Source organism: Macrosteles quadrilineatus, unplaced genomic scaffold, assembly GCF_028750875.1.
Source record: "Macrosteles quadrilineatus isolate MER2022 unplaced genomic scaffold, UCM_ALF_1.0 Scaffold_6__1_contigs__length_79288215, whole genome shotgun sequence".
NCBI classification, from domain to species: Eukaryota; Metazoa; Arthropoda; class Insecta; order Hemiptera; family Cicadellidae; genus Macrosteles; species Macrosteles quadrilineatus.
In genome coordinates, this window is record NW_026542599.1 from 7,953,907 (window position 1) to 8,065,715 (window position 111,809).

General features: G+C 33.9%; 3 protein-coding genes across 3 annotated transcripts; 1 reads left to right on the forward strand and 2 right to left on the reverse strand.

Moving 5' to 3' along the window:
* The first annotated feature begins 4,730 nt into the window (after positions 1–4,730).
* LOC128996712 (RNA polymerase II-associated protein 3-like) lies at positions 4,731–16,384 on the forward strand. Its single transcript, XM_054422156.1, has 9 exons — positions 4,731–4,941; positions 6,468–6,593; positions 9,106–9,225; positions 10,105–10,232; positions 11,500–11,695; positions 12,693–12,917; positions 13,864–14,163; positions 15,380–15,572; positions 16,253–16,384. Exons 1-9 carry the CDS (start codon positions 4,804–4,806, stop codon positions 16,342–16,344), a joined length of 1,518 nt encoding a protein of 505 aa, XP_054278131.1. The 5' UTR covers positions 4,731–4,803; the 3' UTR covers positions 16,345–16,384.
* Positions 16,385–31,456: 15,072 nt separating this feature from the next.
* LOC128996582 (atrial natriuretic peptide receptor 1-like) lies at positions 31,457–91,504 on the reverse strand. Its single transcript, XM_054421978.1, has 25 exons — positions 91,472–91,504; positions 83,936–84,189; positions 62,752–62,917; positions 60,637–60,711; positions 58,878–59,022; positions 57,723–57,842; positions 55,681–55,790; positions 54,152–54,340; positions 53,522–53,657; positions 48,749–48,879; positions 48,127–48,235; positions 47,153–47,237; positions 46,688–46,812; positions 45,182–45,282; positions 45,006–45,083; positions 43,937–44,113; positions 42,731–42,890; positions 40,885–41,043; positions 40,420–40,588; positions 39,757–39,903; positions 34,662–34,785; positions 34,309–34,377; positions 33,859–34,033; positions 32,893–32,991; positions 31,457–31,938 (listed from the first exon to the last, which is right to left on the reverse strand). The coding sequence occupies exons 1-25, from the start codon at positions 91,502–91,504 to the stop codon at positions 31,694–31,696; spliced, it is 3,381 nt and encodes a 1,126-aa protein (XP_054277953.1). The 3' UTR covers positions 31,457–31,693.
* Positions 91,505–93,594: 2,090 nt separating this feature from the next.
* On the reverse strand, positions 93,595–100,811 carry LOC128996583 (uncharacterized). Its single transcript, XM_054421979.1, has 5 exons — positions 100,565–100,811; positions 99,073–99,265; positions 96,532–96,678; positions 95,622–95,762; positions 93,595–94,059 (listed from the first exon to the last, which is right to left on the reverse strand). Exons 1-5 carry the CDS (start codon positions 100,809–100,811, stop codon positions 93,882–93,884), a joined length of 906 nt encoding a protein of 301 aa, XP_054277954.1. The 3' UTR covers positions 93,595–93,881.
* Between the last annotated feature and the right edge of the window lie 10,998 nt (positions 100,812–111,809).

A 111,809-nucleotide genomic window follows, 5' to 3' on the forward strand; every position in this document is an offset into this window, starting at 1 on the left:
CGTGTATATATATATATATATATATATATTTATATATGTGTCCGTTAGCGCGATAACTCGAGCAAAATTGATCCGATTTTGATGAAATTTGGTACAAACATGTAAACCTACATTTATTCGAACGAGTTCGCGAACCAGCATAATCGGACCATGGGATCAGGGGTTTATGGGGGGTTTTATGGGGTAAAAATGGGTTTTTCTCATTTTTGACCCTAAAAACTTTAAATTTCTAAATTTCTCTCTAGACCATTTTGAAGAGCTTAAAAAAACAAATAATTTAGTATGTTGAAGTTTTTTTGAATGTTCATTGACTACGGAGAAAATTAAAAAAAATTGTTAATTTAAAATTCCCATGTTATTCTTATGGAGAATAAATAAACTGTTGGAGTTTGCTTGTTTATGGATATATTTTAATCAAATTTGGCTTATTTCATACTAAGCTATCAATATTTCAATTCAAAAAAACACACCTCAACATCTTCCCCGTAGCAGCAAACCTAACTACTCACTAAAATTAATGTTATTTAAATAGGAAATAAATCTGAAAATGTATAGGGAATATTTTAGTAGAAATCAAGCCAGGTAAATGGAAATTCGCTTAGTATGCAGGTTTGCTGCGACGGGGGTATTTATACTTAAGTTAAGTTGTAACAGTTTCCTTAGTTCTTTTCGGCCAAATAGGCTTACCTAACGGCGAATCACGTGATTTCAATGCAAGTGTAAGAACAAAGAGACGCGTTGATGTTACTTGATCCCGTATTGGAATAGGGAGGGGGGCACACGGGCATTGTCATCTAGGTATTAATCGCGCTTCACCCATCGTACTGTCTGCATCATTACTCTTGCTCAAAATTAATATATACACACACATTCGCATCTAAAAGTCCAAATACACCTCAAACTCAAGTGTTCAGCATCAAAATAATTATTTTATTTTTACCTTCCCATTCTCATTAAGACCTACACCCCCTTAATTAGAGTAGTGGTTGTAGCGATATCTCCTGAAGACCTTTAGACTATACTCGCGACCAGTACAATAGATTTTACGCAAATAATTTAAGTCGGTGTACAGCTTATAACTAGGAATGCGGTCTTCCGTCCGCCAACTGAGTGGAGCAAACAAATATGAAAACAATTAATAATCTTTCTAAAATACAGTATTTTACTAAGAGACATAATAGATTACAGCATAATAGCAGCTAAAGAAAACCTTTTATGACTAATGCAGTACTTCATCGTACGAGTCTCTAATTATTAATTTTTAACCCATTGTTTATATGCTTGTAACCGGTGTTAAGGTTTAAACTGTTTGTAATTGATAGTTTTTATACAAATAATCACAGTACAGTTGATGTAAAACTGCATTGCAATAAGCAAAAAGGACTTGTCTGAATCCAAGATAGAGCAGACAGCCGCTATTTCAGACTCGCAAATCAGCTGTTTCCTTCCATTGTTGAGTCACGACTCTTCCAACTCTACGATTGCGGTGAATTAGTTACCTGAATTTTGTCATACAAACGAATGTTCACACTGGAAAGTTGACTATATGTTTTGTAATAGTAGTTTACGTAACAATAGCGTAAATATGGTGTTAACGACACGAGTAGAAAATTTAAGGTGCGAGCCTTGGTGAGTGCCTTAAAAACGTCTACGAGTATTCAAAACAATGCTGTTGCCTATGTGAAACTTTTCAATCGTAAGAACTGATCTGAAAGGGCTACTTTAAAAATGTTCGAATGTAAAGTAACATTACTTTATGGGAATGGGAAATCTACAATAATGATGAGTGATTTTGCCCTTCAGTAAGTGTAGGGGTAGCTCAAGATTTTCAAACGAGAAGTATAGTCGACTTTGCACACATCATATGCATACATGCACACATATGCATCACCACACTTCATTTACTTTTTACTTAAAAAAAAAAATAAAATAAATAAATGTTGTCACACTGACTACCAATCACCCTTTATATGTGTCCATGAACACGATGCCTTGAGTAATTTTTCTTCGATTTTGATGTAATTTGGTTTGAAGGCGTAAGGCGGGATAAACTCGAATGAGTTCGTGAACCAGCATGATCGGATGATGGGAATGGGGTTTTATGGGGGGGAAATGGGTTTTCTCATTTTGACCATCAAAACACCAAATTTCCCAATTTCTCTCTAAACCATTTTAAGGAGCTTAAAAGACAAATAATTTAGTAGCTTATATTGAAGTTTTTTGTGCTGTTATTGTTTACGGAGAAAATTCAAACAAATATAAATTAACAATTCCCATGTTATTCTTATTGAGAATATTGTAAAATGTTGCAGTTTGCTTGTTAATGGACATATTTTATCAAACTTGGCAAATTTATTTATTTAATACTAAGCTATTAATATTTTACTAAAAAAACACTCATTATTAGCCTCCCTGTAGCAGCGAACATAGGTATTAAACCTAAAATAACCTAAATTAACCTTATATTAATTATTTAAACAGTAGGCCTATTAATTCAGGCAAATGAAAATTCGCTGAGTCTGTAGGTTTACTGTGGCGGGGTATTTTTCTTTATATAAATTGTTTAGTTTCGTCTGGACCTGTAAAATGATATACCTGCTTGTCAATTATACTTTCCTAATTGAGAATTTTGAGCTACCCTCTACCACCACTCTAAGAGCAAGATTTTCAAAATTAACCATCAGTAGCTCTTTATATCTAAGAAGGTTAATTGGCACTAACTGATTTTATATCTTTCAAATAGTTAAAAAGTTAAGGGGTTGGGAGTTACTTTTCAGCCACCATGTATATGCAATAATATGGCTATATTTGCAAGACCATTTCGTCGCAATGACAAATTCAAGTGTTCAAAGTGCGTGAAATTGACACGCTATACATTATAAATACTGTATCAAATAAATTTACGTTAAGCATTTTTTTTTACTAACAGTCATAGTTTACATTAATGTTGAACAAAAGGAAAACTTACGCAGTTGTAAGATAAAGCACGACAGCTGGTATTTCCAAGGGCCCAAATCAGCTGTTTCTAACCATTGTTGTGGCACGTTTATGCCTCTTCAACTCTGAATTATGAACAATTAGTTGATGATAAATCGTTAATTTTGTCTATCTTTATATTCTATTATTGATATAACAAATGTCTCTATGTTACTTAAAAACTTGTGAAGTTGGTTAGAGTGTATATATTTACCTCAGAAAAGCAATTTCTTGTGTCTTTTTATTACACCCGTATCAAACTCCTACATTTGATATACTGACCAATTCCCACATATCCCACAGAGAATTACAGGATTTGAGAATGTCCCCAGGATCACTCTAGGATATTGCACATATCCCAAAAACACATGCGTTTTTGGGGTTTTCTTCGGACTTCCTATGGATTTTCTCGGTAGGCTACATTAAAATATATGTTTTCTAGTTTTCTTTTTGAAAATTGTTTTAAGTATGATATCCTGATGGGACATCCCAGGGGGTTCCCCAGGAAACTCTGAGGACTTTGAGGGATTTACAGAGTATATCCCTTATACCCCACTGATATATCCCCAAGACTTTCCACGTATCTTCTCGTGTTGTGTTTGTGTTGGTTTATTTCATAATGCATTGAAATGTATTTTTCCAATGACTTATGTAATTTAAGTTATAAAGGAAATAAATGATCTTACGTCTATGTCTTATGACTTGGAACTGGGTTTCGATGCTACTATCTGCGTCAAGACATTCCTGGGGAAGCAGAATCATCACCTGCGAGCTTATCGACTACAAAGTTGGTGTAAGGGGTTCCTTAGGCATAATTGAACGCTGGAACAATTGGGGACAGTTACCCCCTCCCCAGCGAAGGCACCAATAGTATATTTGTACTTACGGTACAGACACACAAACCCTTCCTTCCCACTAGCCACCTCGTCTGACTGCTTTGCCAAGCAAGCTCTCCGTGCCTCCGTGCTTCTTGAAGTTAAATATAATCCATAAAACTGTTTGCCAGCACATCGTATGGCAAGGGGCAGCCCTGAATAACCGAGAAGGGAACGCCATCTGGAACATAATAACCTTACCCGAGTTTCCCTGGGCACGGCCTCCGTTTACCTATTAGGTACCGGAAATCCTGACGTACCGGGTGTTGCCCTTGGTAGTGCAGAGCCCAACATCTGCACCCCTGCTGCACTCCCTGGCAAAGTTCTAAGGAGCTGGTCGCTGACCACGCACAAAAGAGTCCCCTCGACAGTGCGAAGCTCAGGATTGAGTGCTCGACGAAAAAGAAGAAGTTAAAACCTCTGAAGGGGGTTGAAGAAAGAACAATAGAATAATAGGAAAGACGTAAGATTTCGAGGACCAAGCCAAACTAAATACACTTGACCTCCGTGAAAGTTGGGTCCGGTACATAAAGAGCCACCCATTCTCTATCCACTTGCCTCTTACATCAAGCCCGGGGAGGCTGCGATCATATTCTAACCCGAAAACTACACGGAAAATAATAACAGTTATAATAATGATGATAAAACATTTTATAATCATTGCTTTGAATCTTTTTGTGTATTATCGTATTATGCACTGCGTTTATAAAAACAACCGCAATTTCGTCTGCTGCCTTCACTTTGGTTTGTTGATTGTTGATTTTATTCTTTCTCTCTTTTGTTGATTATCCATATGGGATTAGGGTTTTTTTTTGGGTTGGTGCTGTTCGCTGTTGTTGTGTTTCTGTGTTTGTTGTGTTGTGGTCATGTCATGGTGTTGTTCTGTGTGTACTGATTTGATTTTTGAATGTAGTGTTATGTCGATAATGTTCTAGCATTATACACGCACAACATGGACAAATCTGTATTAATTCAAAAACAGATAAAAGACAACGCTGAAGATTTGCATAGCTATGTCAGAGACTTAAAACTTTGGGAAGAAGAAATGAAGAGGAAAGATAGACAGCTTTCAAATCAACCCACAGATGAGGTAGGACCTAAGTTAATTTACAGGACCTAGGTTAGGGATAAACCTACATAGTCATTGTGAAATAGGTGTAATGTAGTGTGACAATACCTATGCCGAATATTTATTCAACACAATTTATCTTGTGAGAAAAAGTATACATTTAACATAGGCCTATTCCGAATTTGTTGCACTGTCAGTGGTAGCCTTGCTCACTACAAGACTAGGTTAGGCCTAATGAGTTCTAGCAACTTACTAAAGATCTTCTCAAGGCATGACATCTGGGTACAATTCCATATCTGATAGTTTAATTTGATATATTGTTGGTTAGTTAGGTTAGGTTAACCTATATCGATATTTTCATTCGGTTGTTTGTGCCAACAGATATGGAAGCGTACCCCAATTACCTTCCTCTTCATCAAGACCAGCTTTGCCGGATAGGTTGTAGCCTATGATGGGTTAGCCTCTGGATCTGGATATTTGGATAGGTTGTGTTATAATAAAATAAAAATAAAATACTAAGCCTAAAATAAAATAAAAAAATAAAAATATTAAGCCTATAAAATGAAACTGTCATAACCTAACCAAACATGCTGATAACTAAACGAAAAAATCAAATGAAGGTTCACTAATCGAATCGATAGTTTTAATCGATTTTAGCATAGGTAGCCCAGTTAAGAAACTGTAGGTAGCCTAGGACCCTTAATTTAATCAAAGAGCACGATTTGTAAAATCTACCCTAACTTATAAGTTAACTTAATAGGGCTTAAGTTAAACTTACATGAGAAAATCATTATCCCTTCAACTGGCAGTGTGACTAAGTTCAGGCTAACACAAAACAGACAACGTAGGCTAACTTAACCTTTCACTTATAATTTTATTTCAATTGTCCATTTTATGTTTTATTTACATAAAGCATAGCCTAGTTATTCAAAAGGTTGTAAATCACCTATTATTTTGCTCGTAACTTAACTTATTTTACGATTTTGAGGAATCTAATGCTTAAACATACTGAATTAACCCTTTTATTTTAACCCGGTCAGAAATACCAAGTATGTTCTCCTCACGTTTTTAGTTCAGTGCAACCACTGCGGGGTTAAATAACTTCACTTTTACTTTTCTTAACTTTTCTTTGAAAAGGCGACCATACAAAGTAGGTATTTTAAGCCAAGAATGAATGGAGATGAGTGTATGATGAGTGGTGCGATCTTGTAGTCTTGTTAGTGACTAAGGCCGACATTCCTTAGACACAGCTGTTAATTAATAGCCCATACAGCTAATGGTGACTAAGGGACCTACAGTTTATAGTGGAATCCGAACCACTTTTTATCCTTGGTATATACGAATTGGTCTAATTATCAGGATAGTACTGCGGATAGTCGTAGTACTCACCCGTGCGGATGTTAATCCACACCAGGGAGTATCGCATCCACAGTGCATGCCTATACATATCCACAATTTAACTTAAATCATATACAAGTAAGTAACATATTCTTGGCATTAAGGTGCTTTCAGAATGTTAATTTAGGCTTCCCTAATTTTAATTTTAGGCACTACCACCTGTACGCCGAGCTAAACTCACTAAAAGTTCCTCTGAAAAGAAAGAGGACAAGAAAGAAGTTGTCAAGAAGAAGTTGAAGTCCTATGATTACAGTTCATGGGAGAAGTTTGATGTAGTAAGTGAATTCAAAGTTGTTTAAAAAACTTTGCTTTTTCATACCATTTTTATATCACCGTAATACATTTATTGGTACTTTCCTGTTATCTGGTAGGCCTACCTGCGAAAAAATTCTTTCCTGTTATCTGGTACTTAAGTTTATTAATCAAACAAAAACAACCAACAATGATTACATCTGAGTTTCGGGTGGCCAGAAGTAACGAATTAGGGTCAACCGGGGCTAATATGAACACACCAAAATATTGGGGCTAATATGAACAATGACTTAAAAAGTCATTTATCTGGGATTTTTAATCATGAAAAAAATATAATTAGAAAGGAAATTTATTGTATTATTTGTGTCCATAATGAGAAAACTTCAAATTTGACTTTTAGGTACTTTAAAAAAATACTTTGTTAAAACACTTTTTTTCCGCCCAAAAAACTTTTCCGCGCAAAGTGAAAACTTTTGTTATAACAATTTTTACATTGGTTGTAGGAATAATCTTAAGCCTGAATTTTGTTAAATAAGAATTGGGGATTATTTTTCTTTTCCCAAAGTTAAAATATATTAATAACAGCCAAAGTTATAAGCTTTCAAAGTTGGGGGGCTAATGTGAACAGTGAATGGGGGCTATTGTGAACAACAATATATACATATATATATACATATATATATACATATATATATATATATATATATATACATATATCGAAGTGATGGGATTTAAATCCTGTGATGAGGAAAAAAAATCATTCCTGAAAAAAGAAGATGATATATTTATTGTTTCTACCACTGACATTTTGGGGAAACTTCCAGCCCCTAATGTATGTGGAACCAGTGATAGACATAAGTATGTCTTCGACAAAATTGTCGAAGTTTTTGAGGCGTAAGTTCCTCAATAAACTTCTTTGAAGGCCTTACAGTGATAAAACAGTTTTAATTTTACAAAGACAACAGTTAAGGTGTTGAATAGGCCTAGCCCACAGTTTTATATTTACCTAATAGGCCTAAAAGTGCAATAAACTGTCATTTGCCTAAACGAACAATTTGCATTGTCTTAAATTATTGTTTTTTTAAGTGCTTTAAAAAAACAATTTGTATGTGGAAGAAATTTTTAATAAATACTCAGGTATGTTGACAGATAATTTTTTTCTTGTTTATATCTTATTATTAGCCCTGTATAATATTTATAAATGGTTTTAAAAAAAAGGGTTACCGTAGGGCGACCCGCGGCTCTCCAAAGATACCTTCATATCTCAAAAACTATTTAAGATAAAATATTGAGACTTATTGCAACTGGTAGACTAGACCCTAGGCTTGTTCACAACAGCCCCCACATATGCCTAGTGTTGTAAATAACAGAGTTATTAAGAGTGTTCACATTAGCCCCATGGGCTGTTCACATTAGCCCCTTTTAGCGGGGCTAATGTGAACAGTGGTTTTTAATTTTTTTTTTATAATGGTCACATCTATGGTTTTTGTTAGTAAATAAATAGATTCAGCTAAAAGAGCCTGTATACACTACTATTTTTTCTTTTCTTCTGTCATTTACCATTTTTGAGTTAATGTCAAAAGTTTACTTTTTTTGTTCATATTAGCCCCGGTTGACCCTACTTCTAACAGTGCCTCGAAAACATCGCAATCACCGACCATCTTGCGCCACATAAACTCTGCCAAATAAGACTCTAAATGATGACGTGCAGTGCCTTCGGTGCTTCTTGTTGCGCCACTTCGCTGACCCCCACATGTGTTCGACGGTCTGAGTATGTGCTCCGGACTCTGGATCGACGAAGTTGTACTTTGGTTAGGTTAGGTTAGTTTATCTAGGCTATAACATGAGTATTGTAAGTAAACGAACCTAACCTAACCAAACCTAACCTAAACGGTAGTATATGTGCTCCGGACTCTGGATCGATGAAGTTGTACTTGTGGTTAAAGAATTTTTTTGCAGGTACCAGATAACAGGAAAGTACCCATTTATGTTGTGAAAGATTTAAACAATCTTGCAGTTAGCCAAATTATTGGAGTTAATTAATTTAATTTAATATAATCTTTGCTGTTTGCCTGAATGCTATCAAATTGAAAATGTGCTGTTTTTCACTTTGAATGTTAGCCTAACCTAGTAGGCCTAAGCCTAAAGTTTGTATCCGATTTGATACATTTTCATCTTCTGACTATATATAGGCCTAGTTGATTGCAAGGCCTGTCCAACTTAGGCCTAAGTTATATGAATCATCAGGGATGACCCATACAACATGTTCAAAGAATAGCATGATACGTAGGCCTTCAAGGCCCGGGCGGTATTTAAATGGCTATTTAGGCTATCAATCGTTTATTCGTCTTTGTCACCATTTAAGTTTACATATTTATCTTTCCTTTATTTTTTTTTCAAGGTCTCCAGTCATTTGAACTTTTTATAAGTTTAGTTGGATTAAAAATAAATAATAAATTCATCTGAATTATTAAGGTTTTTTTTAGTCTAGTCTAAGTTAATATTTCTCCTTCAATTTGTTGTTACTAAATCCAGGACAAAGCCTGTGAAGAAATAGATAATGAGGACAAAATAATCAAAGAAGATTCTTGTCAAGAGACAGCGGAACAGCAAGAAAAGTACTTGAAAGAAAAAGCGTTGTATGAAAAAGAGTTGGTAAGTTGCATACTTTTGATGAATCCATTTTTTAACTTAGCGTACATATTGCTCTTAGTGTAGGCTACTTATAGTAAAATATTATTTAAATACAAGATTCAATAAGGTTAAGTTAAAAGTTAAAATATTTAATTTTATTAATGGTCTCACGGGAGCTTTAAAACTTCATCGATTAGGCCTAGGGACACGGTTTTTATAGTAAGATATTTTTTATTAATTATGTTTGCTGCTTAAAGATAACCTATTATAGATATAGATAACCTAGGTAAGCTTAGACTCCTTCTTCTTTGGAACACACTCTTGTACAAACTATTACATTCAAAACCGGCCAAGTTTTCAACAATGTGAGATGTGTGCAAAATCATTGAACTTTAACTATAGTCGGTTCAAAAAATGTAGGCATTTTGAGGGGAAGTTCCCTACTACCGTACTTCTTTATGTATATTTTGCAGCTGATTGACGTTTAGGCATACCTCAGCTGTTGAGCTATTGTTTTAAAAGTGGATCAAGTGGAAGGGATAGATTTCTTCCCCTAAAACCGCCTAAATTTTGTGAATGGACTATAGTCTAAACAAAAATACCACATTTAACATCATAATCGGTATGTATTAAATAGCGTTGGACAATCATTATTGTGTGGTTATTTTTATTATGCTGCTATTGACAAAGCGGCGCACATGTGTTTAAGTTTATGGCTGGATTGATGTTTCAAGGTGTCTAGACTGCTTCGGCTTACCTCAACACACAAGGTTCACCCATTTCTCCCTCATCTGATTTATTGGTATTAAGAAGTCTTAACATTTTCCTTGGTTTATTTCACTAGTTAATATTGAATAAGAGTGGTTTTAAGACTATAAACAAGGCTCAACTTTGCTCCAGGGGAATAAACACGTCAAAAACAGCAAGTGGGATGATGCCATCAGTTGCTACACAAGAGCCATTGAAGCTTACTCTAAAGATCCAGTCTTTTTTGCCAACCGAGCTCTGTGCTACTTGAAAAAGAAAAAGTAAGTATTATGGTGTTGACGGCTTGGTTTTTACAACCAGTTTTCAATATTTCTTCATATTACCACTAGTATTATGCCTTTGGTATCAGCAATCTGACACTTACTCCCATTAGCTTATCAGCAACCCTTATCATGGGCAAGAGGTGGAAATAACTATGATATTTTATGGAAAAAACCACAAAAGTTGCAATAACTTTTGAACAGTCATTTCTACTTAAATAGTTGTACCACTTTGTTTAGAGTTAAAAGGACTAGGACTAAATTTTAATCAAATTAGTTCGAATGGGTTTTTTTAGTACAATTTTTTCTTTTTATGGTTTTTTATGGAAATTGTCTGCAATATGCCTAATCCCTTACGTAACATTAAAATTTCCATCTATACAGTAGTCTTATTTAGTCTGGGCGCGCGGCCGCGCTAGGGCATGGGGTATAGGGGGGGAGTGTTTATTGCTCATTGCCAAATACATCTGGCCCACAAGGCTATGGGGTTGTTCAGCTGTTTTCATCGCTAGGCGAGGTGGCGGGGGGTGGCTCAAATGCATACAGGACAGCTAGTAGAGATGGAACCACTCGCCCAGACTGCTTGCACTTACTGTTCTATTGTAAAATTGAGGTGGTGTCTGTCAGGTCTGTCTGTGCCGCTCTCATGACTAAAATACTTTATAACGATACAGCTAATGAAATTGAGGTGGTGTCTGTCTGTCTGTGCGGCTGTCACAACTAAACCGATACAGCCAAAATTAAGCACTAAGATGGTCCACATATCTAGGAATGTCTTAGGCCTATTCTCTTCCCTGAGTTCCTCTCGGGCTACACCCCTTGGATGTCCAAAGTCTTGAGGTGAGGTTTTCAAAATTAAATATTGGTTGATCTCCATTTAAGGAAGCATGAGAAAACTCACAATGTTTACCTTTGCGTTGACATTTCAATATAAACAAGCAGAACGGCCAAAATGGTTATTTCACAATTTCAGCCAGCTGATCGAGACAAATTAAATATTATTTTACACAACTATGTGGTAGTTTTGTTTATTGTAAAACTTTTTAATTATTTATTCTAACTATGGCGTTGATTATCGAAGTAAAAAAAAGAATCCACAATTGTTGCTGTTATCAAATCAGAGAGAGATAGTTTTATCAAAATATGTTATGTTAAAGAACACCCATTCTTCGAAACAGAACCAATTTTCTCAACGTTGCGGTATAGCAGCTAGTTAAGTAAATAAAATTCTTCATTGTATTGTTTTTAATCTTCTGTTCTGTGTTAGGTTCGAGATGGTTGAATCTGACTGCACAGCTTCGCTGAGACTGGATCCGACCTACGTGAAGGCGATGCTGCGACGCGCTGCTGCAAGAGAAGCTCTCGGCCGAATAGAGGATGCGTGTTACGACCTGCGTAATGCGCTCAAGCTAGAACCTAACAACACCCAAGCACTACGGGACTTAGAGAGAGTAAAGAATTTGGTGGGTAAACAGTCAAAGTGGTTAATTAAATTATCAATAGTAAATAAATACTTCCTTATACAGCACATTTGGAAGCTGTATCAGATTATTAAGTGTGGTTTGAAAATAGCCTTTGTCGCATGGATAGCAAAAGTATTGTTAATATAGAAAGTTTAGCATTTATGACCTCAGCGGACTACCGGTAAAAACAGGCAAACAATCCTGTACTGAACAGCATTTGTACGGTATCCTTATTGAGTGGACAAAAATTTATGCAATAGATGGTAAAGAAATGAATATAAATTTATTAGAAGTATTTTATTGTATTGCTCCCAGGAACCTAAAATTTATCATTGTAATGTAAGAAATAGAAAACCAATCAATCTTTTAACTAATTATTACAAAACAACTGGATAGGCCCTACAGTATTTTAACTAAAATGCTTTGACTACTGAACAAGTAGAAAAAAATTGCTATTATTTTCAAGTCAACTGTTGGAAGTCCTTAAAATGTTTAGATTTCAAAATATGACTGAAAATGGCTTAAGAAAGTTTAACAACCACCATAGGCCTACCTATAAAGTTTTCAAACTTTAAAGCAAGAGCAAACGTTGTCCATGGGTTAGCCTATTTGTGTCGCATGCAGTAAAAACCAATAAATACGATAAACATTCACCTGGGTAGCTGGGTGGTATTAGTAATTGTCTAATATTCAGTAGGTTGCCGGATCAATTTTAAGGTAAACTTTTGATGGTTCAAAACTGAACTTGGCTGTCCTTGATTTCTTGGCTTTTTAAATGGTCCAAGTTACCAAAAGTGTTGATCTTAGTCAATAACAAATCTACAGACCGTATCACTCCATTCCACTCTCACCTCGAGTTAAGGTTCAGTTTGAAATATATACAAAGTATGCTGCCTTAACAAAGTGATTAGTTTAGGAGAGTATTAGCAAACTACATTGATGTGATTGTAATTTTACATTTTACGATAGGTCTCATGACATTGTACGTTCATTTCAGAGTAACAAATCAAAACAGCCCATCAATAGGCTAACCCTGAGTGAAGTAGAGTCCATCCCAGAAAATTCTGCAGCTACTGAAGGGAAACTGAAAAACATTTCATCACTAGTTATAGGCAATGAAAAAGTTAAAGAAGTTAGTACTGAAGGGAATGATGAGTTTGAGTGGCCTTCTTGTAGCACTACTATTGAACCGATTGTGAAACCACCTCATCTACGATCCAAGGTAAACTTATTTGATAAAACCGTTAATAGGCCTATGTTTACATTATAAAATACGGCTTTTTGTCAAAATAACTGGTGAGCTTTTGTCTGCTGCTCAACCTATATCATGTAATAATTGTATTACAATTTAGTTCCTTCACAAAAGAGTTGTTCAATACTGGGTTGATTCTCCCCTGGAACTGTTTGTTCAGGCGACAACCTATATTGAACTCGTCGTGCTTCACCCAGGTTCAATCAGTGTCTGGAGTTCAATTATGTATCCACTACCAATTTTTTTTAATGATTTTGGTTTTAAACTATCCTCTTCTTAACCATCAAACAAATTGGTTTTCAATTTTAAGATGTTGAAGTCCTATTTTAAGATTACGTTTACCGGTACCCATCCAAATAGGCCTCAAAGTTCTTTGTGTGGAACTGTAAGGGTGTACCAAATGCTTGATAACAAATTAATAAAATAGTGTTTTTTTTTTATAGAAAGTCTTAAACTTTATTTTCTGCAGAAAATTCTCCGTTCTGCAAACTGTATGCAAAATATCATGCATTACATAAAGGAAAGCGACGACATCAATATTCAGTGCATTGATTTTGAGTAAGAACGCGTAGAATAACCTAATTACTATAAAGCGATGCAATGTAATAGCAGTAGGTGTAATGAAACGGTTACGAGGGTTTGAAAACTTGTTTATTTCCAAATATTCATTAAAACTATCACATACGCAGTTCATTTACACACAAGTTGGACCGTGTAAGCCCACAGAAAATGTTTGGATTTTTCTAAGAATGAAATTTACTGATAAAACACCAACCAGCCAAAAATGAAATTCTGAAAGGTTTCTTACATTTTTGACATATATTTGTCAATGAATTCAATAACCCTTTCCCTTTAGTCCATCATACTTACTGCAATATGGATTTTAAAAACTTTTTAATAATACATTGTTCCACAGAAATGTCTGAAGCGTATTGAGATATACGACGTTGGGCCGAACACTCCTGAGCATATTTGTGCTGCCAAACTCCAAAAGTCTAACAATCTTCCGACAATAAGTCCTTCACCGACTCATCCTCCGACATCGAGCAGACTATCCGAGCCAGGTGTTACGTCTGCGGCTACTGTCAAGCCTAGGAGTATCCTAACTATTACTACCCCAGTGGACGTTCCTCCTCCCCCCACCACTTCAGTACAGTTCAACACCGCGTGGAACAGTGTCAAGGGGAACCCACAACTACGCTACAGGTATCTCAAGGTCAGTGTATGTACAATATTCGCCGTTCTAAGTCTCAGAGAGAGCGAAAACGTCGGGGTAGCGGATTTTTATCCCCCTGGAATTTTACCCCCTGGGCAAACGTGACGTCACAAACCAGGGGGTAAAATTCCGGCCGCGAACTTTTGAGTTTCGCGACATCAGCTCGATGGATTAAACGCGGAATTAAACATATATTTTCACGGTTGAATGTACGGCCCGGATTTTTACCCCCCGGAATTTTACCCCCGGAATTTTACCCCCCGGATTTTTACCCCCGGAATTTTACCCCCGGAATTTTATCCCCTGACCAGATATAAATTAGTGAGAATGATTAATTATCGTCATTCAGTTTTAATTTAACGGTAAACATTTTATTATTAAGTAGCCTATCTTAATTTATATGTATCATTAACTAATCGAACAGGGTTTTAATATTAATTTTGAGATTCGAGTGTCAGGATTCGATCTTTGAAGCCAACTGTTGGTTAATATGATCAAAATAAAACAGCGAATTCTGTTTACTTAGTTGAGATTACAAAATAAATAAATAAAGATAGGCTACTAAATAATGAAATGTTTGCAATTAATTAAAAAAAAGAAATTAAAAAATCAATTATTCAATTTCTAAAATCAGCTAGGGGGTAAAATTCCGGGGGGTAAAATTCCGGGGGTAAAATTCCGGGGGTAAAAATCCGGCCCGTACATCTTCAGTTGCCTAAACGCTAGTTATATGGACAGGGGGTAAAATTCCGGTTTTTATCGCTAATCTAATTAATCACGCTCTGACTATTTTCATTAGACTTCCAAATCCGCGGGGGTAAAATTCCGGCCGCGAACAAACTTTTGGCCACTCAGGTTACTACGTCATAGTGACGTCAGCTTTGCCCAGGGGGTAAAATTCCAGGGGGATAAAATTCCGGCGACCCAAAACGTCAAATATTCCAAAAGTTTAAAATGCTATAAATCATAAACCGTTTGAGATAAATAGTTGAAATTTGGAATATTTTCATATCTTAGTAGGAAGATCATAACCTCCAAGTTTCATTAAAATCTGACAATTTGAATTTTTTGTGGATGATTTGATGTGGAATGACCCCCATTTAGGTCTGCATTAATAGTTAGAGAATATTGTTATACAAAAATCTAAAGCCTAAAAAAGTGATTAGGCAATTAAAGTTATATTGTGATTATAACATTATTTTCTTTATTTTGATAGCAAATACCTGGAGAAAGTCTATCGGACATATTCAAGGATGCTTTAGAAAGTGGAATGTTCTCATCTATCCTAGACACGTTGTCGTCAGAGTTCATATCAAAGGAAGATGCTGTACTGAGTTACCTTAAAGGTCTTACAAGGGTTAGAAGATTTTCTACGCTGACACTCTTTATGAGTACAAGTGATAAGTCAAGTAAGTATTTAACTCTGTAAATATTTGGATTGTGATTATTGTGAATTTATTTGTCTTTGAGACCAAATGAAAGAAGAACAAGTAATACAAAGTTTTTAAGTCAATTCCTACTCAGGTCAACCAATTGGAGAAATATTTTAGTTACTCATTGACATTGACTTTGAACTGTGCAAAAAGACTTCTTAAATCTTGTTAAAAAAATCTTAAGCCGCATTAAATGTGTTCCATTTTGAGGTTATCACAAAAGTTGTAAAACAATTTTACATGAGAGTTCATGCAACAATATAATTTTGAATTAGTGGGGGTGAATTTCTACTGTTTGGTCAGCTTATTGGCAAAGAAAACTGTCAGCAGTGGCTTTTACACTAAAAATTTAAGCAAAATGTTCTTCATTTTAACTACCGTTACCGTTTACATTTTTTCTGCTACAAATGAAAAATAATAACTCAAGCAGCCTAAATCCTGGCCAAATCAATGAGGTCAAAGTCCACTATAATGTTTACTGTGGTTGAATGAGAACAGAGAACACCATACACAACTATCTCTTGACTTGACCTTGACATTAATCCAATTAAATTTAAAGTGATGATAGTAATGAAATATTTTTTCCTTTAAATGTAACCTCAGTGAATTCAATTCTTAACTGTGCTACTACAATTAAAATTGTTGCTTTGTTTCAGACTTAGTTAAGCTCTTTGACCATTGCCTTAGAAAAACAGAATGTTCGCCAGAAGAAATTAACGAACTTCGTAAACTTTATGAGATAAGTTAGGTTGTTACATATTATTTAATAAATATATTCCTCAGTTTTAGAGTGTATTAGTCCATTCCATATCTTATCTCATCTGATACTACTAATATTATAAAAATATGAAAGTTTGTGTGTTTGTTTGAAGTTCAATCACGCATTAACTACTGGTTGGATTGGGTTGAAATTTGGTATGATGATAGCTCCCCGATTAACATATAGACATGTTCTTCTCTCAAAAATCGTAACGGGACCGCCCCAGTGGCTCTAGAGTTTCCAATGTTAACCTTATGAGTGTTCATATTTAAAAGGAACTTTGCCATTAAAAAGTTAAGGTTTACCAACAGCTACAACAGCACTAACAATTATTTTTGCATTTACGACAAAAGCTAATTTGAAACAAGCAGCAACAAAAAGCTGTGAGAAATAAACTTTTAAAACGTGTCCTCTCCCATTGCAAACCCAAAACACAAGTATAACTGCAATAAGCATTTTATACTTGTACGCTAACCCTGTACGAAGGACAACTCTGCTGGCTTCTTATAAACGCTAGTTTTATAAACAAACTTATTATTTAAAAATAATTTCAGTATAAACTTAAAAAGTTACATTGTTGTCTAAATTTTACTTTTTATGTTATTAGGTTAAATTAGTACTGATAATATAAGAGACTTGGCTTTTAAATAAATGTTAAATAAGAACAGAGCCACAGATGTAATCTGGCATAGGTAGTCTGGTAGTGCTAAATGTTGTTTCAGAAGCCTGAATGTAAAATTTAGCAATAAAAAGCCTTTTAACCATGATTCCTTTTTTATGATTCGAAAAAAATTGAATGAAATTTGATTTAGGAGTTCCTCTGAAACAGCTTTGGCTGTTTTAGTAAAACTTTGGTTTGATTTTGTTTTAAAACTAATGTTTGTAGTACATTATATTTTCCTATTGAGTATTGAGCTTAATGCTCCAAATATATCAGTTATTATGTAAAAAATAAAAAATACCAGAATACTAAAATATTGAGTCATGACATTTATTTGCTAAATTCTTCCAAAATAAAATTACCAAGAATTTATCTAAAAGTTTAACTGAAATAGCTTTGGCTTTTTAAAGTGGACTCACTCAGAAAAAATATTGATACACTTTTAGATCTGCCAGTGAAAACAGGGTCTGAATGGACGAGGGTTTACATTCAACTATACAGACTAAAGAGACAAATTTGATTATTGAAGATATTATCAATTTACAAATTAAACATTCAAATTCTGCTAGGCTATGATTATCCGATGAATTTGCTGTCATTGACACTAACGACAGTGTTAACTCATGATTAATTATTCACTCTTTCTTTTAGCTCTCTGTCTGCTACCCCCCTTTACTCCCTTTTACCTCAGTGTCAGTTACAGTTCTCACAGTGGACCTATTTACATCATGTTACTTTCTTTATTCAGCTACGTAAATTGTATTTTCGGTGCTTTCCCATTTGTTTTGAAAAGAGAAAATAATTCTATGAGATTAAAGTATTGTTTACCCGGTATTCCATGCGTACTTGTTATGGTTTGGGTCAACTACTACGCGTGTGTCAGTCCGTTTCTTTGTGCTGGCTACGTCAACTTTCCTGGATTCGAACCACAACTTTACAATTGCTTTTTTTCTTCTGGTTGCTCAATTTTCATATTTGCACATAAGGTGTACAATTTGAAAAATACTAAACATTTGTTCTCGAAAGTCACTGAAAATGTTTTAGAATCTGAAAGTTTTTTAAGAACTTGCGTTGCAGTTCTAGGCTTGGATTTTATTTTGACCGGAGCACAAGTTGGAATATTTGGACTTGATAATGGGGTTTTCCTACCGTTAATTATTAACTGGTTATGTGTATTCAACGTATCAAAGGCAGTCTATTTTAGTTTTTCTTCTCAACCTATTTTCATTATTTATTCATTGAAAGAATCTATTCGTACATTAAATAAGAAGATAAGTGGAAATAAATTACCAGCGGTCAACTTAAAACTTATACAAAATAAACACGAAATATTTCAAGGACTATTCAGGAAAACTGTTTCTGTTTATAGTGTGGATATATTTTTCCTTGTATTAATTGTTGCAGCTGACTCTTATATTAGAGTGAATGATTTTATAATACTCATTTTTAGAATATTTGATACAAAAACTACTCTAAACTCATTTTGTGTAAACGTCGCGTTCTTCTTCATCTACGCTGTGACCAATCTATCAAACCTGCTGTGGTTTTCAGAAGCAGTCAAACATTTGAATATCCAGGTAATATGTGTACAGTAAAACCTCTCATATCCGACCTAGAGTCCAACCGTCACTTGTCCTCCTTCAATTGTTGGCAATAATGTTGAGCGCATTCTGTTAACCAAAAAGCTGATCATGGATGTTGCCGTAACTGCGGTAGAGGTGATCACTGCTGTCGCTGAGACTGCAGGATGTGCACAGGTATTGCCAAGACTGAAAGATATGCTCCTCTCGATATCCAAACTGGTGGCCATTCCGACCATGGCCCGATCCTGTCATGGTTGGATATGAGGGGTTCTACTGTATTACAAATATTTTTCTCGGAAGATTTCCTATATCCGATACGTCTGTTGAAATTCTAATACTGTGGTAAAATTGTCAGTATAAAAGAAACCCTTAACTCTTTTTCTTTTGCAAAAACTTAACAGTTATTTGGGGCAGAGTGTTTTGAGCAATATCTTATTCCACTTTAGGAAAAATAAGAGCGAAGCCATTACTTTTTGCGGCCATACATTCCATACATTTTGAGAGCGGCAATGACCGTTTGTGCTTGTAATATACACAAGATTTTTCACGCCACCAAAATAAACTTATCATTACACACAGATTAACTTTTTAGTTCCATATTATTACTTTGTGGTTGTATTTTTAGTTGTGTATCAGGTCATTTTAGGTTTTATTATTCTGAAACTTAGCCATTCCACGTACAGTAGACTCCCTCTTATCTGGACACCTTTTAACCGGACTACACTCGGCGGAAATGACATCTCTTTACCCAGACAATTTTTATCAGCACATCAATTAAACCGGACTGGATCAGCAGGAAATGGGCGGTACTGAAACGACAGTTCTTGTAGGATAGATTAGAGACCAGTGATCACATTTCTAAATATGTAATAATCATTATCGTCTTATACAGTATGCATTTAAATGGTCCGTTTTACCGAGTTTTGGGGGACGGCGGTTTAACCGGAAAAACTGTTATCCAGACTGGCCTCGGTCCCGAGGAGTCCGGATAAGAGGGAGTCTACTGTATTTAGTTATTTCTAAGCCTTTATGGTGTCTGGTTATTCCATTGATTTTATTTATAAAGCATTCTTAGCATTCTTCTATTTTTTTTTTGTCCAATTAAAGTTGAGGGTTTTAGACCCTGAGCTGTGACGCAACTAAAAAGTAGGATTTACCTTCGTTAAGCAACTCAAATACCATCATCAGACACAAATCTCGACTGTAGTAGCATCGGTGAAGTGAAAACACACTACACATGAATATTTACAGTGCGTTGAAAATGTCAACCATTACCGTTTGTGCGACAGGCCTGTTCGTTTTTATAATTTTTGATCGTTTTGTCTTATGTGTTCTAACTTCAACGACACTGCTTCAGCCGTTCATTGTGATGCCAAAACGGCCGTAACCAACAGTTAAAACATTTGAGCTGCTTGACAAAGGTAAAGATACTTTTTAGTGTTTGTCCAAGATTTATTTTTCAACTTGGTTATTAAAAAAAACCTTTTTACCCTCCCTGTTGCAGCAAACCTAGGTACTCGTTAAACTGATGCTATTTAAATAGGGAATAAATGTGATATTTTTAAGAAGACATTTTAGTGTTAATCCGATCAGGCAAATGGGAATTCGCTTGGTCTGCAGGTTTGCTGCAGCGGGGGTATTTATATCATTAGGTCAATATTTAAATAATCAAATCCATACTTGTTATTGTTTACACTCAACTTAAAAGTAAATAACATGTTACATTTTATAAATACATAAAGCACAAAATGTGCCTCCATCACAAGATAATTTCTATTGATTACAAATCAGCCTATAATTTGTTTCATAATGGTCACATTAATAAAACTTTGTTGGAGTACTTAAATAGTATCAAATGTTATTATATTTTAATGTGTGCTATGATTGGTAAATAGAAGAACCACTAAAATTTCAACTATAATTTTCATAACAACTCTTGATTGCTCAGTTTTGTCACACATTTGCTCGCCATGCTCCTGTCAATATTCTGTTACATAAATTTTGTTTGTGGTGCATTTCCATTCCTTTTAAAGAAACAAAACGGCAGATTATACGTAGAAAACAAAATTATCATCGGAATTTTCTTCATCCTCGTTTTACTATGGAACTTTTATCACTCGTGCGTTAGTCCTCTTCTATGTTTAGGGTTTGGGAGAGTACCTGGTTATGAACCGCAAATGTACAACTGTTTTTTTGCTCATTATTGTTTGATTTTCATGTTGCTATATAAATTGTGTCGTTTGAAATACACAAGTCTGCTATTTCGGATGGTTACTGAACACTTAATGGAATCAAAACAATTTTTAGTGACCAGTATAGTTATTTTCATCTCCAATTACCTTTTGACCACCCTACAAATCGGTATTATGATATGGTCATTTGGCCGTTTTAACCCTGTTGTAGTTATGGAGTTTTGGTTTGCATTTAACCTATCAAAGTCTGTTTATTTTGGAATATCTTCACAGTGTATATTTATTGTATCCTCTTTGAAGGAATCCATAACTAATTTGAACTTTAACATGATGACCGAACATTTAGAGCCCCCTACAGTGAAAGTGTTACGGAATAAGTTTAATTTATATTGTGAACTGTTCGGACGAACAATTTCTGTCTACGGTGTTGACATATTTCTCATATTCAGCATCGTGGCTGCTGATTCATACATCAGATTAAACGATTTTGTGATGCTCTCTGGTGCTTTTATTGACTCTAAAATTTTACTGAAACGCTTTTTGTGTAATTCCTCATTTTTCTTCATTTACGCTATTACGAACCTTTCAAACTTGCTGTGGCTTTCTGAAGCAATCAAACACTTGAACAATCAGGTAATTGTAATCGACCAATAAGTGGTATCAATAACAAGTGGTAGTTGGTTTAGTTATGCCTGTTTTTTCACAGTTTTCCTTAGAATCAGAATCAGAATCATCATTTAGATTTAGGCTTTAAACAAGCCTAAACAAGATTAGGTAGAAACACATGTATGGTAAGAATAAGTGCTAACTTCCATTACCCATTCTGCAAACGTTTGCAAGCCATTCACTGTTTATTTGAAAAGTGTCTCTCCTGCCAAACTCTGCCATTCACCAGACATGATTCAAACCTAAGTCTACAGTTCGGGGAGACAACGTACTGTGTTTGCCTCCTCTGTCTAGGGGCAACACTGTAGATAAAGGGGTCAAAACCTGTTTTGGTTAGATCTGGTGTGAAAATTATGAGGAGTTCTCTGCCTGAAATAAACTGTGGATGGCTCGAGTGCAAGTCAACGTTATGTGTTGATTCTTTGAGTCACCCCGAATCAGACATTTGGCATGTCCTCACAGGAATGTCCAACAACTTTTGTTTTAGAACAAATTGTTATTCAATATAAGTTTTACTTGATAAAAATAGGCATAATTAAATCAGTGATAAATGTATTTTAAAGAGCAAAACAGAGGCAAGGTACATTTTAAAGGAATTAACTCAATGTCAAGATTTTAGCGTCATGCATAGAGTATAAGTCTTTGACCCAATTTTCTCTCAGAGTATTCTGTAGGATAACAGATGCAGTGTGTTCTTGTTTTTGTTCAAATTGAGCCCTTTGATAACAAAGATGTTTTCAAGGTCGAAATTGATCCTGTCATGGCCACTTTCATGATAGCAAAAGCAAATGAGAATCATTCTTCAAGCAGGGAGTAAATAAGTCAATCAGCTGAGTAGAGCATAGGCCACTAAGTAAATACCTCGAGGAATACCTTGATGTTGTATAGAAATTCAAATCTTACTCCAAAAATCATATTTTTCTTATTCCCTAATATATTAATCTGTTGTCAGTCAATCAGATGGAATGAGTTAAGGTTTTTTTTGGACATTATTGCACATCATGGATGTAAAACATGATTTGCGATATTGGTGAAGGTTTTGATCAATTGTTGAAGTAAATTTGATCCTTTTTTAACTCTGCAATACCCAGAAAATAGTTTTGTGTGTTTCCAAAGGGGGTTAAACAGCAGACGAGCATCATTTTCGGAATGTCCTTTTTTAAGGCTTTTTCCCAACTACCTTGGAGTGTGTGTTTTTGCTTCTCCCTAGCATGGGTAAAACAGGATTTTTTTAAAAGATAATTCTTAAATGTTTGACTCATAAGTTTTTTCTATTTGTTTTGTAAGTTTTCCCACTATACATATTTATCTAATTCTAAATGGCAGAACTTCCTGACTTCAATCTGACTAGAAAGTTGGGTGTGTTAGCTAGTGGTTAGCATCTTTTGGTGCGGGAGGGACGGGTTCAATCCTTGGCACATCCACAAACATTTAATGGGTTTCGACCGCTTTCCCTTAAAAGCGTTTGACTTCATTACAAAAATGCCACTGGTGTAGATATGAGAAAAAAAAATTTGCGGTCTTTTTTTCCTTGTCAACTTACACAGGAGTCTTTCTTTTATTTTTTAAACCTACAGTATTAGGTACTCTAATGGAATAATCAACTAATCTCATAATCTCAGAGCAGCATTTTAATGCATTTCTTCAATATTTATTTTGCTTAGTAACTACTCTTCTTATTTTATTCTGTTGATATGCTGATCAGTCTATTATGCCACTCCATCCATAAACGTTTTACCTATTACACCTGTCCCAAACAGTAACTGTCACCAAAATAATTTCAGTCTTACTCCAATTACATACTTAAATAAACAAGCGATTTACTTTTTCCCTCTTGTATTGATAGTTAATGATTCAATTACCATCTTTGCACTTATAGATCCTATTGTCCATATTATACTTGATGGGTGATTTTATATTTTTAGAAATACATTACAAGGCTAAGAAATGCAGTAGTCTGTACATACATATAATCTTAAATGCACAAAACTTTCCCATAGTCTTCAAACATGCTACGAAGTTTCTTTTTTTGGTTCAACCTTTTCTTAGGAGGATTTCCTTTCAAATTGAAACAAGAAACTGAAAGTTCAAAAATAAACTATTCAGTGTTCGGGCTGATCTGTTTTCCACTGATGCTGTATGGCATGTATACTGTAAAGACTTCTTTATGTTCGTTCTACAATTGGCCTGGCCTAGAACCCCAAAGATACAGTTGTTTAATTGTACAGATGAGTACTTCTCTAATTTATATCCATAGATTTTTTAAATTAAAACAAACAAAGTATTTACTAGATCGCACATTTAAAAATCTCCCCGAAAAGCACAGCTTTTTTGTAAGTTTTACTAATTTGGCTGTGTTTAACCTTTTTTTGAGTTGTTGTTCTGTTACAGTAGTGTATACACTATTTGGGCGTCCATTTACGCTTATATCTGTAACGATTCAAACGTTAGGTTACTATCCAGGAAAATCAAAACCATTTTGTATAATATCTCAGTTAAACTATTTTATGAGTTCAGTGGGTGAATCAGTGGGAAAAATAAATGATTCCTTAGAAACTTGTCCACTTCAAGAAGAAAGGATGAGACGGTTGAAAAATCTGAATGAAGAATACAACAAAGTTTTTTGGGACAGTATTAACCTGTACACTTTAGATTTGTGTTTGACTGTCGCACTTTTAGGAGTTGACTTTTACGTTAGAGTTAATGACTTCTATGTGTTGACGCTACAGTTCTTTTCTCCCTTATCTAGTTTTCCTAACTTAAACGCCTATATTGCTTCCATGATATTCTTCACTTCATATATACTTATAAACAACGGACACATGTTTTGGCTTAGTGAAATAATTGCAAACTTGAACAAAATGGTAAGTTCATTTTTTCTTACACAAAGCTGCTGTTACAAATATAGTTGCAATAAAAATAGTCATTTTCAATGTTAGCTTAAGACTTTTTCTATGAGTATCTACTATTTTTTTATGCTTTTTACTGACTCAACAGACAAAAACCACTCCCTCAATTACTTAAATAAGGGTAATATCGTATAACTAACAGACTAATTTTTACACGAGTAAACCATTTTTAAAGAAAAGTCGAACATTCAATAACTCAAACTAATTGTTCTGAAAACAATTCTTCTTTGTGTGCACCCTGTCAGCCGTTGACTGTCGAGTTACACTGACTCTCAAGCTACTGGAAGTCGAGATAGTGACCTTTTACTGTACTATAATTGTTTAAATAACATAAACCAAGTATCGAGGGGATCGAGATGGGACAAGAGAGAAAAGATGAGACAGTACGAGACAAAACAAAGGATTTTTTTTTCAACGGCAAACTTAAAACCTCGATTCTTAACCCTTCAAGGTGGCTTCACGATTGTGGCTCGTCATGGTATTTTGTGGCGGAGTAACCTTACTATCCCACTAACCTCATCAACCTTACTAACCCACTGGCACTCAAGAAGTTCTTTAAATCTGACCTACTGCCACTAGAGTTTTAGGTGCACTCATACAGTAGTTATAGTAGCACTCATCCCGGTTCGTAAAATAAAAGGCAAAAATGTGGTTTGGATTCCACTATCAACTACTGTAGGTCCATTAGTTTCCATTGGCTGTATGGGCTATTAAACAGTCCTGTCTAAAGTCACTAACAAGACTACAAGATAACGCCTTTCATCCTACTCAATTCATATTTTGCTTGATACCTACCTTCGAATGGTCACCATTTCAATTTAAAAGTATTATTAAAAAAAATATTCAAATCCCATATGTATGCAAAAGAAGCTTACCAACGGTTGACTTAGTTGGTGGGAGGTTTTATGAACTGTTTCCGGTTTTTTTTTCAATTATCAATTGGTTGGTAATTGACAGCATGAGCGAGTTTAATAGGGAATGCACACAGCAAATGTTTTGCTTTTTTTACACTAGTATAGAGGAAGAGGATAGAGATTTTTGTGACTTGCTTTTATTTTGGTTAAATATAGACATTGAGTTGAATTCAAAATGTCATAAAAATACCTACATAAAATGATATTGCAAACAAAAATACATCAAAAAAGTAATTCTTAGAAAAAATCCTGAGTCAAGAAGTTAATGTTAGTTATCCTCTATGGTTTTGCAGCTCACTCATATAGCATGCAAATAATAATTTAACTTTAATTATAGCTCCTACCTAAAATTTTTGCAAATACCCACAATTTATAAATTATTATTTTGCTTACATAATTGCACATAAATATTCTCCGAGTGTCGAACAGTTGATCAATAAAATGATCAAATAATAATTTTATATAAAAGTGCCATTAAGAAAGCATGTAATTTAGTGAAACTTTTACTTTCAGGACAGGAGCCGTTTATCCTTAATTTGTCTCGTTACTCATTATTTATTTCTGCTAACAATGTGAAAATGATTGCTAGTCTTTCAAGCTAGCGTACTCAAAACTGTTACTAAAGTTAAAGTAGTATGTGGTTTAAGTTGTTTTTCTGGTTTAATTGTTTGTTTGGAGGGTTTCCTTTTATTGTAAAGAAAGAAAATAACACTTTAAAACTTAACTATTCATCCTTAGGATTCATATTTTTTGTAGGAACAGTTTGGAGTGCATATGCCATTTTTAAATATTTGTGTATTTACTTCTCTTTTCCCGGCACTGAACCCGAATTTTATAACTGTGTCCTCGGGCAAATCATTATATCAGTGGTATTTTTTCTTAGATTCTGCAAAGTCAAAAGGACCAAAATATTATTTTCTCATACCATGAAAAATCTCAGTGAAAATGACAAATTCTTTGTGACTTTTGGAAAGTTTATTTTGTTCAACATGGTTTTAAGTGTCCTCCAAATTATTTTGATGTATTTAATATTCAGTGATGGTGCACCTTCATCAAAACTGCATTTCTTCCTGACACAAATAATAGGATACTACCCAGGAAAGGCTAAACCATTTTGTGTTGTGTCTCAATTGATCTTTACTTGCAATTCGTCATTGAGGATCTTATATAATGTAAACAATTCTCTTTCAACATCTCAAATCAAATCCAGAGAGTTAAGACAGTACAAAATACAATTGGTAGACGTCACAACAGTTTTTAAAAAGTGTGTCAGTTTATATTCAACAGATTTGTTTTTAATTCTTGTTTATTTGGGGGCTGATTTTTATGTAAGAGTTAATGACTTTTACATGCTTACTGTATGGGTGTTGGATTATTTTTCTGTAAACATATATATTGGTATAGTTGTTTACTACATTATGTATATAATTCTCAGTAACACATACTTGCTTTGGCTTTGTGGAATAACAGCCGACTTAAAGGAAACGGTAAGTTTTTAATACATTATTTTTTTATGTACTCGGATTTTATAGTTAAGTGATTTTTATGTGTAAGTAAAATGTTGAATTCAGTAGTAACTATCACTCACCGTAAATTTTGTTACCACCTTGAAACCTGTTTCAAATATCAACATGTTATTTTCTTGGCCACAAAAAAAAAAAAAAAACATTACACACATTAACAATTCAAAACATGTTAATTTACAAGAAAAGGTTTTGTAAATACTCTTGATTAAAGATTTATTTTACAGGTAAAGAAAACAAGGACCATTCTATTACATGCAGACTTAAGTAAATTGCAAGACAGCGCAAAAGATGAGGTGCGATAATTTATTTTTATTCATAAGCCAATAAGGTTAATTTTTTAGTAAGTTTGATTTACTGCAATGTCGTTAAACATGGGTGCATGTTATAAGTTTTTGCAAAGTTGAGCTTTCACTTTGCTCACCTGTTTCTTTTACTAGGATCTTTAAATTAGTTTTGGACAACCAGCAGGTCTCATTGGCTTCCAGAAACTAAAGACACACACACACACACTTGTAGAAAGAAAAAAGTCATATTGATGAGGACAGATACCTATAGCACTTGGTGTTTTCAGAGGTGGATTTTGAGAAATAAATTATACTTTGCTCAAAATGATCAGATTGTGCATAAGGATGTATATTGTCCAAACCGTTTAAAATGATTGTACTCTTAAATTGAAATATTTTTTACCTACGACCGTTTTTTAAAGTAGCCATTTCAGTCCAGTTCTTAGAATTGAAAAGTTTCACTTTACAGCTGTTTACTTTCATATCCGCATAGTTTCATTTCATATCCGCATAGTTTCATTTCATATCCGCATAGTTTTCTCATATCCACACAGGTAACGGACCAATGAGGTTCAAGTATTGAGAGAAAAGAATTAAAATTGTAATGCTTCGAACGTCAACTAATCAGCTGATCAGTTGACCAATTTAATTGTTCATGTTGATACTCGCGTATTCTTAATTAAGTTGGTGGAAGTCCAAAAATAAATTAAATATTTTCCTAATTGTACCTGATACAATATTATTTATGGTAAGAATGCTGCTAGCAATGTAATATTTAATGAAGTTTAACAAACACATAATTACAGGAAATCAGCTGATTATACAACAAGTCGTTGCATCACTTTCAGTGGCAATGACAATACACGAAAACATAACCTCTCTAAAAAGTTATCATTAGTGATTGTTAGTAATTAAATCCAGATTGATAGTAATTAAAAAACGGTCGTAGGTAAAGTAGTGTACGCAACTCGCGTTAATAGTCTTTACGACACTCGTAGAAGTTTTTAAGGCACTCGCCAAGGCTCGTGCCTTAAATTTTCTACTCGTGTCGTAAAGACTCACTTAACGCAATCGTTGCGTAAACTACTATTTTTTAAGTTTATGGCATAATATGCTTGTTTACCTATTTCAATTTCCTTTATGTTATGATTTATTTTTTTTCTTTCATTTAACAAAGTAATATTCATGAAGAAGGAATGGATATACAATGAACTTGCCTAAGAAAAATTTCCAGAGGTAGTTTCGCCTTTAAAGGGGCCTTCAGAAGAATGAAGTTTGAATGGTAACCACAAAACTCACCAACAAACACAAAAAATAGTGTCAGTTTTCTTTACAGAACTTCTTTCTTCTGAAAGAACCTTTTGTAGGTTTGAAATATTAAGTTTATTGCGCTATGAACTTTTCTGTGTACTTTTACCAAACTTTTTTCTTTGGTAAGTTGGTTGTACTTATTTATTGTATTCTTAAGTGAAGTGCTTTTTCTTTAAAAAAAAAAAAAAAAAAAAACTAATAGTTATTTATTGTTTCAGCTAATTCTCTTCTTAGAACAACTAGACCAAACTAAACTTGTCGTTGATGCCTTTGGCTTCTTTAATGTTGGACGAAAACTTCTGTTTAAGGTAAATGGTATATCCAAATTATGTTCAGTACATTATATTTTTTAACCAGTGGATAAAAATTTGAACAAAACTAGAAAATTATGCTGCATCACACAACTTAAATTACACTCACAGGCACATGCCAACCCAAATATTAATTGAAAATTAGTGTGAAATGAGGGAGATGGGAGATGCCTCATGTATCTTTGTTAAGGGTCGATTGCACAGGGCAATTTTTACAAGCGAGATACAAATCCAGCTGTTTACTGATTCCTCCAAAATAATCAAGCTAAATATTTCTTGTTGCTTGCGCAAATGCCACTATGTGGGCACACGAGGGAAGTTAAAACTTGGTGAGTTGCAAGTAAAGATGAGGAAATGGTTAACTTTTTCCATAGCATCAATCAAGCAAGTGTAGCTAGTACACTGGGCAGTTTACAAGCTGCATGTAAAAAGTCCCTTTTTGACTCTCACTGTGTAATCGAGCCTTAAAATCAGTAGAGTGGACGAGAAAGTATCACTAGAAACTCTACTCTACGTATGTGAACCAGGCTTTACTCACTAAGATTAGTTGTTGATTTAGTCAGAACCATTTCACAGACCAATTGTTTAATAACAGTTTTTCCAGTTTTTAATTTCCGTAAAAGCTACAGACTTTTTCTCATGATCGAACTGGCAACACTTAACCACTCAGCTACCCAGATATGTGGTTGATAAAACGATTTGTTTACAGGTTGCATTTAAAATGCTCTAACAAATGTAAAATATTTCAAACTATAATTTTATTTACAGGGATTCTGCCAAGTAACTACATTTGTTGTTCTCTTCATTCAGCTGAACAAAATTCGAAATGCTTAACAACTTGGATCCAATCCCTTCATTGTACATTGAATTGGGTAAACAATAGAATATCTATTATATCTATAGTTTGTAAAATTACTAACAAAATAAAAATGGATTTTAGTATTTTACCTTGTTGTGATCACTTTCTAAAACTACCTCATGGTTATTGGTATCATAATGTTTTTGGTGTTTGGAATCTGTTAATACACAGATAGTTATCGAAAGAGCGACCATCCATTTTTTCTTGTACAGACAGACCTACTGCTGAACATCTGAGCCATACCATTAAACCATTTTTGCCTTTCTTTTTGAATAGGAAGATCACCTAAAGGATGACAAAAAACATGAATATTTATCCTGTAGAGTTTATTGGTAAACAAAATACAGATTTTTGCTCTGACAACACCAGCCTAATCTAACATTTGAAGCCTAAAAATAGAAGAAGACACTTAGGTTCTGTCCATTGATCGTCATTAACTTGATCAAACTCCATTTGTTTTTGGTATTAAGTAGCTTCCCAAGAAGTATCCCAAAATCTGGATCTTAATAGCTCAGTTTTACAATCAATTTAAACTATTCCATTTTTATAATCAATGTAACAGTGTTTTCAACATTAATAAACTTTATATAACAACAGTAAACCTTCATTATTCCAGATCATCACATTAATATAAGATTTGTTTGATAAAAACTGTCAGCTAAAAAAATGTCATAAAACCACTGAAACTATAACGTTTTTTAATGCATTTTACATTTGCAATAACGGTAGTTTACTTAAAAAATCAAAATACACTATTTAAGCTTTTTCTGTAAATAGTATTACTTCAATACGCAAGAGGTACCGGTACCAAAACAATCCTCAAATATCACTGCCCTTTTCTTCCTATTAAGATGTTTTTTATTACCCCAGGTGATCTCCAATAATTAGTGTGGATAAATGAGGGTTTACTTTATGAATTAATATTAAAATATAAAATTACTGATATTTTTCTGCGCTTGTGAAACATTAAATATTTCATGGAATTGTACAACAATTAGGTAATGTTTAATCTTAAATTAAACAATAATAAATCTGAATTAAAAGTATTGGTAACAATTTCATCACAATAGATTCAACAAATACATTTTAAAAGGGATGTTTGACACAAGTGGTCAAGTGGTGAAGGCAAAGCTACCATTTTTATTATTTGTGGAAGTAGTGTTTTCTCTAACTCTGAATGTTACCCATCTAAGTCAAAGAACATAAATATTTTGGATCTGGAAATTTAAAAAAAACTACACCAGTGATAAATTATGAATGAAAAAAGCAAGTGAATTATTATAATTAAAGCCTTTGAGTTAAATAAAATATGTGTGATAATTAAAAAGTAACAAGGGCCATGAAACATTAAGCTATCTTGCATAAAATAAATTTATTGCATTTATGCAGCAATATCCGTAACCATTAATTATTTTATTCCATTCTCACATATAATAATCATAATCACAATCCAGATCAGCAATTTTCCAAATACTTTTTTTCAATCCTGCGGATATATTTGGGTATTTAAATACATGAGTATGGCTAACATTTTTTAATGTCCGTTTAGCTAGGGAAGGTTATTGAGTTAATGTTGGTATAGTGTGAAAAAGAAGGGGATATTCAATTTGGTAATGAGGCAACACTGAGCTCAGGGAAGATAAATGAGTAAGAGTTGGTGTTTTCACTGTGGAAGGAGAGATGATTATTTTATTTAGGTTATTATGATTTATTTAGGGTTGTGGTACTGTATTAATAACTTACTGAGAACAAGGAGAAGATGTAGGATAAGGGTTTATATCAGTGTTTTACCGTAGGAATGACGAGGGGTAGGTATTACTATAAATAATTATTTTAAATATTGAAACAGAAAGGGTTATTTTAATTAGTTCAGTTGGAACACTGAATGAAAGTGATATAATGTATGTCAGTGTCAGTGTTATTCTGTAGGAGAGGAGAAGGATATTTTTTGTTGGAATAGTGGCAACACTGACCCTTGGGAAGATTATTGGGCAAAGTTTTATATCAGTGTTATACTGTTGTCGTGGAGAGACATCTTTTATTCAGCATTTGTGACAACACTGAGGAAGATTAGTAGGCATTGCTGTCAGTGTTTTCACTGTGGAAGCAAAAAGTATTATTTTACTTAGGAATGGTGACAACACTGAGCTCAGGGAAGATGAGTGGGTAAGGGTTAACATCGGTGTTCTCACTGTGGGAAGGAAGGGGTGTCGGAGGTCGAGGGTCTGGCTCTGTACAACCGATGAGCCAGTAGGTCACCATCCGACCTTTGCCCTTCAATTCCACCTCGCCTCGCAGCTCTAGCTGGAAAGTCCCGAACTTGTCCAAGATTTCCTTGGTCGCCTCGCTTACATGGATTCTCAGTGCTGAAACAGATAGTAAACAAGGGAGGTATGTAGTAGATCGAAAAAAATGAACCTATAGTATACATAAATAGCATCATTTGAGTCATTGATATTTTTCTGCAATAGATATATTTTCTGTAGCTGATGTTGATCTTTTTCCGTACTAGAAATATATTCTGTAGCTGTTGGTCTTATTATGTACTAGAGACATGTTCTGTAGCCGTTAGTCTAAACCAGAGATATTATCTGTAATTTTAAGTTATCTAACCAAAGAAAAGGTACAGTAGACTCCCTCTTATCCGGACTCCTTGGATCCGAGGCCAGTCTGGATAACGGGTTTTACGGTTAAACCGATGTCCCCAAATACACGTTAAAACGGACCGTTTAATGTGATATTCAACTTAAATTTTGGAGAGCATTGTATTTAGACACATGATCACTGGTCTCAAATCTTTCCCACGAGAACAGTCGTTTCAGTACCGCCCACTTCCTGCCGATCTAGCCCGGTTAAACCAATGTGCTGATAAAAATTGTCCGGTTAAAGAGATGTCATTTCCGCCGAGTGTAGTCCGGTTAATCCGATGTTCGATTAAAAGGTGTCCGGATAAGAGGTAGCCTACTGTACTGTAGCCCAAAGTAATTTTGTAAGATGGAAATAATCTTACGCATGGTTCATATATGCTTGTTCAATGTGAACAAATTTAATCAAATCTGCACATTTTGGCAATACTGTCATAAACAACTTCCTAACCACCAGTGGGCCTAAGACATCTTTAGTCCCAACTGAAACCTTCCTTGTTCAAACATTCTCTTAGTGAAATGAAATATTGTAATTATTCTGTTTTGTTTTTGTTCTACTCTACTTATACCAGGATAAACTCTTTCCCATTCAGGTTAATCTGCTTTCTGAACAGTTACTAAAACCTTTTCGGATCACTTGTTCCTTATTTTATCAGATAAATAGTTGATACTCACGATGCCCAGAAGATTCCATCCGAGATGCAGTGTTGACAGTGTCTCCAAAAAGACAGTAATGGGGCATCTTCTGGCCAACAACACCGGCACATACTGGCCCTGCAATAGGAGCACAGTGCAGTGTTTATTACAATATGGTTTACAAGGTAGTGTTACTCTATGAACTTTGAGTCTAGGAACTAACTGAGTAAACATTTCACAATTGAGCTTAAATATGTTAACATGCTCATCAAGTTATGGCCACCTTAGTAAACCTGTTGAGACATGATTGTGGTAGACCTCGTCTCATTCCACCTTGTCTCACGGGATTCTGACAAACAAACAGTCTTCTATTTGTGGACTCAATTCAAGAGACATGAACAACTCTCCTCCGTATGTTCAAGAACAGCAATCAGTCCTTCGAGCATATACTTTGATGGAAGACTCAAAAGAAAAGGATCATACACTAATCCTTGTTGGCTTTTTTGGTCAGTTGCTAGAGATGGTTCAAGTCGTAAAAAAAACTATTATAGTACACTTTCTAGAATGTGTTTCTTTGTTTCAAACAATTTAAAAAATTAAAATCATAAAAATCCTCCCTTTAAAGTAAACTAATATAACGTTTAGTATTGAGATCCAGCTTTGCTCATAAATGAAGACTGAGCCACATACACGATATTCCAAGACCCTTAAAAGTACACACAGAAATAAACAGAATAGAACTTTACTGTTGTATGAGATGGAGGGGAAAACAGTACTGTGACAGCAGGTGATAATAGTGCATACAAAATGCATAAAATAATTTGTCACACTAACATAGGACAAAGAAATCATATAAAACTGTCATTTTGGAGACTTAGTTTACATAAATTTTTCAGGGGGGTTCCCCCAAAACCCCCCAGACAGGCGGTTCGCCCCCCCCCCTTGTGGCTGTTCTAGATCCGCCACTGTGTGGAACACTACATTGCCAATTGGATCTTTCCTTACCTGAATGTATTCCTATCCTCACTTTAAGCTGAGAGTCAGGCCGATGTTGAATGCTGAAGGAGTGTAGAGCGTCTAAAATAGAGAGAGCCATCAGGGATATTTCTCTGGCGTGGTTGTCCCCGTTACGTTCTGGTAACCCTGACACAACCATGTACGCATCTCCTATCGTCTCCACCTAAAACCAAAATATATTAAATCTTGTTTATATTTTTTTGTGCCAAGTTTCTTAGTAACATTTAGCGTTGTACCTCAGTAAATTGTAGCTTGGAATAGGGGGATTGGGAAAATATGCACAAATGTATTTATAGTTTATGCAGAATAGTCTGAAGTCTTTATTTTTTTATGCTTATTATTTTTTTCTACACTTTTAATTTGAAGTAACCATGCAAATTTTCAGTAAATTATAACCTAAAATGAAATACAAACAAATAAAATAATACCATCCCTTACCTTGTAAACATCATAAAATCCTATTGCTCTATCAAACGTACTGTAAAGGTCATTCAACAGATTCACCACCTGCAAACATATTTTAAGTTAATTACTTAATTCGTTGGTGATTTTTTTAGTTATACAGTAACATACAACAGGGTAAAGGAAAGATGTGAGTATTTCATATTGACTTCTTTAGTAACTCATAACCACACATTACTAAGTCAGTTTAGTTGCGAAACCAGACAAAAAGATACCTACAAAAATTTTCACATTTGAAAACTCACTCACAAATCAGATCCATCAATCTGCGGAAAAAATTCTCGCTATTTAATTCTAAAATGAACATTAAAGTATATTCAAAGTTTTACCTGCATTGGTGTGCTTTGGGCACAGAGTGCAGTGAACCCAACGATATCACTAAAGTATACGGTGACACATTCAAACTGTTCTGGCTGAACCATCTCCCCGGCCATCAACTGTTGAGCGACAGGCCTAAACAGAAAAGGAAGTAACTCAAGCATCGTTATCATTACATCGAGATGTAAACCTGATGTTGCATATTTTAATCTTATTATGAGTGTACGATGAAGTTCATTGCCTTGTACGCTTTGTTACTGACTAAGAACAGCTGTTTATTTTGACCATTTAATATTCTAAAGCCGATGAGCAAGGACAGCTCAGCTGGGTCCAGCTTAGAACCATCAAAATGCTACTGACTTTTAACAAATCAAATTGTCAACCTTCTGATTGCCAAGCAAACACCTTTTTGTACTCAGATACCCAGTTAGGTACTTCAGTAGTAGCCTGAAGGCATCTCATTGCCACAATAGACATTCTAAAATCTCTATACCATGAGTTCTAAATATTGAATTGTTTTCATATTATTAAATTATCTCTAATCAAAAAATATCAAGGGCGTCCTAGACTGTGATTAAGTGATAAAGTGCTAAAATACATGGGGCTTGAAGTTGTAAATTCACAAATGCTAGACAAGAGTAAAAATATGTGTATTTAGTAAAAAGATAAAGTGAACAATAATAATTGAATGAATAAGTAAACAAATAAATATCATCTGTTAAATAAAGATTTATATACAGGTAAGTTAGGCACTACAGTACCCCCTTGCCAGTGGTTGAGCTGTGTAGCTGAGCAAACACGAAAAAATCAACTCTGGAACCGTACTGGAAAATGAACTTGCCTCCCAGAGCGCGTAGTTAATGGTGTAGATCTCAGAATAGGTTTAGATGTCAAGGTACCTCGTTGTTGAATGTCAGAATGAGAAAAGGGAGGAGTAGAAGTTATGGTGTCTCTGGAAACGCTGGTATCATCATGATCGAGTTGTAAGGAATAGACTGGCTTAAGTCGATCCATCGAAATGGTTACATCATTGCCTCGCATCCGAATAACTGCAGTCTTGTCAGATCTTCTAATGACGAGGTAAGGACCTGAGTAGGGGGGATCGAGTGCACCCTTAGAAATGTCGGTACGTACGAAGACATGAGTGCATGTGTTGAGATCCTTGAACACGAATGGCGTCCTACCTCCATGTCTTGTTCCATCAACTGGTCTTAAGTTGTTGAAATGTTGACGCAGATCTTTGGCAAAACTTTGTGGGTCAAGTTCATGGTTGGAATCGCTAAGTGTAAGGAACTCTCCAGGTAGGCGAAGTGGTTGACCATACAGGAGTTCAGCTGAAGAAGCTTGTAGATCATCACGCCATGCTGTCCGTATTCCCAAAAGTATGACGGGCAATACCTCAGTCCATCGTGCTGTTGCGTGGCATCTGATGGCTGCCTTCAGTTGACGGTGAAAACGTTCAACTAGTCCATTTGACGATGGGTGATAGGAAGTTGTTCTGAGACGAGTCGAACCTAACAAATCTCCTAGGTGTTTAAACAGGCTTGACTCAAATTGCCGACCTTGATCTGTTGTAATTCGTAGTGGTGTTCCGTATCTCGAAATCCAAGTGGTAAAAAGTGCTCGTGCTACTGTTTCTGCTTCTATGTTTTCGATTGGTACTGCTTCTGGCCACCTTGAGAAACGATCGACACAGGTCAAACAGTACCTGTAACCTTCGGAGACAGGTAGCGGACCAACAAGGTCAATGTGTATGTGCTCAAACCTGGAAGATGGAGGGGCGAACATACCTACAGGAGTCCAGTTGTGACGTGATATCTTGGACTTTTGGCATGCCATACAAGAACGGGCCCATCGACGACAGTCAGAGTTCATTGAAGGCCAGACAAAACGTTGACTGACAAGTTTCAATGAAGCTTTAATACCTGAGTGAGAAAGGTTATGTAAACTGTTAAAAACGGTTTGTCGAAATGGCCTTGTGATGAAGGGACGAGGGATGGGAGTAGATATGTCACAGTAAAGCAAAACCTGTGTTCCTGGTATTGGGACCTGTAGAAGTTTCAGGCTGGAATCAGACTGTATGTGACGTATTAACTCTTCATCTTTGCTCTGTGAGTCTGCTAATGCCTGATAGTCCAATGGAACGGTAATTGTCTCAATTCTGGAGAGGGTGTCAGCTACCACATTACCTTGTCCAGAGATGTGACGGATGTCTGTTGAGTACTGCCCAATGTATTCCAAGTGACGAAATTGGCGGGGAGAGCATTTGTCAGGTTTTTGATTAAATGCAAAAGTGAGTGGTTTGTGATCTGTGAAAATGGTAAACTGCCTACCTTCTAACATATGTTTGAAGTACTTTACCGATAAATATATTGCTGTCAACTCCCTGTCGTAGGCACTGTAATTTTGTTCAGCAGGGGTTAATTTTTTTGAGAAAAAGGCCAAAGGCTGCCAGTTATCACCTATCTTTTGCTGCAACGCACACCCCACAGTATGGGCGGAAGAATCGCAGAAAATGGCCAATTGAGCATCTGGTACAGGGTGAGACAGCATCACAGCTTTACTAAGGCTTTGCTTGCAAGCCTCAAATGCTTCATTGCTTGCTGTGGTCCAGTTGACAGGGGAATTTCCCTTCACATTAGCCTTCAGTAGTTCGTTTAGTAAGCTTTGATGCTCCGCCGTGTTAGGCAAAAACCTTCGATAAAAATTGATCATACCAATAAACCTCCTTAGTTCCTTAACTGTTTTAGGTTTAGGATATGAGTTGATGACTTTAACCTTTTCAGGCAAAGGTTTGATACCTTCTCCAGACACTTCATACCCTAGAAAGCTAACGACTGATGTTCCTAGAACACACTTACTTGGGTTAATGAGAATCCCGTAAGTAGAAAAACGGTCAAAGAGCTGTTTTAAGTGTAATACGTGTTGTTCTTCTGACTCTGAAGCTACTAGGATATCGTCGATGTAAGCATAGCAGAAGTCTAAGCCCCTAAGCACGCCATCTATAAAGCGTTGAAACGTTTGAGCAGCATTGCATAGTCCAAATGACATGTAAGGGAATTCAAACAGGCCAAAAGGTGTAGTAATTGCTGTCTTGTGGACGTCCTCAGCAGCAACCGGGATCTGGTGATAAGCCTTAACAAGATCTAAGGTGGTGAATATTGTCTTACCATGAAGTTGGTGAGAGAAATCTTGAATATGGGGAACAGGGTACCTATCAGGGATAGTTCTAGCATTCAAAGCCCTGTAATCTCCACATGGCCTCCACTCATTGCCTTTTTTGGGAACCATGTGAAGGGGAGAAGACCAGCTACTAGAAGAGGGTCTAGCTATACCTAGTTGTACCATGGATTCAAATTCTTTTTTGGCGAGTTTAAACTTATCCGGTGCCAGGCGGCGGGGTTTACTGAACACCGGAGGTCCTGGTGTTGTCTCGATATGATGTTCTGTGTCATGTTTGGAAGTACAATCAGGTTTACCTGAAGGTCTTGTGAGGTTTGGGTATTCATGAAGTAATTGAGAGAAAACTGTTTGTTGACAAGACTTAATAGTTTTAACACTACTCACTAAATGAACTGAAGGAGTCTGACCTTTGGAAAAAAATGAAGTTGACTGGTCAACTAAACATTGACGTCGTACATCAACAAGCAGATCATAATGGTGTAGAAAGTCTACCCCTATTATTGGTTTGGATACATCAGCTACGATGAAACGCCAAACAAATGAGCGGCGTAGACCAAAGTCCAAAGGCAAAGATACAAGACCATATGTTGTAATCTCAGTATTATTAGCTGCATATAGGGTATAGTCAGTCTTGGGTCTTTTTTTATCTAACATATTACGAGGGTAGACGCATACATCAGCTCCCGTGTCAACTAGAAATTGTTGTTTGGTTACCTTATCGGTGACAAATAGGCGACGGGAACATGTGAGGTCGGAGTCGCTTGTCGCCATTAGAGACTCCCTGGGTCGTTTCCCGATCTGCTTCCTTTGAATCTGCAAGGGTCGGTGCACTTTGTTGCTCCGTCGCCGAACCGCCAGTGATACCAACAGATGTCATGGCGATCAAATCGATTCTTGGAGCGTTGCCATGATTGTCTACGTGGATATGTGTCTGATGTCTTGTGGAAATTTGGACATCTCATGTCTTCTTTGATTCCTGCTATTTCTTGTTGAAATTTGTCTGTTATTTCTCTAATATTTGATGTCAACGTGGTTGTAAAGCGTTCCATCATTTCTTCCATCGAGGGAGCTGATAAGGACGCCTCCGATACTTGATGGTGAGGACTGACTTCATGGACAGCATCCGCAAGCTCCGCCAGTGTATCGAGGTCTGCAGCCTTTTGTGTTACCAAGATGGCTTGTGTTGCTGAAGGAAGACGGCTAAGCCATTGAAACCTCAGTAGTGGATCAGGTATCATGGTTCCGGCTAGGGTACGCATGTGCCTCAGGAACTGTGATGGTGTCCGATCACCTAACTCTTCTCGTTCCAAAAGTTGTTTCGTCTTCTGTTCCTGGGTCAAGGTAAACCGTTTTATAAGTTCTTTTTTTTAACTTGATGTACTTTTCTTCTGCTGGAGGGTTGGTGAGGATATCCCTCACTTCCGCTGCGTATTTCGCATCTAGGTTACCGCAGACGTAATAAAACTTAGTTTTGTCGACCGTGATCCCCGCTAGAGAAAATTGGGTTTCAATTTGAGCAAACCACAATTCTGGATCTGAGTGCCAGAAAGGAGGGATCTTGACTTGAATTCTGTCTACTGATTGTTCTCCGTTTGACATTTCGAATCACGTCGGGGTCACCAAATGAAGTTGTAAATTCACAAATGCTAGACAAGAGTAAAAATATGTGTATTTAGTAAAAAGATAAAGTGAACAATAATAATTGAATGAATAAGTAAACAAATAAATATCATCTGTTAAATAAAGATTTATATACAGGTAAGTCAGGCACTACAGCGCTCAAAAGCCAACCACCTGGTGAATGGCTGCATAGGCGGAATGGAAAGGCATCTCGAAAAAAAAAAAACTTTGCAGAAAATACTTTGCAGTGGGAGGACAACTGGTTAATGGTTAACACCGCTCTGTTTACCATTAATTAATTACCTGGGCAAAACCTGAAACAGAAGCTCCTCTGACCTTCTTTTCTCCTGACTTAGCTGGTCAGTCTTTTCCTCAACCAGAGCTTCCAAGTTATTAGCATATTGTTCCATCCTTCTTAGCAAATCATCCATAAGGTTCTCACAATAGCCTCTGTAAAAGGAAATAGCAAGTCATATTTACAGTTTTTGAGATTTTACAGTAGAGTAACTTTAGAACCACGAGAATCAATCAACATTGGAAGATATTCTTTTTTTTATAATTTCATTTTATTTTTGTAATACTGCAAATCGTTTGAAATTGTTTTTTGGATTGCTAAAGGCTGCTGGCTGATATGTGTGGTTTTATACTTATTTTATAATATTAAAAAAAGAGAACTCTATTAGTTGTTGATGCATAGCAGGAAACTAGGGAAGACTATAAAGAAATAGGCATCTACATAGACCGTTGTAGCCAATAAAAAAATGTGTATTTACTTTTTAATTGGTTTTGATAAATATGATGCAATAGTTTACAATAAACTGACTTTTCAGTTTAGTTGTTTGGAAATTTTGTTGCACAGTCAAAATTCAAATCTCAATATCATAATGCTAACAAACTTTGCTTTTGGAAACTGAGTTGCAAATTGTGGAGTGTTTTTCATAACATTTTCCAAGGACTACAATTTACTTCATGATTTTGCGAATGATACCCCTGATGATCTCAAAGGTAGGTCGCTCGTCAGGATTGTCTGCCCAGCATCTCTCCATCAACTCCAGCAGATCATCTGGGCAATCTCGGTTGCTAATGTCTGGACGGAATGGAGGTGTTGCAAAGGACTCTACTTGCTGAAGAATCTCTGCAAATAAACCGAGTTTGTTTTAGCTTTTATACTGCTAAATCTGGACACAAACTATGTTTTTAAGGTTGTATTATTTACAAAATATAATTGAAGTGTTTTCATTACCAATACTATATGACAGCAACGACAAAGGAATTTCTTTAGCCAGGATCATTCGATCAATGATCGGGGACAGCTGGGGTGCAATTTGGAAATATCAAAATGCTTATGACTTTTCTCAGGGTCAAACAACTGCCCTGCTTTTGACTATCAGACACTATCAAACCAATCACTACAGAACTCCTTTGGTCTACCTTGGACAGTTAATGTCTGACGAGCTATTTCATAAGGCCCTCCTCGGACGACAATCTCTTCCAGGATGATCGAGAAGCTGTAGACGTCTCCCTTCTGTGTGGCAGGGGTTCCTGGAACTGTAGTCTCCTTCAGAAGCTCCGGTGCTATCCACAACAGCTCTAGGGGAACATTGAGTCATGAGAAACATTAATTGAGTCATGTAGGTAAACATTGAATCATGAGAAACATTGAGTCATGAGAAACATTGAATCATGAAAAACATTGAGTCATGTAGGATTGAGTCATGAGAAGCATTGAGTCATGTAGGTAAACATTGAATCATGTATGTAAACATTGAGTCATGTATGTAAACATTGAATCATGAGAAACATTGAGTCATGAGAAACATTGAGTCATGAGAAACATTGAGTCATGAAAAACATTGAGTCATGTAGGATTGAGTCATGAGAAGCATTGAGTCATGTAGGTAAACATTGAATCATGTATGTAAACATTGAGTCATGTAGGTAAACATTGAGTCATGTAGGTAAACATTGAATCATGTATGTAAACATTGAGTCATGTATGTAAACATTGAATCATGAGAAACATTGAGTCATGAGAAACATTGAGTCATGAGAAACATTGAGTCATGAAAAACATTGAGTCATGTAGGATTGAGTCATGAGAAGCATTGAGTCATGTAGGTAAACATTGAATCATGTATGTAAACATTGAGTCATGTAGGTAAACATTGAGTCATGTAGGTAAACATTGAATCGTAAGAAGCATTGAGTTATAAACATTGAGTCATGATAAATATTGAGCCATGTAGGTAAACATTGAGTCATTAGAGGAAATATTGGGTAATTAGGGGAACATTCGATTGGAGGAGGCAAGAACCATAAGGAGAAGTAGTTAGTAACGTGGGAAACATCAAGGCATGGAGAAAACATTGAAATGCATTAAGATGTGTTTGGTAATTTTAGTAACACTTAGTGAAATTACCTATCAGTAATTGTGTGAGAGAAATGTAAAATAGAAAAGTGGTACATATCATGCTTTAGAAATTTTATTTCGATTTGCCTTGGTTAGTGAATTGAAGGTACCTTGTACCGTATATGAAATGTGGTCTTGTAAATAGCAATTGTGGAAAGTAAATAATTCAGAAAATAAGTAATAATTATAATTCAATTTTATAATACGGGGTGTTAAAAAAAAGTTATTGTTTTTAAATAGTCGTAGCTCCTTTATTTGATTTTTCATCGCAATTTTATCAAATTACTGTTCAATTAAAGAAAATTTTCTTAAGTTTATGATCATACATTTGTACTACCTTGTTCTTCATTGTTTTTAGTTGTTAGCTCTTAACTTAAATAATGAAGTCTGTGTTCTAGATCTGCCCAAACTTTCCGCAACATTGGTACATCAATTTTATCAAAATGCTTCTTTGATCTTTCACGTCATTTCTTCCAAGCCTTGTAAGCATAAACCCGATCTTTAACAAACCCCCAAAAAAGAAACGCTTGGGGGCCTCTGTCTGGAAACCTCGGTGGCCAAGGTACGGACAATTCAACAATTTGTTAACAAAATGTTACCGTTTTGTTTTTGTTAATCCCACAACAATGTAAGAAGGTACTGATAATGAAAACAGCTGATTAGAAAAAAATTTGAGTTTTCCTAACAAATAATGAAAACTAGAAGTTTCTACCTCTAACACAGGATTAGTGAGACAATAGTTAAAATCAATCAGTTTTTTTTTATAAACTCCCACACAAATTCATAAACATAAGAAACCAGATTTAAAGAATTTTAAAACTTAATACATTCAATAACACACCACAATTCAACTCATTCTCTACTTACTGTTGTAAAACGTGTTGTCTTTGACAATCTCTGATGGGGTTGTCAGGGTTTGAAGGCCAAAATCAGAAATTTTCAGTACAAATCGTCCGTCTATGAGGCAGTTACAGGAGCGCAGTTTACCATGGACAGCCACTTCGCAACCATGTAGGAAAGCCATTCCCTACGACAAATGATAAATAATTTGTTCATGCTGTCCTATGTGATTTAATTAGTTAAATTTAAATTTGTTAGTATATTTTGTAACTTATCTGAACAATGTTATGTTTAACTGAGAAGTGTAATAAAGGACCAAATGGACCTAACATTGCCCTGATTAAATAGAGTTATTTATTAATGTTATGGATCTAGAAGTGTATATAATTTACATTATTTGTTATATCCATTGAAATAAACCACACTTGCACGTCCGCCAAATTTAGAAGGCTTGGGGAAAGAACTATGACGTCACCACTGGGGCTTAAAGATGTGAATCGTCAGTCTTCATAGTTCCTAATGCAACAGGTTGGTAAAAATTCAGCTCTATTGTTACTACATTACCTCACCATTCTATTACATAGATGTAGTAATTATCTATTAGAATTATAATAGTGATTACGCAAAAAATAATATAGTTAATAGTAATATATTTTTGTCACAATTTAATGTAATTGATATTCTATGTACTTGTTATTATATAGTCATTTCACTTGATGTTTGCGACTCGGTCCCTGCACTGAAGCTTTAGCTTCGCAGGGATCTAATTTCAGATTATGTAAAAAGTTATAGGTAATGTTTATTTTTTTTTTTTTAATAAATTAATTGAGTTGAATTGAATTGTAAACTGTACCTATAATAATTTTGAAGATAATGATACATCTTACTATTTTATAACCAATGCATGCATAGTAACATACTGCAATTTTTATGTAAGTTCATACAACTTTTTTTATTGGTTGGTTAAAAGTCTTGTTTTAATTTATCTTGCACCGGTAACACAGTTTATTTGTTACACATTTTGATGACTATCTTTACTGTTAGTTGGTGTCATTGAAATAATTTATTATTGTGACTCATTTGAGGAATTTTTTTTGAGGAGATGAGTTTTAACAATAGATTCAACTAATTTCTTTTCAAGGCTCAATTGAACTAACTCTTTTGGTGAAGTCAAACTATTTTTTGAGAAATGTCTACTTCTCGATAACATTCACAGTCAAATCCATTACATACTTTGACGATGTCGTGAATCAGTGACATCCTGAAGTTCCAGTCTAGCTGGATGGCCTCATTCTCCAGCACATCCTTCAGGCTGCCCTTGGGACAATACTCTGTGAGTATCAGCACTGTAGGACAGTCTATGCAGGCTCCCACAAACCTCACCGTGTTCTCATGGGTTACGTCGCGTACCTTAAAACAATAGAAGAGTTGGGAATATGTTCTTTTGTTAGATTTTGTGACATTAGGGTAATTGAGAACATCAAACGCCTAAAGGGGGAAGTTTTACAAAGGTATAAAATGTTTGTGGTTAATCTGGAGGAGGTGTTGAACCCTCTCGTGGTAAAGTCTGAGACAATGTTAACACCGGCTTCAGAAATACTAATTCCAACAGTTAGTGCCACACGTAATCACTATACCTTCTCTGTAAGGCCTTCTTTGAATTTATCAAACAAGAAAACTGGATACAAAATCTTTGTATGACTTTTCCAAATCAATTTTAAAAAGACTCATTTTAGATATCCTACTAAGGTACTATAAACTTGGCACTTTGCTGAACAAACCACATTTACAATTTAATCGTTCTAGGGATCTTCAACATCTTCAAAACAATCATATTTAAATTCAATATATGAGAACGGTCAATATCTCAATTCTGGCTATTTATAGGCATGCACTGGATAAAATACTCCTTGGTGTAAAATAACGTCCACACTTAAGTACTACTTACCACTATCCCCATCCTGATAATTAGACAAATTCATTAATTACAAGGCAAAAATATGATACGGATTCCAAAACTGTAGGTCCCTTAGTTGCCAAAATACTGTATGGGCTAGTAATTAACAGCTGTACCTAAGGAATATGTTGGCCTTAGTCACTAACTATACTACAAGATCACGCATGTCATACTACACTCATCTCCATTCATACTTAGCTTAAAATACCTACAACTGTATGGTCGCCATTCCAAAGTAAAGAATATTTAGTAAGTATTCACAATTAACCACTTTATTTTTCATGCATAACTTTGTAGTACTTGAGCAATCACTCCCAAATAGTTGTGAAAAGCTTTTATCCTGACCTGTTTAATCTCCCAGAGCAGTTTCTTGTTGATATCCACTTTCTTCTTGATCACTTTCTTGATTGCCACCCTCGACCCCTAGAACAACAACAGACAGATGAGCTGATACCGACCATTACACCATTCTACGGGGCTTTGCTACAGACAGACTCTCCTTCGGGAACCCTTCCACTCACCTTATATATTCCTATGGTGGTGAACACTTGGGTCAACAAGAGAGAGGAACTTGACTCTATGGAGCTTCGACGAACTGTCAGCCGGTCGTGGAGTCCGTTCACTCCGTTCTCATACATCTGTAGCGGAACGAATAGTTGTCAGTTGGTAGTTGAAAGTATGACTAAAGAGTTATGTTACGAATACACCTATTCCCAATTTAGATGAATACACAGCTGGGTTTGTTTCTAAGTATATAGGTGTAGAATAAAGTGAGATGTGTAGCTTTGTTTTGTATACCATCTGTTTCATCATCCAGGATCATAAAGGCCAGTTATCAAGGAAAACTTGGTCCTGTTCTGAACAAAAAGGTTAAATTTCAAAATGTAGTTTTAGTAATTTCCTTAAAATATTCCTAAGTAATTAACAAGAAAAGATATTTTCCCCTCGTGTTATAATATTTTATTACTGCGAGTTAACGATTAAAAAATATGACTTTTATACATACATTTATGCATCATTACTATAATATAATTTATACCTCAAGGATCGATTTTAAGTCTCAGTGGGGTGGGTGAAATCTACAATTTGGATTTATAAATTTAAAATGTAATATTAGTCTTTGTTTTAAATATGTCTCAATAATAAATAATACATTTTATTGTTTTATTTTTTCCATCAACCTGAATCTCATGACAGTTACATTATAATATTTTCTATACTGCAATGGTGTACTTTATACTTCATAGGGGTTGCTGATGTAAAATAACAATTTAATATTGCTGCTTACATTTTACCATAGCCTCTTCTAGTACAAGGCCGCGGCGAGACAAAAGTGGCTACACCGCTGTCCCGTCAAACTGAAACAGCTGTTGCACTACTTTACAGGAAATGTTTATGTTTACACATTTTTTATATCTGTTATTGCCATGGAAATATCCCACAAACTAGACGTTGTGATGTTGCCACACACACCAACACCGCAGCCTTGATGTTAGAGGAGGCTATGATTATACTGTACATCCCTTTAGGAGCAATTTTAAAAACCTATCCAAAGATAGATAACGACGTGATACTTGTGTACATGAATGGTTTCTAATTATTGAACATACATGAATGAACATTGTGAATAACTGTGTGACCCAGAAGTGCTGTTTATTCAAAACTATTAAAACTTTAGGTGGTGTCATTGTAAAACTTTAAATTTGATTATCTTTCAGTCTTTAGTAGGAAAAGTTAAACCTATATTATATTGGTAGATTTTTTAAAGCGAATTTAATTTTACTTTAAGCAAACTGGGCCTATAGTCAATATGAATTTAAATATCAAGTACTTCATTTTATTGATACCTCTCTCAATTTCTCATTGGATTTTCAAACAAGCAATAAAAAATATCCCATCAAAATTATTGTATTCAAAAAGTCAAAATTCGTAAAAAATCAGGGTGTGAAACAAAACGCAAAAATCTTTCTCAGAAATTTATTAGAGGAACTCGGTTGAGCTAAATCTACTAGTAACTATAGGCCTACGCTCCTCAGCGGTGGTTCGTTGCAGAGCGAGACGAGAAGAGAACGGCTTGCCAATCTCCAGTAGAACCTCCTCGGGCCGAACACGCCAGGACATGTTGTTGAGATCTGCAGCCAGCCGCATGTGTCTGACAGCCAATCAGAATTATATTTTATTAATTAGTGTTACATTTACTACTTCTGTATATTACATGTATACTTAAAATATAAAATACACAGAAAAACATTTTTTTTATTGTAAAAAAATTCTATGTGTAATGATGTGAGTAGTTAAGTAGGTATTTTAATCAAAATTCTCGTCAATACGCTAAAACTGGAAAATATTTAATTTATAAACGTATTCATTTATGTAAATTACTACATATTAAACTATTTTAATATTGGTTTAAGTAACAAAAATATACGCAAACGAATAATACAATTAGAAAATATTTCGCTACAACGAAAATAAATGTTAGAGTTACTTACTTGTTGGCAAAGAATGCTAACATGAATATGAATCCGAGAAAGATGCTGAAAGCTGCCATACCGTACAGGAAAATCGTGTGATGTTCTGGAAACAAATTACTTTATTGAACACAAATTATAATAATCTCCATTTATACTCTTCTTAAAATACCTACATTCGTATGGTACCGTTTTAGAATAAAGTATTAAAATTATAATAGGCCTACTTATTGTTGTCACATTTTGTTTCTTTTACGAGATTAATATTATGTTAACTAATGGAATTAGGTTAGTGTTGTTTAGTGGTTTAAAAGAGTGACAATAGTAATAAATCATTAGAGACTAAGAGGTAAGGTAAAGATAAATAATCGTTCGAGGTAAGATTTTATATTTTTAGCTTATACTAACTCTAGCTAACTCACATTTTTGTCAAATAAAGGCGTGAGGTTAAAATATAAAAATCAACTTTTGATTTTAAGTTATTTAGTTTCAAAAACTAAATATATTCTCAACACCTTCCTTTGTATGACCATGGCCTTAATACCATACTTCCATAGTATGGTTTCATATAAATATTCGTATTAACTATCTTGATTTCTTTGTCATTTCTGTGTATCATTGCCTCCAATGTTTGTGTTGAATCGAATGACTTTTCCAAAGTTTGTATGTGCTGCGACAATGCATTGACATTGTTCCACAAGCAACGTAAGTAGCACGCATTTTATTTGGATAAATTTAAAAGTTTACAATGAAAAGTCATTTTATTGAAATGTTTTGTTTCAAAGTAGTGTCGCTCGAGTCTCAGTTTTCAAGACATGACTGGGACGTTTAACTTGGCAAAAAAAAAACCAAGCAAAGTTTCAGATGCCTTGCGGCATTCCATATTTGGAACAAACTAAAATCCATTCAATTGTTTAGCTAAGTGTTATCGCCAGTACAGCAACGTGGCCATCTCCTGAAGACAAGGACTAGATATGTGAAATTGTTGTATTTACCATTGCTTTCATGGCAGATGGGGTCGTTTCCCATGAAGCCGCACCGGGGTATATCAGCAGGCGGTCCTTCCTTGCCTCCAGGCCAGTGTATTCTCTTGTTGGCTACTGGCTGTACATACAAGTATAAGTTTAACTTGTTTTAGTGTACACTATTCTCTTGTATAATTCTAAGAGTCATTCATAACTAAAATTGGAACATTTTCCCTAAAACCGATCACTCCTACAACAATATTATGATTGAAAAGTGTGCCCCAAGAAAATGGAGTCCGTATCTATTGTTTCATTTACAACATCAAAAGAAATATACATTTTTCTACAGTTCTCATACCTTGTAAATATTTACATAGACTTTCATTCATAATATGGTCGTTTTAATATAGTAGGACAGTTGTAAAATATGTCTAAAGAGTTTTTTGTACAATATTGTTCTTTAACAATGCACTATTTAAATTCGTCCAATCTTTTAAAACATTTTAGTTGCTCTACATTAATTGCAAATGTTCACCCACAAAACAGTTATATAATATCCGAAATCAATGCAGCTCAACAAAACGTTAGTACATGTTAACTTTGACAAATGTACGAGGATAATGTAGACCTTTATTGTAATTATGTATTTCACCTGGTATGTCCGGTTCACCCCATAGTAATGAGCCACCACTTCAAACTTCCCTGTGATTGGGTCCAAGTCCAGCACCGAGTAGTCCGCGTCCCTCTCACCATTCTCGTCTATCCTCACATGACCAGTAATGCCTGTGGACAAACCGTATATTTAGCAACATACTAACCATACAATACGATTGTTTATTGCATTATAACTGCAAGTTACGTATGCTAAAAGTAACATTTGTCCGGCTTAAGTTAGTTCCACTAAAGCTGGCTAAGGTTTACTTGTTGATGGTTCGAAACTGTACCCAGCTGTCCTGGATCATTTGGCATTTTAATAATTTAAATGAACTTGAATAAATAACTAGCGGATAGTAGCAAAGCGATCACATCCATTCAAAACTTACCCTTCACTTATTTTCACATCAAAATACACATTCTGAAGTACTGACGTCTGGTTAATCTAATCTAGGGAAACGCTCTTTGTATAAGCTTTCTAATAACAAATAGATTAAAGTAAAAATTTAAGGTGCGCGTTAGGATTTTTCCCTGTCAAAAATATTACATTTTCACGAGTACGGTACCTAGTCAACCAACCCAATTCATGTCTATGTTTATTATTATTTCTTACTTTTATTAACAATCAATAATAATTATAGTTTACCTAAAATAGATAAATATTTCGTTTCCCTTGGTCTGGTAAGTATTGGTTTCATCTCAAAATAATTCAAAATGTTAATTAATTACAATAGAGTACAACAATAATTTATTCTCTCATTTTCCTTTTGCTTGTAAACATTTTATGACGCCTGTGTTTATTTATATTCACGTGAATTTTGTTTTATTGGTGTTGAATGCGTAGTACAAAATTCTATGTTCAATGCTACATTGAGAATGTTAGATAGTGTTAACATATAAGAGGGAAAAGAATGCATTTTTATATCACGTAACTATAATTTTTTAAATTATTTTTTTACTTATCACAAAATATTTTAACAATTGTATTTTTACCGTATGATTTAACCAAATGAAATCAACGGAGATTGTAAACTATGCAAATGCGAACACCAATCGAGGGAAATACAAAGCAATACTAAATATTCATGTCAGAAATGTAAAGTCGATGTATAGTCTCTCGAGGCTTGTACATAAGCTATTTGGTTAATTACCTTAAACCTCAACTAACCTGCCAATAACATTCTTTGTAGTAATTAGTTTCTGTCTATCGTATTTGCGTACAACAGACTTAATTTCAATCAGTCCCCTACCAGTTTACTGATTAATGATTTGATTTGTGCCCGAGAGTTGCGTCATACCTTGATGATAGGTGGTTAATTTGTATGGGAAACTACAAATGAACCTACTTATTGAAAATATTCTCATACAATAAATCGATAAATAATAAAAAAAAGTTCGTTACAAACGAAACAGCAGTACCATATGAACAGCCTATAAACTTCACTATCACGACTGGACTAAAACTATTTTTTCCTCACATTACAATGACATGGAAATTGGTAAACCGCTGCAGATTACACTCTACAGTTGATTTTAAAAACCCATCGTCTTAAAACCTTTTATGCTTTCATAAAGCCTAGAACACCTGTTAATCTGTTTCCTGTAATCTTTTTTATGTACAAAATTACACTACAGGAGGTTTAAAATTAAAAGTCCCTTGGTACAAAGGTAGTATAGCAATAAACTGTTAAAAAACATTGAAAACCCTTTAATTAACAACACAGTTCTCTTTTTCTCGTAAAACACAAACCAATATACTTTATTTACCAATATACTAATCTGGGTACTTTATCAATCAACAATAACCAAAAGGAGATATCGAAATTAAACTTGGATTGGATTGCCTACGGTTAAACGTGAAATAATTAAAACATTACATAAATTAAAGCGTAGACAAAACTCGAATTCTATTTTTGAGCGGAGCGAGCGAAGCTCTTTGGGATCAACTTCAATGCAAACAATATAACACCATCACTCAATAACGGCTGAACACATTTCAGCCAAACTTAACAAGACTACTTAGACTAATAATGAGATGGTTTGTAAACAAACAAATTTCAATTAGATAATGCTAATGCAATTTAAAACGAACTTAAAATTTCAAATTTTTAACATTAGGCTTATGGGACTAAAGTAGTTATGACAGTTTTTTTGTTTACAAGAAAAATGTAAACAAGAGAATCATAAGGTATTTCTGAACTTTCTATACTTTTATTTTTAACGTTTTTAAAACATTCCTATGATTTTAATAAACAAGAAAATTCCGTTAAAACATTTTTTTAAGGCGCGGAATTCACTGAAAATCGAGAAAATATACGGAACTACTTTCTCAATGCGCGTAGCATAAACAAGGAGCGGAGGGATACGGACCGGTGACTACTTTCTTGGGAACCTATTTGTGTTGCCAGCTGATTATAAGCAGCCCGTTAGAAATCAGGATTTAATAAGCGATTTATCGAACCGCATCGAAATCAGTATTTAATCCGACAATACCTCATAGGTTATATTATGTTGAATTACATCGACGGTACAGTAAGTTATTACACTTATTAATAAAACGCAGATTGAACACTGATCTAATTTAGGCATGTGGGGAGGTAGGTCGGCGTTTTATGAGTATTCGTGACTACATTAGTGTTTTGAAGTAAGGTTAGATTAGGAAGGTAAAGTGTAGGTTATAGGTAGGTGATCGGGTTGTTTATTTTTGTTGCACCATATAATTTTTATCTTTTGGAATGGAATACTTGGTTAAGGTTAAACGGGGAAACGATGTCAAAAATGCTTTCATATGGTCTTAACTTAACAAACCATCTACAGTATTCTAGCTTTGACTTTTTATAAAGTCAATGATTCTAGCAAATTATTACATACTGACCAAAAGAAAAGAGAACATTTGGATTTGGACCTTTGACCATAGCAAAACTAACATATAATTTATGGAATGTGAAAAGTTGTATTATATACTATTCTGTAATATTAATAATTGTTCGGCAGATCCTCATTTTAATGGCTCGGCTGAAAATGGAATCTGCATTTTGTGAAACAGTAATTTGGTAACAATTCAGTCATTTCAAATGTTGATAACAGTAGCCTATCCTATATAAATACTGTTATTTGATTGCCAAGCCACGGCAATACGTCCAGTTACAATACGTAATAAGTAAACCTGGGCTTATAGAAGTACACTTTTAACCACGGTATGGATGATTGTCTAGGCCTGTTCAGAAGTAGGCTACTAATTTCTAATTATATTATCTACATTGTATATTTAAGGCATATCTTCCCTACTTATTATATTATTCTGTTTTCACTTAAATCTGCTGAATGCGATGTTTACTTATTACTTATGTTTATGCCTACATTTCAGCCATCTTATTTTATTGTTCAATAAGTAAGTCTTTTTGCAGTTTTTACGTTTTTACACATTGAAATACATGACTGATAATTCAGTTTATTTTAGTCTTTTAAAGGCGTTTTACATTTGAGTCTTACATTAAAATAGCCCTACATTTTTCGTAGGCCTATGTTTTATCTTTGACTATCAATACATTTCCATTTCCATTTCGTTTTGTCATGAGAGCCGAAGCCCCCTGACTGCATACCCGGTACCTATCCTTTAGGACATACCCGGGCCCCATGATGTAGGCCGAAGCTTACGCATCAACCTTTAGCACATCATGGGCGCCAGGCTCGCCGGCTGCCGAAGCAGACCCTTCGGAAGGAGGGTTGCCCCTCAATCCTAACCAGGGATTCCGGCTGCTTGTTTAAGCGTCACTCCTCCTGGGTTCCACTAGGTCGAGACCCAGAGGTCCATGGCAAAGCGCCCCGACGCATTTAGTGCAAGCAACACTCGGGACCTATCTAATCCCTGACAGGCAGAACCCGCCATCAATAGCCAGGAGGAAGGGGACCGTCAGCACGCTGACGGGGGAACCTCCCATTTACACTATCAATACAACTAGACATTCCATCCCCATGTTGAATTTGTAGCCAGCATTTTCATCAAAATCTACTGTATTCAATGGTCAATGGTATTATTAAGGCCAGTATTGAAATCTAATAATGGCAGAAGACCTACATTCCAGTTACATTACAATCATATCCTCCATCAAGAATACTTGGTACTAACAATCATAAATTATTTCAAGCAAAGAAAGCTGAGCTTAACCGATGTTTATGCTGCACAGTTGAATTTAAATGTCACATTTCCTCTCCTGTTGTTATACAATACTCGTTTTTTAATAGGTACTGTTTTTTATACTTAAATACTTTAACCAATTGTAAGGGTGAAAAATGAAGTCCAGTGTTTTAGTTGTAGGCTACAGTTGAATTTGAATGTTAAATTTCCTTTCTCTTTTTTATACTTTAATGCCCTTTTTGGATGTTAATATCAGATTCCAGCTACTGTAATATTTTCCTGGTCAAAACTACCATAATGCACTTCTCGAAGAGGTAAATTTGAATTATTATAATTTAAATCTTTAAAACCAGCATTAGTAAATAAATCTATCGACCTTTTTACATGTAGTTACTTATACAAATATCAAATCACGTTTGTTCCGCTCAACTGGCTTTCACCTCTCTGAAAGCAACCCTAGTTTTAGATACATTTTAGTGACATAAAAGTAAATAAATGTAGGGCCTATAGGGAAAATAAAGTAGAATGACCTGTATAATTTATTCTGCTGTTAGATCCAAATATATGATCTATAAATACAACTTTTCTATAAATTAAAATATTTTAAAAAACATTTTGGAGGGAAAAACTGACCATGAAAGGTTCTTCCCCACATCTGTGCAGTGATCGCGCGGCCGTCCCTGATGTCGATTCCTTTAGTCAGAGTTTCATTCAGTGCCATCCCGAGCAGGTACACGCCGTCGTAGAAAGCTCCGACGAAGAAATTTACCTGTCAAACAAAAGTGATTAACACAATTTTCTCATTTTTAGCATTGATTTCATACATTGCCAGTAAACTTCTAATCCTATTGTGAAATCAGAAGCCAGATTTAATTTGTGATCACTGATCGGAGTCAGTACAATAGGTTTCTCTCGTTCAAGGTTATTTCTTAAAAAATGAAGATTTATTCTTAGCATTATTGAAGAAAGAAAATAAGTGGAGAATTGTGACTATAATAAAAAAATTTGATATAGTTTGACCATATTTTTATTATCTCTTCCTATAAAATGATAGCTCGTTTTCTAAGTTATAGAGTAACATTTAATATTTACTTTAAAGCAAAGAAGGATAAGAGTGAAATTTAACTTACTTTCAACTGGAATTTTTTAAGATACCAATGAAAGAATATTGTATGTTTACCACGTTTAGGTCATACAAATATTACAACATTCGCTCGTATAATGTTAGCGTTACAACACAAAATCTATCATTATTACTTTTACCTCTTCACCTTCTGAAAATGTGTAGTTGTAGTGTAGCTTGGCACGCTGACGCACATTCTCTGCAAACTTGCTGAAGTCTTTGCTGGTCGGCTCAAGCAGGGACACTCGTAGAAGAGCCTCGTAGGCTTTCCGAGCTATTGAGTCATTCTTGTCATGAGCTTCCCAGTCGTGGTCGCCCCAGTACGAACCCTACGGAGAAATGACTCAGTGAACTGAATAGCTTCGTGACTCAATTAATGTTTAGATTATGAAAAAGACAGAGTGAACTGAAGGGATAAAATAGTTGTTTTCAACACTAGGAGCGAAAGTGGCTCTTTTTGGTTCGATTAAGTAAAAAAATCCAGACTTTCGCTCCGTGCGAACAACTATTTTCATCAAACTGTGGAAATAACATTCTAATCGTTACAAAATTGAGCTCATAATTTGAGGTTATACAGTCACAAATGTTTAAATTTTTGTTGTTTACAAACATAACTTTTAAAATATCGTATGATTAGCAGTGTTTTCATAATGCACTTATAAAAGTTTGAGGTTAGCGAACCGAAAAATGTACCATATGGGTTTTCCCTAATTGAAGTTACCCCAAAAACTACCAATTAATTTTCGGACGATTTAGAGAACTAAAAACAGCTGCTTTCCGGACAGTGTGATGAAATAGTAGTTATCGTCATTAGGAGTAAAAGTGGCTCTTTTTTGTACGCAATCGTGTTATAGAAGCGAGGCGCAGCCGAGCTTGGAAATACGATTAAGTACCAAAATCATACTTTCGCTCCGTGTGCTGAACAACTATTTTCACCATACTGTGGAAATAACCTTCTAATCGTTACAAAATAAGGTCACACAATTTTAGGTTATACAAAGTCATCATCAATGTTTACATTCTGTTGTTTACAAACATAACTTAAAATATCAGTGTGTTTGTAATTGTATGTGTCATAATCAAATTTTGAAGTTAGCGAACCGAAAAATGTACCATTTCTTTCTGTTCCCTATTTGAAGTTAACCAAAAACGATGATTTCGCGGACGATTTGAGAACTAAAAACGGCTGTTTTCTGGACAGTATAGTGAAAATGACTTAATGAACTTTGTCTTAGACTAAGATGTAAGTTCTATAGCATTTAAACTGTGGAAGTGTTAATTTCTGTTTATTCATATAAAGATAAAAATATTTGTTACTATAAATCTAAACCAGATAAAGAATTTTAACCGTTAGATCAATAAAAACATTATTGTCATTTAACGGGAGTGCAATGGCAGTTTAAATGACCACTCATCCCAGTGGTAGTTGTGGACTCGTGATCTGAATCCAGCCAAATATTATCCTCTGGCAAATATTATAAGATCTTCCAAGTTTCATCAATTGTTTGAAAATTTTTTCAAAGATTTGTGGTTTATTTAATCACATATAAAATCAGCTTTTCTGGATGTTTTTCCAGCCATTTCCCTCCCAGTTCTCATAATCTTATAAGCAGTGTGCCTGTGTGTATGTTCTACGCAAAATAAGCAGTAAATTGTTACTGACAGATACCTGGACGATTTCTACATCCAGAAAGGTCCAGTCGCCACGAGTCATGCCTAGGTTATGGGCGGCGATCATGCAGCGTCGCACTAGCAGCCCCCGCACACTCAAGATCACCACTAGAACACGAGTACAAACAATTAGGAATTAATTTGAGCTTTATCTGCAACAAACAGTGTCCAAACAAACCTACTGTTTCCTTTCTTAGTTTTTTTATTTTTATTTTTTATTAAATGAAACTATTTTTTTAGCTTCAAAAACAAATCCACTTAAATATCAACCACCTGGTTAAATATTTATGTTTGGTTTCCATACTCATTTAATTTAGGACGTAGATGATTTTAATAGTATATTTCATCACTAGGGCCTAAAGTGACTCATTTCGACCCGAGCTCAAGTTTTACTATCGAGGCGAAACCGAGGTCGGAAAATGAGCGAGAGTTGAAAGGACACTTTTTGCCCGTGTGATGAACTACATTTTTCGTCATATTGCACCATTATTTGAACAAACTATGTTGCATAAATAGATAGTTTTCTTTAAAGTAACCTCTCAAAACTAATTCTAACTTGTTTTCAATTTAATTTGCTAATGGAATCAAGCAGCTGTTTAGTAAGTTATTCAATCGTTTCGTCTATTACGATTGTGTTAGTGTACAATATACTATCGATATGTCAAACTATTTACAATAAGGCTACAATCTCAAACTACAATCGATTAAGCAATCGATACATACTTTCGAACATACGATTGTTTACAGTCGACATTTACAACCGAGTTGACAAAAGCTAATTTTTACTCCACAGGGGCTAAAAACGATTAATTTTCATGCTACTTTAGACCTGCAACGCATGCATTAAAAATAACAGTTTTTGCAGCAGTAAGACTAAAATGTTATTTAATGAAATTCTCAGTATATTTTAAGACAGGGTAGAATGTAGAGTGAAGGTAGAATGGGGAGGATTTGTAGGTGTGTTGCTAATTAAGACCAGCAGCTTCTTTAGTCAGGACCATTTATTAAAGCGTAATGATCAAGGGGCTGGATTTCAATTATCAAAACGCTACTGGTTTATTTTTCAAAATTAAACTGGCAACCATCTATGCTAACTACTGACCCCTTTAACTACGCAAATGTAATTATGTTTACGTAGTGTTAGTGACTACGCGATCACTATAATATTCAGCTACTAAGCTATTGACGATAAAGAACTGTTAAATAAAACTGTTGGTCAAATAAGAACCTCTTACCTCTAGCATACATGCTTGGAGAACCTCTTACCTCTAGCATACATACGTGTAGAACCTCTTAACTCTAGCATACATGCTTGCAGAACCTCTTACCTCTAGCATACATGCTTGGAGAACCTCTTACCTCTAGCATACATACGTGTAAAACCTCTTAACTCTAGCATACATGCTTGCAGACCTCTTACCTCTAGCACACATGCATGCAGAACCTCTTACCTCTAGCATATATGATAGCAGAACCTCTCACCTCTAGCATACATGCTTGCAGAAACTCTTACCTCTAACACACATGCTTGCAGAACCTCTTACCTCTAGCACACATGCATGCAGAACCTCTTACCTCTAGCATATATGATAGCAGAACCTCTCACCTCTAGCATATATGATAGCAGAACCTCTCACCTCTAGCATACATGCTTGCAGAACCACTTACCTCTAGCACACATGCTTGTTGAACCTCTTACCTCTAGCATACACGCTTGCAGAACCTCTTACCTCTAGCATACATGCTTGCAGAACCACTTACCTCTAGCACACATGCTTGTTGAACCTCTTACCTCTAGCATACATGCTTGCAGAACCTCTTACCTCTAGCACACATGCTTGTTGAACCTCTCACCTCTAGCATACATGCTTGCAGAAACTCTTACCTCTAGCACACATGCTTGCAGAACCTCTTACCTCTAGCACACATGCATGCAGAACCTATTACGTCTAGCATACATGATTAAAGAACCTCTTACCTCTAGCATACATGATTGCAGAACCTCTTACCTCTAGCATACATGCTTGCAGAACCTCTTACCTCTGGCGTACATGCTTGCGTCTTTCAAGTACTCCTCACAGTTCTCTTCCTCGTTCCCATCCAACTCACGTACAAAACTCAACGTCCCTGCTTTGCGCAGTCCTATTTCTAAGTGCTTTCCTGAAACAACACTTTGCCAATAAGTGATTGCATACGAAAGGTATTTGAACAAAAATAACTCCGTATGATATAGAATCAGATCAAGTTTTAGAATGATGTCAAAATGAGATGCCACCCAAAAACAAAATTGTCAAGTTAAGTTGTCCATCGGTTGTATGCTCTTACTTAAATTCAACAATATATAAGTCCTGTTTGGCAATAAAGAATAATCATGAATCAAACAGTTTTTTTATCATCACTATCATTGAGTCAAAATGCTAACATAATGAGTGAAGGTCAACTTAATAATAAAGTGGGATGTCTTATGTAATTTAGTCACTGCTTAAGGCAAGCTTTTTCTCCAGCCGTGTTCTTAAGGTTTTGATCATTAAAGCCTAACGATAAAACTTAGTTGGGTCCAGTTTAAAATAACTCTGCTAATTTCTAAGAACTAACCTAGCTTATTTTCTTTTCTTTTTGGTCTGTCGTTTATGTCAAAATTATTGATTTTATATTGTGTTCTTCCCTGCAGGATGAAGATCAAAAGACATAATGACGAGTCTCTCACAAACTATGTGTAGTTTAAGTGTATATTATGATGCTGTGTAATTTTATGTAAGACTGTAATTATTGTAGAATTTAAATAACATAACATAAAATACACCCAAGAGCTTCAGATTCCTTTTTACTTGTTCATGTTAAAAAATCTTTTAAGGATTTGACCAACAAATTTGCAAAAATACTAACTTAACAAAAAAAGAGAAATTGGTTGAAAACCTAAACTAGGGCGCTGCTTAGAAGAGATACACTGAACGTAAGGTTATCGTTGCTTCGAGGTAAAACTAAGTCATATTACAGGTAACAATTTTTCACCCTTGAATAATTTTGTATTTTCAGTACAGATACATTTTCGAAGATGGTTAACTGCTCTAAAGATGGTTATTTGTAACAAGGCCGGAACGTCAGCTTAATTCACTTGTACCATTGCATGGTTTTATAACAAATACCACTATGTGTAGATAAGTGTTAGTGTTCAACCATTGTTTTTGGTCTTACCAACTGTGAGCGAGAAGAGATCAGATCTGTCCAGCAGTAGGACGACATGGTTCCAACCAAACTGCTTGAATATACTGGAGAACACCAGCTTCAGACGGCATTGACAGTAGGACATGCGGGTAAGTGTGTCCTCCTTCACTACAATCTAAACAGTGACTAATGTAACATGTAATATTGAACACATTCCTATTACAGTTTTACAGATAATCAATACATCTGAAACGACGAGCAAAGTTAGAGTAACCACGACATTGCGTTGTGGTCGGACCGTAATTGGTTTCACACCTCGAATATATTAAACTGCGAGGTGGTTTGGTTAAATTAAATACCGTATAAGTCTCCGTTGTAAAGTTTGGTATGGAGAAAACATATTTAAACTTCGCAGTATGTTTTATAAAGTTAAAAACACATAATGTTTCATAATAAACTACAAACTGAAATTATAATTAAATCAGCTGATTGCTCAATGCAAATCTAAAGGAAATTATAAATTACAAGTTACAGCTTGTAACTTGCAGTTTATTATGAAACGGGCCCGGCCAACTTTTTTTGTATCTTTGGAAAAAAATGTTTTTGTGCAAATACAAATAGACCACAACGATATAAAGCAATTTCAGAATAATTTAATGAATAAGCAAGATATACAATTTCCTTCAATTGAACTTTTCTTGTAAAAAAAATGTCTCATTAACATAGAATGACTCCACAGGTCCCCTCGTATGTACTTAATTGTGTACACAGAAAATCTTATTATACTATAGATGACCCATGTAAACTTCATTGTTTTTACAGCATCATTACCCATTTATATGTACAGCAATATGGTTATTAACATGGTTTGCTACGTGACTTGAGTCATAACAAATTTCCAGTTCATACAATATTTACTGTACCAAACAGCTGTGAAGAGACCAATCAACACAAATGTGGCTCGGCCGGCTTTATGACGTCATTCGTAGTGGACATCAACCTTTATAACTAGAGATTGAATTGATCTGAAATAACAACGTAATCAACTCTGATTCTTTCTTGCTTGGGCCTATTTTAGACCTCTGTAACTAATAAAATGTACTATCAGTCAATGCTGCTATATAGTGGCTTAAACCTACTGAAATAATAGCGGCGAAAGTAACTAAATTAAAAAAATAATAGGAATGAAACAATAGTGAAAATGAACCATTAGTAATATAAATTATTGTACTAAAATATGGCTAAGAGATGTCTGTCTTTTGACGAGGAAAACTATAAGTTTTTACAGTAGTTTCAAAGAATAAACGTTTATATTCCGTTGTTGTACCTGATTGCGAAGCATTGGTAAAACTGTAAGTCTTCTTAATTTTTTTTTTTTTTAACTTAAACAGTTTATTGTATAGTGTTCAAATTATTAACTTTATTTGGAAAAAAACTAATAACTCAAGTGAAATAAATTAAATTCTTTAAATGGTGTTATGATAAAGCTAGTACTTTTTGGCCGTACTTCCGTATTCTTATAATTTTAAACTTGTCACTACTTTGCAATGCAAAACTTTTGATCAGCAAAACATTCTGACCTGAAGATATTCTTTATTTCCCGTGTCAAGAACATAGAACTGTCTGGAATTATCTGTATAAAACCCTTCATGAATTTCTAAAATATATCGATCATTAGGTTCCTTAATTGTGCCACTAAACATATTTCAAATAATATAAAACTGTAGGTCGACAAACTATAAATATGCTACAACTTTTAACCACTAGTACTAATACATAGATAACTTACGGAAGTGCCGTTACGGAGTTTATGTAAGCGACCAAGTATACCAGAAGTGACAGAAAGTGTTCCTTCCGAAGGAGGCTGCATGTGCAGAAAATCCAACAATCATACCTGGCTGAAAACAATCTTTTTAAATAGTTCTTTTTACAATCTTGACTCAGTACACCTCTAAACATGAATGTTTGAACAAGCGATTTGAGAGCAGGAAAGTGGCGCATTGGTACCGCGAAACATATGGTTACTGCTCAAGCACCTGCCAGTCTGTCTGAAGAGAAGGCGGATGTATCCGCCACCCGTCCTTTATCGCCAAAGACTTAGGCGGATATATCCGCCACCCGTCCTTTATCGCCAAAGACTTAGGCGGATATATCCGCCACCCGTCCTTTATCGCCAAAGACTTAGGCGGATATATCCGTCATCTGTCTTTTATCACCAAAGACTTAGGCGGATATATCCGTCACCCGTCCGTGAAGGGTTAATAAGCTACCTTAACCAAATGGTTGTCGAATCTTGGTACAGTAATCGGTTTTGGCCGCAAGGTTGATCTGGTGAAACTATTGACCGTTGCAGCATTCATCTTCGGGATAAGCAATGCTAATCTAATTCAACTGGAGAAAGAGTCCAGAAGATTGGTTGAAAAGTATCAAAAACGTCGGCAAGTTTTTTACAGTTCAACTTCAACTGCAGTTTTTCAGTTCAAGTCCTAAAGACCAAGATTCGACACTCACCTATGATACTGTATAATTGACGGTATTGTGGTAAATTATGAGAATTGTAAATGTTTACTTAAAATATTGTGTAACATATTGTTAAAGTGAGTACTTTAGAGAATAAGATTAGGAAATCCAAGAGGTTAGGCTTACAAAGATGTATTGTTTTCTATGTTAGTCAGTCTTAAACTAATTATTGTGTTTATTAATTATTCAATGTAAAAACTAGATATTGCATAGAAACTCATATAAATGTCCTTGTACTAAAAATTTGGCTGCCGACGGAGTTTAAATTTTAAAATCGTCATTAGGGAAAATAAAAATGAACAACTTAATGAAAAATTAGGAAATAATTAATTAGGAGCATGTTAAATTAATGAACGCGTTTTCAAATAAAAAAGTCACCATTAACACTAATGCTGATGTTGAGCTGTTAACTAATTAATTGATTTGAGCCTTTTAATTGCATCAATACAGTATAGAAGCTTGTTTATGTAACAGAGTTGTTTTTATCATTATTTGCATGGCTATACTTTCATAGTTAAGTATATGATAAATGTTACTTATGATCATAAAAAACTTACCCCACAGATTGTCAAATTTGTTTAAGCTAAATATACAATTTTAAAATAAAAACTATTGTATAGTTAATCGATGTATAAAAAGTTCCTTGTCTTTTTAATTACAAAACAGGAATGTATTAATGCAAGTATAATGGCATTTTATACAACATCAAAAGGGGAAATTAAGTTTTGACTAATTATATGATGCTCTAAGCTTACAAAGGCTGCTCCAAGCTTGTTTCAAAGTTGTTTAGAACCGCTATTAATGTTTCTTATCAGTTAACTGTTGGTGAAGTTTGTTGTTCCTCATTGTTTGCATTGACGTTTTTATCACTCCACTTCCACCCTTAACTTTGATAATTTAAGATTCTACTTATTATTACAAAGTTTAAGTCGAACAAAACCACAACGATAAAATTAGTTAAATAAATAATCAAGCTTAAACAGCTTGTTAATTAAATACATACACAAAGTACCACGTAGGTAATGATTTTCTAGTAATTGTAATGGTTAGTCCTTGGTGTCTATTACACGTTATTTCAAGTTTTAGTGAATCAATAGATATGCTAATGTATCAGGTAAAATATTTTTAATATGTTATAAAGTGTTTATACGCTTATAAGTATGGAACATGTTGATTACGTCACAATGGAAGTAACAGTTAAACTTTTAACAGGCATTAAAGTCACAGTGACCTGGCCTGTGATGATCGCATTATTCCAAAAGGCTGCTAATCATTTAACAATCCCCCGCCCTTGTTTAAGACCGATGAAGACTATTGTGCATGACACGAAATTAATAGCTACATTCTTGTAACCGGTATTAAAGTAACAGTGACAGTTCAGTACCTGGTCACCCATGCCTGTGATGATCGGAGTGTTCCAATAGGCCGCTAGTCGTGCCACGGGCTCCAGTGCGAAGGCACACGCCGGGCCTATGAAGGCGATGACGTCATCACGGAAGTGCATGTCTGCTGCAAGACCAGGAGCTCGGTCCCCAGAACAGGACAAGTAGCTGGAAAATGAAAGAAAGTTGAATAGTTCTCATAAATTATTTTCTTCAAGCACGATTTGAGTTAAAGTTTAATTCATTTGAATTCAATTGCACACTTGACTCATTGACTGTTCGGTACTTGGTTAGAAGTCCCATCTTTATGAACCAGCTGTAGCATATCTTTCACAAGCACAGTCACAGAATTTATCAATCACTTAGGCCTAATGTGACCCTTCTCAACCCGAGCTCAAGTTTTACGATCAAGGCTAAGCCGAGGTCTGAAAATGAGCGAGGGTTAACAAGACACTTTTGTCCGTCTTTGAACAACTATATGTTTCGTAATATTGCACCATTATTTAAACAAACTATGTCATGAAACTAAAATATTTGTCATTTAAAGATAACCTCTCAAAACTACTTCTGACTTCTTTTCAATTTAATTTGCCAATGGAAACAAGCAACTGTTTGGTAAGTGATTCAATAGTTTCGTCTATTACGATTATGTTATTGTACAAAATACTATCGATATATTGAACTGTTTACAATAAGGCAACAATTATTAACTACAATCGATACAAGTTTTCGATACATGCAATTTTGTTTCCAATAGAAATGTATTTTATTTCATAAATATAGGTTTTTTAAATTTTTAAATCGTCAACATAATTTTAAAGAAAAGTCTAACAATTCATCATCTTACTCTTATATGCTCTAGAACAAAATTAACCTGAGATTGAACTCGAATATATCAATCAAACGGTAAATGTGTGAAAAATTACAAAAACACTCTTTTAATGAAAGTACAGTAATGACGATGAATCAATGTATCTGAATCCGGATTAAACTGTATTGAAACTCCTGTATTGAAAGGGATTAATTTTGGCATGTTACATGTATTGGTTTGGTTTGAATCACATGTGATGATTGATCCATTTTGAAAGGTTACATCGAAATATATTACAATAAAAAATAACTGAAACAACATAGATTCTAATCATTAATTAATTAAATGTGCAAGAACCAACAATCATAACTGTCAAGATTAATTAAATTAATATTTAATGTGAATTAATAATAGTTGACCACCTATCACATGAATATGTATTAGTCGGCCTAGTAACTGAGCCATAAAACAATGTTAATTCAATAATTTGTTATTGTTATTTTTTATAAACTAACAGAAAATAATAAATTAATTACAAATTAATTATTAAAATTCTAATTTCGGTACTTTTCTAATACAACATTACATGTATTATTCGAAAAGTAATTAATTTATGCTATAGCATTTTTTAAGCTTGTCACTGTTTATGATACTCAAATCTAATTTAATCTGAGCTGAATTTTTTTAATTGAACACATTGAAATATGAACAGAACTGTATACAGTAGTTAAAACATATAAAATGAAATGATGACTCCATTACTCCATATATGTGTTCCTAATGACGCAGACTAGAAGGTTTAGAATATTTATACTTATTTTTAATTATAAACTTTCTTACAAAGTCCTTATCTTTGGGAAACGTGTCATTAGGTTTTCCTCCCCCAAACTCAAAACCATACGCAAATCGGAACATATGTGTTGGAAGAATTTTACATTTGCAATGGAAAATGATTGATAAATGAACAAGTCAACTTTTATTCAACCTTAGTTGGAATTTATTTCTGGAATTCCCGTGGATCAAATGTATTATGTGTCTTACACCATTATAATTTTTTACATTCATTTTCGAAATATAATGGCCTGAAACCCTGACCTATCCTCTAGCAACGACCCTTTGTTAGAAAGCATCTTTAAATGCCAATCGCGATAAGCACACAAAGAATAAGTTAATTGATTAATTACATATTGATAATTGAATCTAAAGAAATAACTAAAATGTACTATTACAGACGCCGGGAGAACGCGTCACTAAGTATGTATAAGTTAACAAATGTGTTGCACACGCAAGCCACTTTACGAACATAATCAACCACAACAACACACAAGGGACCGTCATACCCTGGGTTATATCATCAGAGTAGCAGACATGGCATGTGTGGAGGTAACTTCATTAAAAGTCAAATTGAAACACTTACAGAAAGTTTAAGTGTTTATTTTGTAGTTCAAATTTACCTGTTATCCAACTTTACACGACCACCATTAACTTGTGAATACAAAAAGAGACCATTTATACGGTACCAAAAATTGTTTAGACTTTAGGGTATGATTCCTCATATTAAAAGAAGGAAAAGAATTCATATGAATGAATATACAAAAATGATTATTTGCCTAGCTATCCCCAATTTTGGTTTTTATACATTATATACATTTTTATTTCTGAAATCTTTCAACCGATCTTTATGAAACTTGGTATTTAAGGTTATAACTGGAGCAACCTATGTTAGGGAAAAATAAGCTGGTCTAATATGAAATTTCAAAATAATGGTTATTTTAATTTTTATAACTTAAATTGCAAAAATGGCCAATTTTATGAAAGAAATTTCAAGAACACTTTTTTAGCATATAAAACTCCCATATTAATGAGACTAAGATAAAAAATATCTAATGATACTTAACCCAATCTTTACTTTTTTTAGTTGTAAAATAAGACAGCATAAGAAAAGCAACCTGACTAGATTAGCCTGATTTTACAACTAAAAACGTGAAGATTCAGTTATTTATCATTAGATATTTGTTGCAATAACTTTTCAGCCGTTACGTTTAATGATAAAAAGAACTTTGAAATTTCCCCTTTTGAATAAAGTAAAGTTTATGTGTACCCAAAGTATACTTTTCGAGATACAGATTTATGAAGTTTGGTCTACATTTTTGAATAGACCAAAAAACTAAGTAACATTCTGTTTATTTCGAAGTAAATGTACAAGATTTTTAAACACGAACTCAGCAGAAGAATTACAAAATAATGTAGAGGATCTCAAAGCAAGACATGTTTTACAACCTCAAATCCCTTGGGCTGAGATTATCTAGCAATGTACAAGGATTTGAGTTGGGATGACGACCACTGAGGGATGTGCTATGTTTTATCCTCAGCTTCATGTGTTTCAATAACAGAATATCCTGAAACCAGCTAAACCAGATGAAAAAATGAATATGTTCTAGAAATATTTAAAATTTCTTTTCGTAGTCCAGTGGTGTAAGAAATCCCGCCAAACATTCCAAAAGGGCGTTTAAATGCTTCTAGGCAGTTTAAACCAGCCATGGTCAAATGTTACTCCTCATGATACGTTTTAGAAAACTCTAATTTCAGGCGAACTGAAATAGAGGTTTCCAAATGTATTTAAGTTTTTTGCCGGTTCAGATTCTTTTGTGTTCGCAGGGAATCCGAATTACATTAGTCGATTAGACTTTATCTCTGTGTTCTCCACTCAATAGTGCAGGCTTTACGCTACCAAGCCGGGTTTTGTCTTTCCATTGCTTTCAATTACTATATGGCACTATTGTAAATCTTTCCATGTAGTTTCGTATCACACAAACATAAAACAGTTTTTTTAACATCACATTTTGTTTACATAAATCACAAACATGCTTCGTGTAGTTCATAACTATGTTTTGTCGTGCAAACAAGAGTATATGAACTCCAATATTTATCAAACAAAGTTTGAATAAGATGCTTATGCATTTTGGTTTTATTGATGGAAGCATTGAAGACCAATTAATTTGATAACAAAGTCACAATTTTACAAACGTATTTCGAACAGAGAGAAAGTGCTGTGTACTGTGTCATTTTATTCAAGTTCAAAATAAATAAAATGACTCCCCACAATCAATGGCAGTAGGTCTGCTTTATCACTCAAAGGCTTTTACAGAGTAAATTGAAAACTTTTATGCCCGTCACGAGTCTCATAAGAGCAAAGCACCTAAGGAAGAGCTTTCTAACTGTAAAGGCTGTATAATTCCCTTTTCATCTGTTAGCTTTGCAAACTATATATACATGTAAACTACATTTATCACAATCTGACTGTAATAAATGTAATTTATATGTATATATACAGGGTGTCCCGGAACTCTCTACCAATATTTTAGGGCATTGCTCCTGGGTAAGAAACATACCTAAATAGCATATTTAAATTGTCCGGAAGTCCTTAGTTACTCACACAGCCGCCATTTCGTTTTTTTAGTTATTAATTTTTTTCTAAAGAATGGTTAAACATACGAAATGGAAACTTTGCACAAACATTAATGACAACTAGACAAAGCTACAAAACAATTATGACGATTTTTCAAATTCATAAAACAAAATGGCGACATTTAAAATTTTTTATAAAATCAACGGTTTTTGAGCTATTTAAGAAACAACATTTTAAATGGTCGCCATTTTGTTTTATGAATTTGAAAAATCTTCATAATTTTTTTGTAGCTTTGTCTAGTTGTCATTAATATTTGTGCAAAGTTTCCATTTCGTATGTTTAACCATTCTTTAGAAAAAATTAATAACTGAAAAAAACAAAATGGCGGCTGTGTGAGTAACTAAGGACTTCCGGACGATTTAAATATGCTATTTAGGTATGTTTCTTACCCAGGAGCAATTCCCTAAAATATTGGTAGAGAGTTCTGGGACACCCTGTAGTTTGCAAAGCTAACAGATGAAAAGGGAATTATACATCCTTTAAAGTTCTTACCTTGCTACACCCTGTACTACAGTAATACATATGTATCAGGGAAAATTACGGAAAATACATCACTTTCACATTAGATGACTCCATAAGAAAGTGGAATGATTCATCTACCTATCTATACTATTACAAAATAAAAGTCTGTCTTTCATTCACGCGAAAAACAGTGAATCAAATTAGCCTTTGCAAAAACATACTTTCTTACTTGATTGTAAAGTCTATTAAGGACAATCCCCGATTCGATATTGTATTCACATCTTTAGGAAGGAATTTTCGATAGTAAATATTGATTTATTTCAATACGACAACAATGAAACACCCCTCCATGTATAAATTTGCTTTATTTTCATTTTGAAAATGTAAATAAAACATAAAGTTTTTTGATTCATTGGACGAATCAAAAAATTGGGTATTGTGTCTCGTTCAAATAAAACTTACTAAAAAACTACAGTTTCAGCATAGACAAATATAATTCTGTTGTCTATAGTATCAGTGTCATAATACGCCGAATATAAATTTGAGTTTTGTGTTTGTCATGTTCAAATGTACGAAAAGCGGGATCAGTATTTTATATTGATATATTATTTCTGTAAAACTATGCTGTGTTCGCCAACAAAGATTTCGCTTCTTTTGTATGTCGATTTAAATAAATAAAAGTCTAAATGTTTTTATAATTTTACAGTTCAAATTAAAATGTATAAGATTCGTAGCACAGATTAAAAAAAAATATCCTTTTCAGTCTTGCGGAGAACGCGTTTCGACCTGGCTATCATCTGATCCTTGTCATATAATGTTTACTTGTATACGGTATTGGCTATGTTGGTGTAAAATACAAATTTTCACATACATCCCCACGTGAAAATGTAGACTATATAGACAAGAATGTTAATACCTTAAGAACAATTAATTACGTGCGTATGAATGGACTCGGGACAGCGGTGACACTCTTAAAGAGTTTTAATTTCTCCAATTAACTTATCAGAAACATATGTTTTAATATTGTCAAACCATAGGAATTCATAGTTTGTTAAGATTGTATTTTCAACCCACAAAGTACACAAATAAGTTTCAGATGCCTCGAATTTTATGTTAACTGATTTCAATTGATATAAACAGATTAGTAATATTAGTTCTCCGTGACATAGAATGAACGTGAAACAATTATCCATCTATTAGAAGTGTACCTTACTAGACATCTCTTCAGAATGAATAATGATTTAAATAAATCAATTTGCATTTCACAAACTAATAACTTCCCTCTAATGAAACAATACCTAATTCGTAGGAAGCACCAAGATATCATTACTGCTGGATTTACAAGGAACAAGCAATTGAGCGTCGAACGGAAACGGTTCACTACACTTCATTAGATGGAGGAAATTTCATCAAAGTTCGTTCGAGCTTTCTTCTTGTGTGCCACAAACTTGGTAGTCTTGTACGTAGACTGTTTGGTGAACTGTAAACGTTGTAACTCGTCATTAAAACCTCTTACTAGCAATTTAAGTATGACATATTTTGCACTTTGTATATGATACTATCATTGCTTCCTAACACAAAATATATCCTGATAAATCCAAAAAATCCTGTAAAATAAAAATCTAATTAAGAAAATCACAACTCATAATTGGATACTGTAGTGTGTTTTAAAATGGCTAACTAATCATAAACGTGTTTTAAAGTATATTATTTAGAATTGAATGGAAAAAATACATTAAATGCGATGCTCCCTGGTGTGGATTAAGTAAAACGTTGCTCGTGATAATACATTCACCATTCAATTCTATCACACTGTCACATAATAGTGATTTTCATTAAGGAATATTATAAATATTACAATACTATAAACGACGTTAAATCTTTGCGTTGACGTTTGGATTTTTAACTTTAGTTGCCCCATGTTACTTTCTACTTTGTTGTATAACAAAGTAACAAGGGAGGAAACACTAGAAAACTTACTTTTCTTGAGAAGAACGAGCAAGAAGATATATCGAGACTGAACGTGTGTTATTTTTCAAGTTGGACAGTATCAAAAAAACTTTCCCTGCATCATTTATACCAAACAATATTGATATGGTAGTCATAGCATAGGTTGGCAAACACGCATTTCTTTCATAACATGTATATTTCTTATAGTCCTACATATTTTGGTTCTAGTTTTAGGCATAGTGTAAGTACCATGTACAAAGATGGGTAAATTAACTTATTCGTTTGAATTCCTTAAAAACGCTGGTTCGATCAGTTATACAATTTCAAAGATACCTACTATCGTGTAACCTTTGGTTGAGTGAGTCCTCAAGTTTAGAGGATCTACTCTTCAATCTAATTACTGTACTTTTCGTTCTTGATAGATGGACGTATAGGAACCAACTTTATGTATCTACATTATTTCTTGTAAACATACTCGTTACAATTATTATACAAATAAAGATCACCAATGAATGACCCAACATATTTTTAACCCTATAAAAAAATATTTTCGAATAAAATGCATAAACGCTTTTAGAAAAGATAAATTCTTGTTCTTATCTCCTCTTCGTTCTGATGGGTGGGGCTCCCACTACCATGGGATTGAAAATATATCACAGTTTGTTTTGTCGCTGTTGCTTCGTAAATAAGAAAATTTCTAATTATTAAGAAAAAATAACTTTTAATATTTTGATATGTTTTCATGAAAGTGGGGAGTTTTGATCCAAAAGATAATTTTGTAGACCAGACCAAGAACTATTTTCAGTATGTCATTATTTATTTTTCTGGTTTAAAGTAAAGAAAACCATTTTAACAATTCCTAATAAAAATGATTGATAGGTGTAGTTGGGTGATTAAGTTGTTTCTAAATGGATCGGGTGATAAGTTTGGCACGTGATTTATAACAATCGATTTTATGAAACAAGCCTTTATTGTTTGGCTTTAATCAGAAAACCTTGAAATCGACCCCTTGTGAACTCAGAGAAAAATATACGTATAAAATATAATTATAAAAATATTATTCGTCAAATGGTAATTTATTTAATAACATGTTTTTCCATTTGTGAATATAACTTTCAAGTTGTGAGAATAATAGTTACAAGCAAACCCTTTGTTTTAACTTGGTAGGTTGTTTTTGTTTATGCCTACTTAATTAGGCAATTGTCCACAAATCCAACAAAAATTCTGCTACATTAGCATGATTAAAGTGAAACAAGTTGTTTTGTTTGTTAATAAGATGTGGGCGTTATTTAACATAGAGTGGGATAAATAATAATGTAATTCAAAAGTCACGTAATACCCTGTTAATAGATAACTGAGAATACCCTATTATTATAGTAACGTCATCTTATCTGTTTAAACCAACGAATGAAATCACTATCCCACTGACCTTTCATTAACAGCGAGGATCACAGAATAACAGTTGCCTACGGTACCTTGATAATTGATTATTGAGAATACAATACTGTTTTAACATCATCTTAACTGTTATACCGAGTAAAACAACGCTAATCTTGAGGCAAGCCTCACACAGTTATGTAGCGCCTTGGTAATATTATTATTTTAGAACGTCGTCAGTATTAAGCCAAGCGAGTGAAATAACGCTGATCGTGTCTTGGGAAGAATTGTGGTGTAATATAGTAATTCAATTTTACCTAACCCGCCATGTTAAACTTCCCTATCCCAAGCGTGATGTATACAACTTCTTTACTTCTTGAGTGATGTAAAGTTGAAAAAAACTCACTCGGTAATGTAATGAAACCCATTTAAATAACATTGAGTGCTTAACTTAAAAAATATACCTCTATGGAGGCATCGACGTTCACACGTTCAATCAGCTGTCTGCTTGAAAGTTATTGTTATGCTTTAAAGTATTTTCCTAACCTAGCTTTTGTTTGTAAAAGAAAGTTACTGTTAGACGGTAAGTGAAAGGATAATGAAAAATAGTGTACGTAACCCCATGTATATTGCCGGGTCAGGTAAAATCTTGTACGTTACACGTTACGCAAGAACGTGTTTTGAATTATGCAACTCGCTTCCGCTCGTTGCACAACATTCACCTGCGTGATGTAAAAACGCTTTTACTAAACTTGTAATGTAAATAGCTATTACATCATTTAGGCTATTCAATAGTTATACATTTACAAAAAATGTTAATATAGTCAACAGAACAATTTCCAAACTTTTCTTTGCCATAAAAACTTAAAAATCTGCGTTTCAATAACAACCACCTTCCCAAGGTCAGTTGGGTATTTATTTTCTCCCCTCGAAGATGAATACTTCCCTCTGCCCGTGACTTCATCCATATTCAGGTTCATGCATGTAGATAGCGCTGTCTTGCGATGTCCACCTTATAAAGTTGTTTGTCTGCTTCAGATTGCTGCAAGACAGCGACGATGGAAAACTTCCTCAGCCTTTGACTGAAGATATAGCTTTGATTTGCTTTGATAAATGTTGTACTTGGAAAACGATTGATCATAATGGAAAAACAAATAGTTTGATTACGAGAGTCTGTAGAAAATACCATTACTAACTAGCAAATTGGAAATGCTTAAATGATTAAAATTTATATTACGTCGCTATTTATATAGCGACCGTAATCGTGTTTATACACGATCCTCAAGAGAATATTATAATAGTTAGAAATTATATTAGTTCCATGAGAGAAAACTTAAAGGGGTTATCACAATTTGGTGACTTTTAAAATTAAATTAAATTTATTTGAAAATAAATTAGATTAATATGAAAAGGAAACGAGAAAATATATCTAAGTAATTTATTGTAATTTGTTATCCACATTGATAGATTGACGATTAACCATGTATGCCATTTTAACAAATAAAACAATGAAGTATGATGGCTAATATTATTAACTACATATATTATACTATCTGCTGTGTCCGTGCTTCTTAACGGGAATAATTATGTACTATGCAGCCTAATCCAAACACTTGTTAAGTATTTAAAATTTATAAACGAAAACCCACAAATGTATACAAAAAAGTATCACCTACATCATGTAATTGTCCTACTGTTTACATTAAAATAAACCAATAACATTAATTTCATAGCTTAGACTAGACACTTTAATAAATCGAAACCAGAGCCTGGGTCGATACAGCAACGGTTGTAGAATTTTTTTCCCATAATCATTGATATAGTTTTAGAATAAATAAACCTACCACCATAGTTGTGTAAAATATTATATTTAATTTCTTTGGATTCGCTGTCTGAAATTGAGAAATAAGCAATTTGGCAGTTATTCCTGTTTACATTGAAATGTCAAAGAAAATGTTAACATTGTGAATGTTCTCATTGCAGTCATGGAGACCAATCAATATTTACTTTAAAATCATCACTTCAGAACTTTAAAACCAAAGGGGCAAAGCCCACGGTCAGTATCGAAGTGTGAATAGTCCTATGACCATCCTTGGTATGGTAGCTAAATTTTTGTAAAGTTTAAGCTCAGTCAGTTCTATAGTTTTTACATTAAGTAGTAATAGACATACAGAGACACCATTAAAATTTTATATAATAGTATATATTATAAACCAATATGAAGCAACCAAGTCTGTACAACAAAACAATGTCTAGATAAGAAACATTGCACATCAACACCTGGTTTTCTAATAATGCATCACATAAAGAGTAAAAAGTAAACACTTAAAACACATTATTGATACTGAGTTCATGAAAGTCCCCTAATAGTTTGTATAGAGGGAATAATATATCTTTGTAAAAAGAATTTAATACGTATTTCGTTGAACACCAATCGCTTTCAACACTACAATATTTCGGTGTATACAACAAGTTTAATTACGTTTTACGTAGTTAAAATGTCAAGTAAACGTCATGTACTCAATTTTCTGGACACGTTATTATTTAACGTCAAACCCCACTCTTTGTTACGAAAATATAACGCTGAGAACAATGTGTTACTTTTTACTCCTGACGTATATCCCTTGTCACTCAACTGGTAACATGTGTTCTGAACACTGCTACTTCTGGGAAATAATTGAAACGAAAATAACACTTTCTATAACAAATTTACTTCATACATGCTTTGTAATTCGTATAAATAACAGTAACGTTCATTTACAAACAAAAGCTAGGTTAGGAAAATTCTCAAAAAAATAACAATAAAATTCAAGGGCACAGTTGATTTCTAGCGTTGAACGTAGTTGGCTCCATAGAGGTATAATTTTTAAGTTGAGCACTCAATGTTATTTAAATGGGTTTCATTACCTCACCGAGTGAGTTTTTTTTTCAACTTTACATCACTCGAGAAGTAAAGAAGTTGTATACATCACGCTTGGGATAGGGAAGTTTAACATGGCGGGTTAGATAAAATTCAATTACATTACGTTATTTATGATATACAGGTTTATTTTGTTTGTGATAAGTTTGCTATTTTAAACAGAATTATTTCGATTGCACGTTACACCCTTATTCACTCAAACTTAGTTCAAAGTTCAAAAATAAGGAAGTTTTACATAACCATTAATTTGTGTATATATTTAAAATCGGATGTTAACAAAACAAACACTGATAAACTAGTATCTTTGACTATTAAAAATGATAGTATAAAATAAAAATCATTACTGTCATAATTTTATCAAGGTATTATTCAGTAAAATCGATCGTATGCTAGGAATCACTGTAATCTTACACCGGGAGTGAGCTGTAGTCTAGCGATAAAGCGTAGCGCTTCGGTGCCTGAGGTCCCGGGTTCAAATGCCACCGATCACCAATGGATTTTATTTATGTGATAATGCCGGGACCCTCTAGGAGTAGCCTGAAGTAATGTGTGAACAGTTCCAAGCTAGAAATATCGTCCTAGGATGTAAAGGTGGGACATCAAAAATGAAATCTTACACCACAAACGTAGAGCAGATACACAACCAAGTGGGTTTAAAAGAATGAAGAGGGCGAGTTTCTAATTCAATAAGTTGTTTCAAATGACCAAAACGATGCGTTTGATTGAACAATTGTATACAAATTACAATGTAGTATTTAGAAAGAAGGCCTTCATTTGAAATACTCAATCTTAAACTTAGTTTTAGAAATGTTGGGAACATAAATAGTCACCATAGAATTTTATAATATAATTAAACTAGCTGTACCCGCGGGCTTTGCCCCGTTTAACTTCTTTATTTTTAAGATAAGCTCGTTCACATGGCTCAATCACGTCCTGGTTGAAGTTCGTTCGCTACGCTCACTCACCTTTAGGTTGGAGCTCGTTCGCTGCGCTCACTTGCCTTCAGGTTAGCTCGTTCGCTAGGCTAACTCGCCTCCAGATTGAAGTTCGTTCGCTACGCTCACTCACCATTTGGTTGCAAATTAGCTGTTTTCATAAATTTAAAAAAAATAGTGCTGCACCCTGTTGGTAATCCTTGTAACTTAATTGCTATCGAACATCATAGAACAGAACCAACTTGTTTAATTGAAACAGCTGATAAGATTCATTATTTCCTTTTAAATATGAAAATCATAAGATTAACAAGGGAAACTCCAGAGCCACTGGGGCGGAGACCGAGAGTCCGATCAGAATAAAAACAACTTAGTTTTCCTATTTAATGCCTAAAGAATCGGTGTACCAAATTTCAGCCTCCTAGGTAAATGGGAAGTGGGAGAATTAGTGATGAGTGAGTGAGTGAGTGAGTGAGTGAGTGTGTCAGTGAGGGCTTTGCCTTTTATATATTTAGATACTGTTAATTGGTATTACACTATTTAAACCTAAACATATTGCTATGATCTTGTAGCCATCTTGATTACTAAACAACCACACGATTGTTTCAGAGCACATACAATACTAGTCTCATATTACTAATGGGTATTTGTTGATCTACCAAGTAATATTACTAGATGCAGCGATACCACACCCTACCAGAGTAATGCCTGGGTATTACAGGAGCTTACATTAAGGTGAAATGTAAATAAGGAAAAGTGACAGGGAAGGAGGCTAGCAATAGCAATAATATTAGTCCAATTTTTACAGTATTATGCCATAAAATTAGTGGGCGGTTCAAAACTATTTACAAAGTTGATAAAATAGAAGTATTGTAATTCGAATTTTTAGTGAGGTTTCAAATGAAACATTTAAGAAGAGGTTTATTTACAAAAATATATGGTTGAGAATTCAGTTAAAGTAGAATACTGTTGTTTAGTTTAATAATTTAATTTATTTATAATAGTTTAATAGTTTAACTTTAGGGTAAATAAATTGATCTTTGCATTGTTATTATTATTGCTCATGGATTAATTTACAAGTTTCGTGTATTCGTTTAATTTTTTTTATAACGTTGACTTTGAACCAAAAGTTTAATCTATACGGAACAGCTATCGTGTTTTTCCCCTCAAAGAGATCAAATTTAAATATGCTACCATTGATTGTGCTACTGTTGGAATTCTCTTTTAGTTTTTTATCCATTCACGATGGAGTAATAAAAAAGCGATTGTATTTGGCATCAGCACAATTTATCGTTGCCTCAGTTAACAGAATAAATTAATATGTCCATCAAGAGGGCGAATTGTACAACTCTCAAACCACGCGAACCAATCTTAGGTTCATTGTTAACATGTACTATTGAGAACGCTAAACTACATGTTTCTATACTGTAATATAAAATATACATAGCATTTTAAAACACAATAAGTTTTGACACAAATTTAAACAATTTTTACTACACAATATCGTTTTATCAAAGCCAAACAAGACAAGCTAGTTTCATTAAATTGATTGTAATAAATCACGGCTCAACCTTCCCACCCGATCCATCTCCAAACAACTTTAACTTACCCAACACCTATCCATCATTTATATTAAAAGTGCTTACAAGAAATAAAAAAGTTTCATATTTGCAAAGCAATTCAATTACGTAAATTAAAACCTTACACAATAAAAATTGTTCTTAGTGCTTTTATAAACATTATGTTCTTAAAATACAATCCCGTGTTACAGTATAATTTTAAGGAGAAATTAATAACATATTGAAAAGTTTCTTTTATTATCCATAAGTTATTTTCCTACCATACGGAGACATAGTGACAAACCAACTTTGATAGCTTTTTAATCCAATGGTAGTAGCCCCGCCCAACAATTAATAAGGAGAGGGGATAAGAAACAAAGAACTTATCTTTTCTATGAGTTTGATTGTGAAAGAGTTTTAAACAAGAGTCACTAAATCATATTTTTTAGAACTTTAATACAATGTTGATAATTTTGTAGGTAAATGCGTACATTTCACAAAATTTTCCATTAATACTTTAAATACCATGTTATCCAAACTGTCTTAAGTAAGACGCAGACATTGTCATTAATGGCCAAAATTGAAGAAAGCTTAAAAGAAGTTGATGATAATATCTCTATGTGAAGTGAAGCGTTTATGTAACGAGTCTTTCATGTGGATTATTAAATTAGTATTATGTAATCTTTTAGACTTGTTATCGAGGTTTGAAATAACATGTGATTAAAAGTCATTATGAAATCAAGGGGGATTTGAAAATGACCCTTGTTATTAAGGGTGACTTGGTATAGAGTTTCCACTGTATACATACTATAAAATAAATGTTAGTTCCAAACCAATTAAAATCGTCTTCAAAGTTAAACATTTATCAAAGCAACTCAAAGCTATATCTTCAGTCAAAGGCTGAGGAAGTTTTCCAAGTACATCGTCGCTGTCTTGCAGCAATCTGAAGCAGACAAACAACTTTATAAGGTGGACATCGCGAGACAGCGCTATCTACATGCATGAACCTGAATATGGATGAAGTCACGGGCAGAGGGAAGTATTTTTCTCCGTGTAATGAGCTCTACTGACCTTGGTTGGGAAAGGAATTAAAATTGTTTAAAGACTTTATAGCTTTTAAGAAATCGAGAAGTTTCGAAATGCTGATAAAATTACATACATCTATTATTCGTTGTTTCAAAAAAGTATTTAGCCTATCATTTTTATACTGTTTATATATCAAGGTTTTTTTTATTTCTTAACCAATTTTTTCATTTTTCAAACGAATAATCCAAACACGAAATATGTTGTTTTTTCCATTTAAACTTTTTTACACTACAATTGCCCATCATCACCATACTGGGTAGATCAGTGCGTCAATCTAAAGAAGGTTTCTGAAGCATATTTTATGAATAAATAAGGGTGGGACTAAGTCCAAGATGAACACTTGAGGATCAAAATCGCAACTCGCATTTGAGGGTAATATTTGAATATTTTTTTGCGTTTGGGATTATTTTGGTTAACCAACTAAACCCAAGCGAAAAATTACGTGTTATTTTCCTGCAAAAAAACATTAAAAAACTTGTAATGTTTAAATTTTTAATTGAGTATTTCTTCTTTTCCGTTCATAAACACAGTTATTGAGTGTAGCACAAAACATATAACCATCACTAGAACACTAAATAAAACCATTTCATCCTGATGGTATCATGAGTTGACTTTACAAAGGATTATTAATGGTTTCCTTTAAATAAAGTCAAACAAGATAACCTTGTTGCTTAAAATTGATCGCAATAAATCACGAGCAAAACTCCTCGCCCGTTCATCATATCCCTTTGTCTTTTACAATAGCCTAACTATATTTTTAAATTGCAAAGCAAAAAGAACGTTTCAATCAATGAACAGAGGCAAATTTATAAAATCAGTAAAGAAAATGCTAACTCTTATTTTCATAAACGAAAGTAAAAAAATGATATTAGTTTTATATTAACATATTTTCCTATGGTTTTTAAATTTTGTAAAATTTTTAAGAAACAAATTAAAACTTAATACTTGGTAGCTTTGTTCAAATACATTTGTGTGAATTTCCCTTATAAGGAACAAGCTTTTACCGTTGCTCATGGTAATACCAACAGTCAATAGTAATACCTAGTCCCGGAACAGAATTATATTTTTGTTTTAATTTACAAATATTAATTAAAAACTTGACATTAAATTTAATTTGGATAAACGATCAAAATCTATAGAGACTAAATGTCTGAATGTATGTCGTATTAAAATACGACAAATTGTATGCTATCAGAATTGCCAAAGTATAATAAACCTAATTATTTAAGATTCCTACAATTGTACTATATATAGGCTTATTTTTGGGGATTCAATTAATACGAGAGAAAGTAAAAGCTACCCTTGTATTATCCATGATACATATGTATTACTCTAATACAGGGTGTGGCATGGCAGCCGTAGAGTAATGTAAAGTAATGGATCTAAATTCTGAGGAATAACATGAAATTGTCACTATGTCTTGAATGATCTAAGGTTGCTACTAAAACTAAAGCATTGCTAATGATAAAGAAAATATTCGTGAGAAGTTTATCGATAAATTGATTCATTTTTAATTAAACAAATAAAAAAAAATTATCCTCGAAAGTGGTTCAATCATCATCTGAAGTGCGTTACAAAATTTACTTAACAGAGATATTTTCGTTTACACTCTAAAGGATATTTTATTACTGTAGTAAATTAAAATACTTTTATCTACAACGGTTTTTAAAACTAGCAGTTTCAGTTCAGTTCTTAGAATTGAAAATATTCACTTAACAACATTGTTTTTTTACTTGGCAGCATTGTTTTTTAACAACGGACCAATGAGGATTGAGAGAAGAGAAGAAAAATTGTAATGTTTCGAACCTCAACTAATCAGCTGTTCAGGCCAAGTGGTGCAATTAGTGTTTGGCACATGGATTCGTTGCGTCACTGTCAGTAGCAATGAGAGATTAACTTCTAGCTCTCTTAGAAGTTATGAGTAGTGGTTTTTCGTATTTAAAACACAATCTTTACGCAATCGTTGCGTAAACTACCATAACATACAGCTAAATTTGTATTTATGATCTCTTAAATTGCCATAATACACAATTGAATTAAAACCGTATGGTTTGTTAACAATCCAAAGCTAAAACTGGGTAAAAACTATTCTAGGTCCAAATTTGATAATTTTATGTTTTACTAGATAATCCTTAACAGTTTTACTACAAATCTTATTGGATAAAAGCGTTGATTTGTCATCCTACGAAGTATAATAGTCCAGCACAAACTTTACTGGATAACAGTTTTTACTTGCCTTGTTCCTTTACACTTTGCCTTACTTTGTAGGTTCGTGTAACAACAAAATAAAACAATAGCGAGTCCGAACCTCTAAAATTTTCAGAGGTTTTTTTTTTTTTTTTTTTGGAAATTTTTGTATTTCTTCCCCCCTTACTTTACCAACCACCCTAAACTTTACCATTCCACCATCTTACCAAAATCAACTACAAACACCACAACCACAAAACCCCACACTGACCACACTACATATACTCACAATCCACAATCTTACTCTTCCCCCACCAGTAGAAGCGAAAGAGGTTGCTAATAAAAAAACACAGCATCCCCCACCTTTATTAAGCTGAAAAGTACTTGCCTTAGAACAACCAAAAATCTAAATCAAATCAAAACATACTTTAATTTGTTACCCCAGAGAACAAATCACATAAACACATACTTTAACATTACGATCACATACCAATACCGAATTATTTTTATAATTCCCCTAGGCGTGTTTGAACGATAAAAAATGTTGTTCGTGGTATAAATACTATGAAATAAAGTCAAGTTATATCAAGCACTCTTCTCCTATGCTTTTAGGTTAAATTAAGGGAATTAATGAAGACACTGACTTTACTAGAAGACTAATTTAATTAGAATATAAAACTATATTGGCTACACTAAAAGTATAAAAGATTTTGTTGCATTTCATTGCTCAGATTTGTCTTATACGTTTAATGGAGTTTCCAGGGAAAAATCAGTAATAAGTAATCAGATTTCAAAAAATCTTACTTTGATCAATAACAATTTAAAAGTGAGGTATTAATTCTAAAACTTGATTACAAAAACTTGAGTGTTACAAAATACGTAATTTAAACTACTTTGTCCAATGATTAGAAATAGGCCTAAATTCGGTTAAAATGCGCTCTTTACAAGATTTTACTTCAGTAAACGGGAAAGACAACTTAATCATTGATGTTTAAGAAGAGTTCAAGCAGTAATTTTATCGGATCAAAGAGTGTTCTTTTTAGTTGTCTTTGCTCTTTCTCTCTCAACTTTGTACCTAAAGAGTTTCTGTACTAAACGTAATCTTGGATTTTATTTATTGGACATGAAACAGGGAAAAACTGTGATTTACTGAATACAACCATAGTAATTGATGATTACTAACGTAAAATTGTTAATGGAAACTAAACCACTAAATCGTGTTAGCAGTTTGGCCCCATTGGAGTTTTAAAAGCATATTACCTTTCAATAACTGATGCTGGTATTATTCATACTCTGACTGTTTTTTAGTTCTTAAAAAGCTCGTGGTATGCAAATGAACAAAACATTTACGATAAAAAATAGCTACTTAAGTTGGTGACTTACTACATTCAAATACGTTCATTGCATTGTAATGTATTTCTAGTGAAGTCCTTGTTTCAACCCAGTACATTGTAAACGTTTTCAATCAAATCTGAATTGCTTAGTAATCGTTGTACCAAGAACCAACAATTGAGGCTGTGTTCGATGTACACGAATATTGGGACACGGAAAACGCTCCCTACTGTAAATACTACTCCCAATATATTAGCCAAAAAATTACAATAGCATAGTATAACTTATTGCAGATAAAATACGTAAAAGGAAAATGCTACAAATATAATATTGCAAAACACTAGCGTACAGGCTTCCCGTAATTTCCTGAACACTTTTTGGAGATTTGATTAGTGGAAAAAATTTACATCAAAATTATGCGCTAAAACGCAAAATTACCTGTCTATCATTGTCATTATCATTACTGATGACTACGACGGACGCCTAGGTACGTATTATAAGCTGAATGTAAGTGCAAATTGAGTGTAGAATTGAGCGACCTTTTATGTGTAAACACAATTCGCCAAACTCTTAATAATATCTTAAGATATTCCAACGATATTTCAAAACTTGAATTAGCACGATTACAAAGCATCTTAAATACAATGTACGCAAATTTCACATGTCTTATGATTTTACCATTCGGAAATCGCGAGTCTTTAAATGTTTCAAAATAAAATATTACAAACTATACTTACAAAATCCTGTTTTTAGAACCAAGTGAACTAAAAAATTACAGAATAAGAAATGTATTCGAACGATTCTATAAAATACAGTTTTTCACAACCTGTGGATGACAGTTAAAACTTCTAGTGATTTGTTTACGACTGAGTTGCTAATTCATAATTAAAAGTTTTAATTCCCCTGATTGTATTGTTCACTGCCAACTTCAGTCTGGAGAAGTAACTTTGCAATTTACAGTAACTTTTAAAAGGCTTGACTGATTTTCTTTAATCAAACTCAATAATTAACGCGAATTAATAAATGCCACATACGTTACCATAAACAGTCACACGTCGTGTTTTACATGGTTTATTGTTATTATTTATCATATAGAATTTAATAAAGTTATAAAACGTTCAAGGATTATCTCTGAATGTTAATTAATCGTTCAAAGGATTGATCAATTAACTAAACAAAAAGTTGCGTTGAAAAATCATAAATATATGTTTTTGACCAGCATGGAACCATAAATTATGGTCTCATGTTTAATTGTGAACCGTATCTTACTCATAAGAATATCTAAGATTCAGACTCAAAACTATTTAATCAAATGAGCTTACCCGTATTTGATGCTTCGGTTGGAATTTTATGTAAATTAAATTATAAACTCAATCTTTTTCAAACTATAGTTACATTTGATCCTTATAACTGATTTATGACATAAATGTTTAACATGAGATCTTGATAGCAATCAACGCAACAACATTTTAATGATACGTACCAATTTTATAAAAAAAATACTTATATATGTTATGATGTATTGGAATATAAGTATGATGTATAAGTATGAAGTAAGCAGATGAAGGGATGATTCAAGCTAGCCCCAAACTAGTGGTTATGTTGTTAATTTGTAATACAGTATTGTTTGAACTGACACAAAACATGATTTTAGAACAGCAAATAATGTCTAAGGGGAGCTAATCTTAATTCATTTGATTAAAAAATATATTTTAACCAACTGTTCAACTGTTCACCTTGATTTTTGGAGATGTCCAATTAAATGGATGCAAGCTCATCAACGATGTATAAAAATGTAACAATCTAATGTTTCGTGCGTCTCCCAGTTACCCGGTTTAATAAAATTTAACATCATGTCGAAATATTATGTCAACACCATCAATGGCATTCAGTCTATCAACAGTAGTCTATTATACAGTTTAGTTCCTTTATACTACCTTGTCTCTTAAACATAACTCGTTATTCTGTCAGTATAAAAGGCCAACTCGAACTACAACTTCTGCTGCCTGTACTGTACTTGAGTGATTTGTGTCTTTGAGAGCAAGTTCTGGAATATGTATGTGGGGCGATGAATGGATCCATTTAATCAGAATATTTTGTTCTTACACATGCTAATGTAACGAATATTTTATGTATTAATGGAATATTTGAATCATGAAGCATTCAAGTTAATTTTGTTAGTGTGGCGATAAGTCCCAATAAGAGAACAGAACAAATTCACACTATCTGTCGATGGCTTAGTTAAACCAAATCCATTTTTATTTCGATACTGGGCCCAAATGTGATTTTCCAATGGGCTATCAATTAATTATAATAACAAAAAAGTTCTGCGTTATGTAGAAGTAAAAACAGTGGTTGGGTTGTTCACATGAAAAACCCCCCAAAAAATACCAAAAACGTGAACATGAAATAATATACATAAATCAAGATATCTGTTATAAAAGTTCCATGATTTGGTGATAAATATTGCTATTGAATACGATAGTAAGATATGTAATTTAGAGCCAATTTTTAAAAATGTTTGCTTGTTTTGTTTATCTTATTTAATTTTCTTACTGTACGTGTACAATGATAATAAATAAAGTTAGGTAGGCTACTACGATTCTTGTTATTTTAAGTATTTCGTAGCATTCAGTAAGTTACTCTTTCACTTTGGGGGTACAGTTTCTTAACTGGGCTATGCTAATATCGATTGAAACTATCGAATTGAAAATATTGATTAATAATTGATATTTTTAAATATATTTATCATCAAATTAAACTATCATAACCTAACCTAACCAACCAAACTGGCTGATGGTGAAAAATCGCACGAAGGTTTACTAATCGAATCGATAGTTTCAATCGATATTAGCATAGCCCAGTTAAGAAACTGTGCCCCACTTTGGCATATTCATCACCCCAGCAAAATGGTATGTAACAGCAAGACACTCAGTTTGTTCCAGTGCCTCTGTTAAACTCACCCCTACTACTAATATAACATAGTATGTCTACTTGACAGAAGTGCATTTATAGTAAAAGATATTACCCTGAAGCATATATCCGTAGTACTATAGGATTACTTCCAAGTGAATGTTACACTAATGACAGAATCCACCAACCTCTCCTGAACTTTCTGCAACTTGATGTTGTGATGGCTGAGGAACTTGTCGTTGATCTCCTCCAGGGCCAGGTCTATGGCAGGTCCGCACCTCTCCAGGTCGAATGGGGAGTCCAGACGGGAAGCCATCAGCACGCTGACATTGTAGAGCTTTACTGAGTCCGTGCTGAACACCGCTGAGCCTAGCGTCAGCACCGTCAGCATGTAACGGAGGCTCACCATCGCACTGCCGCGCAGAGACTGAGGCTGCAGCAGCTGCGGAGAAATTATGGGGCATTGGAAAATTATGGTGCGGTCGCGGAAAATTATTGTGTATGGGAAAATTATGGTACGCTTTAGGAAAACTATATTGTTCTAAGGGTGGGGTAAGATAAATTTAGTTTGTTGAAAATGTTTGCTGATTTATTTTCTACTGATAAATAAATTGTAGCAATTAGAGTTCGGTACCAAAAACTTTATACATTCTCCCTCATTATCGATTGGAAAACTCGGTTTTGAATTCCCATATTCATTTAGGATAATCTGACATGTTCAGCATGAGCAGTTTCAAATGTATTGAATATAAAACCTTTAAAGATTAGAAACGTTAAGTTATTTAAAAGGCTTGGTTTCATTTTTATAATTTGAATGTTAACAAATTAAATCAAACATTAAAGTATAAAAAATACATTAAAAGTTAAAGTGCTGTATTCGAATTTTGTATTTCTCTTATCATATTTCCACAAAGAAATTGTCCGAAAAACGTCTAATATCTTACATACATAAATTAATGTTGACTATGTTAGATGAGCGACTGCAAAAGTTTCCGATTCCCATTTTTACCAAGTTAATTCTTTAAAGGGAAAGAAATATATTTCCATTGATTACAAATAAAGGTAAACAATAGTGTCGTGGGATCATTCATTGTTTTTATGTATAAAACGATTTTGTAACTACACAGTGTCTTTTATGTTTGGAGGTATTTTGTAGTTGTAAAGTTGTTTATATTTTGTTTGTGCTCTCATTATCCAGCCTTTAACTAAATATTAAATCCATAGTAAAAGTCAGCAAAGAACCAGCTATTTTATAGTAATTATGGCAACGCTACGATAATTATGGTACGCGCGGCAACACTGCTGTATCGAGCATGCGTCTTATCAACAATTCTTTAATTAACCACTTGAGCGATTTAGGAAACATAATTTAGGGATGTAAAGGATATATTTAGGAAAACTATACTTTATCTTGTTCCTTCAATATTTTTAAATAATTAAGGAACAAGCTAAAATAGCCTATAGCAATCACTTATTTAAAAAAAAAACCCATCTATAAAAATATGATATTTGTCAAAGCAAGTGAAACGAATATCAAATACACAGCTATATTGCACTGCCATAAACCTTTGATAAGTCTTGATATGTAATGTGTAAGACAGTGTTAAGGAAAATATGTTAATTACGTAAATGAATATTTACTTAAAATAGGAATAGCTATTTGTAAATTGTCTGTCATAACATTGAAATATTCCTAGAATAAATTGTGATATATTATAACATATTACTTTTCAACCTATCTTGCCTCTATTTGTCGTACTTAGTCCTATTACTAGCTAGCATCAAAACCCCGCGTTGTCTGGGTCAAAATTAAACCCACTTTAATGGTAATAACATTGTTTTGGAATTAACAGTTGTATTATTGATGCATAATGCATTTAAACATGTTTTCAGCCTGGTAATCTCTTTCAATATTAGGGGTGGTGGTACTTTTTTTATTATCGTAATTTAGCATTACCTTTCCAACAGTACCTACATACTTATAGTTTCATCTTTAAAATGTATTGCAACATTTACATACCTTCTATTGATTTTTTCCCAAAGTAATACTTGGATGTTCTTCGTTCTTTTTCTTGGCATCATAAAGAAACATTTGAAGTTCTATTATACCGTTAGGAAAGCCATTCAACATAATCACGAACAAATGCAACCTTTCTTGACAAAAAAATGTCTCCGTTGCTTTGTTTTTAGACACACATTTGATCACTGTAAACAAAACGTCAATAAACTATTTAGTTGAACAGCTGCTTCATACAGAAACAGTACATCAGCAAAAACAGTGTAAATGTATGGTATTTACATTAACAAACTTGTCGTTGATTTTATTATACAAACATAGAAATATGAAGAAAAAAACAGTTAAAAAAACTGCTCAAAATTTAGTTTTCAAACTGTAATCTTTTTTGCTTACTTCAAGAAGCCTGTGTAACAAAACGATATAAAATTTTTTGGAATGTTAAATGTTATGGTCAAATGCCAGTTAAGTAATACTTTTATTATTTAAGTATTAATTGTAAATAGGGGTAAACATTTTGCTAACATCAGTGAACTCTAACATAAGCAAGCATGAAATAACATAAAAATTATCAGATTTTACAACAAGATACACAGTTTTTGCAGTATCCAAAATTAATGATAGGCGAAAAGATGAGTAGCAAAATAAAGCAACGCTACCTCTGGTAGCTACCTCTATGTAAAGATTTTGAGAACTAATTGAAGTTATCAGAATCAAATATTAATAATATAACAATGTGACTTTAAACATAAGTTATCTCAAATTTCTAATAACGCACATAATCTCCTTGCTTTGAAATCATCCATATCTTTATGCCCATTAAAATTGTTAACAAAAAGTTAATGAAATAATTTAAACTAATAACACATTATACATTGTAACTACACCTCAGTATCTATGAAAATAGGTCAATACAATAAATCTCATAAGCTTAAATTAGCTTTAAAATCTAATGAGTAGAGCCTAGGTCAAACACGGAATCTTACTTACTTATTCACCATAAGAAATTACATGATCTCATGATCAACAACATAAAACGTGTTGGTACAATACTGTAGTTGTTTTCATCACTAGCAGGAAAAGTGGCTGTTTTCGGTACGCTCACCTCGCTTGCAAATACGATTAAGTACCAAATACCCCCACCGCAGCAAACCTGCCGACTAAGCGAATTTCCATTTGCCTGAATTGATTTTCAAGTTTGATCAAAACATATTCATAAACAAGCAAACTACGACATTTTTACAATATTCTCCATAAGAATAACATGGGAATTTTAAGAAATTTTTAAAAAAATTTTCCCGTAACCAATAATAGTACAAAACACTTTGATATACTAAATTATTTGTTTTTTTAAGCTCTTTAAAAAAGTGTAGAGAGAAATTGGGAAATTTGTGTTTAGAGGTTGTTTTAAAAATATGCTGGTTTCCGGAGAGTAGGAAAATAGTTATTTGTGCAACTAGTGAGAAAAGTGAGCAATTGACTCACTCGAGAGAAATCCTTACTCACGAGCCGTAGGCGAGTGAGGAATGGTTTCTCGAGTGAGTCAATTGTACTTTGAACTCGAGTTGCACATTATACTTTTCCTACAGTTACAATAAAACAAAAACATTTGTGAAGAAACATGAACAAACATAACCTATTTTTACACAGAAGTGAACTTTTAATATAACATTTAATGTGAAGTGACAAATACAACAGTACAACAGCTGACCAGCTGATTTACAGCCAGTGCTGCCAACGTATTTCGCGCGCATACGACGTTGCCTGCATGTTACGCGCTCACTATTTCGTGCCTTCACGTTGCAAATCTGGAGTGAGACAAAGTAATTAGAGTGAGACAATGTTAACATTGTCTCACTGGTGAGCGAATTGGCCACTTTGCTGTCTCAAATCAGTGAGAGAACATGTACATTGTTAGGTAACTGTAGGAAAAAAATATTGTTCATTTAATTTGTTAAAACCTGGGGCCCGCATTTCATAATAAACTACAAGTTACAACTTGTAACTTGTAATTTCGATTGGATTTGCATTGGGCGATCAGCTGATTTACTAATAATATTAGTTTGTACTTTATTATGAAATGGGCCCCAGCTGTGTGGAATTGTGAAATTAAAGTGAATGTAAACATTGTGATTGTGAGTTTCTTAATGGTTTCCACGGACACCAATAAATGTTTACTTTGATAACCCCTCACCTCAGATCTTTCAGTAGCTGATCTAAATTTGCCAAAGTTAGACTCTAAACTATGTTATGCCAATGAATACTGAGAACAGCCACATTTGCCACGATAACCATTGAGAGCGCCTTCCAAAGAGTGGATGCAATGTAGGTACAGCGTTGGTGTTGCCGCTTTTGTGGGCGAGGCGCTAAAATAATCCTATACAATAAAATAGAATAGGTAAAAACTAAACATAAAATAAATTAAATGTTTATTTTCAATGTATTATGATATTTTCTTCCAAGTTATTTCTCACCATTTAAACCTTAAACATTTTAAAAGGCAAGCACGGAAAAATGGCGTAATTATGCTTTTGTGTTTGTTGCTAGGATACATGAGAGTAGTGTAAAACCAAGTTTGCAACTTCGAAAAACCTGTGCTCGCACAAAAGCGGTATGTGTTATTATATTTGGCATGCATACAAAGTCATGATAAAACATATTAGTATTTATTCAGTACATTTACCATTTCTTTATCATAAAGTTTACAGAAATCTCATGTACTGTGCGTAAAAAGAAATCAACCTAAAAAATATCAACGCAGGGCTTTGAATCCTGCAAACTTGATTTTACATTACTCCGATGTATCCTAATAACATACCATAAAATCATAATTACGCCATTTTTTTCAAACAAGGAACTACTAAAAGAAGATGTACATGATTGCATTACTCCATTTTGCTCTAAAAGTTATTTTAAAAATTATTTTAATCATATCTGAGTACTATCTCAACTCATGCATTTTTGCACTTATAGTGAAAAATTTTATTCCCAAACAAATAATTAATTTTCAAATTATTACAACGTTAACACATTACGAAGGCCTACGTCAATGTAGTTCTGCGAGTTCAAGCCTGTTCTACATACAAACTGTTTGTTTGTGACACGTTGACGTATGCTGATGGCCGCACGTATTGCTTTGTTTGTTTACAACCCTTATCTCGGATAAATTAGTCGAACGATTGTCTTTCAAAATAAAATAGGCTATATTAAATAATATAATCCATCTTATCTCAGTAGTCGTAACACTATTGGGTTTTTAGCAATAAGTAAAATTTGTTATTAAACTCTTCGTACTTGTGTAGTTGCAAGACTAAATTGATTTGTTACGGTAATTATTGAGGGTTATGAAATAAATCTTACTCTTAGTAGTTGCTTTATTAGTTTTCCTACAAGTATCATGATAAGTCATTTAACCAATATTTCTTCGAATTCATTCTTTAATCATTTTTATTTTTTTAATTTACAATTTAACAAATCGATTGCAGTACAATAAACAGGTAGAAATACAATGTTAAATTATCTGTAACCAGTATTTTTCTTGAATAGAGCTAAATGAAATAAAGTCGAAGTTATCTAGAAATATTTATTATTTGGTTGTATATCAAATTCATTACATTTGAGAAGTTTATTAATAGAGTAAAAATTATTTGTAGGTGTAATACTATTAAAATTGAATAGTTAATACTTAGAACAATCCCAGCACGATTTTATTACACACGTTTTTATGAGTGAAAAAGTCCATCTCATTAATTAGCTGCAACACTACAAATAATATTTTTCTAACTGCGATTCGTCATCGTATGGCCACACGAGGAGAGAGATCTTTAGTATAGAGAAGTTTCTCCGAGGGATATATTAAATACAGATGCAGTGTTCACCTAAAACAACCCTATTTTACTTTATAGGGGTCCTTACAACGAGTCTACTTCAAACTATTCTGACACAAAATTATTTGTACAAATAAAATACTGTGTTAGTTGTTAGGTCTTATACCAAAAATACATTTTGGTGCTATCACTTCCAAACGATCCCAATGTGAAGCGGTTAGATCTGATATCAACAATATATTTTAGTGCTATAACTTCTAAATAAGCTCAAGGTGAAATAATTTAATAATTCAAGTAACTCCGTATTTCCGCTCATCTGTACGGTGCTTTCTCTTGTGTGAGATCAAACATGATACACATTCCGAAACATTTCTAAATTCGTATTAAGCTTTTCACATACTGAAGACATGTTCTCGTGTACACAGAAAGATGTTCAGTGAACCTTATACAAGACACGTAAAGAGGATGACGACCAAGTCTGGTGCATATTTTACACACGAGATGAAAAAACTATCGAAAACAATTCACGGCTTACTGTGTTTTCACAGCAAATAAAAAAAAACCTAAACTTGTACTATTATAAACTTTTGCTCTTATTGTTGTCTCAACTACTGCAATTGTAATGTGTTTCAATTAACTTGTATTGTAGTTGGAGTGTTTTTTAACAAACATCTGTACAGTTAACAGCTTCCCTATAGCTCGGCAAATAACTTTCACTTCGTAAACCTTTTATTTGAAATTGATATTTGAAAATAATTATTTAAAAACTCACAGGCATTAAAAAATATATTTGGAATCATAATGTTTCATAAACATATTTATGTTGTGTAGGCTAACAACAGCAATTGTAATATTTCTTAGATAAGTGAAACAAATACAAATTATAATTATTCTTCTATAAATATTAATAGAAAAAATATTTTAAAAAACTAGCTGTCACCCACGGGCTTCACCCCGTTTGACCTCATAAGTACTGTATTAATAAAATTATTGATTGGTTAAGTTAAGCTGAAATAAACAAAACAGGATACAGTAATACAAACAAATAAGTACAGCTGAGGTATTTTTAACATTAGGTGGAAAGTTCACTTTAGAAAGAACTTACGACCTTAAAGGGCAATTTATGAAATAATGGATAGTTTTGCGCAAGGTTTCTCGTCATGACGAACATTTTAAGTATATGGGGGTGCCCTATTTTAACATAATGGGGGTGTGACTTGTAGTTTTCTCAAAGGTTCATGGGTACTTTTGGCTTTATATATAGATATTGATTTCTTACAGAGGAGATATTAATTATTTTAAGTGTATTTTGTACATAATGTCGTTGTCGAGGTTCTTTTAGCATAACCTTTCTTTTTAAAACATAAAATGTCTGATAACCTGACCAGTCTCATCCAAAATAGAGATAATTCATAAAACCTTATTTTTTATCTGGAAAACAGGATAGTTGTTTTATGTTTATAAATGGTGCTACGTTCTAATACAATATTTCTTTAGATTTTAAGAAACTGTGACTCAGAAAAAAAGATTAAAGTACTAAACTAAAAAAAAAGTCAAATAGTAGGTCTAATACTTGTTGATGGTAAAATTTAACAGTCCCAATATATTGTACATGGTTTATAATTATGTAAACTCTTATAATAATTATGTATAATTATGTATAATCATGTTTATATTAAGAGTTGTTTGTATCTATTTTTTATATATTTGGATGCAAATATCTGCAAATTATTATACACAAATGTGTTAAAATTTTTAATACAAGATTTAGTGAGATCGTGATACTCTTGGAAGCATTTATGGCAATATGTGTCCAGTTTACTTGTCTCTCTAGTGGTAATACCATTAGTTGGGTGTTGGCTGCAATGCGGGTCCTGACCTACCGTTGGTTCTGTTGGCGGGTCACCAGAAACCATCGACGTACTTTAGGCGAGACTTCTGCCAACTTCCAACTGTCGGCTAAAGCTACAACTTGACCAGCTCAACCCATCTCTCCGTTAGTAAAGGAGTTAGTAGTAGATATTACTTTTTTATTTTTCACTATGAACCTTCTCTGTGACTAGGCAAGATCTCTTCTGCCATCTTCCAACTACTAACTTGTCAACTAGCTACAACTTGATGTGTCCAAAACATCTCTAAAAAAAATACAGTCAACTATATTTTATTATTAAAATGTTTGTTTTTCGAACAGACTTATGAAGAATAAAATTCTCATTAAGAAATATAAATGATGAAATTATAAATATACAGACTAATCAAAACGTAAACTCATACGGTAATGTGAACGATAATTTATAATTGGATTAGTGATATATCATCTAATGCATCTATAGTTCGGCCGCTTAGAAAACGACCTGCGCGATAATGCTAAACCAATGCTGGAGGAGGTCGCTTTCTAAGCGGCCGAACTATAGCTATCTTTGAACTACCAAATCAGTTATACAACATAATGCAAAAGTGCTTTTTTCTGACAAATGAAGACGAAAGCAATTTCATGAGCTGACTTATAAAACCATACAGTTTATAGTCTGTGAATTATTATTAACGACATTTAAAAATTGAGAAAAATGACTACTGAAGGTATGACTACTGTCCAAAGCCTTGGATCAGTGCATATGTAGGTTCACAGTAAAATTATTATATTTATCTTAGTGTTTCTCCTTTTGTTGTAAAATCCTAATACCAGTATTTTAGGATAAGAAAAATATGAGCAATTGTAACATGTCAATATGTATTTATAAAATGTACATAAAATAAATATTTCAATAATCAACTACAATAAATTACTACGGTTAACAACAAAGAATAACACCAAGAAAAAAGATAAATAATAACAGTCATGAAACTTAACAGAGTTCAACTAATAAATAAATAAATATCGAGTAAAATATGGTTTCATTAAGATTGAAGGTACCTAAACATTTTCAAATTCCTAAAAATAAAATTGTGAAAATATAAATTACTTTTTATAAAATAAAAACAGTAATATAACAGTTGCAAAGATTTAAAACATAAAGTAATAGTTTTTTACAAACAAGAGCTATACAGTTCAATGAATTATAGTTATTGATATAATTTTTAAGATCAAATTTAAAACAAAATTGGTATTTAAAAAAATACTTACGGATACGTTATATTTATTTATTTAAGTAGAGTTCGAACAAGTTACTAGATAACGGGAACACTTTATTGTATAGGCAGAATATTAACAATATTTACATATTGACATTCATAAATATATTTAAAGTTTTGATTTAACTTCATGACACAAACTAGAAGTTTATTCTTATTGCTGATAAATATTATCTACTATTACATAATGTTACCATTACAATAACTTTCTTGATTGTCCTACTAAAGCTAGCAACGAGTGAAGAACAACTATAAGTATAAATACGACTGTAACATTTTATATTAAAGCTGGATGACATATTTTATAAAACTAAGACTAATTAGATTCTAGTAAAACTATTTAAATTTCAAATACAATCACAGAATTAAGCTTTATAATTTAGAACAAAGCCTTGATTGAATTATTTAAATTTCCAATACATTAAAAACTATATTGTCAGGAGCAATGATTTTATTTTGTAATTGGAAATGATGTATTATTCCCACGATCAATGGAAATATATATTTCGGCAGAACAAATAAAGAGATGTAAGGTTTTGTAACTTTAGAGTGAACTTTGAAGTACAAGTTCCAAACAGACATTTATTATAACGTGATATAAGAGTTTTAAGGTATAACTAGAAAATAAGAATGAGAAAAGAAAGCAGGCCTACATAATATAGGTTTTAAGAAACTGTTTTGGGCACTCAACAAAATATTCAAAGGAAAAAAAGAAATTCTCCGGTGGATAAAACATTTTAAAATTGAATTTAAGTATCAGTATAGCAGCATACTTAATAAAAAAACGTGTTTAGCACCAAGGGGTAACAGTTTCTTTTACATTTGTATTTCATCAAATCATTACACACTAATTCAACACTACTGATATGTCAGGCATTAAAATGATTTCACTGTGTGTAATTTTCACCTTGACACATACAAAGTAAACAACCAATGGTGATGACTAGCTTAAGTATACTTATTTCCCCTCACCCTCAACCTGTTTCACTAAGTATACTCTGGTCAACCCAAAGTAGTCTTGAAGTATAGTCCTATCAACTAACACTGGTCACAGAAGCGCCCAAACTATTGGTCCACTATACCGTTGGCACATAACTTGACTGTAATTCACTAACCTTTCTATCACACATCTAATTGCCATTTCCTAATATTCGAGTATCATCACATGAATCGCTTATCAGGTGGTGATATTATCTTTTTTGTCCCTGGTTTCTTCTTATCACTGTACACAGAGTTTTGATGAGTCGTTGGTTTTGGCGCGGAACTTCCTTTGTACCAGGATGTGTCCGCTATAGGCTTTGAGGTTTCTTCTTCTTCCTCCTCAGAATGTTGTGGGTCTCTGAAAAAGTTAACATCTTTTAGTTTCTAATAAGTTTAGGAGAGACAATCGGATAAAGGGTAATCTACAGTAAGTAAGCCATTCTGGATGGTAATAAAATCAAAGGGACGTTTTGCATTTAGGATAAAAACCATAATATTTGAGAAAAAAACAATAAATTCGGCTGTAAACCAAACGTTCCGTGATCTAACCCAATAAACCTTTTCCCCATGCGTTTCATCCAAATGTTAGAAAGGTCAGAGCACTTTGCTATGGACATTTTTACGTCTGTGAGAGTCTAGGTCTATTCAAAAATCTGCCAACGGTGGAATTGTAGACTCAACCCGTTCGAATAGTCATCTTTGGGTAGTGAGGGGAGCGAAAAGAAAACATAATAGGGGAAAGATAGACCTCTGCGTCACCTAACCTATTGGGTAAATCTGTTGACATCTTTCGGGCATACTTACGCTACAAATAGTCCAGATTACCTCGTGAAAACTTTTGAAGGGGCCCTTTTATTCATATATGTTTTAACGGTCCTAGCAAAACAAACTAGCGGTTTAGCGGTTTTGGCTAATTGCCAGGAAACTAAGATACCAATTCACCCACTTCATCCGCTCCATCACAGCCCAAACAAACTCTACATGACGGGAGTCTTAGGTCTTGTGATGCATATAAACATTTTTATGACCCGCTCAATAACATTAAATAAGCTCTCACTTCGTTTCCACATTCACACAGCCTAAACCACAACCTTTATTTGGTGCGAAAACAAAAAAAGTCAGTGGTCCAGAATCTAGGTCTACCACCAAAACTTCCCTGAAGGGGTATTTGCAAAACCCATTCATATCATCTTAACTAGCGAGAAACCCGGAAATAGGCGGTCAGATGTGTTGGTAGTCTTGTTGATTACACGTATAACTGACCACCAGCTGATTGGCCGGGTTGGGAATGTGGTTGGAGTAGAGAATATGTATCACTGGGCCACTTCCTGAACTTGGGGCACTTCGGGTTTATAAAGACAGTAATCTCTATGTATTGCTTGGGACGACACTGTTGTTTAGTGGGTTTGAAAATATTACAAGTACCATACGATTTTTCAAGAGGGTTGACAAGAATGTCTTGATCAGTCGTTTTAAATTTCATTACATTAAAAGATTTTGTATTGTCTTGTTTCTTGGATGGCAGTATATATATGATAAATAAAAGGTTAGCTCCCTTCGCCTTTATGATTATGCATTCATATTTTAACTGTAATAAAAATTGTACAATTCAATAAAAGTTTTCTTTAAATATCATAGTTTTTTAAGAACGGTGGGGCAATTATTGTTTACTTTGTACATAAACTAAAGTAGCCAACATATTCTCTAGGTAGCAAAAGTGGATAAAGTGCTCATCTTCAAATCTGCTAGTTTCTTTCAGAGGATGTCTGTTCAGGACTCAGATGGCATTTGTCACTGGGCTTTCAATTATTGATGCTACCAAAAGTTTGACATTAGATATTTACAAAACTAAATTTTTGGCCACTTCCTCGCGTAAAGAATGCCCTTATCATTGAACACTTGTTATTCATATGTACTTACTTGTACTTGTTTCTGCTCGGGTAGTGGAAGAGTGATTTGGAACACGCCTTGTAAAACTTCCAGCATTCTCCGTCCTCCATTCCCGTCCTCTCAGCGTCCACGTAGTCGTCCAGGAGATGAGCGTAAGGAGACTTACTGGCCCTAGTAGCGAACATATTATATGTAAGAGGTTTGGTAAATAAAGTAAGCACAAGATGTATTTCGTATAGAAACACTGATCAAGGCATCCTTTAAAGAACAAGAGTATAGGACATTATGACAAATTTTCTTATTTAATATTCATGTCCCTGTATTTAGTATTTTAAAATTGCCAAACAAGATAGCATAATGCTCTCCTGGAGTGGGCCTTATCACCCCGGTCGCGAACCGTTGTGGCGTAACTCTTAAGGGTTTAAACCCAACTTATATGATGTTGGGGAAATGACAGAGTTAAGCTGCAGCAGTTAATTCCCTGATTTTATAACTGATACAGTTAACATAACACTAATTTAGTTGGGAAAAAGATAGAATACAACAACTGAATGTAAACAGGTCAAACTATAAACAAACTCATAACAATATTTAAAATTTAATCATATGCTATTAACAAATTAGGCAGGCAAGGTGAACATGAAAGTTAGACATTACAACATTATATACCCAAAAACCTTTCATGGTTATGATTCAAACTTACATTGATTCGTCTCTTAGGGGCTGATATGACCTCCCTTGAATAGCAAATGAGAATGGTTTAAGCCAAGATTAATAGGGTGCATTTAGAATTAACCTATTTCACTAAACTTGTTTATTTTTTGCATATAAAAACTTAAATACTCTTCCAACTACTCTACTTCAAAGATCCTAATGTTTAAAATATTGAACTATGAACATTAAATAAACACAAGGAAAACTTTGACGAGAATGCACTTACGTGAAGAACAGTTTGACGACTTCTCCAAGCAGGCCGTACTTGTGATCAGGCTGGCCGTGGACTTCGCATATCGCCCTTAGTAAACACGCATGACCATCCATGCCAAAGTTCTCCAGAAACTCTTCAGCTATCGTGTACAGGATGGCCCTGGAACATGTATTGATTACAGCCTCGTTGGTGAACACGGTTTAGTAATTGAAGGAAATGTTCACTGAGATGCACTTCCAAGAGAAATAACTTTGGTTAAATGAGTTCCTAGGTATTCTGGTAAGAAAGCCGCAGGTATTTTTTTTATTTGCATTGCAATCAGTAAATTTTTCATATAAGTAATGAATTTGAGCAGTAAAGTCCAATAAGGATGAAGTTATATAGAACGAATAAAGGATAAGGTTTGCAATCAACCCTTTTCAATGTTAAGTAACCAATAAGTATAGAATAAAACTGTAATATACAAAATAGTTTGCAGTTGAGCTAAATTATTCAGTTGAATTGCTGGATCTGCAAAAAGAAGAATTTTCACCACACTACGATGTTTTAGACGTTTTACAATCGTTTATTGGGGGCCGAAAACTACTTATTGCTGGCTAGGCCAGCTGTCATCGTTATTTTATTGGGGATCAATCGGGTATTTACATCCCTAGAGCGGAAAATCAGCTGTTCACTTACTTACTTAAAACATTAATCTATACTTATTTAATGCATATTAAATACACAATCAGTATCCATAGCGTTGCGACTTGTTTTTATTTTCTCCGTTGCCTAACAACTATTTATTATTATTTTTGCTGATTCCTCAAATTATTTTTTCACATAACCTTAAAGGTGTAGTAGTGTTGACTGTTAGTGTGTATTACTAGGTGGCGTGTTTTTGTCACACTGCAGTAAAAACAGGTCAACTCAGTTGTAAATTTCTATTGTAAAAGATTGCATGTATCGAAATATGTATCGATTCGTGCTTCGTTCATTTTAACCTGCAGTCTACAGTCTCTTCCCATAGCATTTTAGCATTGCATATACTATACATTAATCCATTCCCACACCCAACACTGCTCACCTTTACTACTTCCTTCACCACCCTCTACGTCGTGGTCCTGTTTCCCTCTCTTCCCATAGCATTTTTAGGATTGCAGATACTTTAATGTACTTTAATTTTAATGCCAAAGACAGTTCCCACACTCTGCACTGCAAGCCTTACTACTTACTTCACCATTTCCTACGTCATAGACCTGTTTCCCTCCCTGCTCATAGCATTTAAGTATTAGATACATTTATCTAACTGCCCAAACGGTTTCTCCACTCTGCACTGCCAGCCTTTACTACTTCATTCACCACTTCCTACGTCGTGGGGCCTGTTTCCTTCCCTTCTCATAGCATTTTAGGATTGAAGATACATTAATATAACTGCCACAGACGGTTCTCACACTATGCTCATACTTTACTACTTCCTAAGCTACTTCCTACATCGTGGACCTGTTTTCATTACTTTCCATAGCATTTTAGTATTTTAGATACGTTAATCTAACTGTCACAAACATTGCCCACACTCCGCACTGCTATCCTTTACTACTTCTTTCACCATTTTCTATGTCGTGGACATGCTTCCATCCCTTCTCATAGCATTTCAGCATTGCAGATACATTAATCTAACTGCTACAAACGGTTTCCAGTTCCTACACTCCACGCTGCTCACCTTACTACTTCCTTCACCTCTTTTAAGGTCGCGGACCTGTTTTCTTCTCTTCCCATAGAATTTTAAGACTGTAGATACCTTAATCTAATTGTCATAAACAGTTTCCACACTCCAGACTGCTCACATTTACTACTTCCTTCACCACTTTCAACGTCACGGACCTCAAGCTAAGTTAGTGTCGTCATTTGATTATACAGTATTTATGATCCATACAGTTTCTGTTCTAATATCTGTGGATTAATGCCATCAGCTATTTCTTTATCTACTGCATTCAAAAGTCGACAGCTGATCATATGTCTTTGTTTTGTGTCAAATACTGCTTCCATAAGGATTACATTGAAACTTTGAGACCCAGTGGGGCGGATTCCTGAGAGACTTTTTAACGCCATATAGATGTTGGCACTCACCGATATGGTCTTTATCGCCATGCAAAATTTGAAAACAATTGATTCAGCCGTCTTAGGAGGAGTTTGCGTATTACGAAATGCATAAGAGTCGACGTATAAGAGCTTCGCTCGCTCCGCTCAATTATTGTGGTAATTAGTGGAATTAGGGTATAATGTCGTGAAAAATAGCGTTTGTACCACGGTCGAAATGGTTTTGCGACTTCGTCTCGAACTTAAAAACTATCTCGAGCTGGCAAACCCTCATTTTCGGCCCTAGGCACGAAATATACTATTACAGTACGTACCCATTGTAGGCCCCTATCCCCATAAGTCAACAGTTGGTTATCTAAATCATACAAATGCATCTTACTTATACATTTGATTAAATCCTGCAATTAAAGTATCTTAAAAAAATCATTATGGCCAAAAGTTGTCAAAATTCTATTCCTCGGCCTATTGTTTTACCTCTCGCCTCCATGAAAAGCGTCATATGGAGGCCTCTCAGGCGCCGCTCGCTTGCCTCTCTTGTGTTCCAGCAGCTGTGCTATATAGTCTGCTAGAAGACTGCCTGACATGCGGCCCAGACTACGCGCGAATATTGGCGGCAACACTCCGTAGGGGTTCTGGTTGTCCGTCAGACCCAAGCTGTCGAAGAGAACTGAAAATCACATGTTCAGCGTTAACCCAGCATTTGGTAATTAGGAAATCCGATAAAGTTTTATTTTGTATTGCTTTAAATATTTTTTTGTCTGCTAATTATTGTACAAAGATGCGAAACCACGTAGTATAAATTACCTGACTATCTATGAGGGATGGATATCAATTTGTAGAGTGAGTCAAGAAAAAGTTTGAATAACCAATGACAAAGTATGTCAGTAACTGCAACTATTGCATTTGGATGCTGCATATAAATAGACACCTAATCCTGTAACTGGATAAGAAGCTCACATTCTGTTTTTCAACATTGTATTTAGTCTGTTAGTTTTCGATAATTTAATAATTGATATTCCCTAATAGCTGATGTTACTTACAATAAGTCTTATCAGTGTTGCTCGGATAAATAGTTGGTGAACACAACGTAAATCGGTAATTGATAGAAGCAAGCCACGAATACTATAAAAATACAAGCAATCTGTCCACATCTATATAATCATACTAATTTTCAAATGAAAGCTAACTAAAACTTAAAAATTGCCGTGGAATCTATTAATCTACCCTCCATAGTCAAGGCCACTTCTTCTTTGTACTTAAACTTTTGAATTACAAAAATTGGTGTAAATACCTGCTTCTTGTAATCCAAATTGTTGCTGTTATGACGCAACTAGTTTCGACTTATCACGAAGTCATCTTCGGGCGTCCAGGGGATGTCAGTCTAGACGCTACATCCATCCGGCCGTGACGCATAATCCTCACCGGTGTTACCATTTTTAGCTTTTACTCGTTAAATCGTACTTTTTTCGTTTCAATGTTCGTGTCTGTGTTTTTGTTCGTAACCGTGACCATGTTCGTGTATGAACGTATGTGTGTATTGACGACCTTCTGATGAAGTGATATGACATCCCCTGGACGCCCGAAGATGACTTCGTGATAAGTCGAAACTAGTTGCGTCATAACAGCAACAATTTGGATTACAAGAAGCAGGTATTTACACCAATTTTTATATTCAACGTAATCCGGAGGCTAACATCAACAATGAAATTTTGAATTACACTTTTAGATTTGGAAGTCTAGAAAATTTCAGGTTTTTTTACCAAAAACATTTATAATAATCATATAGCGGTGAAATAATATATGGAAAAACCACATACTATTAGTGGTGACACAGCAAGTTAAACCAGTTCTCCACAACAATTATACCTCCTTTCTGCACTATTTCTTCATTCTTGGTTGAATGCGTCCCTATTTTAAATAGTAATGATATAAAACTAATAATAGTAATAGTATGTTCTCCACTTACTCGTGAACGGTATACTGATGGACATGTTGGACAGGAAGCCCTCGGGAGGGTACCGGACGAAGGGTAGCGCCAAGGAGGGTGTGATGGTGAGACTAGAGCCTGGAGGTAGCGCGATACGACCATCATTGGTCAACCAGATGAACCTCTTGCGGCGGTCGTGGGCTCTGGAAGGGTCCGGGGTGGAGTGTGGGAACAAGAGGGTGGCCAGGGCGAGGCCCAGCCAGAGACGGGCGGAGCGGACGTCCATGTCTGTGGAGATGAAATAGAGTTAAAACACCTAGGATAACCAAGCCTTTCAGAAAACACGTGAAATAAACACTTTCAAACTACTATTAACATCTTGATAGCCAATATACTGAAACACATATTTCAGTATTGTCATGGAACTGTTAGTATGAAAACATACTATTTTGAACGTAGTTTTGAAAACGTTGTTTCCGATGGTGAATTGTATCTTGGATTTTCTCCCATTGAAATAGTGATCGTCTAGTAATTGGTTGTTAATTCAAGACAGATTTAAGAACAGTCTGATGGTTTGAGATCCAGCTGTACTACTACCAATGCGGAAACATCGATACTGTTCTTACAGGGAATTTCTCCCTATAGGCAGTACTCTATTACCAATTTTTTTTGTAGCTTAGAAGATGAAAACAGTATTGGTAATTAATCCCTAAGAAAGAACCAACTAGTCTTTAGTTAGTTACAAAACTACACTACAACAACTTTATCTCGATCCATTACACACTCACCCTAAATTTATTTTCACCTTAATATATGTACATGGAGCAACTAAATCAATAAAGTGATTGAGCACCGCATTCAATCTTATGAACACACATCTTTATATTAGGAAGATGCATGAATATTTAGTCTTCGCCATAAACGTGATATACATAATATAGCAACAATAACATTGAAAAGGTGTTACTGTATTTTGACGGTGTCAACTTTAAATTACAGTACCAAATGTTATTGTGCTTGGTTAAAACTAATACAATATGGAATGATTTTAAGAATCACGTCAACATTTTAATAAACAATACAACACTAGTATTAATTTTTTTTTTTATTAAATCCTTTTTTTAAGAAGATGGATTAAGATAAGTATTTTTATATGCGGATATTTCTGTGGTACATTCAATAAACAGCCGTTCGTCAGTAAGCTAGGGTAGTATCATTGACTATAAATCCTTAAAGTCAATGGTAGTATATACTGTTAGGGCATTAACTATATGTTAAACTGCCCTGACACCAATATATCCGCATAGCACCGAGTAACTGTTTGTTGTACAATTAATTACTCAAATACCACATTACTCTGACGCCGCCAAACCTCCTGAACTAATATTATGTTTACAATTATCAGAGAGTACAACATCAGCCCTATTTTAGTTATGTAATTATCTTACCAAAGGGTTGGATTGTCGATTAATTTATAAACACATAAAAAAGATGTGTTGAATTACAGATACAATATACATGATCTAAATCATTTGAACGATTCGGTAATTGGTTAAACCAATATTAAAATTCAAAAACTTTACCCTAATTTTATTAATATTTATTTATTTATTAGTTTTTCCTTTATATTTATTTTATTGATTTTATTTACAAAAGTCAAATATATGAAACTCCAATAAAACTCTCAATATCACGACAGGCTTGAAAACAACTGTCGTTTTCAAATATCCCTGATTTCGTATTACCTTGATGAATCTACTTTGAAAACAAGTCATTTGATAATCCCCATGAGACTTGTTATCGAGAATGTATTCAATTTTATTTTATTATATCACTTATAAAATGTTAATTTGTTTTTATTGTAAAGGTCATTTGTTGAATTTTCGTTAATTTTAATAAATCTTTTTTTTTAGTTTTAGTTATTTTGTACATTTTATTTTATAAATATTTACTATTTTTATATTTAACTTCTTTATATTCTTTAATTTTAATTTTTTTACTATTTGTTTTACTGTCATTTATTTGTTTATACGAAAATAAAGTTTACGAGAGATTTGTTATAGGCGAAGCAAGATAATAAAAAATATGTCAAGAACTGTTTCAGAGTTTGTTGTCTGACGTATTACGAAACTCATTTGTTTCAAAGTATTTGGTTTCCAGTGTAAAGCACGCGTCAAGGTAAATAAAGCCTCTCGAAAGAATTATTGTTTTGATGTCTAAAAACAACTTTTAAGTAAGCCTTGGCGATTTCAAGCCTACATCAATAAACCTGTAAAATGACTCTCCTTGTGCTAATATGGGCGTGTTATATTGAGATAGCAAAGTTTACACATGTTATTAGAGTAAAGCGTTTTAAATTGCAGTCAACACGACAATACTTTGTGTTCGTGCTATGACTGGAACGAAATACTGCTTGAATGTTATTCAAGCAGGTTATTATTATTTTACGCAGCATACGAAATCTTGTATTCCACAGTACTGCCAAACAGTGTTATATAATTGGCTATGCTAATTCACTGCCTGAGTAATCAAGTGACAAATTACAACATAACATTTAAAAACCTGATGATACAGTTAGAGCATAAATGCAAAGGTTTAAAGTAATCGAAGTTCAGGAAACGTTTTGGTTGATATTTTAAAGTATATCATAAATATAATACATATTATGTAAGGTTACCAAATGATCATAACTAGCACAGTCTAACCTATTAGGTTGTTGGTTTTAAGCTTGTTAAATAAATTACTGTTTTAAACTGTTTTATAATCTTAAAAAATGTATAACCTTAGAACGATCTAAATATTATAAACTTGGATTAACGTTAAAACAAGATAAGCTCGTAATTTTGGCCAAAGCAACGTGAGGTTAAGAGATATTCAAATTCCAAATTAATTATCCTTCGAAAACTGAATATACAATCCAACAAAATTAAAATAGTCCTCGAACAGTGATGATAGAGTAAAATTTGTGAAATTTTTACTGTTAATCACGTGAGCAAAACAGCTGATACGGAGTAGGGCTGGTCATTGACAAGGTCATTATAAGGTCATTATCTTACTGGGAGCGGCAGACCATTTACTCTCTTAGCATACCTTTGCAGACGGTTTAATAAGTGGTCCGGTTTGGACGTAGTGGGTGCACTAATATTATATAGCTTAGTCACATAAAAGGCTTCTTGCATTTTTGAGTCCCAACTAACAGTAAAGATGTCTAACATGATTTGTGTTTTTCTGTTAAAGAAGCTATTTATAATTACTTTAAGATACCTTTTAAAAAATCTTGAAATATGATAACAATTATGAATAATATTACCTTTGGTATGGATTGAAATGACATTCTCATATTAAATTCGTAGCCAGTTTCATGTATAAAATTTAACCAATTAGTATTGTTTTTCATTAAAGTTTTGTTTCTCAAAGGTTACGATAGGTTTGGAAAGTTTAATATGTAGTTGGTATGTAAGGAATAAATAGGAATAAAAACAAATTCATAGATTAAATAAAATAATTTGTATTTACAGCAGAACACCAAATCGTTGACTCATCAATTGTCTAGTTCACCGTATTGTATTTATAGTAAACGCTGTCCCTTAATTATTTATAATAACGTTATTCGTAAGATAGCAACAAAAGTATGAATCTACTATAACGAAATACTTTGAACATTGGCCTTGAACAGTGCAAGTGGACTGGTTTTACCTTAGAGTAAAGAGGTAAAGACTAGTTCAATTTACTTGACCTTTCCTAATACTCCAACAAATAGACTGAAAAGCAATTTGTTCACAATCTTGACGGTTACAACAGACGGTGTGTGCGATACAACGAGTCTGAGAAAACAAGTCTTCTACCAATCCACATGTCCGTCTATCTCTTTTTATGTTGGTTACTTTTTTTATAATAATTGTGTAAAACTTACTTTTTTGTAATGCAGTGGAAAGACTATTTTTAATAACACATGCGTTGCAAGTCTAAATCAGTTATTTTTATCCATAGGTTAAACAATAATCATACGGAGTGAACAAAAATGTCTATCTTCCTGATTTTGAAGTTTGTCAACTAATTTTGCTAACGAAATCAGTCCACATTTATATACATTTAATTGGATTGTTATTAAAAATCACAAATCCATTTGTATCCATTTATTTGGTAGTTTGCTAGTATACTGTGAATGGCTTGTAATAAACACATTTACATGACTTTTTTACTTTTTCCTTTTTATTTTGTTCAACTAACTTGGTAACTTGGCAACGCATTGAAAAAACTGGCAGACCAGTGAAAAAACTTTGACCTTAATTTAATTTTTTTACGTAATTAGTTTGTTGTTGGCAGTTTTCACTGCAGTAAACACGTTTTTATTCTAGATATAAATTATTACGAACATTTTAAATAAATCGTCGTGGAGAAACTTCCCCTCAAACCACCTAAATTTTGTGAACGGGGTATAGGAAACTAACAACCATGTTGTTTTTTAAATACGTAAACGCATAAATCTTCATCATCATAACATGTCGTTTCCATAGTTACCTCTTTCAACGTAATATAGCCGGGGGTAAACGTGGCTTAAAATCGCAAATAAATGGTTAAATAGATGTATTTATACAGGGGGTTTTTAAATTGTCTGGACATATTTTGTGGCCTTGTTCCCTGGGCTAAGACAAGCATAAAACACCATATAAGTAAGTATGGGTCTAAAGTGCCTATATTTCTGTCTGTCGGTTTGTGGTTTTTATAAATTATAAAAAATTTGGTGTAAGTGTGTAATTCAGAATGTAAAAAGAACTGTGAAAATTTCGTTCCAACATCTCAAGCCGTTTCAATATGGCGGCCATTTAAAATCTCTATGCCTAATTTAATGAAAACCGTAAATATTAAGAAAATGTTTAACCTTACCATAAGATAGAGGATTTTAATACAAATCAAATGAGACCTTGTTTGTTAAAATCGGATAAAAAATAACTGAGTTATCAGTTTTTTTTCTACATTCGGATACGCAATTTAATAGGACTATCATACTTGAGTATGTGGATGTAAATGTGCGATGGTTTGTGATAATGATGCTTCACATAAAAGATAAACCTAACTTTTTTAATGATACTTGATGGTATTTTGGATTTTACGGAAATGCTACAATCCTGTGGTTATTTCAAACTTGAATACAGAAGATCGTATTTCAAGCACTCTGTAGGTGGGAAAAAGTATTCCATTCTAAAAATAAATCCCACCTTCAAGCTCCACCAACTGATATCTTGTTACAGGAATTTCTGATCGGCTTAGGTGGGTGCGTCAAACTTATCGGACATAAAAATGGCGGGAAAGCGATAAATCGCGTTTAGAAAAGGCCATAATTGGCGGGACTGTGGACACTGGAACGACTGGACACTGTGGACGTCTCGAGCACCGCTATGGACAGGTTTCGCGACCTTCCGCAGTTCTGTTTTGGTTTAGTCTTTCTTACTTTTCCCGGTTGATGACCTACATCAACTTACAAACATCAGACTTGAGGATAAACTAGTATGGAAATGTGGGTGATGTAAACATGCTAATCACGCACGTAACTTGGCGTAGGTTTATTGCTAATTTTGTCTCTGCACCGTTATTCCAATCGGACTTCGTGTTAATTTGTCGGTTATTAGTTTTTGAATGAGTTTGGTCTTTGGATGTTCAAATTAAGACGACACCTGATAGCACCAATAGTGGGAAATATTTACAATAACTAATTTTGGTAGGACTAAAATATATTACGAAATTATAATTTTTTTACTGAGAGCAATTTTAGGAATGGTGTTAGGCAGAGAATCAATTTTGCTCTTGTACTTTCAAATAATAAATTCACCAGACGAAGGAATGAAATTTGAGTTTTCATTCTGATAAATAAACTAAAATTTAGAAAAAAAATATTGTCTGGGTAGCCGAGTGGTTGTAGTAATCGCCTTCAAATCTGAAGGTCGCTGGTTCAATTCCAAGCGAGATTATGTCCAAACTTAGTTGCCAATTGTCATTCTATGAGCTATCAACAAATAATGCTATATAACAAAAAGATGAACGTGAAATAGCAACAAGACCAAGGTTTGGACCTTCCCTTACCAAAAAACGTTAGAAATGCTAAAGGCTTATGTAAAAAATGATGTACGGTATGTAAAAAAAAATCAGCTCTAGGTGTTTCAACAGCTTTGGGGTATTGGATAAACGTTGCAAAGCACTAAAAAGCTAGTAGTGTTGTTTGAAGAGATATTTATCGTGAGTACAATATATTATCTACTTTACAAAAAAATAAAATGACACTGCCATTAACCTGAATATTATTGCTTTATCCTGCGTTAAACTAAAACACGCCAACTGCAATAACCGCATGCCCCAAGAAATTACTTTTTCCATCACATTTCCCTCATAATGAAATCTCCAACGTGACGAAAATGAAATAGCTTCACATATTTTACGTTCTGCTAACACATATCTTTTTATATAAAATTCCATAGTTTATATTGCTAGTTTTAAATTACTTTAGAATTAAAATGTAACCTCAAGTTTGGTGATTAATTCCATGTGCATATTGAACGCAATGAGTATTGAAAACTAAAAGTATTACAGGACTTTATAGGAGAGTAATATAACAAACGTTTTCCAAGAAGCTAGTATTCTAAGCTTAGTATTCTAAACGGATTTTAGTATTATAAATGGACCATGTAAGAGAAAATATGAACATTGAAGTCTGAGTAAATGTTTCTCAGACAGGGACTCTACAGAAAGATATTATGCCGATTGTGCCAAAGAAAATTCGGTACTTACGTATTATACGGAGGCCACTTATTTTACAGCGCGCTGTGGCGGTTAGGTTAGGTTGGGTTATCATAAGTTTTTATGACTCATCTCGTATAGTTCGATTCATAACGAAACTAGGAAAGTTCTACAAACATATTTATGATAACCCAACTTAACCCAACCGCCGCAGCGCGCTGTAAAATAAGTGGCCTCCGTATAATACGTAAGTACCGAAAATTCAAAAGGCAATACTTTATTATCTAAAGTAACATAAAGTAGTTGTTTAAATAAAACCAATTAATCAATACAAACGCAGTTTTGCAAACGTTCTTTCATAGTTTTATTCATATCACATAATCCAGTTATAATTAATTTTAATTACTATGGACTAATTACACATTTGCTATAGATAACGTGTCATAAATTAATACTGTACGGTTATTAACCTCACAGTATATTGAGTTCCGATTTACGCTTTTAGATTAATTGGACAATTCGTGTAGGCCTAAGCTAACTCAATGATTAGTGAAATTGCATGGGTATACATTTTACAAATCCATTCCTTACATCAGTTAAATTATTCCAGAATGTGCGGTGGATTTTTTTGCTTAAAGAAGATTTTGTGGTAACAACGGATGTGAAATAATTGAAACCAGGCATTGTAATTAGGATGCGGCAGCATTAGACAGTCATTAGGAAAGGTCACAAGTTTAGTCATCAATAACCACAATAGGTTGACAGCCAAATAATACCTTCGAATGACACATTGTAATCACACAGTGCGAATGATTAAGTAGTACAGCGTTCTTATTTGGCTCTAAGTGCAATGCGTCTATGCTAGTTGCCGGAACTAGGGTTATTTGAATTTTTTACATACTTCTTTGAATACTTGGACATCCAAGCATGTGGGCTAAGTTTACTTGTTTGAGTGTAACCAGTGTTGTTGTTAGTGTTCAAAAGCAACTGTGTACGAATTAAAACATTTTAAGTACCTAAGAATAACATATATCCAAATATAAAAAGTGGGTCTTTTTTCATTTAACTAGTTACATAAATAATTGCTGTATTAGTCAAGTAGGTATCGTGCTCACCTTCTGAAAGTTGTTGACTTGCTCTTAAGGTAGGGTTGATTTTATCCAGATATATGTAATTCGCGGTTAGGCTTATCAAAGATGCTATCTAAAAAATATCGATTTTTTATGGTAACGAGACCAGAGTTTTGACCGCTCCCTTTCAAAACAAGTAATATACAGAAGGCTCTAAAATTCAGAAAAATATAAATAAAAACTGTAATGCCCAAGTTTTATTGATTACATTATTACTGTATAAAAAACTACGGAATTAAAGTTGGCAGTGGCAGCAGTATTGTTTTTGGAAACATGCTGAAAACTATGTGAAGTTAAGTCTTTAGTGAATAATTGTGTAAGGGTTTAATGTGTGTTGACGTCTATACGTCTATACAAATCATTGTCAAAAAAATCAGTTATACTTATTTACCACAGCATTATAGATAATTTTAACTCTATTATGTACTATTCATGATTTGAGTTTGAAATTTTATCTGAATACTGTTCATATCAAAGGATTAAGATTCGATTTCAAGATGCGATTAATATTGAATTCGCTTTAAACTTAGCATATAAAAGGTTTTAAGTTAAAAATATCAGTTTTGGTGATTTATCTCATACAAAAATTAATTTGTTGCTAGGATTCTACAAAAATTAATTTGTTGCTAGGATTCTGAATTAAAGTTAGTTTTTTTTCTAAATAACGCTTTTAAACAGTCAAAACCAACTATTTTTTTTTCTTAAGTTATTTTAGTATTGTTGCATCTCTGCTGGCTCCAACTAACATCAAAATACTGTTGCTTAAACTCTAAATAAGTAATTTTGTTTTATTTGACCTCTTTTATGTCAAAGACCTTGTAGTACTATAACCAAACCCCTATGTTCTTTTAAAATCCCTCTCTTTTCTTCTCCTTTGTAGGTTCTATGATTCTTTAAATCTTTGCTCATTTAACAACTCGTTAGTAAAAAGATAGATTCACCTTAAGAACCCTGATTTAATTTTCTTCTATTTCTAGCCAAATTCGTTACACATTAAATCAATCAAGTGGGCAGTGGCGTCAGAGTAAAGTTAAGGGAACGATATTGGAAAGGCAGTGACCTGAAGTACAGCCCAAGGGAGATATCCGTGTCTCAGTCTGGATGTGTAGATTGAATTGAACTTGAATCAAACCTTACCTGCCTCGTGTCCGTGTATATACATTCATTCCGTCCGTCAATACATTCACTGTATTTTTGGTTGGAACTTTGAAATTGTGTAATTTAAATTTACTTTAACCCAAATATTATTGACAATAGTATTTACTTATAGTTTAAATTAACTAAGGCATTCTATATCAAACTTAACATTACTGTATAAACGTTATTCTTGTATTATCTGGTAAGGCTTGGAACCAACATGGAACCAACCCTATTTGTGTCGTAGTACGAGTATGGTCATTTCTCGTAGGTTCTTAATAATAAAAAAAAAAAAAATCGAAAATAGTGTGAATTATAATAGTGTGACAATAGGTTGATACATTTTTGGTTAATAGAAAAATCAAAATAGATTCTGAGACATGATTGACACAAACATTAATAATCGACGTCGTACAATGAAGCATACAGTAGATGAGGTTATAACAAAGGTGGTGTAGAACCATTTAACTTGTATGTGTTTGATGGAACACCAGAGTCAACATCAGATGTTGTGAGGGTTAATAAACATTTTCCAAATATACCATCATTTGACATTCAGTCAAGACAACAGAATTCAACTAAGAAATGCAACATGCAGTTAACAATAGATGTTGTAAACACAATAGGTTTATACTCATATTCTGGCTATGAAATTTTCAGGTCTTCCTATAAATCAATATAATTTGAACATGCCTTATTAATAACTCTTATGGATCAGTCAAGGTCTTTGAATATTTGTTTTTGTAGTAAGTAATTGATTATAAAACAAATTTAATTCAGAAAGAGACACAATGATGAATATATAAATGCAAATGTAAATGAAGAATTCAACAAAAATTTGGTATCAAACCTTTGCAATTTTTTTTGTTTACTGACAAAGATCAACTGTCTCTTTTACAACCAGTTATTTACTAAATGAGCAATGATTAAGGACATCTGTCAAATTGCATCAAAACAGCTGTTTTTAATGCATGCATCGCAGGTCTAAAGTACCATTTTTACTTTCTAGGTAGTAAAAATTGTTTTTAGCCCCTATGGATTTAAAATCAGTTGTTTTCAACATAGTTGTAAATTTTGATTGTAAACAAACATATATCTATCGATAGTACGTATCGATTGTTTAACCGATTGTTGAAAATTATTGGCTTATTGTAAATAGTTCGACAAATCGATAATGTGTACTAACACAATCGTAATAGACGAAACGATTGAATCCCTTAATAAACAGCTGCTTGTTTCCATTAGCAAATTTAATTGAAAACATGCTGGTAGTTTCAATAGGTTATCGGAAAATTATTTATGTTTTTTAACATAGTTTGTTCAAATAATGGTGCAATATGACGAAAAATATAGTTCATCACACAGTCAAAAGTGTCTTTTCAACCCTCGGCTTTGCCTCGATCGTAAAACTTGAGCTCGAGTCGAAAAGAGCTGCTTTAGGCCCTAGTGATGAAATATACTATATTTCATCCAAAACATAATTTTCCAGCTGATACACCCGGTTCTAAGAATCCTCAATTTCGCGTTTGCTTCAACTCAACATGCTAATCCTTGTGTTAGGAGACTGCTCAATTACGTATTCCGGACAAGCACCCTATCTACGTCACTATCTGACGGTCCAGTTCCGCTGGTCCGGTGGGTATTTCCACCGGTCAGTGGACTGCTGGAATGGTGCACTTGGACTGACGGGACGACGGACGCCGGACCAACCGTTACCTTGAAACTGACCTTGACTCACAACCGACTCATTGGGAGTAATCAAACATAATAAGCAAAATTGGAGATGGAAACCTGCTAATTTTAAAGAGGTTGTGAGTATGACACTTATGTGGTTGCTGGGGGTTTTCCAACAATTTAATGAAATTGAACACCTACTTTGGTCGAGATTAAGTTAACAAGGCATGTATCTGAATGAGTTTGTAAAATAGGTTACTTCTTTAAGATTCTTTTTGTTTATAATGCTATTCACTCTACGTGTTTTTTTGTTAAGTCTTCTGGGATGTAAATTGTAGGAATTGTATATTATTTCATCAGCACTTTTGCAAAAGTAGAAGTGGGTTTACAGAAGCTAATGTGATCTCTTTCGAACGTATTTGACATTTACAGCTTAATGAATTTCCGAAAAATATCGAAGGAGCCAATTCAAACTTTTTGGTTAAAATGCTGAGCAAGTAATGTGTTTCATCTATGCTAAAACTTGTTTTAAATTAAGTTCTTACGATCAAAAGTAAAACCTTATAACTCCTGAACAAAAAGTTCTTTACGTAGGCATTGGAGTTCTAAAT

What these genes read in the sequence shown, in the direction of transcription:
- LOC128996712 (XM_054422156.1), top strand. Translation starts at nt 4,804, where the DNA reads ATGGACAAATCTGTATTAATTCAAAAACAGATAAAAGACAACGCTGAA. An exon ending in TAGAGAGAGTAAAGAATTTG is followed by an intron (nt 11,696 to 12,692) that starts GTGGGTAAACAG and finishes CGTTCATTTCAG; the next exon opens with AGTAACAAATCAAAACAGCC. An exon ending in GAGTACAAGTGATAAGTCAA is followed by an intron (nt 15,573 to 16,252) that starts GTAAGTATTTAA and finishes GCTTTGTTTCAG; the next exon opens with ACTTAGTTAAGCTCTTTGAC.
- LOC128996582 (XM_054421978.1), bottom strand. Translation starts at nt 91,504, where the DNA reads ATGGTTTCTGGTGACCCGCCAACAGAACCAACG. An exon ending in TGATTCACGACATCGTCAAA is followed by an intron (nt 42,891 to 43,936) that starts GTATGTAATGGA and finishes CATTTGTCGTAG; the next exon opens with GGAATGGCTTTCCTACATGG. An exon ending in CTGTTTCAGGTTTTGCCCAG is followed by an intron (nt 34,786 to 39,756) that starts GTAATTAATTAA and finishes TTTTCTGTTTAG; the next exon opens with GCCTGTCGCTCAACAGTTGA.
- LOC128996583 (XM_054421979.1), bottom strand. Translation starts at nt 100,811, where the DNA reads ATGGACGTCCGCTCCGCCCGTCTCTGGCTGGGCCTCGCCCTGGCCACC. An exon ending in GTCGTCAAACTGTTCTTCAC is followed by an intron (nt 95,763 to 96,531) that starts GTAAGTGCATTC and finishes GTTCGCTACTAG; the next exon opens with GGCCAGTAAGTCTCCTTACG. An exon ending in CCGAGCAGAAACAAGTACAA is followed by an intron (nt 94,060 to 95,621) that starts GTAAGTACATAT and finishes TAACTTTTTCAG; the next exon opens with AGACCCACAACATTCTGAGG.